General features: G+C 41.1%; 2 protein-coding genes across 3 annotated transcripts; both read right to left on the bottom strand.

Moving 5' to 3' along the window:
- Positions 1–33,712: 33,712 nt before the first annotated feature.
- On the bottom strand, positions 33,713–35,594 carry INAFM2 (InaF motif containing 2). The gene has a single exon (XM_063440451.1). The coding sequence runs from the start codon at positions 35,136–35,138 to the stop codon at positions 34,227–34,229; it is 912 nt and encodes a 303-aa protein (XP_063296521.1). The 5' UTR covers positions 35,139–35,594; the 3' UTR covers positions 33,713–34,226.
- A 7,817-nt stretch (positions 35,595–43,411) lies between these two features.
- On the bottom strand, positions 43,412–128,677 carry CCDC9B (coiled-coil domain containing 9B). Of its 2 annotated transcripts, none has more exons than XM_063440281.1 (15): positions 128,555–128,677; positions 114,534–114,576; positions 113,726–113,836; positions 108,919–109,023; positions 103,285–103,407; positions 90,869–91,012; positions 88,536–88,679; positions 67,253–67,321; positions 66,359–66,540; positions 65,256–65,302; positions 59,928–59,981; positions 59,045–59,147; positions 49,372–49,429; positions 48,142–48,576; positions 43,412–43,549 (listed from the first exon to the last, which is right to left on the bottom strand). In XM_063440281.1, exons 2-15 carry the CDS (start codon positions 114,552–114,554, stop codon positions 43,535–43,537), a joined length of 1,611 nt encoding a protein of 536 aa, XP_063296351.1. In that variant the 5' UTR covers positions 114,555–114,576; positions 128,555–128,677; the 3' UTR covers positions 43,412–43,534. The 2 variants fall into 2 exon arrangements, with proteins under 2 accessions (XP_063296351.1, XP_063296350.1); XM_063440280.1 differs by lacking the exon at positions 128,555–128,677 and adding an exon at positions 128,285–128,379.
- Positions 128,678–144,179: the final 15,502 nt, after the last annotated feature.

The raw sequence follows: 144,179 nt of genomic DNA, 5'->3' as shown, positions 1-144,179 counted from the left end.
ATGCTTTCCTATGGGGTTTTACATGACGCTGGATGTTCCAATGCACAGAGTGAGCACTTTCTACTGCTAATATCTCTCCCATACAACCAATCATTCTGCTAGCATTTCCTGCTGCTCTATCACATTGTCTGCCTACCTTTAAGTCATCAGAAATAATTACCCCTAAATCCTTTTCTTTAGATGTTGAGGTTAGGACTCTATCAAATATTCTGTACTCTGCACTTCGGTTTTTACATCCAAGAAGCATTATCTTGCACTTACTTTGCACTTAAAGCAGTTCGCAATCTGAAAATCACAGAGTAGATTTTGTCTTCTCAATATACACAAGTGATAAATAGGGCTGTGATGGATACATCAAAATGACCTGCACAATGGGAAGGATCTTTGAAACAGATGCTCGTATATCTAAGAGGTATATTCTCTTTCTATACTCCATTATCTGCAACTCCAAACCACCATGTACGGTCTGTGCCTCGATCAGTGTTTGAACATTTTTCTATGTGTGAGTGCTTGCAAATACCTTTGGGGTATCATACATATTCATCATAGTCTGGAAAGCCGGTTGGTCACAGATACTGCAGACCCCGGAATATTGAAAGTACAGGCCAGCAGTCCATCACGAAACAGCTGCAAATTAACCCATGCGGTGTTGGCCTGCGCAACTGTTCCATGTCACTTGTCCCCCAGTGCTAGGTTGATCAGCAACCCTTCCACAGTATTCAGCAGAAAGATTGACAGTGAGGCTGCTTCCAATATTCTTGATACTAATGGTGTCCTTGCCAGCCCTCCCAGGATCAGATTTTATATGTTGCCCATCATCATATAGAAACGATAAATATCCAGGAAAACATGGTTGATCTGGCAAGTTGAATCTGACTGTATAAGACACAGGAAAATGTCAGAAAAGAGCAGAGGATGTTATAGACTACATTATAATAGGCACATATTCAACAAACAGTGAATTCAGGCAAAAAATTGCTAACCCGTGTAATGATCAACAAGTTTGAAAAGTGTTTCCACAATCAGTTAGTTTGGCCTTAATGTTACAATTCAATAAGAACAACGGTTACATTATTAATTCCTTTACTTAGAATGTTTCTACAATTACCTTTTCCTTTTTAATAAAAGGTTAATTCAACAAAAATCATGCTCTATACAGACATCAGGTGGGTTTTATACAATGCTGACTAGTAATATGGAAATCTTGACCTCACCAACCCTATATTTGGCTGATTGAGGGAGGACGTCACACTGGGGCTGTCACAAATAGCATGAAGAACTGCAGAGAACATAGGAAAAAAAATCTACCGGGAAAGCTTTGTGTGTTTTCTTGTCAATTTATGCAGCAATTTCTACCTGGGGAAACGTACAAAGGATATTCAGAAGAAAATTACTCTTTTTGTGGTTCTAGAGAAAAGATGATTAGAATGGAAATAAATAAAAATGTACTTACCGGAAAAAATGCACGTAGTCGACGTAGTGGTAAAGTTGAAATAGTTATTTTTAAAATGGGTAGAACGTTTAATGTCTAAAGGAGAAGAAAAAAAAAGCAGAAACAGGGTAATCGTGTCACAATCCAATAATACCTGTGTTTTGGGGGGGGTTTTCCTGAACATTTTATGGGCAATACATATCAAGCATGGGTGCCCAAAAGGTAGACCCCAGATGTTTTAACCCCTTAAGGACACACGACATGTGTGGCATGTTATGATTCCCTTTTATTCCAGAAGTTTGGTCCTTAAGGGGTTAAAACTACAGCTTCCATTATGCGTTGTTATTCTAAAGGCATGCAAAGCATCATGGGAGGAATTATTCTACAACATCTAGTGATCTACATTTTGGGCACCCCTGATGTAAAGCTACTTTCTGGCAGCATATGTCGTCATCTGGGGCTTTTGCATAATAAAAATGAGCCCTGATGGTGACTGCTCTACTGGCACTGTGGTGGCGGAGGGGAGCAGGATAAAGTGAGTGTTACTTCCCTGAACCTGTTCGTCCTCTTCAGCTCCTGGCCCTGCAGATGTCAAGATGAGGTCTATGGGCACACAAGACCGCAGAATGCGCCACAAGCAGAGCCAATTCCCCTCAGCCATCACTGGTGATATTGGAGAACTTCAAAAAGGCTTGACAAAAGGTAGTTCAGCCTTTCATCAAATTTTGTAAAGCATAGGCAAAAAAAAAAAAAAAAAGGTATGAATGTTTCACCCAACTTACAAAACAGTCACAAAATACTTTAGAAAATTATTCAGATTTGATGGTTTCTTTTCACATCTGAGTCATCCGCTTTCTGCGCTGCATATAAAACTTTGTGACACTTTGTGAATAAGAGTTACATATTTAACTTTGTATTTAGCTATTGTATCACACAGCCATGTTACAGTGCTGCCGCCCATCCCATGTGTTCCTTATTAATGGTTAATAAGTATGTAGGGGTTTAAAAGAAATACCCCTCTATGTCTCATTAGATATTTTCTATTGCCTTAGGCTGAAGCAAGCAATGTGAATTGTTAGTGTAGGACCCAAAGAGATTTGCCTTGATGTGGCAGGAGTTATTACATCTAATGGCCATTGGAGTGTTCCTAAAAACCTATATAGTGATATAGTGCACAAGTAACTTTTTTCCTTTTATTACATTTTTAACTACCCAACCAAAAAAACGACTCAAGATCCATCAAGCTATCAGTATGACCAGGGCGTATTTAACGCGGGGCAAACAAGGTAGCTGGCCCAGGCCCAATTACGTTGGCTGGAGAAAAATCATTTATTTGCAGGTACTGCAGCTGCCCCGGGTGCCCATGAATTTAGGGCTACCTGGTGGGCATTTATCAGAAGGGGCCTGTCGGGCCCTGTGGCCCTTTAACAGCGCAACCGGGCACCTTGCTTTACGGCAGCCGGCTTTGAGGAAGAGACAGTCGTGAGTCACTTCCTCCCAGAGAGAGTGAAGTCGCGTGGGAGGGAGGAGTTTGTCAGGAGGGGGTTGGAGTGCCAGAGCCTCTCACTCCTATCTTCCTCAGCCTGCCACTGGACCCCAGGGAAACCACCCTCCTGTATCCAAAAGTTAGGAAAGTGTTAAGTTTTTTTTTATGTGTTTCAGTATGTCTGTTAGTGTGTCCGTATGTCTGTCTGTGAGTCAGTATGCCAGTGTGTGTGTATGTTTGTCTGTGTGTATCTGTATGTTGTCAGTGTGAATATCTGTGTACCTGTATTTTGTCAGTGTATCTGTGTTTCTCTATGTAGTTGGTGTGTATCTGAATGTGTCCTTGTGTGTATGTTCATGTGTATGTATATCTCTGTATGTATGTGTGTCAGTGTGTGTGTCTGGATGTTATTGTATGTATTTGCATGTTTTTCAGTGTGTGTATCTGTGTGTCCGGTAGAGACCCAGCTGTCAAGGCATTGTTGGAGTTGCACAACAGATGGGAATCTGGCCTCCTTTGTAATTAGGGGCCCCCAAAAAAATGTTACACCAGAGCCCTATCTACTTTAGTTCTGCCACTGCGTTGGGGAGTGGAAGGAGTGTTTGCATGACAGGCCATGCTTCCTTCATGACGTTGCAGGAGGTAGAGTGGAAAGCAGCACTGAGGGTGCCTGGGACAAAGTTTTTCCCAGTCCGGCCCTGCATATAGGCCTCTCAACAAGCCTGGTTTTGGCAGGAAAACTCCTATTTCATGGTTCTTCTTCTGCAGTTCCGACTTTGAAAGTGAACTGTCTTAAAACTTTATTTGCACAAGTACATCATTAGACACACTAGTTCTATGCTCAGGGCACTAAGATCATAGAGAGAGCTGAAGCTGCCCTATCTGCATGGTCCTCCCTTAGTGGGCCAATCTGAGTGACTGACAGGCAGTCTGGAGTGCATTCATAGCGGACCCTAAAGCAGGCACACCTTTAATGCACATGACAGCATGGAGATCAAAAGATCTCCTTGACCGGCCATGCTCCATCTCATTGTAACAAAGATGCAGCTAAGGCTATGACAGAGAGTGTGGCAATCAATTATCAGTGCAGATCTGGACAGTCAGTCCATTTTTGTTCAGTCATGCTATAGAAGAGAATATATGGGGTAATGTGTGATTGGTGCATGGGAATGACGGGGAGAGGACATGGAGAGAGGAACAAAAGGTGGGAGTTGGAGAATATGAGAACAGAAAGTGAGGGTAGAGAATGAGGACAGAGACAAAAAGTGAGGGGGAGAATTTTGAGAAAAACCGAATTGGAGGCAGGTTCCAAGTGCCCTTAGCGTAGCGCGAGCACATCCAATTATGTACTTGTGCATTGCATTTGGAGACAGTTCACTGGTGTTCCCATAAATAGGACACAAGGTAAAAAAGCCAGGACAGAACTCGCACATCGGGATGTTGGGAGGAATGGTAGAGCTCAATGTGGCCACCTACATCACTTAACTAAATCAGCTAGAATACACCCCACCCCCACATATATTATAGTGTGAAATTGTGACCATACAAAGTTACTGTTCTAATCAGATGCCAAGGATTTAAATTGGAGAGGGACCCACTGTTAAAATAAAGAGCAAACATAAATCTGCCTCCTGGCTAGCAGCCTGGATATTTTATTCTGAGATCCTACTAATTAAAGAAAATTCAGCAGAGCCCTAGACAAATCTACGCCTGTCAAGAATCGCTTGTTCAGATTTGTTAGATGTTGTTTTCAAATCCGGAATTTGCTCAGCTGGCATAACGCATTCAAGAGAGAGACACACAAAAAGGAAAGAAAACTACACGCAGGACTGTCAGCCAGGAGGCTCACGTTACTGTATCTCCTGGGAAAACTGCAGCAGGGAGATTTAGAGCTGTAGTCAGAAAAATAATTAAAAACTTAGAATTTGAGCTAAATAAAAAAATTTATAAAACCCACCTAATGGCTGCGGACCATTAATTTTTTTTACCCATAATAACCTATTGGAAATAAAAAAAATAATATACATACTGTTAAGGTTTAGATAATGTACCCTGGTGGCGATTCGGCTGTATTCGAGGGATCTGAGTGCTATTTGGAGACTTTGGGCGCTCAGATCCAGGCTATCCGGGGATATAGGATTTGTGGGGGTCCCTATTAATATTATGTATGTTTTGGGGGGGATTTATGTTTTATATTTTGTACCTCTAGTGCCTGGGAGATAATACGTTAAAGCAAAGTACACTTAATTATCTCTCAGACACAGAGACTCCTGGGCGTGTTGTGGGAGTGTTTTACTAGGTTACTGCTGGAGACCCCATGCTGTGGGTCTATGTATATAAGCTGGCCACTGGGCCATAATAAATCAGTTCCTTGTACCCTTCATCAAGTCTTGGCTGATGTTTGGGTAGCTCAGAGTTATAATTACTACATCACTTAGGATCTGGGATACTTCAACAGATCTACTCAGTCAAAGTATTGGGGATCCGTTACACCGTTAAAAAAAAAACAAAAAAAAAAACATCTAAAGATATATCAATTCCATGCTACAATGCACGGCTTCTTGCCAGAGATTTACAGGGAAGGACAAGGTCATGTGCAGCCTCGAGTTTTCAAACTGTGGAACCATGTAAACTGTGGATTTCGCAAACTTGATGTGAAAACACAGTTCTGTCACTGGATGTCTATGTATCTAGTATATGTGCATTAAAGGGACACTGTAGGAACACAGACCACTTCAGCTAATTGAAGTGGTCTGGGTGCTGTGACGCTTTTGCACTTAGTGCTGCAATGTAAAACATTGCAGTTCCAGAGAACTGTCTGTCTGTCCTCTGTGGGTGCCTAACAGACAGCCACAACAGGGATTCCGGATTCCAAACGGACTTTTGGTACATTATCTGACGCTGGAGGTCCTCACGGACCTCCAGCATCAGGTTTTTCACATAGGAAAGTTTGATTAATGATTTCCTATGGGGAGGTCTAATGCGCGTGCGGCCATGCTGCACATGCGCATTAGGTCTCCCCCGCCGGCTGACGTCGGTGGGGAAGGAGCGTTGGTGAAGCCTGACCCAGCACCAAGGGAAATCGGCGCTGGATTCAGGAAAGTGGTTGAAGGTTTTTTTTGTCAATCTCTTTTTATTGAACATTTTGTTTTTATGATATCAATGTAGGGGAGGTTACAGAAATAAAGGAAGAGAGAAAAAAGGTATCACATAAGATCATAGACATGTTTGTACATTCGTTAAGTGGTCGATATGCATCACATTTAGGTCGTCCGAACATTCATATGTTAACAGGAGGGAATGAATTGCTTTGGGAGAGCGGCCTGGTACGTCAAAAGGGATTAAATGCTATCCACTTGGGGTGAGAAATTATGTCAGTCTTCAATATATGCCCCTAACCAAGGGGGTAACGGGGAAGGGGAGGGCGGTCTTTGGTGCGGTGACCCACACCAGGTTATACGGGGCTAGGCCCCGAATGGATAAATGCCAAAACATGAGAATCTAGGCACATGCTCCGTATGGGAGCGAAACAGGTAGACTAGCTGTGGACCCTACTATATCTAAGCAAAACGTATCAAATCAAAACAAACAAGTTTGTGCTGTAAGCAAATAGTATAATTTTCAGTGCTAAATGGTTTCTGGTCTGGAGATCAGATGATCTGAAGATGTTGATGGGGTCTCCGGCCCGGGTTCCCCGGTACATGTGTTGGGCTGGAGGTCGGTTGACCGCTGGGAGATAGGAAAGCCCAAAGATTTAACCCCTTAAGGACACATGACAGAAATATTCCGTCATGATTCCCTTTTATTCCAGAAGTTGTGTCCTTAAGGGGTTAAGGAAGGCATGTGCTTCGGCAAGAGAGGAGAATTGTGTACAGTTCCAAGGAGTGTAACCCCCAGGAACCTGGGTGATATCCAGTGGTATTCCAGTCCCAATGCTCTCAAGTGGCTGGTGACGGGATTTAGGGATCTTCGCCACTGTAATGTGGATCTGGTGAGGTCTTGGAAAATTGTGAGACTCGATCCTTCAAAGGTGAGAGGAGTCTTGTCTTGAAGCGACGACATCAGGAGTCTTTTGTCCTGGGAGGTCGAACAGCGCACTATCACATCTCGTACCCTTGTGGAGGCAGCTTTGCCTGATGACGGTAAGTGATAGATCCCATCTGGGGAAAACTTATTTGCTTGCATCGGTGGTAGTATTGATGCTACTAATCGCCTCACGTAGTGGGAGAACTCATTGGCTGTGATGTTGGCCGGTAACCCTCTGAGCTTAAAGTTGTTGTGCCGTGACCTATCATCTAGCGCTATTTAATGGAGTGCAAGCGTTTGTTGTTGGGCTTGTATATTCATTACAGAGTCCTGCAGGTATGACAGACCTTGCTTTATGTCTACTAATATCTTCCTCCGTGGCCTTCACCTTGTTTTAATGATTTCCACGTCAGCCGCCAGCAGGTTTTTGATGTCTATGACCAGGTTTCAGAAATCCCTCTGTGTAACCGGTGCTGACCCATCTGGGTCCCCTGTGGTGGTTTGTGCCTGTTCTGGAGGTGAGTCAAGCGGCCTGTGGTCTGTTTGTACCTCTGTGGGAGTGCGTTCAGCCATTCCCGCCATTTTAGTTGGCGGTCGTTTCTGGAGCAGTGTCCTTATATCCCTGGACCCCGAAGGTGGTTCCAGGGGAGGTTTTTGGGACCGCCGGATCATCGACGCAGGGTTAGTTGAGAGAGCGGCATGGTATTCTTCCGTATCCGTATCCCCAGGGGATCAAAGTCGCACAGTAGTTCTGACCAGTCAAGGCTTGGAGTGAGGCCTTCATTCAGCATTTCACACGGAGTGGCACGGAATGGCGACTGCTCCGACTCGCATCAAGCTCCACCCCTGCTAAAGGGGTTTTAACCCCTTCAGCAACACGGGAGGGGGGCACTCCAGAAACCTATAGTGACAGGAAAACAGGTTTGTTTTCCTGGCACTATAGGATCCCTTTAATCATTATCCATGCAATCATACTCAGAAAAATAATTAAGAAACATTTTAAACAAACAATTATTATATTACTTCTCCTACTTTGAGATGTCACAGTACTTTTAAATGTATCCATGTACTAAATCAAATCTGATCTGTGGGAATAGATCTAAAACTAATTGTTGGTAATGATAATTATATATATTTATTTTTTTTCCAGCTAAACCTCCACAGCAAAAATAGGAAAGAGGATGAAGATGACATAGATCTTATTTGGCAGATGTAATTCCCTTAGGGATAGATGGGCTTTTGAATCTATCTAGTGTACAACTCACATAACCACAGAGGAAGCTTCAAAACACATCTCTCTTTTGCAGTATCTAATCATTCTAAAAGTTTTAGTATTTATATACATATGTATACACACATTAACCCCTTACGGACCGCTGATGGTTCAAGACCGTCATCAGAAACATCCCCTCCTGAACCGTCATAACGGTAATATTTACTTACCCGATTGCTCCCGGTCTGGGGGATCTGCTTGACAGCCCAGACAGCCCCCCCCTTGGCGAATTAGGCTCCCACGGCCAAGTGATCGCTCTAACAGAGCGGTCACATGGCCACAATAGGCGGCCGTGAATCTGTCTGCAGTCCCACTGCATATGTAAAATAAAAAATTGTTAATAAATAAAAATATAATTATATATGTGTGTGTGTGTATATATATATATATATATATATATACACACAAAAATATTGATTGTGTTGGCACTCTATAACTGGGTTGTGCAAGTATTAGAGGTATTCCCCATGAAGACCTCAATAATATATACAAAAATCAATTAATTTAATACCGCACTCATATGCATAACAATATGAATAAAAAAGAAGAAATCGCTCTTTAATTATGCAAAAAAGAATGAATTTATTATACATGGATTATATACAAATTCATAAACATCGAGAAAATCACTACTGTATTTTGATGATCTCTCTATCAATTCATCTATAGTACACACGACAGGAATTCATAGTAAATACATCCCAGATTATATACAGCTATATACAGTCCATAGACACCACATTTATGAAGTTTTGAAAGTTCATAAATGTTCAGTTGGATCCACTGTTTAAATATATGTACAGAACTGAAAAAAACTGAAAAAAAATTTAAATTGGAAAAATATAAACAAATAAACAAAAAAATGAAAAGATGAAAAAATAAGAAAAAAAATGAAAAAATTATAATGGAACGTTCACTATATAAGTAGTAGAGAATTGGTTGGATCTCACCACTTGAAGATTTCCACCCTGGGGCTTGAATTATTCACTGACAGCAAGATGTCCAATAGCGGTTAGGTGTGTGAAGTATATCAACAGTGTCCCTTAGTCTGGAAGACAGGATGTAATCCTACTGTAGTCCGGATAGCACTTGTAGTCCCAAATCTCCCTGGGTCACGTATTATTGCTGGGCATGTATCACTGCTAGGCGGATCTCACTTGCGTCGTGCGCTGTATGTGTAACTGCTGGGCTGCGCGCTCGGGACGAACCTGTCCCTTCGATGGCCCCTCAACATAAAATTGAAATAGCAGCGTACATATAGGTATTTTTGGTGGCAAACAGCCGACTTCTGTGTTGATATGATGACGCCATTGTGCGTCATAACTAGACTGGAATGTGTCACTCTATGGTAATGAGGAAAGAATATTTTAAAACACATTAAAGAGCTAGCTACTGTGACTAAATGTGTCACTGAATAATGTTGGGGTCAATATTGTTTTAATGTGCTTGATATTTTTGGGTGTATAGGTTAATTACTTTTTACAAAGAGGGATGATATCTATATCACCATTAATCATATATCCCAAATAGTTCAACAATGATATCCACTGTGGATATAATGATTTGATAAATAAGTGATCTATGGTTGCTCACCTGCAGCTGGAGTTCAGGGGGTGAATGTGTAGTAATGAGCAAAAAAATCTACAGGAAAAAAAAATACTACAAACGATTAGTGGATGTAAATAATAGTTTTTGAAAAAAAATTCTCATACTGTCGAGACTTAATGTAACTTACCAGTCGTGTAGTGTCCCCAAGTATCCCGGGATACCCAATATGAGGGACCCTGTATAATATCTGCCAGGTAGCGGACCTTCGCAGGTCAAAATGTTGCCGAAAAAGAGGATCGGACCAATGCTGGTCTAATGGAAGCACTGTAAGGAGCACAAGGTACAAATCAGCTTACGTTAATCATTCTAAATTGAAAGAATATATCAGTAGGACTCATGATTATAAGAAATGCTTCACATCGTAGTCCTCATTGAGCCCTGAGGGTGACAGTGTCTCTAGGATACTTATCCACTTAGTTTCCTTCTGCAAAAAAAGTCTCTGTCTGTCTCCCCCTCTCCGCAGGGGAAGTACTCTCTCGATGACCTGAAATCTTAATTGATTAACTCCGTGGCGTTGAGTCTTAAAATGTCTAGCCACCGGTGCCTCACATTTTTTTTTTTTTTTTTACCAGATCTGGGGTGAACAAAGTGTTCACCCTTGATCACACTGCTGCAGTGTGAGCAACCTAGACAGGGGAAGGTACTCTTCTTTGGTTCAGAAAAAAATGTAGTCTGTCTCTTTGAACTGCCAATGTCTGATTTAACCAGTAGGTCCTTAAGGTTGGGGGCTCTTTGGTATGAAAAGAGTGGTGGATTTTAAAACTCTAAGGGCAATTGTGCATCTCCTGCGAAGAGTTGCCAGTGTTTCATTATGATTTTACGTATATCTTTATTAAGTGGAGTATATGGGGATATGAAAGCTATTCTATCCATCTTATTGTCTTTTCTAGGGCCATATAGTCTCTTGACGTGTTAAATTTTGGACCCTTTCTCTCTGAGTTTGAATAATTTGTGCAGGGTAACCCCTTTCCATGAATTTCTGTGACATGAATTCCAATTCTGTCATCACTTTCTCTTCCTGAGATATTATTCTTTTGATCCTTAGCAGCTGACTGTATGGCAGACTATTTTTTAAATGTGTAGGATGATCGCTATTATACGTAAGTAGATTATTTCGGTCAGTTGGTTTTGTATAAAGGTCACTGTGTAGTCAGTCATGTAGTCTCTGTACCTGGACATCTAAAAATGGAACCATCACCTTGTCACAGTACATCGTCAATTTGATATTAGGGTCTTGTTCAATCAGTGAGTTAAAGAATTCTTGTAATTGGGCCCTATTGCTACCCCAACACACGAACACATCACCAATATAACGTCTCCACACCAAACACTTGGTGTAGAGAGGATGGTTGTAAATGCATGTCTCTTCCATGCGATTCATGTAGATATTAGCGTATGTCTGGGTGACAGAGCCCATGGCTGTGCCTTTGATTTGTTTATAATATTTATCCCCAAACAGGAAGTAATTTTCTGTTAGAATAAATCTTAGAAGTCCAATAATGTACTTCTCTTTGTTGTGTCAAGCTCGGGTCCCTATCTAGTGTCCAGTCCACAGCGTCCAACCCTCTCTGATGGTCTATTGAGGTGTACAAAGATTGATATATATGATATTTAGACATATATTATATCTATATATCTTGTATATACAATGTCATACTAAGTGTATTTTATATAAATATATACATATTAATATAAAATACACTCGTGTATATATATATATATATATACACACACACACACACACACAGGTATATATATATATATATATATATATATAATAACTATATATATATATATATAGTAGATATATATTAAAAATATAAATAAGTAAATACAAATAAAAAATAATTAAAAAAAATATATATATATATGTGTAATTTTATTCTAACTGTATTTTGATATTAATATATATATTTGTATCAAAATACACTTAGAATGAAAATATATATATCTGTGTGTTGTGGAAATGAAATATTATTCTGATTTCTTTAAACTAGTAAAATGTCTATTTACTTTATATAGCTCTCAATCAGCATTTATCGTTTTATATGATTTACTTAAAATGGCCGCTAGGGCCAGGGATTTTGCCTGAGTCATCGAATAACACCCTCACTAACAAGATGGCGTTGGAATCTGGGGGGAGACCCGCAAGATGCCAGTGACATCACACCCGGTAGGACGAGCAATAAATCAACCACTTAACCCCTAACCAATTATTGATGTGAAAATCAATGTCATCTCTGACAATGTCTATGATGTAATTTTGCTTTATAAGGGGCATGCCACCCCTTTCTAATAAACATTCCTCAAGTTCTTCATTAACCTGAAACTTGTGTCTGGTGTGAATTACTTCAGGGAGCGTGCACGCACTGTTTCTTTAATTTGGCCAGGGGCAGATACACAAAATAATCAATTTATTGATTAATTTCCACTTCACTATGTATATATAAATAAATAAAAAAATAATACGAAAACATAAATATATATATAATATACATAATTGATCTCATAAATATACACATAGACTTCACATACATAAATATGTATAAATATTTAAATTCTATGTTCATATTTATGTAATATTTTTACATAATTAAGTAATTTTATTGATTGCAATTTGAGGGACCTGCCTGACAATCCAGGCCGAAAGTCCAGAGAATTTAATTTGCTAGCACTATATTTAACCCTGTAAAATTCAAGACACCCTAAAACCTGTACATCAGGGGTACTGTTTTACTCGGGAGACTTCGCTGAACATAAATATTATGTAAAAATGCAAAAAAACTTAACTTTCACTGACACACAAACAGCATTCTCACTGATGATATAATTGTTGTAATACGTTTCACTGCTTTGAAACACTAATATTTGTGTTCAGCGAAGTCTCCCGAGTATAACAGTACACCCCAAGTACAGGTTTTGTAGTGTTTTTGAAAATCAAATGGTCAAATATAAGGGTCACATTTTTTTAACATTGAAAATTGCCAGGCTGGTTATGTTGTCTTTGAGAGCGTATGGTAGCCCAGGAATGAGAATTACCCCCATGATAGCATACCATTTGCAAAAGAAGACAACCCAAGGTATTGCAAATGGGGTATGTTCAGTCCTTTTTAGTAGCCACTTAATCACAAACACTGTCCAAAGTTGGCGTTCATAATTGATTTTTGCATTTTTATTACACAAACAAATATGAATGCTAACTTTGGTCAAGTGGCTACTAAAAAAGACTGGACATACCCCATATTGAATACCCTGGGGTTGTCTACTTTAAAAAAAGATGTATGGGGGGGCGGGGTTTGGACGCCATCATGGCAGGTCGCAGGCAGATGGAACTCCTGCCTAATATCGGGGGGAAAAAAGAACTCTAACGGGGGTAAAACACCCCAAAACTGACAATACCCACATGCCTAATCTACGCCCGCACAGCTGGTACAACCTCAGAGCGGATTATCACCACTCCACCCGTGCACAACAACAGATGCGACCTCCACTCTTCTGTGGCCTGGAGCCGACCCGGCGGGAGATGTGGCCAGTCTCTACGTCGGGGGCGACCCGGGCACTCAGACCAACGATCAGTCTGTGCCCCGTACTCCCCCCCTCTGGGCCGGCGGGGGTTATCCCGGCCCCCACCAGGAGACTACTCACCTCGGCAAAGCACCTAGGCGGCAACAGAGACAACGCCACACACGCGGCCTATTCTAAAATGGCCGACGACAAAGCAGCGAAGTCCAACTTGTGCCACAGCAGCTGGGAAGCAAGATTCCGGCAAAAGTTTCACTTCATGTGCCAGCAGTACTGGAAAGGCTGGGAGGAACGGCAAAAACCACCCGTGACGCCTGCACCTCAGGTACTGCCCCCAGACAGGGTCCCAGGGCATCGGCACCCACTGCCTGAAATGAGTACCCGGAGGGCCCAAGCACTAATCCGCAGCCCACAATCTGGGAAGCAGAAGAGGAATAGTGAGGAGGTGCATAGGGCTCCATCGAGCAGACCCACCCGCCAAACACCCCTGCCGCCAGCACCAAGACCACCCAAGCGGGGAGCAGGCAAAGCTTCACACCACAGACGCCCCACACAGAAGCAGAAACACAGACCTCCCAGGAGACGAACAACCGACAAAAACCTCAGCTACTCCTCCGGGATGAAAGACTCATACCTAACCCGGAAACTACAAACCCGGGGCGCAGCGATGCTACCTTCCAGGGAGGCCAAGAACAAGCGAGACGCCAGGCGCAAACCACACCTCGCATTGCCACAAAGACGCAACCAGGCGATCAAGAGAACTCCCAGGGAAGATATGGATCTGCCAAGCCGAGGTATTGGCTGACAGTGCTACATACCCTGGAGCAAGGTACCCATGTCCCCTAAAGGACTTGCAGTTATACTCCAGCCTGCCGGTACCAAAATAGCTGTTAAACAGATCATAGTTACTCACATATAGCTGCCTATTGTTTATTGCTTATTCATCCTACTCCACATAGATTCTGACATGTGTAGCCTGCGTGTAATGTTAATCTGGCACACTAGGTTGTTCTTGCACTCTTGATTTACAATTTATCCTGCAACCCTGAGAACCTCCTGGGGATGTAACTTGACAAACACACTGCTAGAGCCTAATGGTCGCTGATTATTTAGTTTTTAGTTTACCTGAATCTAGCATATTGATACCAAGCGTACTGTCTTAACTCTTGAAGCTCTAGCATGTTTCTAACTTAATCACAATCTCAATCTACGTTTAAGCCCGTTTAAAAAAAAAATTGTGCCGGTCATTCAGTTGCCCCGCATGGGAAAAGCCAGAGGACTGCTTTTGGGGCACCTCTCGCCAGTATGTATTGTATAGATGCACTGCGAAAATAAAGAATTATAAAAAATAAAAAAAATATGTACATGTGAGGTGTGATTTAGAGATTTATGACAGATAACAGTGTTACAATGTCACTATTGATACATTTTATTTGTAAAATATATATTTTGAAACAGCATGTCCTACTTGTACTTATAGCCCTATGACAAAAAAGCATGTAAACACTGGGTGTTTTTAAACTCCGGACAAGATATTTAATCTAGTTAGCAGTTTTTTAAAATCTATTTAGCAGATTATATTGTTCGGGAACCGAACAACCGCACGAACCAGAGACCACGCATGTGCTAGTTAAGCCCAATTGACACCTTGTAACGAGTTCCACCACAGTGTTCGTTTGTTTGTCTTGTTTGCATAAACGCAGGCAGTGGTGTTTGGACAATGAAACTCCTGAACACCGCTAGACTTCCATCATTGCCTGCATTCGGTTCTATACAACTTAGAAGAGCATTGTTGGGTGGAATCGTAACCATGAACAAGGTGAACAAGCTACACATGTTAACTATGGATTGAGTTCAGTATTTTATGCACTTTTATATTCCCGAAAGAGACAGCCTGTTAGCACTGATTTCATGGAACTGTTTTGGGCTTAGGACCATTGACTTCCATTGAAAAACCAAACCACTGAACCAATCTTGGTGATTTGTGGATATGTTGGTCACCCAGATCGGGGCTATCCGAGAATGCAACTTTTGTTGGGTTTCTATGGATTTTAGGGGTACTTTTGGGATGTTTATAAATTGTATGTTTTTTTGTACCTAAGAGATAATTTAATTATATGTTTGTTCTCAGATAATTATCTCTCAGGCACAAAGAATCATGGGAGGGATGTATTCTTGTATTGGAAACCCTTGCAGGGTTTTTTGCATAAAAGGCTGTGTGTGGCCCTCAATAAATCAGTTCACCCCCAGCATTCAGTCTCAACTTATGTACCTTTAAGAAGGCGTCTATTTTGCACGTGCGCCCTAGATCATTCCTGTTGCTCCAACCTGAGGAAACGGAGTTCGGCAGTACTGCTGTTAGTCATCGGTGGATGGTGGGCCGGCTGTGACGTGGCGGAGTCCTGGCACAGTGTCTCCTTGAGGAGAGAGGCAGATGGGGCGTGGGACAATGAGGTAAGGAGGCAGGGGAGAGGAGACCTGACAACATTTGAGATGGAACTCAACATTTCTTTCACCATACTAGCCAAAACGGTTTGGACTTAACTACTAGTGATTTTCTCTTAAATCAGATTTTTTTTTCCCCATCTTCAGTTAAAGGTTTTAGAAAAATAAATCAATAGTGCTATTCATTTAAAATCCCATGTGGTTTAAACATAATATCATAGGGTTCGTGGGGGCCTGACTGTCATATTAGCCAGTCGCATCCCAGTGGAGCTCCTGTACGGACATACAGTTTTACTACTGACAGACAGTTATTGATGAAATGACAATTTATAGCAAATGGATTGAACAGACTGCTTCTATTGACTAGAAGTCATTCCAGAGAAAAATGTAAACTACGTAAGGCCTTCCCCTCTCTAGAAGCACACTGTGCCTGGAGACCAATGATAACATTCTACATTTTCCATCACTTTAAAGTATGTTTTTAAAACATGAATTCTTCCAATCCCATTAATTATACAAAAAGATCAGAAGAGATAACATGCAAATGAAATTCTGTGTTTATTAGAATTTAGAGTACTAAGTCAGTGAAATAAACCTCAGTAAAATTAGAACATACTGAATATAGACCCATGTTTTCCAAGCTTGTTAGGAGATCACACACACGTTGTGTTCTCAGAGGGTAAATCCGATTAATATATCCTGGCATCCAGAAAAGTGAAAATTCCTTCCTTTTCAGATCCGAACTGACTGTCAGATGAATTGCAAGGCATGCTCTGCTGCGATTATATTAGAGGTTTCACTTGCAAATTTATTCAAACAAATGTTACTAAAGTATCAGATAGGTCCAGCTAAATAAAATGTTATATTGAAGCCCATATGGACCGCTGTGCTGTGGGAAAAATGTACACCCTCTTGGAATTTTATGGTTTTATATATCAGGACATAACAATCATCTGTTCCTTAGCAGGCCTTAAAATTAGGTAAATACAACCTTGGATGAACAACAACACATGTTCTGTTACACCGTGCCATGATTTCTGGAGAAAAAATAAAGCCAACATGGAGAAGCCATGTGTGAAAAAACTAAGTAAGAAAGGTGCTGCTATTCAAATGCCCTTGATTAAAGGACCACTATAGGCACCTAGACCACTTCAGCTCAATGAAGTGGTCTGGGTGCCAGGTCCCTCTAGTTTTAACCCTGCAGCTGAAAACATAGCAGTTTCAGAGAAACTGCTGTTTACACTGAGGGTTAATCCAGCCTCTAGTGGCTGTCTCATTGACAGCCGCCAGAGGCAGCTTCCGCGATTTTATCTGTGAAAATCACAGTGAGAAGACGCTGAACGTCCATAGGAAAGCATTGAGTTATGCTTTCCTATGGGCGGTTTGAATCTGATGTTGGCAGGGGGTGGAGAGGTTCCCCAGCACAGAGGGAGCCTGGCGCTGGAGAAAGGTAAGTGGCTGAAGGGGTGTTAACTCCTTCAGCCCAGCGGGAGGAGGGCCCCGAGGGTGGGGGGACCTAATGGTGCCAGGAAAACGAGTTGATCATCAGCAAGTTGAACCACCTCTATAAAAGCGGAAGTTTTAGCAGTTTGCTAGTCTGGAGCATTCAGGCACGTATTAACACAATCTCAATGAAAAACAGCTGGCCTCTGATCAGAAATGCAGCAGCAATTATATTTTAGGAATTACTGCTGCATTTCTGATCAGAGGCCAGCTGTTTCGCTGTCCTTGTATGTACATTGTACTGTACAGTGATTGGAATATTCTATTGTATTTATCTGCATGCAAAACACATATTAAGAAGTTTGGCATGATGAATCTGCAGTATGTTGTTTTGTCATAGCAAAGTAGTGTGACCCAGCACAGAGCCTGTATGCTGATAGTAAATCCACATTTCCTGGGTATGTTCAAGCAAAGTAGGCCATTAAGGTACTTTTATACAGGCAGCTAAGTGTTATCTATCTTGCCTTCCTTCCACCTACACTTCTGCATCCCTGACCTTTGCCAGTGATATCTCAGTAACATATGAGCTGTCAACCCTGAATCACAATACCATGGGCTAAGCTTCAACTCCCTCATTTGACTTGTCCTTCAACTTTGTCTGTGTGCATCCCCTTATTCTTTGTGAGGCCACGGCAAATCACCTTAAAGACTAGTGTCAAAGAACCTCTGAATTGACTAAGCCTGAAAGGTTTACAGATCCTTGATGGATGCTGTAAACACCTTAACAACCTGGGTTCATCGCACACAGTACAGTGCAAAGAGGTACTGTGCCATTGTGCCTTTGCTCACTGAGGCTAATATTGGTTGACTAGCTCTATTCCTTCATACCTAGAAGAGTAAGTTTCACTTTCTCCTGTGTATTCAAAATCCATCGCAGTTAAGCATAGAGCAGGCATGCGATTGCGCAGCCGTGGCTGCTCGCACACTCAGCCAGCAGTTCAGGAGAACGCTGTGCACAGGACAATTCACAAACAGCTGAACACGGCTGTGTAATAGCAGCAGCTATGTGAGATCCGAAGAGTGGAACTACTACTGGTTGCTGAACTACATATCCTAATGACTTCTGCTGGACAAGATCAAACTTTATAGAACTGAATGAATGTAAGAGAAAACTGCCTGCTGCAACTTGCCTATGAAACTATAGCAGGTTTGGGAAAATAATATCTATATAATGCATTACATGTATGGCTTCCCCGCAGCAAGGATCGTACCTTCAAAACTGTATTGACTGGTTCAGAACGTTACCAAGTGATCATATAGTGGAACAAAATGGAACACTGATATAATAAATACTGAATATTTCTCAAGCAGTAACCGGCAAATCTCTCCAGCGTCTGTGAGCCTTCCACTTAGTTAGGGTAGATCAGGTCATGGGTGTATGTATTGAATCAATTAAAATATACAGAAATTGTTTTTCAATTTGGGGTGGAATACATTTTTTCCCAGATTCACTAACATTCTTTCACAATTTTCCCACCGAGATGCAAGTTTTGTTTTTTTAAATTAATTGAAGATGTCGCGTAAGCAAGAATGAAAAAATAAATATATATGGACATACATCATGACATAGTCACAGCCAATCTCGACAAACAGATCTTTGCCTGTTGACCATTGCTCTGTTTTTCCCATAATTAAGAATTTGGAAGCAGTGACTTGAATCTTTATATACTTCCCCATGACCAAGTCTATAAATAAAAAGTAAGTGACCGAAGAAGAACTTCTTTCTGCTATAATAATAAAAAAAATACAAAAAGGAAAATAATCAGTACTACATGTATAGGCCAGCTGATGGAATCTTGGGTTTTAAAGAGATTCTATAGTGTTAGACAAAGACAAAACTGTATTCCTAACACTATACTGCCCACTGGTCATCCCATCCCTCGCACCTCCCCGGCTCATAAATGGTAAAAAAAAAAAAAAAAAAAATCTAATCACTTACCTGAATCCAGCACCGATGTTCCTTGGCGCTAGATAGGCGCTCCGCCTCCTCAGATGTCTTCCGATTTGATGCTTTCCTACCAGGATTTTACTGATGTAGAGTGTGTAGATGTCCAGCGTCACTTAGATGACCAAAAGTCCGTTAAGATCAAGAAAGTGCCTCTAGCAGCTGTTTGACTGACGCAATTTGATTATTAGTTTTTGAAAATGAGACGCATTTGAGAGACTGGGGGAAGAATGAGACACATGGAGGGGCTGATGAAGAAAGAGACACAGAGGGGCTGGGGTGGACATATACACAGAGGGTCTGGGTAAGGGGCAACAGACAGTCAGGGGCTGTGGCAGGAGTAAAATAGACAAACATGGGCTGGGGGAAGACACACAGATAGGCTACGGGGAACAAAGACACACAGAGGGGCAGTGGGGAGAAAAAGACAAGGTGCTGGGGAAGAGAGACACAGAGTGGCCTGGGGGATAAAGAGACACAGGCGATAGGGAGAAAGAGATACACAAAAGGGGCTGTGGGGAGAATGACAGAGGGGTGGGGAAGGGGAGAAAGAAATACACAAAAGGGGCTTGTGCATAAAGCAGGCTTGCGCTTGCTCAGCCGTGGCTGCTCACACACTCAGCCAGCAGTTCAGGACAACGCTGTGCACAGGACAATTCACAAACAGCTGAACATGGCTGTGTAACAGGGAAGGAGGAGAAGAGACACACATAAAGGCTGGGGAAGGGGAGAAACAGAAAGGGACTGGGGTAGAAAGAGACACAGAGAAGTGGCTGAAGTAGAAAGAGACACATAAAGAGACCAAGGTAGAAAGAGACACAAAGGATCTGAGTTAGAAAGAGACACACAAAGGGTCTGGGTTAGAAAGAAACACACAAATGGGCTAAGGTACAAAGAGACAGAGAAAGGGTCTGGAGGGGAGTAAAAGACACACAAAAGAAGTTGGAGAGAAGTAAAACAAACAAAAAGGAGAGGAGTACGAAACACACAAAGGGAAAAATGGGGGGGGTAAGATATACTAAAAGAGGTAAGCCATTCAAAAGAGAGGATAAGATGCACAAAAGGGGGATTAAGGGGCACACAAGTGAAAATGCATTTCGGGGCGGGTAGAGAGCAAAATGCATATTTGCCTTTGTAGCCCAAATTCTTGCACCGGCCCTGAGAACAGTGTGTTTACTTTAGCAAATGATAATGTTGATTGCTGTACTATTGATGTTAATGGTACAAGTTTGGAGATAATGTTACAAGAACTGGGCTAATGCTGTGTTTGCGCGTATATATTTGCAGGTATGAATATATTTTTTAAACATGGGAGTATGGTGCAGTGTGTATATGTGTGCTTTTGCAAATATAGATCTGTGTGTGTGCGCCTGCAAGTACGTATCTGCATTAACCACGGAAGACACCATGCCCAGTGACCCCAGGCCATTTTAGTTTGAAATTTGAGCTAGCATGAGGTGATGAGGAAGTTGAGTAGCTATACTTGGTACTGTGGCACTAGAGGACATGGTGTTTCTGTCACAAACTTTGATATACTTCTGAATTCTACTAAACTCTATTATTGGTTGTGTTTGTTTAATCCACTACAGGTTGGGGTTCTGACAGGTAGATTATATGTTTCAGCCCACTATAGCCTGTGGTTCCTGTATCAGCTTATTTCTTGTAGCTCCCCTATTTTCTACCATCTGTTGGTTCAGTTCACCTGGATTCCTGAGCAGGTCCCTTTGGTTTGGTATACATCTGTACCCCCTCATGTGCACCATACGCTTTTGCCCACTCTTGCTAGTTGGTCCTGTTAAGCCTTGCCCCACAGTGTCCCTGTCCGCACATTTGCTGTGCAGCCATTCCTTTTTGTTTTGTTTTTCTCTACCTGTTTTGCTCATACACTTTGCCTAATGCATTAAGGAAAAGAAAATATCCATGTGTTGGTAAAGAGGTGATCTATAATCAATTACATGGGGCTAGATCTAATTTTTAAAGGTAAATTAAGCCACATATTTGTAACAGAATGTTTTAACCTAATTTTATCATCTACTTACCAGGGTAAATATACTTTTAATCAGCCAGTTTAATAAGGAACATTTTATTGCTTTATCAGATTAATGTACTGGTCATTATATTACAGCTCACACTGTACGTGGTTTTGACCACATATTTTCGTGGGCAGCTGAGCAAGTAAAATATTCTATTTCCAAGCATAATTAAAATTAGCATTCCCGGTAAAAATGACATTTTGGTATCTGAGACGCATCTGCAATCGTCTGAACAGATGAAGTTTGTGCATTCCCTAAAGTACTTTGCCATGTGTTTTAAATACGCGCTGAATGTGATATTGTTCACAATTAGTCGCTGTTAGCTTAATACCGTAATAACCTTCCCCTGGGTGTCCTACTGTCTTGATGAGACACTTAGGGATCTGTTAGTCTGGGTTCTGACTGTTCACAGATTTTAAATTTAATTGTCACGTTATTTTAATTTGGTTAAAAGTAACTAAAACTAAATCCCTGCAAACGACAAGGGACAAGAGCTGTATAACTATTTTGTCGCCAGACATGCCTGAAAAATAATGTGCTCATTGTGATGTGCAGTCCTCCCCACATATCCACCATTTATCTAAGGACCAAGGTAATCATGTGTAATTAATTGATCAGTGCATCAAGATACCATTAAACTGTAAGAGGAAATCAGGGCACATAGAATACTAGAAGTTTTTTAAAGGGAAACTATACTATTCCTAGCACTATAGTACCCTATAGTGCCCCCCTCTGTCGACGTCAGCTGGCAAGCTGCACACTCGTATTAGGACTAAGACATAGGAAAGCATTGAATTAATGCTTTTCTTTGGGGTTTTCGTTGACACTGAATGTTGCTCATGCAAAGTGTGAGGATGTCCACCATCATTTAGCGGACCGAAAGTTGCCTAACCACCAGGAAGTGCCTCTAGTGGCTGTCTGGTAGACAGCCACTAGAGGTGGAGTTAACCCTACAATGTAATTATTGCAGTTTATAAATAACTGCAATAATTACCGTTGCAGAGTTAACAGGACATGGACATTGCACCCAGACCACTTCAATGAGCTGAAGTGGTCTGGGTGCCTATAGTGTCGCTTTAAATGTACAATACAGACTTTAGTCGACCCCTCTTTTTTATGCATTATGGTGATTATACTTACAAAAATAAAATAAAATAAAAAACATTGAGAAAATATTAAAATAAATAAATACTTACAATAGAGTCTGCAGAGATTTCTTAGAGAATTCTGATCACCCCACATTTTCAATGACCGTGTACTACATTTTCTGTAAAATTATGTGGACGCTCTAACTACCATCACCACTACAGTTTATTGTAGGGGTTATGGTGCAAGGAGACTATGGGTGCAGTCCTTCTGAAGTTTGCTCACCAAAACTCTGCTGGTTCCGCTGCTTGGGATACTATAACGAGGTATAGTTCTCTTTCGTCATACATCCAAAATATTTGTACGACATAAGGATTGCAACCAGTAGAGGTTGATTGTAGATTTTGGGGAAACCTTTTGAAAATAGTATGATAACAATCAGAAGGACTGATGTCCACTTCAGGATGCCATAGTAATAAAGGTGCTTTGAGTACCGTCTTAAATGGATTCAACTTCAAAGGGATACTATAGGCACCCAGACCACTTCATCTCATTGAAATGGTCTGGGTGCACTGTACCTGTCCACTTAACCCTGTAATCTAATATTTATATATTATATTATCTATAATTTTTATATTGCAGAGTTAAGACTGCCTCCAGGGGTTGTCTACCAGACAGCCACTAGTGCCGCTTCCTGCTGTTTCATAGAGTTTGTCTCTGGGAACGGCGCTGGTCATCTTCACGCTGTGCATGGTGTGGTCCAACATGTTGAAAAACCCCATGGGAAATAATAGAGTCAATGCTCTCCTTTGGGGAAGGCCTAATGAGCTCACTGGGGAGGGGGGGTGGGGGGGGGGGGACATACTATAGTGTTAGAATACAATTTTGAGTTCCTGAATTCGTAACACTATAGTGTTCCTTTAAGCTGCCATGACTACTTTCCTTCATCAGTGGATAATAAGGATCTAAGAGCACTTGCTGACAATCTCTCATAGAAAGTTTATAGTGTGCACACATGTTACAGAGTTCATTACTCGTAATGTGTGGTAGGAGCATAGGTGTGCATAGTATACGTAGTGTCCCTTTAAGAAGAATATTTAACTAGTCACATCAATATCTAAATGCTGAAGAGATCCTATTATGTATGCTCGTGTTTAATTGCTTTAAGCAGAAATGATATGGTCTATTAATTACTGCATGCCTAAATCCGCATTGCCTACTAGCTAAATAATATTTGGAAGTAGAAACAGTCTAGCTGTCCCTCAACTATTTTTAAAATTTCCTGGCAAATTAACTCATGATGTTGTCATCACCTTCATGCATATGCTAAATAATTATAAAACCATTTATATATAAAATAGCATTTAGTATATAAAAGTATTTAGAAATCTGTTAAAGGGACACTGTAGACAACTAGGACCACTTCATCTCAATAAAGTGGTCTGGGTGATCTGACATAACCCTGCAATCTAAAACATTGCCGGCTGAAGAAATGACAATGTTTTATTCCAGACAGCCACTAGAGGCACTTACACTGCAATAACTAAGTCAGACTCTGTTCTTCAAGCAAATGCTGCTTATAGACAGCATTTGATGGGATGACGCCAGCATTTTGTGGTGCATGTGTATCTCAACTCGAGTGCTTCACTATGAGAAGCATTAGATTGGACAAGAATGATGATGAATGACATGGATGATGTCAGCAAGCTTGGCTGACACAAAGATGAAGGTGGCTTGAAAAAAGCTCCTGTTTGAGCTGAAACATTGCCTGTTCAATTCCATTAAAGTCTGCAATTTGGTCTACTTGTGCTCAGACAATTTTTGCAAGAAAGATGGAGGTGGAGCAGGAGGTTGCAGTGGACGTGTCTCCACCGTGGAAACGAGGTAAGTGAAATAAATGTAATAGAACTTATATTTATAGAACATTATTTTTGGAGCTGAAGGCTGCGTGATTAAGCTAAATGTTGAAATGGACTACATCAGATTCATTATTTTCTTCATGGTGTATACATGTATGTTTTCAACATTACTGCAGGCAAGACAATCTTGTTTTGGTGATTAATTATCTGTGCTGTTCATTCGTGTATAAAATCGGTTTAGAGAGCTCCAGGAGACCATTTCTATTTCCTAATATAGGCACACAATAGTCACTAAAACAACTTTAGGTTAATGAAGCAGTGTTTTTATATAGATGATGCCCCTGCAGTCTCAATGCTTAATTCTCTGACATTTAGGCGTTAAATCACCTTGTTTAAAGAGCCCAAGACACACCTCCATACATTTGACTTGCGCAGCCTTCCTAAACACTTCCTGTGAAGAGTCATCTAATATTTACACTTCCTAAATTGCAAATTCTGTTTAATTGCATACAGGAGCAGGAGATAGGGAATTCTAAATTAAAGTTAAAATTACAGAGAAGAAGATGAAAACCTTTAAGGTTAGTTACATCTGATTGAAAATCAAACCATTTTGTGTCAGTCACAGTCAGGGGAGGTGTGGCTAGGGCTGCATAAACAGAAACAAAGTGATTTAATAAAAAATACAAAGTCATCTGTGTAAAGTCGCTTATATACTTAAATATTAAAGATTAGCAGCTACCACAAAGTGTATCTTCTTCACAACACACGCGATAGAGTAAGTGGATGTAGAAAAACTGAGTGGAAACCAGTTACAACCAGTGATAGTAGTGGAGCGCAAAGAAACATCACTTACGTAATTACAGCAATTTTGGAATAAATATACAGCAGTTTGCTAGATAAATAAGAAAACACAATATAGTGTAGTATTTTAGATAAAGCCAGTGTGAGTGTAAATATAATCGATATGCACTCACATGGGTTAGAGCCAGATAAGGACAGGCTCAGATGTCATGAGCAGATGTGTTCTAAGGGGACACAGGCCTCTTCAGTCTTTGTCCGTAGTGGCTCAATGGGAGATATAGAACAAATAACAGAAGCAGCTGATGGTGAAGTACAGTGAATAATTTTAAGTGAGTAGAAATTGACCTAAATGGTCAGTGAAACTGCAGAGGCATGATCTATACACCAAAACGGTTTTATTAAGTTAAAGTTGTTTTGTTAACTATAGTGTCCCTTTAAGTGTAACCAAAGGACAGACTGCTTTCTCCAGCTACACATAAAAGCCTACAAATTGAAATCCTGCAATGCACTCTCCAATGGCTCTATATCACAGGTAAACTACATCACTTGATGATATATGTCCCAAATAAACCAAAATTATATGTAAATAGCTTTGGATTAGGAACCCATTATTTTTCTTAGCAATAAAAATAACACAATTAATCTTTTAAACTATTATGCTTTCCAATGACAAAGGGGTCTCGAATGCACAGAGAAGAACATTGACAAAAGAGTCTAAAATGCACAGAGAAACCAATCATGGCATGTAAGAAACTGTCTGTGGGATTCGTAATTGCTAAAAAGTGTTTTATGCATATAGAGAACTAGATCACCTCAAAAAATACAACAGTGCGGCAAAAACACAAGACCTATCTACTAAGTATTGTGCAAAACCTCTTACGTTCTTGCGGTGCCTCGGTGAAGCCCATGTTCTATGAGCACATGCGAACATCTCTCTGCTTCAAAAGCAGCAGCCCTCTCACTGGTAAAAATGTACAATAAGCAGAAAATGACAAGTCGTCCTAGACAAACCTGTCCACAGGTACATTTCACTCAGACTTTTATCTGTATGTACTGACGTCTTTCCTTTGTCACGCTCAAGCATGTTCCACTTAAAGATGGGTTACCTGATCTCTCTGCACATTTAGTGGGTAAAGAAGGCAGATTGGTGAAGAATACCAAGGCAAGTAACGTCAGGGTTACTCCAATAGACAGTGAGCTACTACATCAGTAATTAGGATATTCAAGATTAAAGGGACACTATAGTCACCAGGAACATTATTGCTTAATTCTGATGTCTATAGCCTTCCCGGCAGGCTTACTATTGTACAGACATTTTAGGAGAAAAGGCAGTGCTTACTTTTCTGCCTAGTAACACCTCTAGTGGCTGTTACTCGGAGAGACAGAACTTCGTGGGTTTGGTCCTGCAATGATTGCAGGACTGATATTTAGCGTCTCCATGCTCTGCAAGGAGAGAATAAAATCTCTTGATTGGAGAGGCATTAACTCAATGAGTTTCTATTATTATTATTATTATTGCCATTTATATAGCGCCAACAGATTCCTTAGCGCTTTACAATATTTTGAGAGGGGGGATGTAACAATAAATAGGACAATTACAAGAAAAGTTACAGGAACAATAGGTTGAAGAGGACCCTGCTCAAATGAGCTTACAGTCTATTCTATGATGAGATGCTGACTGGTGCAAGGCAGCATTTTGCCGAGCATGTGCACTAGCCTCCCGAAAGGATTGGATTGGCTGAGATAATCAAGATTGCTTATCTCAACCAAGGAATTAGGGCTAGCTGTGGCGATGGAGTACATGTAAGTAAATCTCACTTTCATGTTAAAGTCAGTTAGTGATAAAAGTAGCCTAGCCAGATAACATTTTCATACTAATCCCTAACCAGCAACATAAAAATACATGTAACCATAAGCGCCACAAATCTACAAATTAGCGACAGTTCTCTGGCCTGTCCATTCTACACTAGGCTCCTCTACATTCCTTCCTCTAAAACAAGTCAACAAATGGACACTTATTTAAAGAATGTATCTGAAAAATGAGGAAAGGTCAGAAATATATTTAAATAAAAGAAATAGCCACATGATCACGGCTGATAAAATTCTAAATGTCTACAATGGCTCGGATCTACTTTTTGCCTCATGTGAGTGCAGGGCCGGCCTTAGGCATTTGGGCGCCCTGTGCGAAAAATCTTCACAGCGCCCCCCCTTCCTATTCCCCCCTCCCCCACTCCTTCCCCCTTCCCACACACCCTGTCACACACACACACACACAGGCAGACAGCCATACACACACACACAAACACACGCAGGCAGTCATACACAGACAGCCACACACAAACACAGACATAGAATGTGACGGCAGATAAGAACCATTCGGCCCATCTAGTCTGCCCAGACAGTCACACATAGGCAGTCACACACACACACACACAGGCAGGCAGTCACACACAAACACACAGGCAGGCAGTCACACACAAACACACAGGCAGACAGCCACACACACACACACACACACACACAGGCAGACAGCCACACACACACACACACACACACAGGCAGGCAGACAGCCACACACACACATTCACACACACACACACTAAAACACACACTGGCAGACAGTCACACACACACACACAGGCAGACAGCCACACACAGACACACTGGCAGACAGTCACACACACACACACACACACAGGCAGACAGTCACACACACACAGGCAGCCACACACACAGGCAGACAGCCACACACACACACACACACACAGACAGTCAAATACACATACAGTCACACACACAGGCAGACAGTCAAATACACACACAGCCACACACACAGGCAGACAGCCACACACACAGAGAGTCAAACACACAGTCACAGTCACACACACACACACGCAGACAGCCACACACACACAGACAGACAGTCACACACACACAAGCAGACAATCACATAGTTACCTCTGTTCCTTGTGGAGGCAGTGCAGGTCCTGGATTCTGGTTATTGGGGGAAGCAGGTGTCAGGGTACCTGAGGTCTCTACCTCTGGGAGAGGTAGAGACTTAGACGTCTATCCATCCAAGCGGTCTGTTTCCCATGTTCCTCGCGGTCCACACGGTCACATAAACGCCGGCTGCGAGGGAGTCACTTCCTTTTGTAGCATGACGTCCGGAAGTCGACGTCATGACGCCAACCCGGAACGACCTGTCACTCAATTGTTTGGAGACTAATCAGGACTCGTCGGAGGCGTGTCTACCCTTCTGAGCCAGGGTATTTAACAGTGCTTCTCTCATTTGCTCATTGCCCTGTCGTGGTTCTAGCCTGCCTAGTCACACAGTGCTCTGGTATTTTCAGTTATCCCTTTGGTTCCGACCCGGCTTGTTTGACTTACTCTGTTTACCTCTGTTATCCTTGACCCGGCTTGTTCCTCGCTTACCTGTCCTCTCGTTCCCTCGACCTCGGCTTGTCTCTGACCATTCTCTATATTCTCCGTACGTTAGTCCGGCCATTCTAAGGTCCGGTATACGTATCCTGTACCTGTTTGTACTCTGCGTGTTGGATCCCTGTCCCGATCCTGACAGCAGGGACTCCTTCCTGCTTCCCCTGCAGCAGTTACACTGCATTTTAGCTCCGCCCCCGCCGCACAGTAAGCCCCGCCACCGCCTCACGGTAAGCCCCGTCCCAAATTATGTTTTCTTTTTTTATCCTGGCCGGCCCGTGTGAGCTGTGCAGCAGCAGGGCGCCCCCTGCTCCATGGCGCCCTGTGCGGCCGCACAGCTGGCACACCCCTAAGGACGGCCCTGTGTGAGTGTCCAAAAAGTAGATAAAAAATGAAGTTTTGTGCCAGAAGGTCACTGGGCGCACGTTTACCTCCAGGGGTTAAACCATTCTCAAACAGTTTAACCCCAGAGTTGCCTCCAGTGCCGGTCTTAGCTTTCCCCCAGGTGGCATCCGGCTTCTGAAATGTGGCACAGGGCAGGGGTGTTGCAAATTGGTTGAGAGCGGTCAGCCGACGCTCTCAGCCAATCAGTGACTACCCATTCATAAAACTGGCTTGGAAAATTTACGAGTCTTTACAAGCCACTTATATTGTCGGTACCAGCAGACAGAATTTTAACAGAATCCCTTCATTACACATGTAAGCAAGATGTGAGATTAACCTTGACAATAGTGTTATCGATTATAATATTGCCACTGCTGTAATTAAGATACCACTAGCATGGGGTGCTGGAGATATCAGTTTGTTGCCATGAACCAATTGCATTAGGGGCCTTTGAGTTTCTAGAGATTACAACACTCGCAACAAATTCAAGCAATGGTTTATACATTTCATAGAAATGGCTAGATCTAGGCTTACAGGCAGAGCCCTCTTTACCTTTATAAATTTGTATTTGTATATTGTACATTCTCCCCTAATTGTACAGCTCTGCAGAGTATGTTGGTGCTTTATAAATGCCAGTAATAAATAAACAAATAGAAACCCACTAAATGGGGGCTTAAGCAAGACGCACCATATGTTTGGTGATAAACAGTCACTTTTCTGGAAGTGGCGGTTCCTTGCATCCATATGGCAGTAAACGCGCTTAAAGCATTTACTTAACTCAATAATGCAGAGGAGGAAAGTAAAAAACAGAATTACCTCCATGGCACCTCTGTGTTCGGGATGATTCTCCATTCCATAGAAACATAGAAACATAGAATGTGACGGCAGATAAGAACCATTCGGCCCATCTAGTCTGCCCAGTTTTCTAAATACTTTCATTAGTCCCTGGCCTTATCTTATAGTTAGGATAGCCTTATGCCTATCCCACGCATGCTTAAACTCCTTTACTGTGTTAACCTCTACCACTTCAGCTGGAAGGCTATTCCATGCATCCACTACCCTCTCAGTAAAGTAATACTTCCTGATATTATTTTTAAACCTTTGTCCCTCTAATTTAAGACTATGCCCTCTTGTTGTGGTAGTTTTTCTTCTTTTAAATATAGTCTCCTCCTTTACTGTGTTGATTCCCTTTATGTATTTGAATGTTTCTATCATATCCCCCCTGTCTCGTCTTTCCTCCATGCTATACATGTTAAGATCCTTTAACCTTTCCTGGTAAGTTTTATCCTGCAATCCATGAACCAGTTTAGTAGCCCTTCTTTGAACTCTCTCTAAGGTATCAATATCCTTCTGAAGATAGGGTCTCCAGTACTGTGTACAGTACTCCAAGTGAGGTCTCACCAGTGTTCTGTACAATGGCATGAGCACTTCCCTCTTTCTACTGCTAATACCTCTCCCTATACAACCAAGCATTCTGCTAGCATTTCCTGCTGCTCTATTACATTGTCTGCCTACCTTTAAGTCATCAGAAATAATCACCCCTAAATCCCTTTCCTCAGATGTTGAGGTTAGGACTCTATCAAATATTCTGTACTCTGCCCTTGGGTTTTTACGTCCAAGATGCATTATCTTGCACTTATCCACATTAAATGTCAGTTGCCACAACTCTGACCATTTTTCTAGTCTACCTAAATCATTTTCCATTTGGCTTATCCCTCCTGGAACATCAACCCTGTTACATATCTTAGTATCATCCGCAAAAAGACACACCTTACCATCAAGACCTTCTGCAATATCACTAATAAAAATATTAAAGAGAATGGGTCCAAGTACAGATCCCTGAGGTACCCCACTGGTGACAAGCCCAAGCTTCGAATATACTCCATTGACTACAACCCTCTGTTGCCTGTCACTCAGCCACTGCCTTACCCATTCAACAATATTGGAATCCAAACTCAAAGATTGTAGTTTGTTGATAAGCCTTCTATGTGCAACAGTGTCAAAAGCCTTACTGAAATCGAGGTAAGCAATGTCTACTGCACCACCCTGATCTATAATTTTAGTTACCCAATCAAAAAAATCAATAAGATTAGTTTGGCATGATCTCCCTGAAGTAAACCCATGTTGTCTCTGATCTTGAAATCCATGTGTTTTTAGATGTTCAACAATCCTATCCTTTAACATGGTTTCCATCACTTTCCCCACTACTGAAGTTAGGCTTACTGGCCTATAGTTGCCCGACTCCTCCCTATTACCTTTCTTGTGAATGGGCACAACATTCGCTAACTTCCAATCTTCTGGGACTACTCCTGTTATCAATGATTGGTTAAATAAATCTGTTAATGGTTTTGCTAGTACACCACTAAGCTCTTTTAATAGCTTTGGGTGTATTCCATCAGGTCCCATTGACTTATTTGTCTTTACTTTTGACAGTTGAAATAGAACCTCTTCCTCTGTAAACTCACGTGTAATAAATGACTCATTTATCCTTTTTCTTAACTGAGGTCCCTTTCCTTCATTTTCATCTGTAAATACCGAACAAAAATATTCATTGAGGCAGTCAGCTAGACCTTTATCCTCATCTACATACCTTCCTTCTTTTGTTTTTAATCTAACTAATCCTTGTTTTACTTTTCTTTTCTCATTTATGTATCTAAAAAAGGTTTTGTCCCCCTTTTTTACTGACTGTGCTATTTTCTCTTCTGTGTGTGATTTGGAAGCTCTTATAACTTGCTTAGCCTCTTTCTGCCTAATCTTATAGGTCATTCTGTCTTCCTCACTCTGGGTTTTTTTATAATTACTAAATGCTAACTTTTTGTTTTTTACTATTTTGGCTACATCTGTGGAGTACCACAGTGGTTTCTTGAATTTTTTGCTTTTACTGACAAGCCTAATGCAATTTTCTGTTGCCTTCAGTAGTGCAACTTTTAAATAATCCCATTTCTTTTGGACTCCATTTAAATTGCTCCAGTCTGATAATGACTCCTTTACACATATTCTAATTTTGGAAAAGTCTGTTTTTCTAAAGTCTAAAACTTTTGTTTTTGTGTGGTGTGACTCAGTCACTGTTCTTATATTAAACCACACTGACTGATGATCACTGGATCCTAAACTTTCACCTACAGTAATATCTGATACCAAATCTCCATTTGTTAACACTAAATCTAGTATGGCCTCTTTACGAGTTGGCTCCTCAACGACTTGTTTTAGAGACAATCCCAGTAGGGAGTTTAGAATATGTGTGCTCCTGGCACATGTAGCTATTTTTGTTTTCCAATTTATATCAGGAAGATTAAAGTCACCCATGATGATAACTTCCCCCTTCATTGTCATTTTAGCTATTTCTTCAACTAGTAGATTATCTAACTCTTCAATTTGTCCTGGGGGCCTATAAATCACACCTACACGAGTTACTGTGTGATTACCAAATTCTAACGTAACCCAAACTGACTCTATGTTCGCCTCACTAACCTTTATTAGGCTAGATTTTATGCTATTCTTTACATACAGGGCCACCCCTCCCCCTTTCTTGCCTTCCCTGTCTTTTCTATATAAAGAGTACCCTGGTATTGCTATGTCCCAGTCATTTTTCTCATTATACCATGTCTCAGTAACAGCGACTAAATCTACACTATCAGTTGCCATTATTGCCACAAGTTCATGGATCTTATTCCCTAAACTGCGAGCATTTGTAGACATGACTCTAAGCTTATCATTTTTTAACACACTTGCTACAGGCACCTTCTGTCCTTGTTTTGGGGGACAATTGGATTGATGTTTTATCACCCTTTTGCCCCCCCCTCCTAGTTTAAATACATCCTAGCAAAACCTCTGAACTGCTCACTGAGAACATTTGTTCCCTTTTGAGAAAGATGCAAACCATCTTTTTTGTACAGTTTATTTCCATTCCAAACAGAGCTACCATGAGCAATAAAGCCAAATCCTTGCTCCCGACACCATTCACCAAGCCACAAGTTCCATGATAATTTGAGCTCCAGTGCATATTCAGTCCTATGCTCAGAAATGCAAAACACATGCATGCTTGGACACTCTTTTAATCCTGCCGCCTAAGGGTAAAGCACTGCAGGGGTTAATTGAATGTAATGTATGGCATGCCATATACTAAAAAATGAAAAGAAAAAAAAATGTAAGTTCTGAAAAATTCACGTTTACATTGCTTACAGCGGAGGAGTTAATTTCTGACTTGTCTAAAAAACATCCCTTTTATTTCCTTTAACTAGAAATTGTAAATAAAATAAACACTCTACCATGGGGAAAGCCAAAAAGCTGCCCTTTATCAGCTGTAGACCCACAGATCCCATTATGCTTTGCCATCCTTATGGCTCTCAAACCTTTATAGAAGTCATAGTTCTCAACAGCTGGGAGGTCTGCATTGTGGCCATGTCTGCTGCCCATCCTTTCCTGGTAATTGTTACATGCATCCACTATAATTTAAATAAATACCTGGTTATAAGCAATAAAGCCATGTCATTATATTGCAGGTGTCAGTAATAGACTCATTTTCAAATATAAATTAAAATATCAGAATAAAAAAAAAAGAAAATAAAACAGACTGCTTTTTATTTCCGCTTATGAAACAGACGATGGAAACAAAAATAGTTGACACAAAATACTTTAATTGCCAATCTTAAGTGTGTCATTCATAGCAATAGCCCTTTGAAATCTGTAAAATTGTGTTTTGCTCTATTTATTTATTTTTTTAATTTTTTTTTTTTTTTTTTGAAAACCCTGATTATGTGCTGGGGTTTATTTACTAAACAGTTAGTTGATGACATTTAAATATCAAAATAACAAAGATATGGAAAAAAAAATCACTAGACTATGCTGGATATTCCCCCACCCCCTCCCCCCCTATATTTTTCTTTTGTAGCCAACATTTTGCTTCTCGGTTGTCAAGCCACCTCAATTCACTGTTTAGTAAATAAGCCCCCTGATGAGACTATAAGTATATACAAGTTTCGATACGCATTCTTGTTACTTCATACCTGAGCTTCACTCCTTGAGAGGTTTAGTTCCAATTAAACAGTTTAATTCCATAACTATAACAAGTATCCCTACTGGACTGACATAACAAGACAGTTTATTTTAAATAAAAATATTCCCCTCCGCCCCCAATATTTAAAAAGTTTAGTTTTCCAAATTTCCAGTCTATGAGCCTAAACTCCCGTATTGTATCATCTAAAAATACATGTAAATCTAACAAAAATATTCATCTACCACTAGTCTTGAACAATCAACCATAGACGGAGGCTGTTAAGTCACAAATAGAGGAAGTGGTTATGGTGAATGAGTTGAAATAACATTAAGTATGCGATGTCCAATAAATAAAGGCTTGAATGCCCCCTGAGGATTAATTATCAGAGGTTGCTATAGACTTCCCGCAGCTGATGTGTGTCCTGAATATGTCATTGTACTAGCTGTAGAGTCCTGGGGCTCATGGCTTATTTCAGCTCGATTTTTTAATGATGTTGTACTATCCTTTACGAGCGATTCTTCGTTTAAATTAGGAGTAAATGAGTGATCCGTTACATCTGTTATGTCTTGAGCTGATGTAAACCCTTGAAAATCTTCAGAGGTCTCCTTAACATCTTTGGTTGTCCAGACTGGTGGATCTTCAAGGGATTCAGATGTGTCCATAAGCGGAGTGGCGAAACCTGTTTGTAGGATATGTGCAGGCAAAGTGCTGCTGGTTGCAGGATCGTTTGAATCTGGATTTAAGGCCTCTATCCCTGATGGAGAACTGTAACTTGGAAAGGTTGATGGACTTTCCTCAGTGGCGTGGTCCTCTGTTACAAGTAGCGTGATTACAGTTTTTGCAAACACACTGTTTCTTGTTGCTCTTTCGGACGTTGGTGTTTGAGTCCCAGTGTGAATGTCCATTGGGTTTGCTGAAGGAGTTGCAGGGCTTGTTTTAAGTGTGTCCTGAAAAAGAGGTGATGCTTTCACTGACACTAAATTGGCCCGTACACTCACACTCGAATTGCTGCTAGTAGGTGTCTCATTAGACACAGGTATTGTGCCATTGCTTATAAAAGTCGAGACCTCTACTTCGTGGCTGCCACTAGTCTGGTCACCACTGGTCCTTACAGGCTTCCATATCAAACTGTAATAAATAGCTAAAATTATAGCAGCCAGAGACACAGATAGTACATAGGCAAATACCGTTGCTAGTCTCACCCATTTTTTATTGGTTTTGGCTGTCATTTTTGCTTTCTTGTCCCCAGTGTATGTAGCAGGCTTTCCCCTCTCTACATTGGCAACAAAATCTTTGTCCTTCATAACGCCTCTGTTTTTACCTCTGTGCTCCACTGTGCTGTCGGTCTTGAATTCGCTGTCGCAGAATATCTAAGCTGCAGTGGACTAGGAAAGGTGACGATGTATTTAATCCTGTTTCTGTTTCTTTTTAGGGCATTGCTGGATTCTGAAGTATACAATGTCACAGTGTGTCAGCCTTGCTGTTTTGGGCTTCTCTGCATCACAGCACACCTCGTCACGTAATTCCCTTTAGCGTCTGATTTTGTTAGTGTCCGATGATATGGTCCATGCTAAATCTCTCAGTACACGGATATTTGCCTGTATTCTTACAAAGGAATTGATCCATTCTAACCTTCACAATACTGCTTCCTGAACGTCTGTACTGAATGAAGCAGCTTCCTTCAGCAATGCACACAAGAGGAAAACAGGCAAGGAGGGGAGTACGGAGCTTCTTAAAAGGGCAATATATTGATGCTGAGATGATGTAGCAAATGGTTGTTATGGCAACGGCCATAAGCCAAGCCCCTTCAGGAGCAACAAAATTAGCATCGCTACCAGCAAAAACTAAGTTTTGCAAAAGTTTATTTTTTATTTTTTTTAATATTAAACGGTTTTATCTTTTGTAGGCCCTCTACATAATAAACAAGCTGAATAAAATTACAATTGAAATTGTCAGTGATTTATAATGCAACTATTCTGCCAATATTTAGAGATGTGATTTATCCCTTTAAGATTTGAAGCCCTGATGTTAAAATTGTATCAATTATTTAGTGTACTATTAAAAGGTTTTACAACACACGCAATGCATTTGGCAATGTTTAACAACAATATCATGTCAAGATAAATGAGAGAACCCTAACGGGGATCAAGTCTCATTAGATTACCATATATGTAAAGCACTTCTTTGAGGCAAAAACGAATTTTATTTATTAGATTAAAACAAAAGTAACACAATAAGACAAAACACGAAAACAAACGTGCCCTGTATCAGACCAAATGTATTCAACCGATCCTACAAACATATAATATGTGTAACCTATACCCCCATTTAAACCTTATGTAGTCTGAATGACTTAGAAGAATCACTAATTTTCTAACATATTGCATCTAATCTGAAACAAATTGCCACTTAGAAACTTTGTAAAATCTAGTAAGACCTGATCCCTTAAAGGGTTCTCCTCTCATCTGTTCAAACCCATTTAATTAAGGTTACCCTGGTTTAGACTACCGTTTAACCCACTCTTTGGCTTCAGCAGACTATGTATGTCCGATTGCCTTACATTTGTCAATACCAAAATAAATATTTCCTTTGACACAATTTTATGCAAAGATAAAATGTACTTATTCACATCCCCCAATTGAATTTTTTTTTTTAGAAAAAGTAAACAATAAATAAATAAATGGGACTGCCAGCTAGTATTTGTTCATTGCAAATATTCAGGCATTGTGTGACACTTTCCAGTTTAGTAATTTCCCTTGTGACAATCAATATAAATATAAAAAACTGTATTTGTTGGAAAAATATAATATAAATATAAAAATAACAGTGATGATGCTCCGAGTATTCAGTTACACCAGACATAGCTCCTGAGTCCCAGTTAAAACTAAACTGTATGCTTACAGGTGTATCTATTGTCAGCTGTGTTACCATAGTCCAAAACAATGTATTACTTGTGGCATATTCCTCCACTGAACTGGAGAGGTAGTACCAATCATATAAAGTCTTGAGACATCTCCCCCTTTCTGCTCCTTCCATTGTATATCAACAGTTAACCAATAAGCAAAGTATCCTGATGGAAAATCAGGAAAGTGGAAACAAGGGCACAGCAGAAAACTTCTTGTAGCTTGTGCATGGGTTCAACGTGCAAATGTCGAAGCATCTACAAAACAAGATTCAGACTCCATGGTACCGTAGCAGGACAAACTATCAGGAGAATATGGGCTAGAGTCTGTACAAAGGCACATATGATGGGCCCAGGGTCTCTGAAAAAAGGAATCAAATTGCAAAGATCTGATCCGCTAAAATACTGACAGATAAGCCCTTATCAAGGCCAGCCTGAAAAACATCCATGACTCTGGAAACCCAGAAGAATTTCCACCTTTAGTCATGGGAAAAACACATGTACTCTCGCTATACCCTGTGGTTGATACAGTGTAAGACACACTGTTCAAAACAAGACATACTAGTGTCATGCAAACAGTAACATCAGGTCCTGATATCTGCATGGCAACTTTCCTGTTGTCTTCTCCCACAATTTCAATTTCTCAAGAATGACACTGAATTATATAAACAGGGCAGCGTCTATGTACTAAAACCACTACGTTAACACAGCTGACTTGTTTCAACACAAATAAGGACATCACTAAAGTGTGAATTGTTGGGAATTCATAGTAGAATTTCAACTTTAAAGCCAACACACTCAAACTGGAAGCATTCCTACCAGGTTGGGTGCTTTAGCCTTTAATTTAAAAATCACTTTGAATTCCTAACAATTGTTTAGTGAATAACCATTAAAAAAAAAGCACACTCGGGGGGGCGGAGCTAGCAGCGCAACGAAGCGGTCGCACTTCTGTGAGCTCCGACTCAAACTTACTCTAAAGAACCCTTTTCATGGTGGAACCCGACCCAAAAGTACGCACACATCTACCTGTACCTCACCGCACACCATGGGCCGAAAAAATAAGAAGGCAAAAGCAGAAAAGGGCACCCACGGCAGAGATATCGGAGATATGCTGCGGAACACACAACAGGCCGCATGGTCCAAGATGGCGCTGGCGGACGACCTATCCTCTTGTTCCTCGGAGGAGCTCGCCACAGACCTCTTGGAGGGAGCGTCCTTTAGACCTATGCCGGATCATAAAACGGCGCCTAAAACAATCGGGGAACCGGTCACAGCAGACCAACTCAAGAGAATGCTAGCAGAGCTACGTAAGGACCTGGCGGCAGACATGGCCTACTATAGAGAGGCCATAGAAGGAGCCCAGTCCAAAATCACTCGACTAGAGACACGCTCGAGTACCCAGGACTCTAGATTAGCCAAAGTGGAACAACAAATGGCAGACCTGACTAAACAGCAGAATGCCACCACAGACCGGCTAGACGCTCTAGAGGATCAGCGGAGGAGGTATGACTTAAAAATCTGTGGGATACCGGACTCGGTTGGCCTCTCTGAATTACCTCACTATATCAGGCGGCTCCTGGGGAGCCTGCTCCCACTGAAGCAAGTGAAATCCCTGAGACTTGATGGGATGTTTCGACTACCAAGGCCGGCTCGAGCTCCAACCGCAGCACCTGCAGACCTTATCCTGCGCTTCCAGTCCCTAGCGGACAAAGCTGCTCTTCAAGCTGCACTAAGAGGCAAGACACCTATGCTGTTCGAAGGCGCAACTCTTACAATCTTCCCAGATATTACCTGCCGGAAACACTGCAGCCACTCCTACAACACCTCCGTGCCAAAGAGACGCCCTACCGATGGGGAACGCCGCGACCGGTATTCTTCACCCATAACGGGATACCCCACCAAGTGCAGAGCTTCCAGGAACTGGAGTCGCATCTCATATCTGCGGGCATACTCCAAGCGGCACCAATGAGAAATACAGGACTGTCCCAGCTAAACCCCGCTAATGTACGGAAGTTCACCCCGAGGAAAACTCTGAGGGCATCACCGGCCAAACAGCCCACCTGATGCACTAAGAACAGCCCAACCCATGGGGACACTGTTTATTCCACCACGTACAATGAACATGTTTAGCAGAGTTTGAGACCGCTGATAGAAGGTCTATGATTTTAATTTTAAGTTACATTTCTTCATAGCTTGCCTTAGTTTATATATATTTTTTTTGCCTTTAATTATGTGTAATCCATGCCTTGTGACCAATATGTACTCCGCACCTCCCCTGGCTGTATTCACGAGATGGCTGTCGGAAGTAGCCGCACACATCAGGCCGACCACACAGACGAGCATAGCAAGCTCACATACACGTAGGACACCATAGCTACAGCCTCAGCTAGGTTTTAATAGACCGCGCAAAGTCACTCTGGAGTAACCTCTCCGCAAATCCCCCCCCCCAGTTTTATCTGCCGGCCCATAAGAAAACCCGCTATAGAGCACACACACACAGAGCTACCCGGCAAGGGGGCCCCCCTACGTGCCCAGCACTTACTTAGAACCATACCTGGATAACGCTCCCACGTAGGGCACAAGAGATGTTTACTGTTTATGTTATAATTGTGCAACCTAAACCATAAAAATGTGCAAAGTTTACCAATGCCCAATTCTGTTATGAAATGTTGACTCCTTCGCAGGTTAATGCTGTTGTGGCATGACTTGCTACTTTGTTTCCTATAAGCACGATAAAATAAAGAATAAAAAAAAAAAAAAAAAGCACACTCAACCACAACTAGAGGACTGAAACAATTGTATTGGAGGTACACATTAAACGGAAACATATCCATATTTCTGCATGCTGTGTATTCTGGTGTTTACCAGCAAGAAAGAAGTTACTAGCGTACTCAAAATAATGATGTTGCATTATAGTTACATAGCTGAAAAGAGACCATCAAGTTCAGCCATCCTCACATTTGCTTTTTTGCTGTTGATCCAAAAGAAGGCAACAAGCTAGGAAAAAAAATCCTTTTTGACCCCAGAATAGCAGTCAGATTTATCCTTGGATCAAGCAGTTATTACCCTACATTGAAAGATTATATCCTTGAATATTCTGTTTTTGCAAGTATGCATCTAGTAGCTGTTTGACAGCGGTCATTCATGTACTGTGTCTCTCACATTATCTACTCACAACTTGTTTAACACAGAATCTGGAACAAAAGATCTACAACTAAGCAGAGGAAGCACCTAGCCACCAAATATTTCTTACAGAGAATAGGAGCTATATTATATTCATTTGCAGAGCAGCACCAGGCATAGGATATTCTACCACCTTGGAGTGAGCAGGTGACTGTGAAATTATATATATATATATATGTAGTAGTGTAGATTGGTTTAGCCGTGTTAGTCCAGAAAACCAATATATATATATATATACACACAAATAGGAGTAAGGGGCACTCAAAAGGTCTCCAATTACTTCATAGTTATTTTATTTATGTGTCATGTCCAAATTCATCCAATCAACGTTTCGACCCAACAACAGGGTCTTTTTCAAGATCCAAAAAAAGACCCTGTTGTTGGGTCGAAACGTTGATTGGATGAATTTGGAAATGACACATAAATAAAAGAACTTTAAAGTAATTGGAGACCTTTTGAGTGCCCCTTGCTCCTATTTGTATATTTATACGCCAAGGGAGCACCAAGGCAAGATTTGATTTTGGTATATACTCAAGAGGGTGAGTGCCAAGATTTATTTTTGTTTGTGTGTATATATATATATATATATACACATATACATACATACACACACACACACACACACACACACACAGAAAAATAATTAACTCAAGTCTCTTCAATTTGCCACATGTTAGACTTCTACTGGTATTTCACTAGTTAGCCGTGGAACATTTTCAAGCATGCTTTGGTAAATAATTATCCATCATGCTTTTTATGATTGAATCTAAACAGCACGCAAAGTACTAATAGAAGTGTTTTTTTCCCAGGAATCATTCCATCTGCTGTGGATATAACCTTTTTTTCTATTCAATCATACTCATACTGCTGACATAAACAATATACCCAGGACACACTTGAAAATGAGAGAAATCTCAATGTATCCTGCCTGGTAAAATATTTTGTATATAAATAAATAAATAGATGATGTCCCTTCAACCGTGCTAAAAAAAACATTTCTCAGAAAGGGCACGGCTTACAATTTGCAGTTTTCATGTTTGCTAGTGACTGTCATACAAACAGAGACTCTGGGGACTACAGATTGAAATAGATTCAATAACTGAATGTATTTGATGTATGGTGTCAGCTTACAATGAATGATTATGTAAGATGCTGTTTCCTCAATGCATCTAATTGGACAAAAGTAATCAGTTTACCGGAGGGTGTGAGGGTGCATTGAGGAGTCTGTTTCATGGATGAAATAAAGGCAAGGTAAATAGCAATTAAGTCAATAATAAAAATGGAGGGGGCAGTAATCTACCTACATCTATATATCACTTTTTAATTAAGGGGCATAAATGATCAAGATGTACACTGTACTTCAAAGGCTACTAAAGGGCTAATCAAGCTGAACACGATAAATAACAAATGTCAGTTTACATTGAAGATTGTGTGTAAGGAAGTATACAGCTAAGTTCTGCTTTTCTGAACGTGAACTGTCCAAATAAGTCTGTCCACCTACGCACAATATCCTGAACAGTTTTCATTACGGCACTTCATATATCTCAGCCTCCTAGCTGGTGATATTGACAAAGTACATAATCTTGACTTAACGATTGCACCGTGTTCCCGAAATTTACAAAAGAGCATGTAGGTTTCAAGCACGTCAGAAATTAATGGACGACTTGCGCACATTCACATACATCTTGTAAAATTATTTTTTTCCTGTTGCGCTCAACAATAGCATATTTCTGTCCACCTCTATGATGGCTTAGTAGAGGTCCCTGCCATTATAATTTATCAAGGGATTGATGTTTCTGCAAATTCACTGGACAAGGACAAATGCATTGTACAATTTTTTTCTTTTTTTTTTTTTTTTCAACAGAAGATTGCGTAAGCGCAGCTTGAAAACTACCTCCTCGCCATTCATTTTAGCAGATGAATTAGAAACCGTAAAATGTACAGGAAGAGAAAGGGCAGTAAAAGCCGAGTTAATGCGGTAATCCTTTCAGCATTCAATTGTTAAAGTGCAAATAGATAATTGCTTTAAGCATCATAGGAGGTATTTAAACACTGCAGTAAGCTACATTAACTCATATATAAAAGGGAAATTATAACCTGAAAATAATAGTTTTCTTTTTCCAGGACTATAAGTTCCCTTCGATTACTGTGACCTATCGCCACCCCCTTTGATGTTTAAAAAGTAAAGATAAATATATTTTACTTACCCCATTTCCAGCACCAATTCAACGCCACAACGGTCTTAAAAGTTGTTGTTTTTTTATGCTTTCTGTATAATCAATCGTTATTTTGGTTTTAGAGATAACCGCCAAGCACAATTTTTATTCTGCAAAATTCTACAAAATGTCTGTTAAGTTACCTTAGGGTGATGAGCCATGCTCAAGATTTGGATCTGCTATCTTCCGTGGCTTTTTCACACTCCGTGCTTTCACGTGGTGGTGGTTTATGAGTGCTCTGTCTACAGCTGCCACAATGTGTATGGATACATTATCGAATGACGTAGCATCAACCACTTCATTAAGATGAATACGCTTCTAAGTTGCACTATTGTCAATTAAGTATGCACACACAGGCCATTTCAAGTGCATGCGTTCAGTCATTCAGCACTTTTTACACTAATCTAGAATCCAGGACAAGAATAAAAAGCATATATGAGAATTATAGACGCCAACATGTATAGAAATTAAATTTCATTAAATAAGATGTACAATGACTATAGAGATGCCTTTCATTGGACGTTTTTGTGCATGCACGCTCTGAACCGGCGAGAGGAGGTGGAGTGAAACAGAGGAAAGGAAAGAAGGCAAAGGGAGGGCGATGATCTTAAAAATATAAGGGAGGGGATTGGGAAGAGGGAGGTGATTTCTCAGTGTGAGTGGGTGGAGGGTGGGGAGAGAAGAGCACTGTACAATAAGTCATAAAGTTAAAGGGCTACTCCAAGCCAAATGACCACTTCAGCGATGCTTGGAGTAATCCTTTAACGTTTTGATCCAAAACAAATAAAGCACACCGTTGCTAGTAATGGTTCCATTTTGCTCCCCACCCCACATAAATCTGGTGTCACTAACCATGTATCAATGGAGAAATAAAGTAGTTCTTATAAATACGAATGATGTTATCAGAAAGTGATTCGTTTTGAAGCCACACACTTTCAAAGCTTTAATATTGAGAGAAATGTGTACACTTGCATGATGTGATCAAATTAGTTAAGAAACTAAACACACAGTCATATATTGTGTATATATTGCATATACACACACAACACATACACACACTCCAATATAGACATTCTGTTAGTCAAAAACCTGTAATATAGAACAGCAATTATGTTCACAAACACTCTTAAAACCAACCATGGTTTCTCCATAAGAGCTATCTTAAGCAACTACTTTGCAACAAAACACAAAATTCCTTTGAGAAAAAAAAAAAAAAAATTGAAAAAAATGCAATGTTTGTATCACTCTCCAACACATACATTCAACAGTCCAGATAATATTAAACGTATCTCTTCATTCTTCTGCTTGATGATCTAAGTATTCTAAATGGAACGTCGGATTACGCAGTCGCTATCAATGGGAAGTGCAATCAGATTGTGCTTTATTGGAGGAGTTGTTGTTAAAAGCAACCTACCTGAAATCAAACATGACAACTGGTTAGAATTCTAAAATAAACTCTTTAAGTGCACTTGTTAAGCTCTACATGTCTTTCACTTTGCAGAAAATAAATGTATAGATAAAAAATAATTCATTGAGACATTATTTTGAACTTGACCTTTGCGGCAATGCAGCCCGCAGTAAGTACGTACCGTTTGACGTTGCAGTATACTACAATTTCTAAATCGTGGGAAGCTGCCTGCTTCATTTGTGGGCATAACAACTATGCATGCCTCTGCTTTGTCTCTTTAAATGACGCCTAGCTTGGAGAAAGTGACATACAGGTAAGAACATCTTCCAGTCTATACATTTGATGATGATTTCAGCATCACAATAAATCAACTGAATCAATACCTACCTGAACGGGCATAGCATGTTAACTAGAAGTAACAATATGACTTGTCACCATCACAATCTGTTCCTTGAAGACACGGCGTCTGCACGGATTGCCCAGTTTATTTAGCACGATCAGCTTCATACAGCACTGCTGTCGTTAAATTAGCAGCATGTTTTATTTTAGAAGATTAACTTTAAAAAGACTAGATTGTTATGATGGTGTAGATGACCATTGGTCCTAAAACTGTGAAAGGGACACTGTTGTCAAGAATGAATAATTGGTTCTCTAATAGTTCACAGTCATTAAGTCATTGTTTTATTTTATGCAATTTAATGTTGAAATATGCGACTGATATGACGTCATAGAAGAGGCTTTTTCTGCTTGGGGAAGCGTCTCCATGCAGGGCAAAGCAAAGAGGACAGCAAGCTTTCCGACAGGGGAGGTTCACTTTACATATATTTAGTTTTAGGCAGAATATGATGGGAGTGAGTGCAGGACTTATCTTTTTGCATTTGTATTACACAGCTTTGTTACAATGCTGCCGCCCATCCCATGTGTTCCCTATTAAGGGTTAATACATGTATAGGGGCGTATATAAAACAAAATCCCCCTTCTGTCTCATTAGAGATGTCTTTGCCAAAGGCTCAAGGAAGCAAGGTGAATGGTTAGAGTTAAGACCCACCTAGGGGGGTCTGCCTTGACGTTGGCAGGTGGGCTTAACCTCTCATGGCCAATGGAGGTAACTAAAAACCTCAATTTGTTTAAAAATACATAGGGATTAAGGAAAGAGCGCAGGCAACTAGTTTTTCTTTGGTTTTTACTATATATTGGGGCTGATGTGTACTGTAGTCATTGCTGCCGCCCAGTAGTGATGGGAGTGAGCGCAGGACTTATCTTTTTGCATTAAGCAGAATATAGACTACCCTTGAGACCACAATCAGCCCAGCCATTACGTAACTGTCATGTTTTTGGTTTTGCTTTCCTTATGCCTTTAGTAAATTAATTATTATTATTGGTATTTATATAGCACCAACCTATTCCGCAGCAATGTATAATATTATAAAAAGGAGAAATTTAACAATATATGAAACAAACTATTACAGTAACACAAGGTAGATGAGGACCCTGCTCAAGCAAGCTTACAGTCTAGAGGAGGTGGGGTAGAAAAACACAATAGGAGGGGGATAGCTAACAAGCAAGGTGGAAAAATAGCAGAACTGGAGGTGAGAGTGGAGTGTAGCCCTTTAAGAGAAAACAGGAAACAGGTTTCAAAAATTGAAGTTACTCCATAAGCTTTCCTGAAAAGATGGGTTTTCAGGAACTTTTTAAACAATTGAAAACTACAGGAGAGTCTGGTGGTAGGCAGGCTGTTCCAAAGGAAAGTAGCCACCAGCAAGTCCTGCAAGAACGATTTAGCAGTAAGGGTGTGAGCAGCGGACATGAGAAGGTCAGAGCAAAGAGACAGAGAAGGGTCATACCTACGAATCAGTGAAGAGACATAACAGGGGCAAGAGTTGTTTCGAGATTTATAGGTAAAGGTTAGTATTTTGAATTGACACTCCCTTTTTTTTTTTTTACAATTTCTCCCTTGCATTGAATCTTAGCGCCTGCATTTTGTTCTCCTCTGTCCATGCTGTCTGAAGTTTGACATGCTGTCTGAATTGTTTTGACTAATGGATTGTGGGTAAACCATCTTTGCAACTGAAATTGAACCTTGCTTAAAGTGACAGTATGGGCACTTTATTGAAGTTGTTATAGTGCTTGCAGTCCTGCCAGCTGGTCCTACCACCCAAAACCCAATGTTAAACTAATAAGAAGGCTAGGAATCGAGGCTTCACACCACACATCCAAGGCCTCTGAATATGAGAATCTTACTTTCAGACTCTCATACAGTAACATACCATGCAGTCATGTGCACATGCGCAGTGTTGTCACAGTAAGTCATAGAGAATCATTGGAGCATTGGATTGTCCTGTTACCCAGGATGCTGCAACCCGGAAGAGGTCACGGAAGCACCGAAGGAGACTCGGTGCTAGAGAAAAAGTAAATAATTTGTTTGTTTATTTTTCTGGGGGTCTAGATATGCCTCAACCATGAACAAAATTACAGAGGTCCTGTCAGCTTGCCTAGCCACATGCATCTGTACAATGAGAATTATAATTTTGTTTAGGTTTATTTACTTATTTAATAATCACATTGTCCGGCACTGTGGGCTGAAGAAAGAACATGACAGTATAATGTCTCTACCCTACCATGCAGCTGTACGACGAGGAAAATAGAGGGACATTGCACAATGAAATTCTACTGAGGGCACTGAATCATTAAATTGACCTAATGCTGATTTGATAATTTAGCAGATCCTAGGGAGCTGCAAAGCACAATGTGGAGAGGCTTCACAACTGGCCATGTAATTGGAATCAGAAAAGCAAAAGCAGACAAGGCCATTCCGTTCCAGTTAAATAATAAATCAATTCAGTCTTTCCTCTCCCTCAATAAACATTGTTATGATGAAGCAATTAAACGCTGCTTCTCGCCTTCAAAATACAGCACAAAGCTGACATGTGTCTGCTGCTTATCAGAGAAACACATCCAAAATGCTGGGACTTGGCTGGATCTGCTGTGACACTGTACATCATGCTGGGTGAATTGTACGTCCCCAGGCATCCTCTGAACAATATCGGGATTTTCATGTTCTATGTCACCACTGTGAAATATTTAATATCATCAAAAGTAACAGCAGTTCATTTTTCTCCCCATAAAATACACACACAAAAAAAACAGATTTAAACTGACTTGGGCAGGCCATATTTAAAGCAACACTGTCACTGTCTGGGGACTTCGCATAATTTGCGTGAGAGTACAGCATTGAGGTCTATGGAGGATATCCGCCAAGTGTCTAGAAGGGTCAGACATAGTAAAAATACTGAGACAAAGTAGTCCCAATATCTACTGACTGGGTGGAAATTCCAACAGTCCGTATATTCCAACAGTTCAAGAAATACTCATTTTGAAAGAGGGGCAGGGGAGATGGAAATTAGAATTATAAATAAGGAAGCAGCAACTAGACACATGTAGGGGATGGTGGGGTGACGCACTTGGAGGGGATGGTGGGGCGAGACACATGGAGGGGTTGGTGGGGTGAGACACATGGAGGGTCTGGGGGGGGATGAGACACATAGAAGTGCTGGGGGGGATGAGACACATGGAAGTGCTGGGGGGGTGAGAGACATGGAAGTGTTGGGGGGGATTAGACACATAGAAGTGCTGGGGGGGATGAGACACATGGAAGTGCTGGGAGAATGAGACACATGGAAGTGCTGGGGGGGGGGGAGGGAGCAGGGTAATTTGTGCACTGGTGGATTCTAGTTACACTAGAAACTACATGAATTTACAGATACTATGGAATTGTATTCTCTGTCACTTTTAATAGTATTGTAAAGATGCGTCTGGCTTTTCAGACGTTACATTTAATTGTTGCCTATTTCCAAGGGTAGGAGATGTGGCCCTGTTTAACAAGGTATTTTTGGGTGATGTTTTTATTGAAAAACATTAAAGGAACACTATAGTCACCTAAATTACTTTAGCTAAATAAAGCAGTTTTAGTGTATAGATCATTCCCCTGCAATTTCACTGCTCAATTCACTGTCATTTAGGAGTTAAATCACTTTGTTTCTGTTTATGCAGCCCTAGCCACACCTCCCCTGGCTATGATTGACAGAGCCTGCATGAAAAGAAAACTGGTTTCACTTTCAAACAGATGTAATTTACCTTAAATAATTGTATCTCAATCTCTAAATTGAACTTTAATCACATACAGGAGGCTCTTGCAGGGTCTAGCAAGCTATTAACATAGCAGGGGATAAGAAAATCTTAATTAAACAGAACTTGCAATAAAGAAAGCCTAAATAGGGCTCTCTTTACAGGAAGTGTTTATGGAAGGCTGTGTAAGTCACATGCAGGGAGGTGTGACTAGGGTTCATAAACAAAGGGATTTAACTCCTAAATGGCAGAGGATTGAGCAGTGAGGCTGCAGGGGCATGTTCTATACACCAAAACTGCTTCATTAAGCTAAAGTTGTTCAGGTGACTATAGTGTCCCTTTAAGTGGCTGAGGCACTGGACATGTTCTTGTTACTTTACATTACTAGGAATACACACTGATCATGTGGGATACTCATAGAGGCCAAGCCCTTTTAGACAAATATAGTACATAATAATAAACTTAGGACTTACTTGTGTTTTATTATGGCGATCTCTGCTTTTGTCACCAAGATGTTGATTTGCCTCTTTCACCAGTAATGTCTGCTCATCCTTTAGATTGGCAACGCTCACTGCCTCACTGTCGCTATTAAACACCGACAGATATTCGATTGTGTCTATACCCACTGAGGGTAAACCTGAGCAATATTTCTCCTCTTGCTTTAACTGCAGTGGAAGGTACCATTCATCTTCAAGAGACTCTGTTTTCCCACAATCTGGGTATGTTTTCTTTTTCAGAGGAGAATCAACATAGCAAGAACCGAGCTTCAGGGATCCGCTGGTTATTTTTTCTTTATCTCCCGATGCCCTCTGTTGTCTTATTGGGTCGTGATTTTCAAGACTAGAACATTTACGTTCCATGAAAGGCAGCTGTGAATGCTTTTGTGTTTCTCCAAAATCTGGACCTCCCTGTACCAGATAAACACATACTGAACAATACATATAGTTACAACTTCCCCTCAACCCTTCATTTCAAACTTGTCGTCAACTAAAATATGCCAAGATAAATGTTTAATTGTGGAACTAGACCAGTGTTTCCAAGAGAAACTACAGTTGCATCGCCAATAGCATTTTGTGTTAATAAAAGGTGAAAAAAGAAAATATGCATTATGGTGCCTCATGACGAATACATATTTACGTACCTTAGAACAGGAGTGCCCAAAAGGTAGATCCCCAGATGTTGTAGAACTACAACTCCCACCATGCTTTGCATGCCTGTAGAATGGCAAAGCATCATGGAAGTTGTCGTTTTAAAACATCTGGGGATCTACCTTTTTGGCACCCCTGCCTTTGAACATTGATGACATCCTTCTCTTCTAATAAACGCAAGAATAAGGTGGTCTTGGGTAAAAGAGAGACTGACTGCTCTTAAGAAGACAGATTATTAAAAAAAAAAACATGTACTGATCTAAATAGAACAGTGTTAGCTAATGTGTTCAGGCACTACTCTAGAGCAGATGTAGGGAACATTTTGCAATCTATATGTTTTGGACTACATCTCCCATAAGGCTCGTACAGTTATAATGCTGGCAAAGCATGAGAGAAGGTGAAGTCCAGAACATCTAGCGTGACAAGGTTGCCTACCCCTGCTCTGGAGGACTAGGAGATGACAAGCGAATGCATTGTCCTCGCATAAAAGACAGATTTAATATCTCTAAGTATGTTGTGAAAAATGCCATTCTATTATTTCTACTGGAGACCTACCTGTGTTGAGAGCTCATCCAACAAGTAGGGAGAATCGCTTCCCTCTGCACTGCCCCACCTAATAAAAATAAAAAATAAAATAAATATATATACACATACACACACACACATATGTAAGAAGTACGCTTGTTTAGGACCTCCTAATGAAACAATGGGTAAATCTGTTACCAACTAAATACAGACAATAAGATGTTGAGCATTCATTTTGCTAAATTATGCTTTTTTAGGCAATTCCAACACATTACAGCAAAAATTGTGTGTTCACTTCTAATTATCATCACTCTCTAAAAACAAAGCAAAAAAAACAAAGCAAAAAAAAAAAAAGAAAGAACATACAGGTGATACTCGAAAAATTTGAATATCGTGCAAAAGTTCATTTATTTCAGTTATGTAACGTAAAAGGGGAAACTAATATATGAGATAGACGCATTACATGCAAAGCAAGATAGTTCAAGCCGTGATTTGTCATAAGTGCAAAGATTATGGCTTACAGCTCATAATAACCCCAAATCCATGATCTCAGTAAATTAGAATATTACATGCAATCGATAAAACAAGGAGTGTACATAGAACAATATCGGACCTCTGAAAAGTATAAGCATGCATATGGACTCAGTACTTGGTTTGGTCCCCTTTAGGAGGAATTATTGCCTCAATGCGGCGTGGCATGGAAGCTATCAGCCTGTGGCACTGCTGAGGTGTTTTGGAAGACCAGGATGCTTTAATAGCGGCCTTCAGCACTTTTGCATTGTTCGGTCTCATGTCTCTCATCTTTCTCTTGGCAATGCCCCATAGATTCTCTATGGGGTTAAGGTCAGGCGAGTTTGCTGGCAAATCAAGCACAGTAATCCCATGGTCACTGAACCAGGCTTTGGTGCTTTTGGCAGTGTGGGCAGGTGCCAAGTCCTGCTTGAAAATGAAGTCAGCATCCCCACAAAGCTCGTCTGCGGAAGGAAGCATGAAGTGCTCCAAAATCTCCTGGTAGACGGCTGCGCTGATCCTTGACTTAATGAAGCACAGTGGACCAACACCAGCAGATAACATGGCTCCCCAAATCAACACAGACTGTGAAAACGTCACACTGGACTTCAAGCCTCTTGCAGTGTGTGCCTCTCCATTCTTCCTCCAGACTCTGGGTCCTTGGTTTCCAAATGAGATGCAAAAGTTGCTCTCATCAGAAAAGCGGACGTTGGACCAATGAGCAACAGACCAGGTCTGTTTTTCTTTAGCCCAGGTAAGACGCTTCTGACGTTTGTTGTTCAGGAGCAGCTTGACAAGAGGAATACGACATCTGAAGTCCATGTCCAGGATCCGTCTGTGTGTGGTGGCTCTTGATGCACTGACTCCATCCTCAGTCAACTCCTTGTGAAAGTCCCCAACACTTTTGAATGGCCTTTTCCTGACAATCCTCTCCAGGCTGCGGTCATCCCTGCTGCTTGTGCACCTTTTTCTTCCACACTTTTCCCTTACACATCACTTTCTATTAATGTGCTTTAATATAGCACTTTGGGAACATCCAACTTCCTTCGCAATTACCTTTTGAGGCTTTCCCTCCTTATGGTGGGTGTCAATGATGGTTTTCTGCACAACTGTCAGGTCTGCAGTCTTCTCCATGATTGTGATTCATACTGAACCAGACAGAGACCATTTAACGTCTCAGAAACCCTTTGCAGGTGTTACGGCTTACTTAGCCGATTAGAGTGGGACACTGTGAGCCTAGAATATTGCACCTTTTCACAATATTCTAATTTACTGAGATTGTGGATTTGGGGTTTTCATGAGCTGTAAGCCATAATCATCGCACTTATGACAAATAACGACTTGAACTATCTTGCTTTGCATGTAATGCGTCTATCTCATATATTAGTTTTTCCATTTACGTTGCATTACTGAAATAAATTAACTTTTGCACGATATTCTAATTTTTTGAGTATCACCTGTATATGTACATACTTTTTATTTTCATTATTGGGGAGCTACTGATTGGCTTAGAGCAGGCTTCCCCAAACTCCGGCCCTCCCATGATTATATGAATGAAATAGGCTGAGAATCATGGGAGTTGTAGTTCAGCAACATCTGGAAGGCCGGAGTTTGGGGAGGCCTAGCTTAGAGTGTCATCTTGCCGAGCCTTCCATTCTAAAGAAATTCAGAAAGCAGAGGGACAGGGGGGCAGAGTAATCTGGTGCCGGAGCACAGATCTGGGTTTAAACTGTTCGAGAACGGTTTAAACCCTAATGGTATTGAGGCACCAGGGAGCAAATCTAGCACCATAACAGCTTCATTTAAATGAAGTTGTTATGGTACAAAAAAGTGTTATTAAAACTCTTATTAATTAATCAAATATTCTTCAATTAGTAGCTGCTACCACACTTGAAACCTTCAAAAACACACAAAAAAGTGAAATTTCAATAACAAACAGTGGAGCCCTATATACCTATTAAATGCAACAAGTGTACAGATCGGTGTTTCGTGCAATATTTCAACGAGTTACTTAACTGGCTGGTTTACCACACATTTTCAGCAAAGACAGTTAAGTAACTCGTTGAAATAATGCACTAAACACAGATCTGTACACTTGTACTTTAAAGGTATTTAGCGCTGCACTGTTTGTTTTGAAGTTGTTATGGTGCTCAGAGTTTTTCTTTAAGATCATTTTATTACAGTGACAGACAAGAGATTAAAACAAATCAAATAAAAAAGCAGCAAATTTACACTGTGTATGTAAACATAAAAATGAATACCACAATTTTTGAGAAAAAAAAAAAATGGTGTAAAAATGGCACTTTAATAAAGCTGAAAATATGTTATGTCAGATTCCCCACAAAAACTTGACAAAGGGGCTCACTCTATACTCAATCTAGTGATTTTTATTACAGTAGCACACATCGAGTTTACAAAATAAACCACTAAATTGCAATGTGCGTGTAAAATGAGGCGCAAATCAAAGAATACCATAAGCTTTTAAAGAAATTGGTGCTAAAATGGATGAACATACCCTGTAGTGTCTGCATTCACAAGGGGTGTGCATTTATGAGGTAATTTGAACGGTCAAACTGCTACACTGGGCAAAAATATGGAATAGGCCCTTTAAATCCATCCAGATTTTAACTGGAAATACTGAAGTAGCTCTTAGATGGCCCTTTAACTTCACCAGACAATGGCAAAGGCATACATTGGCACTATTATTGTATTTAGAGGAGTATGCAGCGCACAATTAGGGGGAAATGTGTAATCATAGTGGCACATCCCAGATTTTCAAAATGGAGAAGGGAAGTACAAGCTGCCATATTTATTAGATAAGCGCAAGAAATCCCATGGTTTTATCTATCAGATTTTCAAATGACCAGCAAAAATGTAAGGTGCATGTAAAAAAATGCATCTCTATCGGGAAAGTTAAGTGCCTCTTTGCAGAGCGCGGAGATGCTGAACGTCAGTGCGGCACATGGTGCAGCACTGCCCCAGGAAGCACCTCTAGTGGCCGTCTGAGTGACTGCCACTGGAGGTGACCCTAGGGAGCAATGTAAACCCTGCATTTTCTCTGAAAAGACAGTGGTTACATAAAAATGCCTGCGGGGACATACTATACTAACCAGAACAACCATATTAAAGGATCATCATAAGGTCAGGAACACAAACATGTATTAACACCACCATCTAGCCCCCCTGGGCCCCTCATGACTCCATAAATATAGTAAAAATCGTACTGTATTAAAGCCAGAAGCTGGAAATCTGCATGCTGTTAGACTTAGAAAAACAAGCAGTCTGCTGACACGTGGTAGCCTGATCCAATCACAGTGCTTCCCCATAGGATTGGCTGAGACTGACAAAGAGGCAGATCAGGGGCAGAGCCAGCATGATTCAAACACAGCCCTGGCCAATCAGCATCTCCTTATAAAGATGAATTGAATCAATGAGGAAAGTTCAGTGTCTGCATGCAGAGGGAGGAGATACTGTGGATACAGGATGCTGTGCACAGTGCTGCCCTGTGCTCTGCTGACAGCAGATCTGAGTGGATGGAGGCATATTATGCCTCCATCAACTCTGAAGTCCCTCCGTTTCACTCTGAGTGACAGCAACTAAAGGTGTTCCTAGCTTTCAATGTAAACACTATATTTTATCAGAAAATACAGTATTTACATGAGAAAGGCTGCATTAAGCTGAATTTGTTCAGGTGACTCTAGTGTCCCTTTAAGCTGTAGTTGTTCTGGTGACTATAGTGTCTCTTTAAGGCAAAATATACACAATATGAAATACACTGGCGTGTCTAGTTTCACAAATGGTTCGCCTTTGTGGGATATTTGAACATTTAAACTGCTAAAATGCCCCAAATTAGACATGGGCTCATCACATTCATCTACCAAAATTCTAACTGTAAAAACTAAAATGGTCAAGATAATAGCGTTATAGTTTGACAGGGTAGTAGCAAAGGCATACACCGTGGTTACTGTTGTACTGAGAAGATGTAGCTAAACACACTATGTGATTTTGTACATGAGGAGGACATATCAGGTTTACGAAATACACATTAAGAAAACGTGTTATGTGTGTTAAATAAATAAATAAAAAAATGTGCTACAATATTTAGCAGAGGATGGTTGTTAGATGGCTACTTAAAAGGGTCAAAATACAATTAGCTAAATAGTTTGTGAGGTCTATTTTATATAAACATATACTTTCGTGAGGCAATTTTATTTTCTGTGATGGCTATTACACTTGCAAGACAAACAAACCAAATTCTAAAATTGTTCCACTTTGAAATTGTATTTTACCAAAATTAAACTGAAATCGTAGACAATTGGTGTACTCTGTAAATCAGTCCCTTTTGGACTGGCGGGGGTGATCCCGGCCTATACCTTGGCGGTCCCATAGGAAGCTGAAGGCACCTACTCATACCCAACACCGCTTGGCAAGCGACATGGCAGCTGCCGCAGGCTCCTCCATCCAAGCTGGTATAGAGTGGGTCGTGGTGGAAAGACTCACCATGACCTTTGATGCCATTTGGGAGAAGCTAGCGGCTTGCATGTAAATCGCAGCCCTTGCTGCACCAACTCCACAGCCTCCACAAGGTTCTACACTTACAACGGAGAAAAGGGAGGGAACCTCCCCACGCTCGCCCGCACAAAGTAGAGACGAAGACCGCGTGTCGAGGGTGACAGACAAAAGGCGCAAACATACCACAAGCCTCCACTTATGCAGATCCCACTACACTATACCAGAGGGGCGACAGAGGCCGCCTTCTGGCTCACCCCCAAACCTCTGCAGCCTGCTACGCTATCTGCAGGAAGCGACCTTTCACCTGGCGTCACTTTACCAGCACTCGGCTGTGGCCTACCCCAGAGGAGCATAGTTGATGTGAGACGGAGACTCCTGGTGGCAGACTAACTATAGCCCCGAGACTTTCATGTCATATGTTAATTTTACTTAAGTTTTAAAATACCCATTTCTACCTTTTCAGTTGAATTCTTTCACTCCACCTAATTACTTTGCTTTGGGTCTGGCTCACACTCTCTCAATCTGCTTAACCAGCCTGCTTAGAACTACTAAAGCCTGTCTAAACATCCAATGCATACACCCTGACCTACTTCCTATCCATATGGCAATTTTTATGCATTAAGTACCTTTTGTCATAATTTTAACTTTAAAAGAAAAAAAAGTGCACTTTCTTCATATAGTTTCCTGCATAACATTATAAGTGGTTTATTATCCTTAATATGTACAATATCCATGTTATCTTGCTGCACATAAAAAATTAATTATAGTAAATAATATGTGTTGGCGCAGTAACAGCACTATGTAACTTGTTGGTGCTTTATAAATAATAATAATAAATTATAAAAATGGAAATTGGGTTTAGCACACAAATAGCAAAAATTGCTTGCGTCCTTAAAGGGGTCTGTCACCTAAACCGTACTTTCTCCTATTGTTTCCTCATCCCTTCCTCGATCAGAAAATCTTATTTTCTTAATTTCTAATCTATTTCAAGGCACTACCATGTCGAACATATTTTTCTTACACGTTACAATCTTGAAATCGGGTGGAGATTAAGGAAAGCGCCACTGTCTTTGTCAAGATAGTGGAACGTGCCTTTAGCTCCACACTTTGTCAGGAGTAGAAAAAATACGTGAGACAAAGTCGTCCCTAGATCAGAAATGGGAACAAAATAAGATAAGAATCGGATAGAGGAAGAGGAAAAGGAAAAAATAGGAGAAAGGTAAGTTTGACGTTACAGAGACACTTTAAGTATTTAACAACAAAACTGAAGCTGTGTTCTTAAGGGGTTAAAAGTAGAAAACAGACTGTACCTGGTTTGTTTTGCTCTGTGAATCTTCACCCTAAGGAGCCGCCATAGATTCCCCAGTGACAGGAAGGCAATATGTTTTATAATAGAATGATGCTCTGTCAGGTAAGTGAAAAGGTGGTTTGCTACCCCAACTACCTAGCAGTTTATTCACTTCATAACAGCAATAATGTAACTATAGATACTACAGACAGTGCTAATAAGGATAACCTAAAATATAGTTCTATAAAGTTACAATAAAATTGCCCCAAAGACAATCAAATCAAAAAGCAATGCAAATAAATATCAAAATCAGAGCAGAAATAACTAATCCGGTTTTATTTTTATTATTTTTTGTGCAACAGTAATAGTCACTATGTATAAAAAAAATGCAACAAAACAAAACCAAAGTGTCCCTTGTGTATCACGTATCCCTGCAAAATGTAACCTACTAATAGAAACAGTTTACAGATGTTGCAATTGAGCATCTTCTAAAAACGGTTTCTATAAGATGGTTACAATTTGTAGGGATACTTGATACACAGAGAAACTGTATCCTTTGCTACATTCTTTATACATAGCGACTGTATTACTGCTGTACTTATAAAACTGGGTTTTGGATAAGCATGAATGCTGCTATATCTAGTGGTGCACTTAAAAAGGGGGTATCTTACCCTTTACTCAAAATAGTGCATAAGCAATAAAACAAATATACAAAATATCGTGCAGCTGATACAATATCAATAAACAAGATGTAAACCAAATAACTAGGAATGCTCACATGGATCAGAGCCTAAAAATAATAAGGCTCAATGTTCTCGCAAGTTGCCTTTAGAGGTAGTGACACACACTTCTTTTTCTGGATCAGCACCCTCGAAAGGGAGAAAACACTAATTGCAGTAATGGTGCAGATTGTCTGGACCACTTTAAGAGAATACAGATGCAGGAAGTGCTTATCTGGATAAGAGCCAACAAGTCCCTGGCTCTAGGTTAACGTCTTGATGTCACTCATGGGGTGACACTGCCCACAATGGCAAACCGTAATGCACAGGTAGTGAATATTGCTAATTATGTTAATAAGATGATAAATATTATATAGCAATATTTTATTAGTACTTACATGTAGAAAACAACAAAAGGGCAATAACAGTAACCTTAAAATAGTGCCAAAACATGTTTTGCTGTAAAAAATAGGCTTCCGCAGCAAGCATAAAACAAACTTGAAACACTGTCCAAATTTCAGCGCGGTCACGTGATTATTCCATCTAATCTGAAGAGATCTTGGTTAACTGCCCTTTCACCTTGCTTGTATGGTGTGTTTCCTCTTCCTGTCCCACCTGTCTGATTTTAGTATTACACAAAAATAAGTCCTGCACTCAAACTCCCACTACTCCTGGGCGGCAGCAACGACCATAGCACACACCAGCCACAATACATACAATAAAAACCAAGGGGGAAAAAAGTTACCTGCGCACTAGCCCAAATCCCTGTCGATATTGAAATAAATGGATGTTATTAGGTAACTCCAATGGCAATTAAATGTAGCCAACCTTCCACGTCAAGGCAAACCACTAACAATTCACCTTGCTTCCTTCAGCTTCAGGTAAAAATAATCTCTAATTGGACAGAGAGGGGTATTTAAACCCCTACATAATACTGCTTGCTTGCTTCAGTATTAGGCAAAGAAATCTCTAATGAGACAGAGAGGGGTATTTTTCTAAATCGGTTTAGAAAAATACCCCTCTGTCTCCTTAGAGATTTATTTGCCTAAAGCTAAAGGAATCAAGGTGAATTGTTAGTGTAGGACGTTACCTTAACGTGGCAGGTGGGCTTACATCTAATGATCATTGGAGTTACTAAACCTCCATTTATTTGGGGTAGTGCGCAGGTAACTTTTTTTCTTTGATTTTAATATTAGTCTGCACTGTTTTTTTTATTTGTTTGTCTGTGCATTTTGTTTCAAAATGGTTGAGTGTTTTATTGTAACTTTTGAGAACTATATTTTATTCTATGATTATTAGCACTTTCAGTGGAATTTATATATGTTCTTCATTGTTCCTGCACTTGAGAGAAGTGCTTTACTGACTTTGCTGCTACAAATAGCTACACTTTTTTATTTATTTATTTTTTAAATATACACCTTTTTAATGTTTCCTTTAGGCTATGCTTGCTGATAATTAGTTTGAACCAAAACAAAAAAATACATATGGAATTGTGTCGTCAAACACATTCTGACCCTGCTTGAGTATGTACGTGTGATTTTGGTTTTATACAAAAAAACAAATAGAAGACTTCTAAAAATGTAGTGGACACTGCTCAGATTTTTGTCTTAGATTTGGGGAAGCCACATCACATCTGTGACTTTGACTGCAATGTAAGTCATACATCACGCTTGTTACAAAAATGATACAATCAATGTTATCAAATGGCTGGTACTGTACCTATGACATTTTGTGAGTTGTTACCGCAACATGTGCTTACAGTTATCATTTTATTAAGTTAACTCAAACTAAAGTTGTGAACACAATGCAAGCATGATCTTAATATCCATGTTTCTGTTTAATAGAGAAAGGCAGGTCAACAAATGCAAGAACAAAAAGGGGGCCAGAGAATGAAATTAAAAATAAACTTTAGAAATGCAAGATGGAATTGGGGGAATGAAAAGGATATATGCTAATTAAATAGGTATGGTGAAATGAAGATGGGATGGACAGGAGTGCAATAGTAAATAGCAATTAGTATGTGATGGTCCTGATTGCATGATAAGTGGAGGAGATAAAAGGAAATTGGATGAAAGTCGTTGCTAGGAGGATGAGGGACAGATTAAAAAAGGAAGTTGTTTGATGGCACATGAAGAATAGGGTGACATAAGAGAGGAGATTGAATGAAGTGAGGAGGGAGATGTGGAATAATGAGAGACGGTGGGTACAGTGCAAAGAGTAAAAGGGAATGAAATTAAGAGAAGGGAAAAATCTAATATGAAGAGGGGACGGATAGAATGGTAAAGAGAGAAGACAAATGGTAAGGACGATTGAATTAAGGAGATCATGGAATGAGAAGACTATAAGGGAAAAGACGGGTAGCATAGAGCAAGGGGTAAGATTTAAGTTGGTGAAAATAGGATTAGGTAGGACTGAGTGGTGTAGGGACTGAAGGAACCAGAGAGGAGAAATCATTGAAAAACTGCGTAAAGAAAATGATATATCTTCATCTCTCCCTCTACATATATGCATTACACAGACCTGTTTCTCCAGTCACTTTCCCACATCTGCCACTGACAGGAATGTAAAAGAAGTGAGAATTCACAACATTATAAATTCATTTCCATGTTTTTTAATTATTCCAGTTAAACCAAAGAAATGTAAGTTTATCATTAAGTAATTATACATTATGTACCTTTGGGCTCTGCCAGTGAGGCGGTCTGTTCCTTTAGCGGCACTGCCTATAGCCGGTACAATATTGGTTACATCTTCATTCACCGACACTGGTTTTTCAGCACCTACAAAATTAACATAAAATCTTCATTTTTTACAAAAAAAATGTAAAGGGACCAAAACAACTTTAGCTTAATGAAGCAGTTTTGGTGTATAGGTTATGCCCCTGCAGCCTCACTGCTCAATTCACTGCCATATAGGAGTTAAAGCCCTTTGTTTATGAACCCCAGCCACACCTCCCTGCATGTGACTTGCACATACTTCCTAAACACTTCCTGTAAAGTGTCATCTAATGTTTACACTTCCTTTATTGCAAATTCTGTTAATTTATAATTTTGTATCTCCTGTTTTGTTAATAGCTTGCTAGACCTTATAGAAGCCTCCTGTATGTGATTAAAATTCAATTTACAGAGCAGGAGAAAAAAGCTTTGAAAATGAAGACACTTTGGTTTCATGCAGGCTGTTTCAACCACAACCAGGGGAGGTGTGACTAGAGCTGCATAAAGGCAAAGTGATTTAACTCCTAAATGGCAGAGAATTAAGCTGTGAAACCTCAGAGGCATGATCTATACATTAAAACCGTTTCATTAAACTAAAGTTGTTTTGGTGACTATTGTGTCCCTTTAAATATGAATTAAGAAAAAACAAAAAATACCTGCCACCCCTAAATATGTGGAAGACATGGTTCCATTTATACAATTTTATCAGTATACTGTACTTGAAAATGTATACATAATGCTATATGTTTTAGCATTACTGTTCTTTTCAGATACATTAGTAGTCAAAAGTAGTTCATGACAGACCCATTCACCAACCATCTTAAGGGCCCGAGTAATATCACTCACCTTTATTATCTGTCACAGACCGGCGATTTGGAAACTTTCTGTTTCCCCAATCTCCTGTAATAAAAGCAAATTATGCAAGTTCTGCCTTGATATCTTAATAGGTCACAGCACCATCAACCAGAATGGTTCCTTCAGCATAACTGGTTGCATTCTTGTAAACACTTTGCCAGAGGACAGGGTTAGTCTTTGACAGTCAATGCACACTGAGTATGTATTCTATCAGCAAGATGCAAGCCATCTGATTAGTAGGTCTCTTACAGTCTCCGACATTGTTAAATTCAGACGATTCATCCATTTCTACAAAAGCAGCAAGGTCCGTGCCATCTCTATTTCTAGAGTTTTTAAAGATAGTGCCAGAGAAAAGAGATTTTTTCACACAGACTGCAGCCTTAAATCTGTGTCACAGCTTGCCTGTGTTCACTTTTTAAAAGTTACTGCGCGGGCCTAAAGTCCAAGGTTAATGAGACTGAGGGAAAGAGAAAATCACTGCCAATTGAGGTTAGAAGAGATTTATTTGTAGTTGCTTTAATCTATTACACATAACACACTATGTAAACTGTTGTAGGCTATTCGAGATGTTGACATCTACATCCCTTTATGTTTTAATTTTGATATTGTGCAAGCGATTTCACAGATTGCAAGTGAGATGACCAAATGGCATTTTGGAGTGAGTAAAACAGAATAAATGGTAGTGACGGCATCGGGGGTGTTTCAGGAGGGCCAGGGGGATAGAAGAGGTGAATTGTAAAGAAGAGTTAATTTGTAAGACTCTTTAAACAGAGACGCATTTGAATTTGTCCTTTTTAGTTTTCACATGCAATAAAAGTTTACACCTGGACTTCACCAGAATCCATAAAATAATGTGCAGAAAATGCTGGTGTATTGCATGTGATCAAATATTAGAACTTAATTGCCTGAAAATAAAAGTTTTAGACTTGAAAAATTGAGAATATTTGAACAGTTTGCCATTTTTATCGAAAATCACAGCAAATAGTATTAAGCACTGAATTTCATGCATTAAGACACTAGAATTAAAGCACACAATGAACATGGTATCAAATTTCAGAAAAGTACAAGACAAGAACAGTCAGCCTATAGGTACACCCCAAACCACCCCCCAAAAATATAAATGAATACTTGGGCAGCTAAATTGCTGTACGAGGGCCAGAACTGATGGATAAACTGGTAGCATCATACCACGGTTGCCATCACTTTATTCATAGCCCCGTTCACAGTTTAGCAAACCGGCTGAGCTCCAATCCACTAATGCTCAGTCCTGCAGGAAGGGGTGCTGCCCAAGTCGCTTGCATGTACAATTTTACATCACAGCGCGGAGCAGGTTTACAGCTACAGCAAATTTAGCAAAGCACTGCAGTTACAAGTCACTTTCGGAAGGTTGACATTGAGCGAGGTACTTTCTGCACCATGGAACATGCAATGGCGCGAAGGCATTATGGGGCTTAGACTGACTCTTTAATAGAGAGGACCAAGTTGTAATTGTATTAAGATCTTTTTAATAGGACATTCATCTTCTTAGGAGCAATACGTGTTTTTATTTATACAGCAGCAACATATTTCTCAGTGCTGCACATTAAGTAAATTACAACAATAAATACATGAAGTTATGCAAAACAGAACAAGATGTTATGGGAGCTCTGTCTAAATGAGTCTATAGTATAAAGTAGGGGTAGGCAACCTTTGGGTAGTGCTTTGCCAAAGTAAAACTTTTTTTTAGTCCCTTAGGATGCTGGCCCTATTTTATTAAGGGGACACTGTAGTTAACAAACAACTTTAGCTTAATGAAGCAGTTTTGGTGTACAGATCATGCCCCTCCAGTCTCACTGCTCAATTCTCTACCATTTAGGAGTTAAATCACTTTGCTCATGCACCCTAGTCACACCTCCCTGCATGTGACTTACACAGCCTTCCTAAACACTTCCTGTAAAGAGACATCTAATGTTTACACTTTTTTTTATTGCAAATTATGCTTCATTAAAACATTCTTATGTCCTGCTCTGTACATAGCTTGATAGACCCTTCAGGAGCCCCCTGTATGTAATTAATGTTCAATTTACAGAGTAAGAGATAAAAACATTTAAAAGAAAGTAATAAAAACATTTTGTTTTCGTGCAGGCTGTGTCAGGGAGGTGTGGATTGGGCTGTATAAACAGTATCACAAATAATTTAACTCCTAAATGCCAGTGAACTGAGTGCTGGAACTTCAGGAGCATGATCTATACACCAAAACTGCTTTGTTAAGTTAACGTTGTTTTAGTGACTATAGTGTCTTTAAAGCACCTACATATGCTATTATCAGTGGAATCTCCTCTCAAAATATTAATTCCATCCCTACAGATGACAGGTTCTCTCTATAGCAGCTACCCTGGTATATTCATCTGGAATACAGCAGTGAGCTCATAAAGTGTGACGTGTACACTCCAGACAGTTTCTGCATTGCAATAATTGTGGTTTTCTAAAGATTACCTGCCACCACACGTACATGTAATGGCTATATGTTTTTAAATTCATGCCGTATCTAGAAACGAACCAACCTCCACCATTTACACGAGGACCACCATACTCTTCAGATTTTGTTTTAAAGTTTGGGCCATAGATTAGGTTACATTCCGTTTTGTTCACTGCTGTGTCTGGTACAGAAAACCGTACTGTGATGCAGTGAAGATAACACAAATTGATCACACCCGTGTATATAGCCTGCTGGATGGATCCAAACCCATTCTTCCCTATATGTTCTCACGGTTGATTTACATATTTGTCTCCACCCATCAAGCCACTGTTTCTCTAGAACATATCTATACTTACTTTCATTGACTATGTCTCTTGGCAGTTTAATGTCATCTTAATTTAAATTATGTCCCATTTCATTATTTGAAACCGGTCTCCTTTCAGGTGAAAACAGAGTTTCTTTAATGTCTTATCCAATAGCTTTAAGGCTAATTCCAATCCACATTTCCCACCTCTCCTTCCACCACTTCTCTCCCTTCTCCTACTCCTCGCTGCACTTACAAGACCCAACTCACTCTCCTCTCTTAATTTTAGCTACTGCCAACCTTTGTGTGTGCAGTGGAACTCAGTCAATATTGAGATGCAAAGGTGTCAGAGCACCCTCAGGGATGTAGAATTTATATGACCAGACGCTTGGGACATGCAGTTACTGGCGCATAGTTTATTTTTTAATTTAGCCCAGCTGCAGGAAAGAAGAGTCAGCTCTACATTTACTGTAGGTACTTGCATTGGGCATATAGGGGAGGGTGTATTTGCAGGGAGAAAGATCTCTCCTGTCCTGTGCGCCAGCCAGAGGAGGAAGTGATGACTGACCTCCAAAGCACTTGCAAAGCTGCGCAGGAGTGGACAGCAGCAGCCAGATAACAGGATTTCTCCCATGGCCAAGGCTGGCAATTTAGAGAGCAAAACTGCTCTGCACTATGTCAGAGAAGGCACCTGTCTACCAGTTCAGCAGGTGCATACTCTGTCCAAATGTATAGTGTCCATAGCAAGAGCGACACAGAAGGCGAGGGAGCTCTGATTTTCACACACTGACTGCACTACTTCCTTGCGCTTCGTATTGTGATGCCTGGAGACGCGATGTGCAGTCAACCCAGTGCTGGCAGCACCACAGGGAGCTGTGCAAGCAATGCAATGAAGGTCAGTGCAGCTCTCCACTGAGCCCCAGGAGAGGAACCACAACAACTCAACAGTAAGGTGACCTCAACAAAAGAAACATACACAAAACACTATTATTTTTGTGTGTGTGTGTGTGTGTGTGTGTAAGAGAGAGTAATTGTGGCTGTTTGTGTGTCTAACAGTTTTTGTGTACATCTGTGACTATCGTTGTGCATCTATGCATGTGTGCCTCAGAGTAGGAATCTGTCTATTTGTATATAAAAATGTGCTGTGGTGCTCAGAGTCAGCCCGCAGCCCTCATCAAGCCATAACTCCAATGAACATTAGGGAAGCCACTCTTCTGCTAAGATTACAGAAAAAGAATGTGGCAAAAATACCCTCAAGCATGTGTGTCTAATAGTATGTTTAGCTGTGTAATTGTGTGCATGTAGTGCTTTGTGTGTGTGTAGTGACTGGCATTATATGGGTGTCTGGCAAGGTGCAATCGTATGATTGTGCCAGGTTGTGTTCATTGGGATTTGTGTCTGACAGTGTATATTTGGGGAAGGTGGGGAGGATGGCTGTGTATGTATCCCATGAATGTGTCTATAGTGCATTTTTGTGAGTGTGTATCTCTGTCTCTGAGGAGGTGATCACTGCGGTCTGCACCCGCCGGATATGCAGAACACATTCTCCCCAACTCGATGCCACCGAGAATTTAATCACTGCTGGACTACAAGGATCAAGGACCCCGCTGCAAAACCAGTGATTTAGAACACCATGCAGGACCACCAGGGATTATAGCCCCCTTCCCTGAGGAAAGCTAAGAAAGAAGGTGTCAAAAACAGAGCACATACAAACACATGACATACAGTCAGCACACACACTAATTACATGCTTCCAGAACACAACACAGACATTATGGGAGGCAAATGGAGAGAAATTATTCACTAAACTCCAAACTAAAACCTGTCTATGTTCAGAGCTCTAACCAGGGGCCCTAATCTGAAAATATTTTAAGTGTCAGGACAAGTGGATTGCCATCATGGACAAGTAGAATGGGATACCACTTCAGTCCTTGGACAAGTACATTTTTCTAAAATTTCCACACCCCTGTCCCTTGAGGTGACAACTCCCCGGGGCTTCAAACCATAACTCCCAATGGAAACACTCCTGTACCAGGTGATGGTGCAGCACCTGAAGCATGAGAAAGCAATGTTTCCTTACCAATACTTCCATCTGCTCATTCGTGGCTGGATGCAAGTGACACGAACACAGCACAGTGAGTATGTGACCCTGCTGTGTCATGTAGTATACACTACAGCATTCACAGCAAGATGCCAGGAGAACAGGGAAAGGGAACATGCAGTGGGGGAAAGCACATATTGCTCTTATTCCACCTCCTGCCAATGCCCATAACAGGACTAGTAAAAAAAAAGAAAACCAAAACAACATTGCTAGGAATCAATGTCCACGAAAATGTGAGGTCTGATTTTAACATACAATATAACCAATAAAAATAAAATAAAAAAACAATAAAATATTACCCAATACCATAAGTTTAATTCATTGTTCCACAAAATACACATTTAAAACAAAATATTTAACCTTTGTAGAAACTTTTTTTTTTATTCTTTGACAGTTCTCCTTTAACAACTCCAAGTTCTCAGTACTGCCGTTTGAAGATGGCCTTAACATGCTCACCTTTTCGGATACAAACTCTATCCTCCTGTTTGGAGTCATTTTCAAACCTGTCGAGAGTAAGACAAATAACACAGGTTCATTACTTGCATTGCACACATTCTCTACACAATTTCTTACAATATGGAAACGGAGGAGGCATTGTAACAAAGTATACACTCAAAACAGATGGTTCTCTTTAAAGAATAGCCATCACCTGAAATGTTTTAAGGGAACAATCAACAGGCTAAAAAGTGCATGTATAATATTGAATTGCAATTCCCAACATATACTGAGAGGGTGCTGACTCACGAGGTCATCTTGTTTGAGCAATTATGTGAAACATGTAGTGAAATCCTGCAGGATGTGGGCTCAGTTTTTGCTGAGTCCCAAGAGTTTTAGGTGAAAGGAAGGTATCCGTTTACATCATGTGGGAAGCTAATCCACAGCCAGATCATTGTTTTTGAAATACCTTCCATTTAAAGATACAATTTTCTTTCCATAAGTCAGTCTTAAGCAATATTCCCAAAAGAGAAATGCTATCTTCATCAAAGCAAGCCACTGTTTGGCTCTAATTACCACTTAAGATACCTGACCGTTTTTTTCCGGTTTGGACTTGAGGGCCATTTAGGAACTGCATTCTCATTTCCAAATTATCAGTGACACTTCCGGATTAAAAAAAGCAAAGCTTACAGCGAGCGGGTGAAGTCAGCAACCAATCAGGAAACTTGATTTGCAGAGCAACAACTAACCAATTCACTGTGCAGGAAACAGGAAATTATTGATAATAATGCTTGGTGTCTGATGGCCACAGTTGGCTAGCACTCCATTACTCACAATTTGTAAAAAGCTACGTGGAGTTAGACTTCCACACAAGTCATAGATCGCTTTTAAATGTTGAGTGCATAATCTAAAATGTATGCAGACACAGACTATTTCTGAATATGAACACTTTAAGTGTTTATTTAAAATTATTCCTAAAGAATAACGTTTTTCGGTCCTCATTATTACATACAAACTCCTGTAAGCACAACCTCTCATGTGAGCTAAACACACAGGAGCATTTCAGTTCAATAAATACATTTTGATTTAGAAATAGAGATACGAGTGAAAGAATGTGTTAGTACATATTTTCAGTTTTATGGGCATCCCAGGCGCGTCTCCACTCTCCTCTTGAATTCTTGTGCCGCGCAATTCGCTCAAGGTCAATTTTCTCCCTCTCTTTTTTCCACTGAAGGTACTCTGCACGCTCCCGTTCAGCCATAGTCAAGGTTGAATCGGAGTTAACTGTGTCACACTTTTCTTCCAGCTATTACAAAAATATATATATATTAGTTTCGGCAGCACTATTTCTCGTTTTCATTTTTTTCTCTAAGCAGAAATCATACAGGTAAATCGTAAAAATAAAGCAATGAACAGTGCATTGATACATTTGCAAAAGTGGTCATATAGAATTTTAGTTATAAAACGTTAGCATGTAATTTGTGTGTGAGCGGTCCATTTTAAAGACATGGGATAGAACCCTAAATAATATAATGCATGTATTTTTATTTCTGCATGTTTTCTTTCTTGGGGGTAGATGACAAAACAGCTTGCAAAACTCTGCCTGCAGCCTTTGCAAGCCAGCCCTCTTTCTGCAGCACAGACTTTAAGTCTGCAGCGGGGACTACACCAATCAGAGGCTTCTTCTTGAGAAGCCTCTCTGTTTGAGCCGATAACACACACAATGGCGGCTTTCCCATGCTACTCAATGAGCTGTAGTACAGTTCATTGAAAATGGAGAAAGGCAAGAACACTTCAGCTTAGATCACTTGCCGCTTCCGTTAACTTTGTGGAGCCAATGGAAGCAGAAGAAAACCTTCCTGGCTCTCTGCAAGTTTTATAAACTGTCACAAATATGACAAGACTCCGGACGCATAAAGAGCTTTAGCAAGTGTACCTTTAAGTTCTTATCAATAAAATTCCAAGTGTTCAAGACTGAATTAAACTTTTTTTTCACACCAAGGTTACAAGATTCTCACCACTTTATTTTGATCTCTGCTAACGGACTTCTTTACTCCATCTTTCAATGTCCCATCACTTTTCTGTTCCTAGAATATGAGCAATATGGGTAAGGCTGTTGAATAATAATAAAAAAATCACCCAAAAACCAGCAAGCAAAAAGATGCCCTACATAATTAAAAAAAGACACTACAATCACCATAAGGTAACACATAAATTAAAAGACCACCATAATCACCATAAACTATGCTGCACGAAGTTGACCTACCGTGTGTATAAGATTGGTGTATATACGCCAGAATCAAGAGAGGAGTTGGCCTTAAAGCTTATGAAGCCAAAAGACCTACATAACAGTGGGCAGGATAAAAGTCTCCAAGGCTAAGCCTAGGTGAAATTGACAGATTAACAAGTTCCCATGGTGTTGGGATTTGGTATCACGGAACATTCATTTGTTGAGAAAGACAAGTTTTAAAATGAATTATTTCTTGCCTGAGTGTAACAGACATAACAGAATACAGTAATAGCTTTGTAATCAGTGATGTTTATGGACTTAAATGATAGTACAGGTGTTCCTCACTTTACGACGGCCCACACTTACAACCAGATTCCCTACTTTTGTGAGCTGGTTTATGTTTGGGAAATTTCCCCAAACATAGATTAGAGGAATTCTCTGCTCTGGTGCATATGTCTACGTTCGGGTAAATTTCACCGAACATAGACAAGCGCACCAGAGCAAGGAATCCCTCTAATCTATGTTCAGGGGAATTTCCCTGAAAATAGAAAAATGCACCAGAGCAGGGAATCCAACTAATATATTTTTGGGGAATGTACCCCGAACATAGATTTGAGGAATTCCCTGCTCTGCTGCGCTTGTCTATGTTTGGGAGAATTTCCCCGAACAAAGACCTGCACTTGTGTGCATGCTCTGTAGTGCATCCTCACTTACCGACCAATTTGTTTTACGACTGAGTCTTTAGAATATTCTAAATAATTTCCACAGTTGAGAATTAAAAAAAGCCATGGGGCGGGGCTTGAGCTTTATGGCGGCTGTGTTTCTTGCGAGTTCCAAGCTTGATCTTTATATTTCATTCAATTTACTTGCCTGCCTGCTAACCAGCCCAAATTATGAAGTCTAAAATTTACCTGATCCTGGAGCCAGCAGAGGTGCCTCAGATTAATCTGACTGATTGTAGTTGGCACAAATTCTTGGAGCTTCAATCAGGGCCTAGTGAACCACAGTTGGGGGATATCCCAGTCTCACTGGCTTATTCAAGGCATTATCGTGTATCTCTGCTGCTGTACCTGCTAGAACCCTGGACACAGCCCCTGAGCACAAGATGATGGCAGTGCTTCTTCCTTGTGGTCTTGAAAATATGTAGCCTGCGCTGGAACATCATGACCCACTTGCACACTCATTGAGGCGGCTAAAAGGTATTCTATCGCTTTTGGGCCTCTTTGGAGCCACGCCACATCAGCCACCCGCCGGAGATTTGGAGAGCCGGCTGGTGAATGGGCCTTATTTGCAAAATCTACCTGGGCCGGGGGCAAACAGGGGCACGACCCCATCACATCGTCCAAACGGATGGAAAACTGACTGTTACCTGTGGCACTGTAGCATCCCTGCCTTCTGCATCTCAACTATGGAAATATATTCCGTGGCTTTAAGATGTTGGCCTGTTACCCGAGCCATGGCCAGAGGGACGCCATGCGTTGCACTTATAGCATCGCTACCAATCAAGCCTACCACAGGCATGACTTTTTTTCCAAAGGTTTTCCAAACTTGGGCATTGGCTGAGCGTTAGTTTGCCAGACAGAGCAGTATTTCCACTCACATTATGTTTCTCACCCACGAGCAGTAATATCCAGCAATTTCTGCTGTCTAGCCTTACATGCAGCATTACTATTTAGTGGCAATATTAGTACTTATTTTATAGGACTAACTCATGCCAATCTAGTATGGTGTGCAGTGTTATATTCAGTAGCACTATCAGTATGTGTAATGGTACTAGCTCATGCAAATATGGCCTGTTCTAGAGCTTTATTGTCTGGCAATCGCAGTAAACGTTATAGTGCTGACTTATGCAAATCCAGCTTGTTATGCACTTTTACTTTTAATTACCAGGTCTACCTAGCCTACTATTTTTCCTACACTTGGTTTCATTTGTTAGTCTAGCTTGCATTTGTTTATTCCTTTTCTATAAAAGAGCTTATGTTAAATGTTGTTGATCAGCTAAATAATGTATGTATGCGTAGCTTGTTTTAGTTGATTAGTTTAAAAAAAAATGAGGTAATGCCAGTCAATTGTACTCCGCTATAATACATCTGTACATCGTATGTTTTAATTCTTCTCATGTATGTAATGCCTTCATATTTACCTCAATAATAAAAATAAAAAAAAACACAGACTGACAATAAAAAATTAACTAAAACTCTTAGAAAATGTTGATTTGTCCTTAAATTGACTTGTTATGGGGTGGGGCTTGGCTGCCATGCAGTGAGGAAGCACAGGGTTGCAGCTCTCCTGAACCGACCAGGTTTTATTGACAATACAGCGAATAATACACCTGGATTCAACCACATTTTTCCAGGTACTCCTGTCTAAGGAATATCTGGTAAACACAATGTTACCAGGCAAACAACCGCATCTTATCTACACAGCACTACACTACTAGCGGCCTAACTGTGAATTTGGAACAGGAGTTATGGCCGCTCTACTGTAGCCAGCATAGCCTTGCGACTGCATTTGCCACCCTCATTTCCTCCCCCACCTCCCCTTTGGACCGGCGTGAGTTATTTCAGTGTACACCGCAGAGGCCCTAATGCTTTGTCACCAACCAGTGGAGATGTCAACAGAGTCTTTTCTAAAATGGCAGATGCCATGTGCCCCTCTGTTTCTGAACTAGACAGAATCTTTGCTGAGTATTGGCAGAAGTTGAACCAACGTCCGCAATATCCTGCTCGACAGCGGCAGAATGACTAGTTACCCCAGAGGTCACCTTTGGGTTCAAGCAAGAGACGTGGGCTCAAACCCCAGGTGAGGCTTGAAAAAGGCAGAGGCGATTGCTACTTCGAAAAATGGCAGAAGCTAGGCCTAGTACACAACGGGCTGTGGACCCCATTCCTGACAGGGCCCAAACGAAACAACAGCAATATCCGAGGCCCATCGTGGAAAGAGCGGTATGCAACCCTTTCAATGTTCTGCATTACACTAAGGCCATGCTTTGACACACATTGGGTTCTGAAAGCAGCCAGAGGTGCTATGCCGACCCTGCCAGGATTACACTAATGCCACATGGTGATCCAACGCCTCCATATCAGTAAAATATTGAGCCTGACAAAGTTTTCAATGGAGGGACTTTGCTCGGCCCTTTTAGGAAATCAGATGATTTCAGTACTGGGCCCAAGACTCTCTCTCTCTGGCATCGTGCCTGGCCTTTATATCACATATTGGCACTTGTCAAGTACTTGTTTTATTTTATATTACTTTCATGTTATACCTTTGATTTTGTTATTTTTATGACTGTGTGGGGCATACACGTCTTGCATACTTGGGGGCCTCCTGGGTTTTACACTCTTTGTTAAGTCGTTGTAATCATGTTGCTTACTGTTTACATCACATCACCTATTGTTACTTTGCATGACTTCCTGGGTAAGGTATGGGTACTTACTGAGCAACATTACACTAACAATTACTCAAGCCTATAAATGTGCCTGTATTTTTCTCCTAAACATATGGTGATGCATCCATAGTTTATTATACTGTTATCTGTTTTTTTTTTTTCAATGTATTTTATTTTTGGTCACACGAAAGTGTGTATAAAGGAGTGGGGTACAGAAAAGAAAAGGGGAAACATGGGGGGGGGGGGACATTGGTACATAATACACCATACATCACATATCACATAGGTCCCAACAACCAGATGTACATCAATTGTACATAAATCAATCAATAACAGGCGCTTGTGGTCTCTTGTCTGTCTGGGCTCGAAACGGGGACCATCCGAGTTGTGTACCTTGTTACCATTTGTTGGCGCCATCCCTGTGGCATTGAGACGAAGCTAAGTGTTGGGGTAATAGAGAGTGTAGGGAAGGGGGGCAGCAGTTGGTATATCTTGGGCAGGGTAGCTTGAGGTCTCCTATATTAACTTAGAAGAGTCGAGGCTCCCTTTTTTTTTTTTGTGCTATTATTCCTCCTTTTTATATTCCACCCATCTGTGCCATCTTATCCCATGTTTGTGTTGGTTGCCGTTTAGTCGGCTTGCAATAGTTTCGTAAGTGTGCGCCGACTCTATTCTATCAAAGATTTCATTCATTGTAGGCGCTGGCTCGGCCTTCCATCTATGGGCTATAGCTGTTTTGGTCGCCATAAGGCAAAGGATCAATAGGTAAATCTCGTCTACAGGAAGGGGGCACGGGAAAATGTGTAGTAAAAAACATTCTGGTCTCATTGGGACCTTGATCCCCATCTTGTTATTCAGGAACTGCGCTAAGGTCTGCCACACTACAACAATCTTTGGGCACGTCCAAAATATATGGTAAAGGGTCCCTATTTGTCCGAGACATCTCCAGCATGAGTTGTTCGTCCCTGGATAGATGTGGGCTAGCCTGGACGGGACCAGAAACCAACCCATAGTTAGTTTACAAAATGCTTCCCACTGGGAAAGACTGTGGGATGCCTGTTTTGTTTTCTTTTGAGCCAGATACCAAGAGTTTACTGGGAACTGTATCCCCATGTCCGTTTCCCATTTCAACATATATGAGAGTTTGGACGCTATATCTTGGAGTGAGAGTGTGGTATAGCATAGAGACAGTGCTTTTACTTTTGGTAGTTTCCCCATACATTTATGGAGAAACGGAGGTAGGAGGTTGATATCTTGTAAACTGAGCTTGCGTTCCTGTACAATGTTCCTAATTCTCAAGTAGGGGAACAATTCCCTTGTCGGTAGTTGGTACTCCCTAGCTATAACCGGGAATGGTTTAATACCCGTAATGGTCAGTAATGATCGTACATGGTGAATTCCCTGACGTAGCCAGGGTTCAATCTGCAGGTTGGTCGTTCGGGCAGTTAATGCCTGAAGTGGTGCTGCAAGGAGCATGTCATTACCTTGTAAAAATAGCGGGGTAGTCTGCTTCCATAACTGGAGCAGTGTTTCAGTGGTTGGTAGCACAGAGCCATGCGAGGGGGGAGTCGTTCCCGTCCATAGAGCCAGTGGGAGTGAGCCGGAGGTCATACACGCATTCTCCAGCGCGAGCCATACCGGAGGAGATGGTCGTTCAAGAACCGTGAGTCCTTGAGCCATTAATGAGGCTTTGTAGTATAATTTAATATTGGGTACTCCCAACCCGCCTTTTGTAAAGGGACGCCACAGTGATCTCTGTTCTATCCTTGGGGGTTTACGTTTCCAAATGTGTGCGTTAATTACGGCCTGAAATTTCTTTAAAATAGGGTTCGGGATGGATATGTGCAGGGTGCGAAAAAGATATAGTATGTGTGGCAGCGTCATCATTTTTACGGTGTGGATCCGTCCCAGCCAGGATATTTATTTTCCTTCCCACTCCTTAGTTTGTTTTTCTAGTTTGTGCATAAGCGGGATGTGATTTTCTCTTATTATCGCCGAGTGTGATACTGGCAGCTTAATGCCCAGATATGAGAGGGAGGTTTTTCTCCAATCGAAGGGGTATTGCATTTTTATGCGGGCAAGTATGGGGGAAGCGAGCCCTATCGCTAGTTCTTGTGTTTTTTTGGCATTATTTTTATAATATGACATCCTCCCGTATTTCTCCAGTAGTGCTAGTAGTTTTGGAATGGTAGTTTCTGGTTGTGTTAAAAATAAAAGAACATCGTCCGCAAAGAGGGCTATCTTTTGGGTCCCTATCGGGGTTTTCAGGCCAACGATCTCGTGTTCTAATTTAATGTGTCTTATCAGGGGTTCCATGCATAGGATAAATATTAAAGGAGACAGCGGGCACCCCTGCCTGGTACCATTCGTTATCTGAAAGGGTCGTGACAGAAACCCTGAGTTGAATATTTTGGCTGCAGGTTTGGAGTATAGGACCATAATGCTCTTTAAAAATGGTAGCGGGATACCCATATTTGCCAACACAGCCTTCATGTATGTCCAGTTTATGCAATCAAATGGCGGGTATTATCCCCTGGCTGCCTAGTTGGAACGAATCCTGCCTGTTCCTTTGAAACTAAATCTGACAAAACAGGTTGTAATCGCATAGCTAAGAGTTTGGCATATAGTTTTGTATCTGCATTTAACAGCGAGACGGGCCTCAGATTAGCGCATTCAGTAGGTGGCTTGCCCGGTTTGGGGAGCGTAACAATGTGGGCTAGCAACATCTCCTTCGGCATGGACCCTGTTGCTGCAAAGAAGTTAAAGAGTTCTGTCAAGTGCGGTGTTAGTTGTGCCTCAAATGTGGTGTAAAAATAGTTGGAGAACCCATCTGGGCCCGGTGCTTTATGTTTGGGGAGTTTGCGTATTGCGTTTCGCACTTCCTCCTCTGTAAACCTAGCCGCCAACAGGGAGCATTGGTGGGCATTGAGACGTGGCAAGTCCGCTTCCTGTAGGAAGGTTTCTACGTCTGACTCAGTTGGGTGGTGTAAACTGGTGTCCTGTTGGAGATTGTATAGCCTATCATAAAAGGATGCCAATTCATTTACTATTTCCTGCGGGTTAAATAATTTTGTCCCTGCGGCCGATGTCATATATGGGAGTTTGGATTGTGTGTATTGGGTTTTAAGGCGTCGCGCGAGTAGTTTGCCTGCCTTGTTCCCTTGCATGTAGTAGGTGAGTTTCAGCTTACGGAGCTGCCGTTCCATAGTGAGTAACGAGACTGCATGTAGCTCTTTTCTTATGTTCGCGATTTTTTGGGATACGGTTTTGGTTGGCCTTATTTTATTGTCACTATCTAAAGTTTTAAGTTGTGCCGCTAGGTCCTCTGCCTTGTTGCGCACCTTTCGTTTGTTTATCGACCCTATCTGGATTAGGAGACCACGCAGTACGGCCTTAAGGGCCACCCATTTAGTGGCGATATGTGAGGGGTCGTGCCGATGGTCATCATAGAATGCCTCAATGGTTGCGCCCAATTTGGTAGCCGTGTCTTCATTGTCTAAAAGGGATTCGTTCAATCGCCACGCACTCCGGCCTCGTGCCGGGTACATGGCCCTGAACGTGGTAATTACCGGTGCATGGTCGGACCAGGTCCTTTCTCCTATTTCCACTTCCACAACATTTACTATGGAGCTTTTGTCCACCAGACACATGTCGATACGGGAGTAGGTGTGGTGTACCTGCGAGAATTAGGTGTAGTTTATGTCCGTTGGGTATAGGGTGCGCCACGTATCGTAAAGATCGTTCGTATGGAGAAGTGAGCTAAAGGTGTGGCTCATTGTGGTGGCTTGCTGTAGTGGGTGTTTCCCTTCGGTTCGTTTTATGTCTAAGTCGGGGTTCATCGTGCAGTTAAAGTCACCACCAATGATGATATGCCCCTCACGTAGTTTGGTTATTTTAGTCAGTGCTCGCTTAATAAAAGAGGTTTGAGAGTTATTGGGCGCATATATGGATGCGATCGTAAGTTGCATACCATTCAGCGAACCAACTACAATTAGTAATCTCCCTAACTCGTCTTTAAACATCTGAGTAAGTTGGAAAGCCCAATCCGCATGGAACAGGATGGCTACTCCTCTCGTTTTAGTAGGTGAGAGGGCATGGAAGGCTTGGGGGTATTTTGAGGATATTAGGATAGGGGTTTTTTTCTTGCACATATGAGTCTCCTGTAGACATACTATGGCTGCGTTGGATTTATGAATTTCTCTAATTGCTGAACTACGTTTAAAAGGGCTATTCAGGCCATTCACATTCATAGAGAAGCATTTAAAGTGGTACGACATTGAGTAATAGAGTTATGCTTGCTATAGAGCTCGCTGGAGATGGTCTAGGAGTGTTAATGTTCAGGGCCCTTGAGAAAAATAGCGTTAATACAGGTACCCTAATGTGGCTTTGTATCTTGCGGTGTTTTAGATAGATATAGGGGTTTGCTGCCGGCAAGGGATGGGGTAGGAAAATAACAGGGTTAAACCAAAATACAGGTAAAGTAAGTATGTACAGTGCCTCTCGAACTTGAGAGTAGAACATGGGGTACAATGGGGAGCCTATACGCTCCAGGTCCATTGAAACTCCCGTGGGGGTTCGTGCGGAGCGGGTCCGCGTCCGGGCCAAAAACGTATTTCTTTTTTTTAAAGAATCGCATCCCAGTTTTAATTCCATCTATTGGGAGGGATTTTGGGTGTGGACACTAGCCTCCCAACGTTTACAGGCTGCCGATATGTCATCCAAAGTCGCTCAAATTGCACCGAGATACAGAGCCGTCGTTTAGGCGCCCCGCCAGTTTTTGGGCTCCACAGCTTTCCACCCTATCTGTATTCCCCTATGGCAGGGGGGGTGGGGGGGCGACGCTACTCCTTCCTGGTCAGCGCTGGCGACCCCTCCCAAAACCTAAGGGAGTCAGTGTCGGTCATGTTCAACGTTTCACATTATTTGCCATATTGTAAACATATACATCAGTCATCCCCCCCACAACTTATAACAGTATACATCAATATATGCAGGAGAGATACAACTCCTAACGAAATTAATGCTTATTGCTTGGTAAGGTCATTCCGTTACCAAGTAGCGTTAAATTCTAATAACAGAATTTGGGGTCCCCTATCAATGCGGGAAGAGACACACATATAGTAAGCATTGGCCACCATATGAAACATTTGCCAAATCGCTAGCAATCGAAATTGGGTATAATACTATGCGTTTTTTTTTTTGTTTGTATATTATTATTTTTTATTTTTTTGTTCCCACATTAACGGTTTACATTGGTGTATTTATCATACTAATACCACTTTCTTCGTCCGTCGGCATCAATCACCAGCGTTTTGGAAGTGAGGAGTCTTGAGGAAAGTAGGGGTTCTTTAGACGTCAGTCCTTGTGGAGCAGGTAATGTCCCAATTGCAGCAGAGCGTTCAGTTGAAAATGTATCTTGTAGCCTATTGTATTACGTTGATAGACAAATTCAGAAGGCCAATGTCCCTCTCTGCCTTTTAGCGAGGTGGAGGGCCTACCATCTGCCACTCCGGCCGTATATTTCTCGTGGCGGACGCCTTTTCTGTAGGAGTAGAGACGTCTCCTTGCGCGTTCCAAAGGCCCCAGGTCTTCAGCGTTGCCAAGCCACCCGCCGGGTCTTCCATAATGTGGAGTTTGTTGTTTCGCCATATGAGGAGCTTCGTGGGGAAACCCCACCTGTATGCTTGCCCGTGGTTGCGCAGGGTTTTGGTCACAGAAGAGAACTCCTGGCCATAGTTAGGGCCGATAGGTCGGCAAATATCGATATCTTATCGTATGGTTCAGGTAGCGTCGGGGCGGACCTGGCTGCCTTTAGGAGCGCTTCTTTGGCCCTGAAATAGTGAAAGCGGACAAGAATGTCTCGCGGCACCTCTGCGGCGAATCGGGGTGGCTTGGGCGTGCGATGGGCCCTGTACAGTTCCCACATATCAGCGGTTAGGTCGGGCACTAGCTTAGAGCACAGGGCTGTTATACATGAGGGGATTTGGTCTCCACTCACCGACTCCGCTACTCCCCGAAACCTCACATTGTTCTGGTCCTCCATGTCCGCCATTTTGTGCCAGAGTTTAGTGTTTTCGTCCTCCAGTTTTCGTATTTTGTCCGCCATTGTGTTGTGGGCAGAGCTTAAATCATCCGTCCGGCGTTCAATCTGGTCCGTGCGGTCTCCCAATTCCGCCAGTTCTTGGTGAATACCAGATATAATAGACGTGAAGTCTTCCTTTAATGTAGTTCTCAGGTCCATGAGCATTGCTTTTAGGTGCTCTTTGGTCACTTGGCCATCATCCGATGGAAGTGGTGCGGGCGGCTCGTTGGCATCATGCACAGGGGACTGCGCCCTGCTATCGGCGCCATCTTGGGCCTGTTTCTGACGATCTTTTTTGTTTTGGCGGACCGTGTCCGTTAATTTCGTTTGTTTCGAAGGTGACATGGCAGTCTGGTAGTCCTCGTAGCCTCCCCCTCCGTTAGCAGGGTGTGGATTCGGGAAATTTGCGTTTTAAATTGGTATTCTGGCCCGGGTGTGTGCGGAGCTCCTACTCCATGCGTCCGTCCGTGCCGGAAGTTGGACACGCCCCCCTTGTTTGTTTTTTTAAAGTAGCAATTAAGCCAGTATGCAAAGCTTCTTCCTTGTTTTCCAAAAATAGATACTGCACATACTTATTTCAGCTTGGATTGTTATTTTAAAACTCAATAAAAATGTGACTAACAATAAATATTACACCTGAATAAAGTGGTCTGGATGCCATGACCCTGTCTCTTTAAGCATGCAACTGAAAACACTCCAGTTTTGCAGTAACATAAAATGTTTTCAGTGGAAGGTTAATGCCTCTAGTGGTCGCAGCTCTAACCGAGTAAAAATACGTTATAGCTCAAATTATTCTCATTTGCCTCACATACACAGCCTTCAAATGCTCCCCTACAGGAAAACATTGGATTGGTTGAGATCATCAACACTGATGATCTCAGCCAAACAGGCAGCATATGTGGAATCAGCTACTTTGCTATATATTGCTCATTTACATCCCAATAAATGTTGAATCCGTTTTCGTATAATTAAATTGGACTAATACTAGTACACTGCTGCTCCTTGCAAATTATTTTTAGGACTTGGAGGATACTTTAAAAATGTAAAGAAGGGGGCGGGGCCTTAACCACATGGCGGACTGACGTGTGGTGTGGGAGAGCTCGCTCCTGCTTCAGCCTGCATATTAAGCTCTCACAACCTACTCACATCACGCCAAAATGCCCTTTCCTGAACCCCACAGACACGGGCAGCAGAGCGGAGTCCTCCGGGGTGCTCCAAGAAGGGGACAACCTTGGGATGCCAGTGAGGCCTTGCACACTCAGAAGTCAAGGGAGGCAGCCGATCTCCCGAACCACGAGACGAGGCTTCAAATCTGAAAGCTGCCCCGTTACCAACACCCCCCTCCCTCTTTGGACCGGCAGGGGTCATCCCAGCGCCCACCAGCCTGTACACAACCAGGAAACATCCTGAGGCTGCATTCAGCCCGCTCCTCAAACACAGCGACCCTGACCAAAATGGCGGACGTGCCATGTTCCTGGAAGCCTCCCACGCAGCATGTACAGATACAGCATGGCACTGTAGAGCGGTCCCTGCAGAAACTGTTGAAAATCTTCCAAAGATTCTGAGACACCCTGGCTGCGAGACAAGTGACAAACCTGACAACGGAAGTGTTATGTGGAGGTGGCGGACAAGGGGAGTCCAAGACCACTCTGGGCACAGCTATTCCTCAAGTTCCGGTTGCACCTAAGAGGCGCCCACCTGGGCCAAGGGCCATCAAGGGTCCAACCGCAAAGCATCTCCCATGCAAGCAGAAGACCACCCGCCACCAGCGGCGATTACCCACCAAGGTCGTCTGCATTCCCCACAATGGGGTGGACTTGACTTAGTGAGCCTCCGAATCCGTGTCTTTGTGATGCAGGCCTCAATACCGGCCTGGTTCGCCGCATACAAGACGCCATCCTGAACATATGGAGTGTTAACCAGCGGAAAACAACATACGGCATCAAATGAGCGCCTAATTCTCATCAGTGACATCAATGTCTATATAGCAGGGAAACATAGCACGGCCTATGTGCACAACGCTTTAGGGGGAGTCTGGGACCTGGTGGCATTACAGCTAATCTAATCTAACCAGTCATATATATAGTTTAGCATGTTATACATTTCGTAAATTTCCTGTTGTTTTACAGGTCTAGCTAGCTTACCACTTTACTTACACGCATACTTGCCTACAGCTAGGATATGAAAGCCTGACATGTTAATAATGATAAAATTGTGCACGTTTTCTCATGTGTCCAAATGTTATATATATGTTGATTAGTTTGTGGACTGCCGTTGGGGCACCTTAAGCATGTTGTACACTTTTGCACTGCAAAATCAAAACAATAACAAAATAAATAAAATACAAAAAAATTAAAGAATTGTAATTATTAATACAAAATTACAAGTTACATCTGGAATACTGATCTATCATTTTTGCTAAAAATGGCAGACACGGCAAATGCTGCTCAAAAACAGCAGAAATGTGAGCGTGCACATGGCACAAACATTGCGGAGATCGCCCCAGCTTATTCCCAATGGCCACTGGATTCTGCAATGGACCAGTACATCAGCATGTGTCTGAAAGATGAGCTATTAATATGGAAGGTAAAACAAGTGTGATTACAAGTTTAGCCAGCTACCACACTCTATGTGTCACGGCTAACTATGTGGTCCAGCACGCAGAAACTATGTAAACATATACATAAGTAAGAAAAGGAAAATAACAGGATAGAGCGTAAACCGGACCTTAGAATGGCCGGACTAATACGCTAGAGACAGAGAATGGTCAAAGGGAAAGCCGAGGTCAAGGAAGCCAGAAAATACTCAATACCGATTAAACAAGCCAAGTCAGGGAAACCAGAGATCAGAATAATCAGGGAAACGCCAAGGATCAGGATACCAGGAAATCAGAAACACGGAAATAGCACTCTCAGGAAACCAGGAAACTGAAACCACGACAGGGCAAAGTTCTGGGAAAAGCTAGGGGTTTAAATACCCCTCTCTAGGCTATGATTGGTCAGAGGGCGACCTCTGACCCCAAAACGTGCGTGTGCGTTGACGTCGTGACGTCACGCACACGTTGGTATAACTCTCGGGGGCGGGGCTATCCATAGACGCGACCACGTGATCGGCGCCATATTGGATTCGGGCGTGATGCCCGGAAGAAGTGAGTGCGCGGTTCCCGGCTCGCCGACGAGCAGGTAAGCTCGTGTAGTCGGTACGGTCGTGCCGGTCGGGCACGGCCGTGAGGCTCGGCGGGCCGGTGACCGCAACACTATGAGTCTCCAACCTAAAATCACATTTCCTCCTTTCATGCTCCATCAGTCACATTTCCTTTCTTTCCCCCACTATGGCTACTCCTATTTCTTGCAGAGCCACATTTCCTTTCAATGCACCAGCTAGGGTTCCTCCCATTCCTTATGCAGCCATATTTCCTTTCATTCTTCCAGCTAGGATTCCTACCATTCCTTACGCAGCCATGTTTACTTTCTTTCCCCCAGGTAGAGTTCCTCCCATTCCTTGCACAGCTGTGTTTCCTTTCATACATCCAGCTAGGATTCCTTCCATTCCTTGCACAGCCATGTTTCCTTTCTTTCCCCCAGGAATGGTTCCTCCCATTCCTTGCACATCAAGGTTTCCTTTCATTGTTCCAACTAGGTTTCCTCCCATTCCTTGCATAGTTGTGTTTCCTTTCATTCCTCCAGGTATGGTTCTTCCTATTCCTTGCTGAGCCACGTTTCCCTTCATTCTTCTAGGCACAGTCATATTTTTCATTCATCTACCTATGGTTCCTCGCATTCCTTGCACAGTCAGGTTTCCTTTCATTCCTCCAGCGAGGGTTCTTCCCATTCCTTGCACAGCCATGTTTGGTTTCTTTCCGCTGGGTAGGTTCTTCCCATTCCTTGCACAGCCATGTTTCCTTTCTTTCCCCTGGGTAGGTTCTTCCCATTCCTTGCACAGCCATGTTTCCTTTCTTTCCCCTGGGTAGGTTCTTCCCATTCCTTGCACAGCCATGTTTCCTTTCATTCCTCCAGCGAGGGTTCTTCCCATTCCTTGCACAGCCATGTTTCCTTTCTTTCCCCTGGGTAGGTTCTTCCCATTCCTTGCACAGCCATGTTTCCTTTCTTTCCCCTGGGTAGGTTCTTCCCATTCCTTGCACAGCCATGTTTCCTTTCTTAACCTGGGTAGGTTCTTCCCATTCCTTGCACAGCCATGTTTCCTTTCTATCCCCTGGGTAGGTTCTTCCCATTCCTTGCACAACCATGTTTCCTTTCTTTCCCCTGGGTAGGTTCTTCCCATTCCTTGCACAGCCATGTTTCCTTTCATTCCTCCAGCGAGGGTTCTTCCCATTCCTTGCACAGCCATGTTTCCTTTCTTTCCCCTGGGTAGGTTCTTCCCATTCCTTGCACAACCATGTTTCCTTTCTTTCCCCTGGGTAGGTTCTTCCCATTCCTTGCACAGCCATGTTTCCTTTCTTTACCCTGGGTAGGTTCTTCCCATTCCTTGCACAGCCATGTTTCTTTTCTTTCCCCTGGGTAGGTTCTTCCCATTCCTTGCACAGCCATGTTTCCTTTCTTTACCCTGGGTAGGTTCTTCCCATTCCTTGCACAGCCATGTTTCCTTTCTTTCCCCTGGGTAGGTTCTTCCCATTCCTTGCACAGCCATGTTTCCTTTCTTTCCCCTGGGTAGGTTCTTCCCATTCCTTGCACAGCCATGTTTCCTTTCTTTCCCCTGGGGAGGTTCTTCCCATTCCTTGCACAGCCATGTTTCCTTTCTTTTCCCTGGGTAGGTTCTTCCCATTCCTTGCACAGCCATGTTTCCTTTCTTTTCCCTGGGTAGGTTCTTCCCATTCCTTGCACAGTTATGTTAGCTTTCACTGCTCCAGCTAGGGTTCCTCCCATTCCTTGCACAGTTGTGCTTCCTTTAATTCAGCCAGCTACAGTTTCTCCCATTTCTTGCACAGCTTCATTTCCTTTCATTCCTCTAGCTAGGGTTCCTCCCGTTTCCAACTGCATTACTCTACAGCCACATTTCCCCCTTTATATTATTATTATCGCCATTTATATAGCGCCAACAGATTCCATAGCATTTTACAACATTATCTCTCTTTTGGTTCCTTACAAATCTATGAAAGCACAGAGAAAAGTATTGGGCAATTTCTTTTTTACAGTAACTCTAGCCCTTCTCTATTTGTTCACCTGTATAAGAGCACTATACAAGAATTGTTCAATAAATAAAAAAGTAAATCTGTATCTATAGATTCACAAGTTACTTTAGTTTTGATCTCTATTTACTGATGTTCCTGTAGCTCCATCTGGTGGTGATGTATTTTACGACTGGAGATACAGCACATTAGAGCATTTTTAAAAGAAATGTTTTAAATGATGACACTTTTTCACATTTAATATGCATAAAGTAATATAAGGTACATAAAGTACTAACTACTTTTTCTGTATAACCAGAAGCTGACAAAGGGTGGAGCTTTAGTCAAGTACCTCATCCTTTGTCAACTTTATCATTGGCCATCAACTTTATACTCACCTCCCTCCAGTGTAGCGTCAACAATGGTCTGTGTTGATTCTAGGAAGGGCAAAGGGAGAGATTTTTGTTAGCCACCATCTTGGAAATGCTAAGATGGCAGCACGATGAAGGAAGACCTGGCAGGGCCAGCACAACTTTATCACAAAAATGGTATGCAGCACTGGTCCAGGGACAACTAAATATTATAGGGTTGGAGATGGGCTACATGAAGGCATACATTGTCTGGGTGATACGTTTTGTGACAGAGCAACTTTAATTATATCTTAATTTGCCTATGGGTTCATGGCACTGGTGGAACTAACTATAGCTGCTTAAAGGAGCACTATAGGGTCAGGAACACAAATATGCATTCCTGACGCTATAGGGTTAAAACCACCATCTAGCCCCCCTTGCCTCCCTTGCGATAGTAAAATCTTACTTGTATTCAAGTTTGGAGCTGCATGCTTTGTCCGGGTTTCCTTTAGACCTGCCCACTGCCTGCTGACATCAGCAAACGTGGTAGCCTGATCCAATCACAATGCTTCCCCATAGGATTGGCTGAGACTGACAAGGAGGCAGATCAGGGGCAGAGCCAGCACAATTCAAACACAGCCCTGGCCAATCAGCATCTCCTCATAGAGATGAATTGAATCAATGAATCTCTATGAGGAAAGTTTGGTGTCTGCATGCAGAGGGATGAGACACTGAATGTTTGGATGCATTTTAGACAGCCATGACCCAAGAAGGATCTCTAACAGCCATCTGAGGAGTGGCCAGTGAAGTTATCACTAGGCTGTAATGTAAACATTGCTTTTTGTCTGAAAAGACCGTGTTTACAGCAAAAAGCCTGAAGGTAATGATCCATCTCACCAGAACAAATTCAATAAGCTGTAGTTGTTCTGGTGATTATAGTGTCCCTTTAATCAAATTGAACAGATTATTATGTCTGGAGTCCCTGGTGCTGTCCTTTCATTCAGCGTTAAAAAGGTTTTCAAGATTTCTAAAACTAAAAACGAGAGCCCATCACTTCTGTGCTGCTGCGGATAAAGAGGAAGTATTAGCCAGAGCAGCAATGGGAAGCTGTGATTGGCCGAGAGTGTTAGCTGGCTACTTTTAGCCTACCAGAGCACCCACTGTCGATATGAATGGGTATGACTACAAGTAATCATTGCTTCAACCATACCTCCAGTAGAGGCCGGGTTGTTGTTGGCCAGGGACCCTTATTTAAGGTTAAGCTTTTCCCAAATTGGTTTAAAGGACCACTATAGGCACCCAGACCACTTCAGCTTAATGAAGTGGTCTGGGTGCCAGGTCCATCTAGGAATAACCCTGCCTGCTGTAAACATAGCAGTTTCAGAGAAACTGCTATGTTTACTTTAGGGTTAATCCGGCCTCTAGTGGCTGTCTCACTGACAGCCGCTAGAGGCGCTTCTCACTGTGAATTTCACAGTGAAAAGACGCCAGCGTCCATAGGAAAGCATCGAGAATACGTGCTCTTGCCGCGCATGCGCATTCAGCCGATGACACCAGAAAAGGGAGGAGAGTCCCCAGAGCAGAGGGAGCCCGGCGCTGGAGAAAGGTGAGTTTTTAACCCCCTTCCTCCCCCTTCAGCCCAGTGGTAGTGGGACCCTGTCCTCAGGACACTATAGTGTCAGGAAAACGAGTTTGTTTTCCTGGCACTATAGTGGTCCTTTAATACTGAATGGTGGGACAGCACAAGGAGACTCCAGACACTATAACCAATTCACAGATATTAAAGGATTATATTGCCTACAGTGTCCATTATATATTTTACATTTAGACTGTATTAGTTACATGCAAAATACTTTGTGATCCACTATTTGTCACTAATGGACCTTAATCTATGAATTTCTATCTCTTTAATGAAAAAGTAAAACTATTTTTGTCTCTTGTCTCTTTATTTGATCAAGTTACTAATAGCAGGGAAGCATTGAGGACATATGGCACATGTGCAGGAGCCATTGGTTTTTGCAAGTCAATGATTCTGATGGGCATCCCTCAGTATGGAGTTTGTGTGAACATGCCAGGGAATAGTGATTTAACACCCCACTTGCCAACAATGGGTTGCGGCATAGGGTGGACAACTGGCAGGGGTAATAGCAGCCATGTCTATCCCAATCACCAGGTATATCACCCACCCCCCCACCCCCCCCCCCCCCCCCCCCATTAATGCTTGAGTAGCTGCTGTCTCTTTAGAAACATAGAATGTGACGGCAGATAAGAACCATTCGGCCCATCTAGTCTGCCCAGTTTTCTAAATACTTTCATTAGTCCCTGGCCTTATCTTATAGTTAGGATAGCCTTATGCCTATCCCACGCATGCTTAAACTCCTTTACTGTGTTAACCTCTACCACTTCAGCTGGAAGGCTATTCCATGCATCCACTACCCTCTCAGTAAAGTAATACTTCCTGATATTATTTTTAAACCTTTGTCCCTCTAATTTAAGACTATGTCCTCTTGTTGTGGTAGTTTTTCTTCTTTTAAATATAGTCTCCTCCTTTACTGTGTTGATTCCCTTTATGTATTTAAATGTTTCTATCATATCCCCCCTGTCTCGTCTTTCCTCCAAGCTATACATGTTAAGATCCTTTAACCTTTCCTGGTAAGTTTTATCCTGCAATCCATGAACCAGTTTAGTAGCCCTTCTTTGAACTCTCTCTAAGGTATCAATATCCTTCTGAAGATAGGGTCTCCAGTACTGTGTACAGTACTCCAAGTGAGGTCTCACCAGTGTTCTGTACAATGGCATGAGCACTTCCCTCTTTCTACTGCTAATACCTCTCCCTATACAACATAACCATTTAAAGTTTATGTACCCACCAGAAGGTGGCTAAGGGAAAACAAGGTCCCCCTGGTAGTTATAAAGTTGTAATATCAAAATTAAGGCCTGCTTACACGTTTTTCACAACTTGCCTTTTTTAATTTTTATTTTTTTTTAAATCTACAGGCAGCTTACATTGCGAGCAGTTACGTATTACATTCTGAAAGTCTGCAGTTTTGCCTTCAAACATCCGCAATTTTTTTTGATATCCTGAACAAGGGACAGTTGGGCTTAAAATGTACATATCTGTAAAAAATATATATATAAAAAAAAATATATATTTCCTCCACCTATGGTTTTTGCATACATTGTATTATTAAGTGTTCTTGCATAGCAAGACCACTTAATGTTATCTCACATATATATTATTATTCTTATTATAGCCAAATTTACCACCCTAACCCCTTTTCACAGTTTTTAAACTACATAGACAAAAATATACCAAAACGTGCGGATTGTTCCCGATTGGTGTGCTATTACTTTGTGGAACGTTTCGCCGAATGGTTCACGGAATATCGTCGTTCTTGTGGCGAAATTTGTCCCATAGGAATGAATGGCAAAGCTAGAGTGGGAGCTGGCAAAAGCTGAAAAATCAGGACATGATTTCTAAACTGCCACCAAGCCCTCAATTTCAAGCCCACCTACACAAATCTTATATCAAAACGTTCAGCTATCCCTGCTGCCACTAAAAATGTCCACGGCTAAGCCATAGTCCGAATAGTTTTCACAATATGACCATTTGTTTGCAACTCACGCCGTCCATTGACATTCATTGAAACTCCACTCTGCAAAGGTCACATTTGAAGGGCAATTTCTAAACTGTGACTGTGCCTTCATTATTAATACTTCAGAGACATACAAATACATCAGGTCTGGGTCTTGTGATTCTCACAATATAAAGCTCTTCGATGTAGGATGTATAGTTTTTAAAATACGACCGTTTGAAGATGGCAACCGCCAAAATACTCTGACCTGTGCCAGGCTGCAGCAGCAAGTGATGTCATAGACAGGGCCTTTTGTACACCTGCTAATGTTTTTATAAATGTATGTTTTAATGTAACTGTGAAGCACTTTGGGCAACAACTTTGCAATTAAATGTGCTATATAAATAACTAATAACAGTTACCCCGCCCACTCCAGTTGTAGACTACTGGTGGAGGCAAGAACACTTCACACAATTTCCCCAGAAATTGTAGCTTTATTATTATTTATGTTATTCTTCCTGGTAAATTACTTTCAGAGTAATTCACTAAAGGAAAAAAATCTAAGTGAATTTCAATTTAAGGTCAAAATGCTGCCATTTCAGTTACTTTGGCCTTACATTTGAAAACCACTTTGAATTCTCCCTTTAGTGAATAATACGGTTTCTATCCATACATGTACACACAAATAGCAGGGCTCAAACCCAGGATTTTACCTTTCAGTTATCTGCTAAACAGTCATTTCACAGTCATGGCATGACAAGTGTTTAATAATGGGATGTTTATCCACCCAGGCATGGTCTCATTTTCAGGATTTCCAGACAGGTTAGTAAGCATTATTTATGCCGACCTTGCAATTCAGAGTTCTATGTACTGGTTAAATCCTCTTGTTCTGAGTTATTGTGAGCAGTTACTGCCAACTGACATCGCATTCTATTTGTCTAAACTTTCTAACCATAAAAGGAAGTGGCAGCAGAGCCCTGACAAACGTTGCTCTTCAATGTGCATAATGAGAAATAGTTTAACTCATTCTACAACCACTACTGATTAAAATCCCATGCCTCTCAATACTACATACATACACTCACACATATAGACATGTATACTTCTACAAATTTTAACCATCACAATTATATTCCTTATTTATTTATAAAGTATTTTACCAGGAAGGATACACAGAGATTTTTCTTTTCAATTATGCCCCAGGCCCACAAACATTGCATTGTTAAAATAGGGTACAGTAGAATATTAAAAATACAAAGTTATATTAAAGGAACACTATAGTCACCTAAAAGACTTTAGCAGTTAGAATAAAGCAGTTTTAGTGTATAGATCATTCCCCTGCAATTTCACTGCTCAATTCACTGTCATTTAGGAGTTAAATCACTTTGTTTCTGTTTATGCAGCCCTAGCCACACCTCCCCTGGCTATGATTGACAGAGCCTGCATGAAAAAAAACTGGTTTCACTTTCAAACAGATGTAGTTTACCTTAAATAATTGTATCTCAATCTCTAAATTGAACTTTAACCCCTTAAGGACCAAACTTCTGGAATAAAAGGGAATCATGACGTGTCACACACGTCATGTGTCCTTAAGGGGTTAATCACATACAGGAGGCTCTTGAAGGGTTTAGCAAGCTATTAACATAGCAGGGGAAAAGAAAATCTTAATTAAACAGAACTTGCAATAAAGAAAGCCTAAATAGGGCTCTCTTTACAGGAAGTGTTTATGGAAGGATGTGCAAGTCACATGCAGGGAGGTGTGACTAGGGTTCATAAACAAAGGGATTTAACTCCTAAATGGCAGAGGATTGAGCAGTGAGGCTGCAGGGGCATGTTCTATACACCAAAACTGCTCCATTAAGCTCAAGTTGTTCAGGTGACTATAGTGTCCCTTTAAAATACACATATATACATTTAACACAGTAAGAAATAGAATCAATAATGATTACAGATGGGTCCTCTACTGAGATCTGTTGATAGGGATCTCTTAAAGGATTTTACAGTGGAGGAAGATTTCCAACATTTAAAGGCACACTTTATACACGATAATTGCTTCATCTCAATGAAGTGGTTATAGTGTCTGGAGTGCCCTGGCACTGTTCTTCCATTCAGCATTGAAACATTTTAATGCTAAACAAGGGTCCCAAGCAGCCAATCTCCTTTATGCTGCTTGAGCTATTTAGCATGCATTGGCCTCAGCAGCAATGGGCAGCTGTGATTGGCTGAGAGTGTCAGTTGACTGCATTCAGTCCATCACATTGCTATTGCAGGTTTGAATAGGTACGACTACAAGGAAGTGTGTAGTCTTTACCTTAGCCACTCTTCTAGTGGGGGCGGAGCTATAGGAAGCCAGGTACACTCAATCAGTGTTAAACTGCTCGAAAATGGTTTACTGCTGAATAAACATAGCGTACCGTCGGACTCTGGGCATTATAACTAATTCAATTAGATGAAATTGTTATAGTGCCTAAAGTATCTCTTAAAGGATTTAGTATTTATAGCCAAGTAAAAAAATAATATCACTTCCAACATGGACACAAAAAAGCCTCACTTTCTCTGCTGCAACAGCAAGCTGCATTCTCCGTCCTCTTCCATAAGCAAACACCTGGTCAACCTGTTCCACACTTAAACCAGAGGTATCTTTTTTTTCGTGAAGATAATCCTGGTCCAACTTCTTATTAACTACGTGTCCAGCCTGTATGTAATAAAATAAGTGATTTAAAGGAACACTAGCGTTAGAAATATAATTATGTATTAATATTATTTAGAGAGTAACACTTATTAGATTATTGGACCCCACCCTGTATCCATTAAATAAAGCATTTTCCTTATCTTATTTCCCTTGGCTCACTACCTCACTACCATCACCACACCTCCTTTGGCTGAGGTCATCATCATTACGGTCTCAGCCAATCCAATGCTTCTCCATTTGGAAGCATGGGGGGGGGGGAGCGTGAGTGTGCATGTGCGGAAGTCGGCATCTCTTCACAATGATGCATTGACTTACTGCATCTCTATGGAGAATGTTTGATGTTTTCAAGCAAAATGTGGGAACGCCAAATGTCGGTCCTGCAGCGTTTGCTGGACTCCAACCAGGAAGCCCTTTTAATGGTTATCTGAGTGACAGCCACTAGAGGTGGCATCAGAAAAGGCTATGTTTACACTGCTGAGCCTGCAGGTACCCAAGAACCACATTAGGCTTTATTGGCTCTGGACACGCTTTTAAAAAAGACATACACTGAACATATCCTATACACATAGTTTAAACATTTTGTTTAACACGATGTATAAAGAAAAAGATGCACAATGCATAAACCGTATATACTAGAGTATAAGCCGACCCGAATATAAGCCGAGGCCTCTAATTTTACCCCAAAAAACTGAGAAAACGTATTGACTCGAGTATAAGACTAGGGTGGGAAATGCAGCAGCTACTGGTAAATTTCTGCTTATATTCGGGTCGGCTTATACTCTAGTATATACGGTATATGCATTTTGCATCTTTTTCTTTATACATCGTGTTAAAGTATACATGAGCATGTTAACAATGATGTCTACAGTCTTAGTGTTCATTCATGTTCTGCATGAGCCCAGATATGATAGTAAGTCATGGTATAGCTGTCTCTGATACTAGAACCGATATTGCTGCTGGTGGCGTGTCTCTGGGTATTGTGAAAGCTGTCACACTACACTTTCAGAACATAGTATGGCTCATTGTGCTCCTTGTGGACAGAAATGAAAATTGAGTAGAATACGGCTTATCAAGCTACCGTAATGTAAACATAAAGTCAACATAAAACGGGTTATATGATAGTGCTGGTGGCAGTTGGCGCTGTGCGGGCCGCAGGTATGTGTGAGGAGGAGTGGCTCTGAGTGAAACTGTAAATTGCCATAATACAGACATTGACTCGAGTATAAGACGAGTTGGGGTTTTTCAGCACCAAAAATGTGCTGAAAAACTCGTCTTATACTCGAGTATATACGGTATATACTAAATAAAAAGAAAATTGAAAAAATATATATTGTATATATACACACACTTACATATATTCGGGCCAATGCAAAACCATTGCCTGAAAATCTATTCAGAAATAGAACTATACATAGGACACAAGGTCAAGCATTTAGACTGGAAGAAAGGAGATTTAGTCTAAGGTAAAGGAAAGGGTGTTTTACAGTAAGAACGATAAGGGTGTGGAATTCTCTGCCTGAAGAGGTGGTTTTGTCAGAGTCCATACAGATGTTTAAAACAGCAATTGGATAAATACTTGCAAAAAAATAATATACAGGGATATCATTTTCAATATGTGAGGTAATAGCTTCTTGATCACGAGATATCTGACTGCTATTTTATCACAATCTATACAGATATTAAAACAGCAATTGGATAAATACTTGCAAAAACATACGTAATATACAGGGATATAATTTTGACTATATGGAGTAATAGCTTCTTGATCCAAGGAGATATTCTGGGGTTGAGAATTAATTTTGTCCTAGTTTGTTGCACAATTGGAAGCCCTTCAGAGTGTTTTTTGCCTTCTTTTGGATCAACAGCAAAATCAAATGTGAAAAAGGCTGAACTTGATGGACGCATGTCTCTTTTCAGCTCTGTTACTATATGTAACTATTTCATCCGTGTAATAAGGAAAAAATGCATCCATACTTTGTTTCCTGTAGCAGCATTACAATTTCCATCCATTCACATTACTGAAAAGAGTTGTCCTCATACCTAGAAGAATTAATTTCCTATCATACCCAGTGAAGGGAAGATCTAGAATATCTATAATGGGCAGGAAAAAGATATAATGTCTATAACGTTCCCTAATCAGCGATAAAGCATATTTAAATATATTTTTATATGTTTCCAGTAAAAAGAATCACCTTCTCTAATGTGACTGCAATCTGCATTCGCCGTCCTCTTCCGTATGTAAATAAATGGTCAACCTCCTCCATACTTAAACCAGAGGAATCTTTGGTGGATTGAAGGCAATCTTGGTCCACCTTCTTCTTGGCCACTTGCCTGCCCTGTATGTAATACAATGGGTAATTAAACATGAAAAAAAGCTTAAAACAGCATTAAGCAGATTATATGCAAAATACCAGTTTTGCATTTTTCCACCAATAAAGAAAAGCACAGTTGGAGACAATGCAGAGTTTCATAGGTTGTAGGTAGGGATACATCAAGATGACATTGCAATCAACATAAAAAGTACACACAAGGCAGAGTAGTACAACTGTCAGTACAGGCAGACACAGAAAGGAAAATGCATGGGTTAATCATTGCCACAAATCAAAATCTTAAACTATCTAAATTCCCTACAATTATTTCATCCGTGTTATCTACTCAAGAATTTGGGTTCGACTGTATTAAGCAGGACCCTTGTTGAATTCCTTCCTGCTGACAAGCAACATCTATAGATGGTCAGTTGATGCCTGTGTAGTCAAATGTTCGAGAGAGGAGTCATCTAAGCGGAGTACGTGTCGTAGCCGATAATAACCCTTTCCTACTAAAACATCAAAGAACCTACCTGTATGTCTACACGTATCAGTCATTATAGAGCAGTCTTATAGTGTCACCGTGAACAGTAAATATGCACGAAATGTCCACTCTTTGGTTCCCATCATCAATTGTAAAAACAACTTTAGCTTTATGAAGCAGTTTTGGTGTATAGATCATGCACCTGCAGTTTCACTGCTCAATTCACTGTCGTTTGGGAGTTAAATCACTTTTGTTTATTTTTATGAAGCCGTAGCCACACCTCTCCTGGCTGTGACTGACACAGCCTGCATGAAAACTAAATGGTTTTATTTTCACTAAGATGTAACTTACTTTAAAAGTTTGTATGTTCTATTCTGTTCATTGAACTTTTATTACACACAGGTAGCTTCTTCATGGTCTAGCAAGCTATTAACAGAACAGGGGATAAGAACTTCGAAATTAAACAGAATTTGCAATAAAGGAAGTATAAACATTAGATGACTCTTTACAGTAAGTATTTAGGAAGGCTGTGCAAGTCATATGCAGTGAGGTGTGCCTAGGGCTACATTAACCCTTTAAGACCGGAAGGCGTACAATTACATCCTTTTTTAAGCGGCTCTAAATGAATTGTACGCTCTCCGTTTTTTTTTTTTACTTATCCGATCACCAGCGATCCCACGCCGGCGATCGCGGTTGGGGGGACTCCCAGGGAGCCCCCCGCGGCAAGTCCGCCCTCTTCAGCCCCCCCCTTCCCCCCCCGGGCCATGTGAGAGTGAGGTCCTCACAATCACATGGCCGGGATAGCTGGCTCAGACATTGCCAGCAGGGGGACTAACTGTAATTACAGTTAGTCCCCCTGCTGGCTGAAATCAAATAAAAAAAAAGTTAATCAGTGTAAAAAAAAAAAATTATATACGTATACATACACACACACACACATACACTGTCTAGGTGCATTTTACTATTAATATATATATAATTATATATATATATATATATATATATTAATATCAAATTACACGTAGACTGATACTTATTAAATATATATATATATATATATATAATTATTGTTATATATATATATATATATCTATATATAATGTAAAAAAAAATAATTACAAAATATATAGATGTGTGTTATTTCGTTCTAACTGTATTGTGATATTAATATATATATATATATCAAAATACACGTAGAACGAAATATATATATCTATATACATAAATATATACGTATATATCACTATATATATATATATATAACAATAATTATATATATATATATATTTAATATATTTAAATGTAGCGGATGTGTTACCTGCAGCCATATGCTTACAGGATCAACATTCGCCCATCCCCACAGTGGCAAAAGAATGGCAATCAAACATTACATTACGTGCATGACCACACATGTCATATATATGATCACGTGCCCCTGTGGACTCTCGTACGTCGGTAAAACCGATATGACTCTGAGGGACCGGATCAGGGGACACCGGTCAGGAATAATGACGGCATTCAGAGACAAACGGACCGAAAAACCCGTTGCGAAACACTTCTTGGCCAATAACCATCATTTACCCTTACTACGATTCATCGCCATCGACCATGTCCCGGTACAACCGAGAGGAGGTGACAGATCCAAGCTACTTCTACAACGCGAGGCCTATTGGATTCATCATCTCAACACAGTGACTCCGAATGGACTGAATGAACATCTTGCATTGTCCATGTTTCTTTGAAACAGAATCTCTATTGTTATAAACTGAACCAGGTTTATACAATACATCATTCAGTACGCTAAAGATTATCGCTGCAGCCTTATAGTATAGTGCCTACTTGATAAACAAGCGGTATTTCCCACTCTCCATTAGATGGAACTACCTATTAGTCTATAAAGAAAATATCCCACCCAAGTTTTTCTGCCATAAACACCTTAGTTATTATAATTTGATTTTCATTAGTTATATATATGAATGGAGTTAAATGTGAATTGGCAAAACAGCCCCTAACGTAGAGGGCCAGTTTAGATCGTTGAAGAATAGATCTATAGGGGGAGAGGATTAGATATAAATTTGTTATTTATTAATTTTTTTATGTATCAATTTTTTCTGTGTATATGTATCTCTATTTGTCTATGTATACGATAAGACTAATATCTAGTCAGCCATCATTCTTCCAGCTCAATGCCTGCAGTTTGGCACAGTAACTAAGACCAATTCGTATACCCCTTGAGGGGCAGATAGTACAAAGCCCACATACCTTATATTGGTAGATGATATAACATGACTCATTATTTTATTGTTTGCTATATGGTCCAGCCCTGCTCCTAACTTCTTGTGTGAGTATATGTACACGGTTGACGCACTGTAAGCTTTGCAATGTAACTTTTTTCACTTATCCACGGCACTTAACTTTACTACATACATAGATGCACACAAGGGGATTTCCAGGAAAGGGGCTTAAGGGCTTCATGCATACAAGCTGGCAGGCTGATGTAGCCTCTGTATTTTCAGTTTGCCCTGTTCGGGCATTTGTTTTTAACTCTCGGACGTAGTTACTCGGTGACCACGCCAGCTACGTAACATGCAACACAATTTCCACTCTTTTGACGTAAGTACCTAGCAACTACGCTATCCACGCAATACGCAACACGTCATACGCACGCTATCACGTGGTGGTTTCTCACTTCCGGGTTTCAGTCCACAGGCTGTCCGATCATCCTAATTGGTAAGCTCCACATATGTTTATGTATAAATTGTCAGTAATTTATAATTTGCACTGTGATCTTGATAAAGACCCAGCAGGGTCGAAACGTTGATTTGTTGTACCACAGCGTTGTATTCTTTTTGAATGCAATAAATACTTTTGCACGATTTTTCAAGACCTAGTGTGCTCCCTTTACTACCTATTTATATATATAACGCGGGATTGCACCTAGGCTCAGAATACTTTGGAAATTACAAGTACGGAGGAGTGCCTGGCTTTGGTATTTTGTTTATATATATACCTATATATAAATAAAAATATTAAAAATGATATATATATATATATATATATATATATATACACACACACACATATGTATATATATACATACATTAATTCTACACATATATTTTGTAATATTTTTACATAATTAGGTATCTAATGAATTACAATTAGCGGGACCTGTCTGACAACCCATGCCGAAAGTATAGTGAATTCAATTTGCTAGCACTATATTTAACCCTATAACTTTCCAAGACACCATAAAACCTGTACATGAGTAATGCTTTACTCGGGAGACTTCGCTGAACACAAATATTAGTGTTTCAAAACAGTAAAATTTATTACAACGATGATATCGCCAGTAAAAGTGACTTTTTTTTGCATTTTTCACGCACAAACAGCACTTACACGGACGATATTATTGCTGCAATACTTTTTACTGTTTTGAAACACAAATATTTGTGTTCAGCGAAGTCTCCCGAGTACAACAGTGCCCCTCATGTACAGGTTTTATGGTGTTTTCAAAAGTTACAGCGTCAAATATAAGGCTTGTGTTTCATTTTTTTCACATTAAAATTCGCCAGATTGCTTACGTTGCCTTTGTGACCCTATGGTAGCCCAAGAATGAAAATTACCCCTATGGTGGCATACCATTTGCAATAGTAGACAACCCAAGGTATTGCAAATGGGGTATGTCCAGTCTTTTTTAGTAGCCACTTAGTCACAAACTCTGGCCAAAATTTGCGTTTTTTGCATTTTTCACACACAAACAAATACTAACACTAACTTTGGCCAGTGTTTGTGACCAAATGGCTACTAAAAAAGACTGGACATACCCCATTTGCAATACCTTGGGTTGTCTACTATTGCAAATGGTATGCCATTATGGATGTAAATTTAATTCCTGGGCTACTATACAGTCTCAAAGGCAACGTAACCAATCTGGCGAATTTCAATTTCAAATGTAACGTGCTATATTTGACCCTGTAACTTCCCAAAACACCATAAAACCTGTACATAGGGGGTACTGTTTTACACGTGAGACTTTGCTGAATATAAATATGTGTATTTTATTGCAGTAAAAGCAAACAGTATTATGACATTGACAGTTAAAATGTCATGTAGAACTAAAATAAATAACACAATTTCTTATTTTCTCCCATTCTTTTAATATTAAATTATGTTTCATAGCTAAATATTTGATATTAAATGAAAGCCCTGTTTCCCCTGAATAAAATGATATATAATAAGGAGGGGGTGCATTTAATATGAAAGAGGTGAATTACGGTTGGACAGACATATAGCGCAAATGCCAAGCTTTGTTTCACAACGTGTACATTTGGCTCAGTCCTTAACCCCTTAATGACACAACTTCTGGAATAAAAGGGAATCATGACGGAATATATCCGTCGTCTGTCCTTAAGGGGTTAAGGGGTTAACAAAGTGATTTAACTCCAAACTAGCAGAGAACTTAGAAGTGAGACTGCAGGGGCATGATCTATAAAACTGCTTAGTTAGGCTAAAGTCGTTTTGGTAACTATAGTGCCCCTTTAAGAAACCTTCTCTGCTTGGCATGTCCTGCACAGTAAGGTAGAGTATTAAAATAACGGTCTAGATTGTCATAAACAATGTAACTACATACAAAGTGGGTAACAAGATAAGGAATAAATTCCGGTTTTACGAACGTCACAATTGGGATAAAATCAAATAGTAAGGTCTGTGTGACTCAAAAAGGCAAAGTGTGTGTGTTTCGTGTGTGTACACGTCAGTCTGTGTCAGATTTGTTAAATGTGGTTTTTGGAGGACATGGAAGTAGGATACCAGTTTGCCATAGGATGTGGACCTTATAAGGGTTCTAGAGAATTTGCTCTGTTTGGGGTAGTTTGGATACGGTTGATATGATCATCCAACATAGCCTTGGCTGAGATCTGGGAACCACATTGAGAGAGCTGTTTGTGTGCTGTGACTTCATAATCTAAATTAAGCAAGTCTTGGTGGATGAGTGTGCTCCTTCATGACGCATCTGCAGTTTTCCATGCTCTAGCGATCATTGTATTGGCTGCAATAAGCATGTAAAATAGTACTTTCATTTCAGGTTTGGTCATCTCATGAATCTCACAAATAGGAGACGCTGTTCAGGGGTAAGTACATAATCTTTATACAGAACAGCAGTTATCTCTTTTTCTATCATCGTCCAATAAAGTCTAATTTTGGTACATTACCACTATATATGATACAATGTGCCGATATCTGCTTGGCATCTCCAATATCTATTTAAAAACTCTGGATAAATATGCGCTAATCTTTCTGGTGCCATACACCATCTGTACTTTAGCTTTCTCATTCAAATGTGTGTATGACTGGAGACAGGCTTTCTCAAACTTGTATAAGACTGCTGGCGAGTCTCTGTTAGCATTGATGATTTAGAGGGATTTAAATTGTGGATATGAAAACATCGCTCTGTGAGGGAGGTAAAATTGAAGCTGTAACTCTGAAAATGATAACATTTTATCTCCCTCATAAAGTGGTAGTACATGCGTAGACCTCCTAGCAATCTACATCCGGAAATCAAAAGGAGTGTTGGCTACATATGTACTGTAAAGTGGAGTGGCCATTGAATAAGAATTTGCAGTTCATAGTAATGGTCTAGCAGTATCAGTGGTGCGAAGCAACACTGGCTGTCTGGGACGCTTATCTTTGGGGATCCAAAATCGGTATTTTTAGTCCTTTCTGACAGGCTCAATGGGATTTATTATCCACCCATTGAGGTGTTCTCATGGTGGCTAGTCTGTCACAACTGTAGGGCTGCTGTATAGTATACTTGAATGTTTGGGAGCACCCATCTCAAGTGACCTAGACAGTATATACGTAACAACCCATACTCAATGTCTGCCCACAAAAATCTCATCAGTATTTTTTTGTAGGGTATTTAGGAAGAGTTTTAGAAATTGGATTTGTAATGTTGTCATAAGGTACTGCAGCATAGGTAGTCATCTTGACAACAGCCAGTGTGCCTAGCAACCATAGAAACTTCCCTTCCCTGGACTTCATAATTTCCAATAGTTCCTCTAGTAGTTCTTTGTAACTGAATGTAAAAAGGATACACAAGGTTTTAGTGACTCTGGTGCCCAGAAAAGTTGCAAGATATCCAATATGTCCCATTTGAAGCCCACTCAACATGCTCGTGTTTTGGCCACATTTAGATTGTAATAAGAATGCTTTCCATATTGGATGAATCTCTTTAAAAAGGTTTAGAAGGGATATTTGAGGTTGTGTAGTCAGTAGTATGTCGTCAGCGAATAAATTGGACTTGTATACTTTGGCCCCGATCTCCACTCCATCCACCAACAGATTATCTCCAGATTTAACTGCAAGTAATGGGAAGAGGGCAACCCCATCTTGTCCCATTTGTAATAGTAAATTGGTCAGGTGTAAAGCCAGCATTTAACACCCGAGCCAAGGGAGTTGTAGAGTGCACTGCATTTCCAGTAAATTAAATATGGTCTGTGTGTTTCGTAAGATTGTCTTACTCCATTATGTCCCCACAAGAGAGGGTGAGAAGGGTTACCCACCAGGTCTCAAATGTTAGAAGAAAAGATATAAAACAGTTGCAAATTGTGTGCAGTAACAGGAAAAATGCAGAAAACAAAAACATAAAGCGCATTAAAATGTTGATATTACGGCTAGGCACCTTATTTCAGCACCTCGGGGTTCCATCCTAAGTAAACGCTCGACTGTGTCGGCCCTATAAATTATCGATGCTATAACTTATGACCCTTCTATCTGACAACTTATCAGCTCAGCAAAATAGGTGTTTTTGTAATGTTAACACACACACACGCGCGCGTACAAAAAATCTCTATGCACTCAGCTCACTGAAGTTATATCCAAGTTGCCGGGTGTCAGTCCTGGGCAGTAGTATACACAAAAATATAGAGAATAGGCTGCACTCACAGTCTATAAACAAACCTTTTCAGTTCCTTTATTGATGTTAGTTCAATAACATCCCACTGAACTTGGTGGAAATACAATCATGTAGTGTTGGTCAACATTTCAGACCCTCATGGGGACTTTCCACAGGACCACTAAAACTGTGTATTTCTCAAACAGACATTTATGTACAAAAAATAAATTCTAAGAATATCTATGCAGTATCTCACAAAAGTGAGTACACCCCTCACATTTTTGTATATATTTTATTATATCTTTCCATGTGTCAACACTGAAGAAATGACACTCTGCTTCAAGTAAAGTAGTAAGTGTACAGCCTGTTTAACAGTGTAAATTTGCTGTCCCCTAATATTGTAAAGCGCTACGGAATCTGTTGGCGCTATATATATGGCAATAATAATAATTTCACTGTGACAAGGAGTCAGTGGTGCATGTTTTTCCATTCAAAAGGTTTCTTTGTGTTTAATTTGTTAGAAAATTAGTATTCTTTTACTTGTAATATAATCATATTCAGTGGAAGGCTGTGCATATTCCTGGTTAGAGAACAGGATAGCGGATGCCATTTCTCGTTTCAACTTAGCACACTCAGAACTTTTCTACAGACTGCAGTAAATTCAACTGTTTCTTATCAAAGCACATGAACAGGGCATATGAGGGCTTATGTGTCAATATAAGAGGAGTAGTATAAATTCCATAAATTGATCCATGCTATCAGAGTTGCTTCTATATTTGAATAATCATTTTTCAGCATGTTCTCTACATGCGCTTAGCATGTGAAGTGTATTTACATTTATTTTGTAACAGGTACCGGTGAAAGAGCTTGTAATTAAACATCTGAGGGGTTGTCCTATTACCTATAATGTGTTAGGATATTACTTGAAGGGACACTATAGTCACCAGAACAACTACAGCTTAATGTAGTTGTTCTGGTGAGTATAATAGCTCTCTTCAGGCATTTCATTGCCCCTAGGGACACCTCCAAGTGGCCACTGGAGGGTCTTCCTGGCTCAGGGCTGCACAGTAAGCCGCCCTGCCGTTTAGCGTCCCCACTCTCTGCATGGAGACGCTGAATTTTCCTCATAGAGATGCATTGATTCAATGCATTTCTATGAGGAGGTCCTAATTGGCCAAAACGGCATGTGGCCCCGTCCCTGTGCCGATTTAGGCATATGGGAAAACATTGGATTGGCTAAAAGTCGGCCATTTTGATGATGTCACAAAGGGTGGCAGAGCCGAAATAAGGTGAGTTTTAAACTTTTATAGGAGGTAAGTAGGGGGGGGGGGGGGGGGGGGGCAAGTCACCTAAATGGTTTAACACTAACATGTATTCCTGACCCTATAGTGATCCTTTGATGTTTTAGGAATGTTATAATTTTATTTTAAAGTATTTAGTTTTTGCAGTTTTTCCTTGGCTTTCTTTGCTACATTGAGAATTGGCAATTTAGTTTTGTAGGTTAAGAGTGTCAGAATTGCATTTAAGGCTGTTTTGCTATAATTTTTATTATTTTTGCAGTGCAGGTGGTTACAAACAATCCTGTGGTGCCATGACAGCATCAACAGACATATAGCAATATACATATTGATACAGAAGCATGGCATGTGAATATTATGCACTATTTTTTTTAGGAATAACATGATGAAGTAGGTTTGGTGTATGAGTATGTACATTTAGTGGCTGGTAGGTTAAAATAGGTTAGGTGAGAAAAACAAATATGCTAAGCAAAATGGCATGGCAAGTCTATGCAGAACAAAACTGAGAACATGCCACAATAATTAAAGAACCCTGGGCCTCCGAACTGAGACACTCATCCTAGTGGAAAGGTAAACATGACCCTGATAACTACTCAGGAGCCAGAGGAGAGGCAAACCCAGTCCCCATGCAGAGAGCAGCTAACTGGCAGGACACAGTCCTTCGCTTCTCATCTCCATATACGAGTATATGTTTTTAGAAACTTCGTAGTGGTCCGCAGCTATCTGTTGTGTAACTCGGCATCATATGTCTTTACCAGCCTGATTACCTCGGGAACCGCTTTGCCAGTCAGGTATTCTCCGCACAGGTTTCTTAGTGTCGATTGGTAGCACCCCAGGTCGGGTCTCGGGAGAGGTATGTTGCTCAGATGATATCACCCAGAGTTGCCTGCTGTGACCGTCAAGAGCCCTGAAGGAGGGGTCACCTTCTCCAATGAGTGCTGGTCAGGCTCAGTCGCCATCATGAAGGTTAGGTGAGGACTCCGATCAGAGGAAGGCCCCAGGGTAGGCCAGGATGACCCCCAACGGCCCAAAGGGAGGGGGGAAACAGGGCCATCACCCAATTGTATTAGGGGACCACCATGATGCAGACAGGCAGGATAGCAGTGCGGCAGCCGTCCACCCTACTCACCACCTTGGTAGGCTTGACTATGCCTCGGTCAGGGAGCTTAGTTTTCTCCCCTAAAGGGGTCAAGAGTCGGGTCACTGGCTGATCGCCAGAGCGAGCACCTTATAGTGCAGTTGCACCAGAAATTGTGTTTTGGGACCAAATGGTCTGTTAATCGCAGGAGCTAGAGTACCATGTGTCTACTCTGCTTGGCGGTCCGGCCCCGCCCCCTTGCTAGAATTTAAAATAGGCATTTGTTTGCGGTATAATAGAAAAAACGAATTTAGATGGAAATAGTAGATGGATTTGTTTTCATGGCATCACTAAAGGCAGAGTTTTTCAGTTGAAACTTTGCAAGTTCATTTGGCGGTCCACACTGCTGTTTCTGGTCTTTTGCTTCTTTCTTCAGGTACCATGACAAATGTTTGGATTCTATGTCACTCTGGGGTCTAGCGTGTCACGCAAAGAGCAGGAGCCAGAATATACGGACAGAACCTGAACAATCATGGCAATATAGTAATTTAGTTGATCTGAGAATTTTAGAATTATGGCCATTAGGTTGGATTGTTCTACATAGCATATTCCAGCAGTTGTATTAATTCACATAGGTGTAACGATGTAGGTTTCATTAAGTCTGTTCATTTGTGGCTTGATTTTCGGATCATTAAAAAATTATTTCCTGTAACGGTTTTAGTTTGGCCAGCTCCAGCTGATTTTTATAGTTCACATAGTTCAGGGGGTAACATAGGGTTTGTTAAATCTCTTCCTTTACAGCATTTTTTAAATCTTTTAGTTTCATTCGTGAGTTATTTCCTTCAACTTTTTAATTTTGTTCAGGAGATGGCTCTGAGCTTGCTATGGTTAAATTAGCAAAAGTAAAGGGGCTAGAGAGGGTGCATAATAAAATAAATATAGCAAAGCACATAAAAAATATATAATAAAATAAACAAGCATTGCCGTTTCTGGGTGTTTTTGTATACACCTACATAGTAATGTTCAGGTTAATTTGTCAAATATTGTAGTAAATATGTTTAATATGGAGTTACGAAGCATGATAGAAAGGGTCTTAGCTGTGGGGGCTAAGCTGGGCTAGTGTCTACCCCATTTGAGGCTGTGGGGGAAAATACATCTTCTGGGTCAAGTTCTGAGGAAGGATACGGTGGTAAAAGGTTTTAAATAAAAAGCACCAAGGTCATCTCAGACTGACTGGCAATTTGGTGATTGATAAAGTTTAAAGTTTTTAAAAGGTAAAAGTTTATGCTATATGTTTATGGAATTATGGTTGTGAGCCCCTTAAGCTTTGAATAAACATCACGGCAAAGTCCATCAAAAAGTAAATAAAAGTTGTCTGTGCTTATTGAGTGGTTTCAATTTATTTATATAAATACTGCCAACCATGCATATTGATTGACAGCTGATAGGAAGGTGATATATATTTAATAATTCTACTAGTGCAGTATAGATATGAAATGTAATGCTCTGTGAATTAAGTCTAATAAGTTGTGCCAATAACACTTCAATAAACGAGGTAAGTTGAAAACATAACATTTTGACAGGTTTTGTTGCTTTCATTGTATAAACGTAAGAGTGTATTGAGGTACAGAAGGAAATCCAGTGTTCCACTCTTTCAGCTCTAAAAGTTTTTTGTAGCACTAAACTAAATGCTTTGACAACGAGAAGTAGTGCAAGAAATGATCTCGGGGGGCAGGTTGCTCCTATGAAACCATCTTTGCAGAAAGGAAACAGAATAGACCACAGTATGCAAATGATCATAAAACTTGGATCAACAGCTTATGGCGGAAATTTCTGGGAGTCTAAAATATATCGTTTTCGGGTGACTGGATGTTGTGCATATGTAAAAATCAACAACAAAAGGTTTGAGGAGTTTGAAATCCATTAACTGTGAGTGATCTGGTAAATAAGTAACAGTCTCCGTGGGGGCATAATGGCAAGGCAATTCAAACAAGCATATCTACATAGAGTAAGGCTGTTCGATAATTACAACTGTTTGCAAATCATGGCTTTTATTTGGCTCCTGACATCGAAGCTCTTTAAAAGAACACTCCAAGCACCATAACAAGCTTAGATTGTTGTAGTGGTTATGGTCAGGAGTGCCCCGATCTAACACACTGTAAGTAGTTAACTGTTTAGAACGGTTTGGCTACTTACCTGGGGTCTGCTTACTCCCTACTTTACTAACTACAGTAGATGCAAGAAAGATGACATTTGAAAATTGCAGTCTCAATCCTAAAATGTTCACACCTATGCATTGTAACTACATCATCATTTACTACACATTAATTAAATAAAACAACCTCTTAGGCATATGGTTTTCCAATACTTTAGGCAAAGAGAATGAGTTTACAGGGCCACTTAAATCATTTTAGAAACAGGCTAAGGTGTAAATGAATGCCCTAGTTAGCACATTTCTGTTTAGACATGCAGAACTATATATACACAAAATGTTATTGTAAATGCTCAACTGGTATGGGTTAGTTTACTGAGAAATGCACTACTAACCTTAACTTTGCGGTCCATAGTTATCTCCAGCTGCATTTCGTTTACCATGGAAAATGTAAATTTATGCCCCTCCTCTTCATTGTCGCTGGAGCTTTTCCGTGTCTCGCTAACAGATCTTTTCTCCTGCATAGAAATTAGAATAACTCAAAATCATTTAAAGCGGCACTGTCATGCCCAACTTACCTTTCTTTAACCCCTTCAGGACGGAGTCAATAGTGCACGTTCTGATCAAAACAAAACGTAAACAAAAACTGGAATTTGCGCTATATGTCTGTTCACCCGTAGTTCCCCTCTTTCAAATTATATGCACCCACACTTATTATATATCATTTTGTTCAGGAGAAACAGGGCTTTAATCTATCATTAACTATTCATATATGGAACATAATTTATTATGAATAAAATTAAAAAAAATGTGAGAAAATTAGATTTTTTTTAAAATTTGCATTTCCGTCTGACATTTTAACTGTGAATGTCATAACACTGTTAGGTTTTACTGCAAAAAAATGCACAGATTTGTAATCAGCAATGTCTCACGAGTACAACAGTACCCCCCATTAACAGGTTTTATGGTGTTTTGGAAAGTTACAGGGTCAAATATAGAACATTCCATTTTCAAATTGAAATTTTCCAGATTAGTAATGTTACCTTTGAGACGGTGTGGTAGCCCAGGAATGAGCATTAGCCCCATAATGGCATAGCATTTAAAAAAGTAGACAAGCCAAGGTATTGAAAGTGGGGTATGTTTAGTCTTTTTTAGTAGCCACTTAGTCACAAACACTGGCCAAAGTTAGCGTTCATATTTGTTTTTGTGTGAAAAAAGCAAAAAACAAATATTTGGCCAGTGTTTGTGACTAAGTGGCTACTAAGAAAGACTGGACATACCCCACTTGCAATACCTCGGGTTGTCTACTTTTGCAAATGGTATGCCATCATGGGGGTAATTCTCATTCCTGGGCTACCATACGCTCTCAAAGGCAACATAACCAATCTGGCAAATTTCAATGTGAAAAAAATGAAATGCAAGCCTTATATGTGACTCTCTAACTTTCCAAAACACCATAAAACCTGTACATGGGGGTACTGTTATTCTCGGGAGACTTCACTAAACACAAATATTAGTGTTTTGAAACAGTAAAACATATTACAACATTCTACGCTTGACCAGCAGAGGAACAAAGTGTGCTCTGTTTCCTGTGGTCAAAGCAAGTTTCCCACAATTCTCACCTTTCCTCCGTAATCTTGTGATGCTTCCGTTTACTGAGAAAGAACGCCGGCGAAACTACCGAATTTCGTCCTAACAGAATGAGAACAATTTCTCCATTCGTGTTAGGATGCAATTCTGGACTTTCATTCGAATTAATAAAACTCCAATCCTATTCATGCCGCAACTGCATCTTGCTTAGTAGATAGCTCCCTAATACCGTGGGAATTAGGGAGTTATCTACCAAAAGGCTGAAAGACCTAAATTGGGCTTTCAGCCAACTGTACTAATTACTTCGCATTAGTAAATTCTGCCCCTACTCACTATATCGCGAGTAGGGGCATGTCTAGTAAACAGTGAGCGGCCAGTGGCTGCTCTCTGTTGTAAAAAAAAAAAAACTAGTATCCCCCCTCCCGAGTCGAGCCCCCACCCGTGCTGCGCAAGTCGGGGCTATTAAACTAAAAGGGGGACCTATTGCCCCCACCCCTGAGCGGCGGGTGGGGGCCCTAAATTATAATAAGGGGGGGGCGACACCTACTGCCCCCCGCTCCGGCCCCCACCCATGAGCAGCGGGTGGGGGCCCTAAACGAAAAGGGGGGGCCTATTGGGTGGGAGCCCTAAATTATAATAAGGGGGGGGGACCTATTGTCCTCCCCAGCCCCCACCCCTGAGCGGCAGTTGGGGACGCTAAATGAAAATGGGGGGGGGGGGGGGGGGGAAGAGACCACCTATTTTCCTCCCACCCATGACCAGTAAGGGGGGAGGGAAGAACACCTATTGGGGCCTTAAATGAAGATGTGGAGGGATCTATTGTCCTCCCTCCCACCCCCACCCCCAATGAAATTCCGATCCGAACAAATTGCGTCCTAACACAAATAGAGAAACTGTTCTCATTCGGTTAGGATAAAATTCGGTAGTTTGCCAGCGTTCTGTCTCAGTGACAGGACGTTCGGGAATACTGGCAGGAAGCATCGCGAGATCACAGAGGAAAGGTGAGAATTGTGGGGAAATTGCTTTGACCACAGAAAACGGAACACACTTTGTTCCTCCGCTGGTCAAGCGTAGGAAACCTCCATAAAACAAAGTAGTCCCTACTTTGTCTTAGGTTTTAAAGAAAACTAGAGCAGACAGGAAGACATGAAGAACAGATCCCGACAGAGGGAGAGCAGAGGAAACGATTGGGGAAAGGTAAGTTCGGCATGACAGTGCCGCTTTAATGTAAAAAGATGTAGTTATTTTCTATTGCCTTTTAAACATATATGAACATTTTATTACTGTGTGAGAATTTTTCAAATTTACAAACCACAAACTAAGGTTCAGAAGAATCAATTTAAAGGGACACTTTAGGCATCAAAACAACTTTAGATATATGAAGCAGTTATGGTGTATAATATCTTGCCTCTGCAGTCTCACTAATCAATTCTCTGCCATTTAAGAGTTAAATCATTTTTGTTTCCGTTTATGCAACCATAGTCACATCTCCCCTGGTTGTCACTCATACTGCCTGCATGAATAAAGTGGTTTAATTTTTAACAAGATGTTAACTAACTTTTTTCATCTCCTGCTCTGTAAAATTGAACTTTAAAGTGGCACAGGAGTTCTCCTCTGCCTGACTTTCCTAGATTCTGGGCGGAGTCTAAGAATCAAATCCGACAGCTGTGACCAGTCGTGGCTGCAGGGAATTGGCTGTGTCTATGGAGGAGTTTTGCATGCGCGAGAGTACAATAGTTCCGCCAGATCAAGATGGCCGTGCCGCAAGGGACAAGTTCAGGTAAATAGATCCTACCTTTACCCGCCCCCTCCCCTTGCATATTAGATGCTTTATTCACACACTTATGGCTTCTGCAGGGCCTAAAAGGCTATTTACAGACTAGAAGATGAGACATTTTAAATTGCGCAATAAATTAGGTTTAAATGTTAGATGTCACCTTACATGAAGTGGCTAGAAAGGCTCTGCAAGTCACATGCAGAGGGGAGTGACTGTATAAACAAAGCTATGTAACTGCTAAATGACAGAGACTCAGTTTCAACCAGTAGCTCTCATTAGATACAATACAAACAAAAACAGAGGTCCTTCAAAACAAAAAAAATGCATTATAGATCCCACACAAAACACAAAACCTAAATATATGCATTGCAAATAGTGTCATTGTGTTATTTCTTTAAAAAGGGAATTCATGCCAAGACATAACTAGCCATTTTCTTACCTAAATTTAAAATAGAATACCGGTGACTGGTAACACAAGCTATAGCAGTGTGTCTGTATCTCATTGGTTTAAGCATTCTGTACAGAATTAATAAATGAATTATATGTATTTTAACCTGCATCCCTTATTCAAAGGCTGCCCTATAGTACAAAGCTTTTTGATGGTTTCAGTTAAGGCCTACGTACTGAACATATGATCAATCAGCATAATAGCAGGACATATTAAAGGGACACGTTAGTCACCAGAACAACTACAGCTTATTGAATTTGTTCTGGTGAGTACAATAATTACCTTCAGGCTTTTTGCTGTAAACACTGTCTTTTCAGAGAAAATGCAGTATAACATCTCTGGCCACTCCTCAGATGGCTGTTAGAGATCCTTCCTGTGCCATTGCTGCCTAAAATGCATCCAAACATTCAGTATCTCCTCCCTCTGTATGCAGACACTGAACTTTCCTCATAGAGATGCATTGATTCAATTCATCTCTATGAGAAGATGCTGATTGGCCAGGTCTGTGTTTGAATCATGGCTCTGCCCCTGATCTGCCTCCTTGTCAGTCTCAGCCAATCCTATGGGGAAGCATTGTGATTCTGATTCCACTTCTGATGACGTCAGCAGACTGCTTGTTTTTCTGAGGCAAACAGCATGCAGATCTACAGCTTCAGGCTTGTGGACAGTAAGATTTTGCTATATTTATGGAGTCATGAGGGGCCCAGGGGGGGGATAGATGGTGGTGTTAACACTATACGGTCAGGAATACATGTTTGTGTTCCTGACCCTATAGTGATCCTTTAAAGACAGGCACTTGTGAGCTTATTACGTCTGCTCTAGAGTTGCCAGTCACATTGTGAATAACCTTAACTAACTTACTTTAACATAGAAACATAGAATGTGACAGCAGATAAGAACCATTCGGCCCATCTAGTCTTCCCAATTTTCTAAATACTTTCATTAGTCTCTGGCCTTATCTTATAGTTAGGTAGCCTTATGCCTATCCCACGCATGCTTAAACTCCTTTACTGTGTTAACCTCTACTACTTCAGCTGGAAGGCTATTCCATGCATTCACTAACCTCTCAGTAAAGTAATACTTCCTGATATTACTTTTGAACCTTTGTCCCTCTAATTTAAGAAAGTGATTATGTAAAGGCAGTAGCAATCGTTATGAGCAGAGTTGCATAGGAATAGGGGACAATACCTGCCAGGAAGGGAAAATCTAAGGGGATTTGAACTGTGGTCCTTCTGTGTCCTAATCCTGAGCCACAACTTTCTCACTTACAAGTAAGACAAACTCACTGTAAACATGGTCAGCTCTTCCACTCCAACACCCTTATTCCTTAGTGAATAACTCAGAGTTGGAAGTGCCTCTTACGGGTGTGGGAGGATTCTGCCTACAGCTGTGCGGTGACCGACTAAAATCAGTGCTACAAGGGACAGTTAAAAATATCACCTTTGTTACAGATAGTTACAGTGGTTATGGTGCTTGCAGTGTTCCTTTAGAGAAAACTGTCACCTCAATAATATTTTTTTATTTAATAATACTTTCATCAAGTATTGAAAGGAAATAGATGATTTTTTTTTTTTTAAATAAAGTATATGTAAAAAAAAATTAGAAATCCTCATCCCTATCTTTAGTATGTGGCAGGATCCCTCAGCCACATACATGCACTTTTGGTTGGACAAGGTTTGAAAGCCATCAGATATACGACTAGATATGCTACTAGGAATTGGTTCATCTTTAAAAGAATAAAATTATATTTAGTTCCCCAATTAGAAAAACAGAAGTAACCCCCCCACCACCAATTTGACTTTAAACCCATTTTTCACGGAACACACATGGATTAATGGTGTAAAGGCTTAGCAAAAGAGATATTTCTCTCTAAATTACCACCTTTGTGTTTTGCAATATGATCTGCTATATCAGATATCTCACAACCAAATCTTGGCCTCTCACAAATTTATATAGAGAATTTAATACGCAAGTACATGTTTATGACACTACATGCAGGCTCACTAATGTCTCTGAGTAATGGCGTTCACCCCTGAGAAATCTAGCAGTCAGTGTAATCTTGTTTATAAAAATTAAATCACTTTACAAAAGAATAGACACCACTTCCACTTGTCCAATAAGTTCCCATTATTTCCTTTTCAATGAATATGACATCCTTAGCAGCATTACTAAGGGCAATAAGCTGAGTGATAATTGACATGTTAATAAAGTTACATTGGGTTCTTTTGTAATGGTAATGGTGAGACTTTCTTGTTTGGGTTTTCGGGATGTGATCGCCATGCCTTCTTTCTCTGCATTTTTTCTGTCTTCTTCAATTTCCTAAAAAAATAAAATAAATAGTTTTATAACATTCTAGCAGATAAAAAAAAAAACAATAAAAAAACAATAAAAAAAAAAAACAATATTAAAACAGAGTAATGGTCATGCTTGCTGAAGTGCTTCATGAGGCAGGAATGTCCCTTTAATTGGTGGCATTTTCACACTTCATTTCATTCAACCATTTTATCACCAACCTTTTTTCATTATGACGCGTGGTGGGTACTGTTATTCTCGGGAGATTTCACTAAACACAAATATTAGTGTTTTAAAACAGTAAAACATATTACAACAATAATATAGTCCATAAAAGTGCTGTTTGTTTGTAAAAAATGCAAAAAAAACTTCACTTTTACTTAAAATATAATCGTTGTAATACAATTTACCAGTTTTAAACACTAATATTTGAGTTCAGCGAAGTCTCCTGAGTAAAACAGTACCTACCCCCCATGTACAGGTTTTATGGTGTCTTGGAGAGTTACAGGGTCAAATATAGTGCTAGCAAATTAAATTCTCTGCACTTTCTCCCTGTGTTGTCAGGCATGTCAATCAAATTTTAATGAATCAAATCACATAATTATGTTAAAAGATTACTTAAATATACACGTAGAATTTTAATATATATGCATTTATAGGTATTTAAATTCTACGTGTATACTAATGTAATCTTTTATGGAATTATATGTATTTATCTCTCTCTCTATCTCTATATCTATATCTATATATATATATATATATATATATATATATATATGTGCGGTTATTTGTATTTTTTATATAGATAGATATATATAGAATGGCATTCTAAGTGTATTTATATATATATTAATAACAAAATACAGTTAGAATGAAATGACATGAATATATAATTTATTTTAAATTTTGTTTCAATATTTTATTTATTATACGTGTATATATATATATATATATATATATAATATGTGTATATATCTATTATATATATATATATACGTATTATATATATGTAACGTCATTCTAAGTGTATTTTAATATTATATATACTAATATTAATATTAAAATACATTACGTATGACGTTACATATATATAATATGTATATATATTATATATATATAAAAAATACTTTTAATTTATTTTTTAACATGTTTAATAATTTTTTTTTACACTCCCCACCAGCAGGGGGACTGTCTGACATTTCAGACAGCCCCCCTGCTGGCAGATCCACAGCCATCTATAGGGGGCCATGTGATCGCTCTTTGAGAGCGATCACATGGGCCCCGGGGGCCTCATTTGCCGGGGAGGGCTGCCTGGACTGTCAGGCAGCCCTCCAGAAGAGGATCGCGGCGGAGGTAAGTACCGCCGAGGTCCTGGGGGCTTAAGCCGTTACGGCGTTCTATGCCGCCGCAACGGCTTTAAAGCCGCGACGGCATAGAACGCCGTAACGGCGTTAAGGGGTTAAATCTTACAGAAACAAAATTTAAGCTAGCCAATAGATGGTATATGACACCTAAACGTCTAAACAGAATTTTCCCCGGAGACACCCGACAGATGTTGGAAATGTAATGCTAACGAAAGCAATTTAATCCACATCTGGTGGAATTGTCCTCCGATAAATCAATACTGGAAGAAAGTTCTGAAGCTTATTGACCAAACAACCGGAAGGAAAATAAATTTCAAACCGAAAGTATTCCTACTAAACTTAGGATGGCCCAGAATGCCAAAGAATGAACAAATGGTGACTATACATATCATCACGGCCACTAAACTCTTGTTAGCACGCAATTTGAAAACGCAGACAATTCCACATATCCAAGAATTATTATTTCAGATGACTTGGCAAGCGAAAATGGAAAGGGGCATACTAACGAACCTGGGAAATAGTTACACCCAGATAGAAGACTGGGATATATGGATTAATCAATTAGAATCCAAGAAGTGGTATAGTGTAGGACTTAAAGGGCCCTCAAAGATCCTAAGAAACGGGCAAACAATATAAGATAAAATAACAACACTAGAGCAGATAGAATAGGGTGTTTTCTCTCTCCAAAATAGGAGGATAAATAGAATATCAAGGCAACAGCTACCATAGGAAGTCACAAGAGAGGGGTGGGTGGGAGGTAATAACTAGAGGTTTTGGCACTTATCTCCTCGGGTGTTTCTTTTCTATCTCCTTACTTTACAATAATACAATATTAATTAGGAAAGGAATATATAGATGTATATATATATATATATATAAAATGGATGGGGAGGAATATTAACGATGACAACAAGATACCGAGGCTAAAAGCAAGAAGCACCACGCGTACCACAATTACAAGTCAATTTCAGTTCTAAATTTCCAATTTTCACAGATTGATTTACTAGGCCCATATCAGCTTTGGGGACAAAACAAAAGCCTCCAATGGCACTTTACTCATCATGGCATACTAATTGCGAAAGAAGACCGTGTGGGATTTTTTATATGGGGCATTTTGAGTATTTCCACTTTGTCATTTTATCAACAATTTCTGCAAAATTTAGCTTTTTGCTTTTCTTCCTAAAACATAGTGTCCCTTTAACCCCTTAAGGACACATGACTTGTGTGACACGTCATGATTCCTTTTTATTCCAGAAGTTTGGTCCTTAAGGGGTTAAAGATTAAAGTCACAGGCCTTATGGTCATACTACTTCATACACCACATTTCTATTTTGCAGCATCTCCCAAGTACAGCAATATATGTATACATTTGTTATTTTATTAAAGAAATGCATCAGGTCAAATTAAAAACCTTCCTTTTAGCTTGCTTACCATGGAACCTATACATTGAAGTAACACTGTCACTATCTGCGCCACTATAGTGACCAGTATCATTTGTAACCCAAGCCAATGCAATGTTTAGTGTATTTGTTCCCAGGCTATCTTCTCACCCTGGGAGCCAATCACAGCCAGACCTGACTTAGCGGACAATTACGTTGAAATATGTACAGGCACAGGTTAAATTCAACAACAGTCTTTAATAGGAACAGGGTCAACATTTTGGCTGTGTCACAATCAGAGCCTTTCTCAAGTCACAACATTCTCACACTAAAATTACCGTAAGACTGTAAATTAGATCATTATTACTTACAAATATTGGAATCGAGCATCATGCCTGATGTAACAGAACGTCCGATATAACTTAAAATAAATTTCAAGACAGGGACACAGGACTAAAAGATAACATACTGCTAAGGTACGTCACAGTGTTGAGATACTAGGAAAGCTAGTGAAAAGCTATTGCTGGATGTCTCAAGTTGGAAACATCCAGCAAAGGCGTAGTAATCCTTGGGCAAGCTGTACTGAGCTATTTCTGGATGTCTCACGAACTGTATTCGTGATAGTGACATAAAGAGCATGGTGCCTGTGGTCTCTTCAGCTCTCCCCGTCACTCAATTCTTCAGCACAGTCTATGCTCAAAAAGTTGATTGACAGGCGGGAGAAAGACCTGTTTTTAAATGGAGTTTTCTACCAATCTATACATTTGCTAGCAAAAAGAACATAAGTAACATGACATGACTAGGCACCTCAGATGTCCCTGAACTGCATTTTCCACAAGACAGTTGTTGCTGCAATTAACAGAAAGCTGTAGAAAGGCAAGGAACCCTTGCTAAGTGTTGTTCTAACACTTCTCATTGGATGTTCTATTCTTCAAATTAATCAAACTAAGTGTCACTCTAAACAACATGGCATATTTGTGACAGCAATTGTAACAGAATCATATTGTAAAAATGGATCCAGCTACAAGACCGTATCGGAGGTGTAAATCAAGCAACCAGAATTCAATGTTCAGGGCTGCTTATATCAATTATGGCCAAATTGTGCATTGGACAACCAGACATTAGATGCTCAAATAGCAAGGTTCTCTCTCCTCAGAGAAATCTAAAATGTTGCCATGAGCAGTTGGTGGCTCTGATGATCGGTACACCGTGTTTGGCTTGCAAAACTGTGAACCAGGCTACGTATAAAGTGATGGCCATATAACAGTGGTTTACAAAGCCGTTTCATTCAACCTATGTAATTATAGAAACAGCATCTGGTGGGCAAATACAATACATAAAAAAGGGGGAGGGGTGAAGATGGGGTGGGGTTGCAAATGTTTGACATCAGTTTCAATAAGTGTAGAATATTACTCCAAGCATCATAACAACTACAACCAGCTGTAGTGATTATGATGTCTGGAGTACCCTGGTGCCGTTCCCCAGTAAGGGGGCAAACCATCTTTAAACGTCCTGACTAACATCTCTTAAGCAAAAAATAATAGTTGCATCCTGTGCATTACTGTAAAATTTGTTAAATTCCACGAGGAAGACATCTGATTAGAAACAGATGCTGAACGGATTTGCTGAAACAGGTGAGACAGTAATAAGCTTATTTTTCTAGCCATGAGCATACAAAAAGACACATATTGATTTGAATGTAGAGTATACTTCTCATACAGAATTGTTCGTACTCGAGCAAACATTTTATGAATTTTAATATCATCATACGTCCTTGTGTTAGTGCACAATAGCAGGTTATTTATATTTTCTCATTGAAAGCAGAGAATGTATTTACTGTGAAGGCTGACAAACATTTGCCATTTTTATTGAGTTAAGAAACCATGATCAGGAACTTTCTGCATACAATATCTAGGTGAAGCAGAACAGTTTCACCAGTTGCAAAAACATAAACATTGCTTCAGTATGAAGGACGTGCTTATTCACCTGGTATCTGCGGATTAATGCTTCATTCTTTTTCCTCAAAGCTTGGATCCTTTTATCCAGTTCAACATCTTTCTGTTCTTTCTTTTTAATTTCCCCATCTGATATTAAATCCTTGTTTAAAGAAAGAAATAAAACTAAATAACGTGAAAAATAAAGAAATTGTTACATTTAATATATATATTATGTTTGTGTGTGTTTGTTTGTTTTTGATCCTGATGAAAGTCCCTAGAGAGGACTGAAACTTTGATCTTTAGATTTTCATAAAATAAAGTACGGTATTGGGTTTTTATTAAGACCGGAGTGCAGCCCGGTGTTTACAGGAATTTGAAGCTAGTGTGCAGGGATTTGCTAGTTTACATATACATATACATACATATATATATATGGAATATCTGATGGGGGGGATCTAATGCGTATCTGGTAGACAGCCACTAGAGGCGGTATATCTACTAAATTTATTTAGTATTTGGGTATTGGAGTGTCTGCTTCGTGTACCACTATCACCATATGTTGCAATGTCATATGGTACATTCACAAATAAATTCTACCTTTTTGGATACAAAAAAACAAAAAAACAAGCAAACGATAAGGAACCGCTGTATGAGGTCCCAGACAGGATGTCTAAACATACAGTGGTATTTCCAAACCGCACTTAAATGTATGTGCACTTCCTTAGAAACCATATATTCTCTCGCTAGCATGTAACAGTAACAATAAAAAGGCCAATGGTTATGGATGTTTGATCCAAATTTTAGCAAAGAGATTTTAGCAAAGTTGAACCAAAACTGGCCACATAAAATTGACTTACCTTTTCATGCCCATTGTCCATTTCAAAATATTCAGGATCCAACCTATGGATGAGAAAAAAAACACACCATCAAATAGAATATTATAAAGCATATTGTCTAGGAGCCTAGACATACAAAGTCAATATACATTTGAAATGCAGACAAGAAGGTATTTTAAATTCTGCACTTTACATTCCACAATATCCCCTGGAATATATAAAAGACAAATAAGTGATTGGCTTTTTGAAGGTTCTGTTTTTTTTGTCATACAGTTAATATAAAGAATACATTCTAAGTGGAAAAAGCGATGAGTAGTTTAAATCGCTCTATCGCTCCCCCTGCCTCTGCAAATAAAGGATTAAAAAAACCTTTACTTACCATATCCCAGCACCGATGTCCCTCGGCGATGGGTTGACGCACCACCCCCTCCTCCATCCCGCCACGAGCAGGCTCTAATGCGCATGCGCGGCAAAAGCATTAGACCTCCCCATAGGAAAGCATTAAACCAATGCTTTCTTACAGGAAAAAAATGGACGCTGGAGGTCCTCATGCAGAGCGTGAGCATGTCCAGCGTCAGATACCGAACCAAAGGTCCGTTTCAGTTCAGGAAGCCCCCTAGTAGCTGTTTTGTAGACAGCCACTAGAGGCTGACTTATTACTGCAATGTAAAGATTGCAGTTTCTCTGGAAACTGCAGCACTAAGTGCAATAAGGACGCTGTACCCAGACCACTTCAATGAGCTTAAGTGGTCTGGGTGCCTACAGTGTCCCTTTAAGTAACATTCTATGTTATTAAATATATTATATTTGCAAAGACCCCCGAAGGAAACATCTCAAGTTAGGGTCCAGTTAAGCTAAGTTTTACTTACCTGAAGCTGTCCCTTGCGATCGCCACCACCTTTATCCAAGGTGCCCTCTGCGAGATTACAGCATGGATGATGTGATCTACGGAGGCTCCTGCAGGATCCATCTTGTGATGAGCGAAACGATTCCTGAATGTCACAGCCGTTTAGTTGTCAATTGACTCGGAGCGGTCTTGTAAACCTCATGCATCTCCATAAAAACAACATAGTCCCTTCTTTGTCTTATGGAATCAATGAAATTCCATTGCAGTCAGGGTCAGCATTTTATAAAGATCGCATCTTTTTGAAACATTGAAAAGTGACAGAGCAGCTTTAATCCAGCACTATCTCCTTCTCACTGCAACAGCCACTCCATTTCAGGTCAATCCGGTACTTCTTATAGAGAAGCAATATCAGGGTTCAGCATCATGATATTGGGAATGACAGTGACGAATGTAAACACCTTCAAATTTGATATCTGTTAAGAAGGCTGGACCATATGCCTGGTGACTGTAGTGGTTTGGTGTTTAATGGGACATTATAGTCACCAAAACAATTTGTTTAATTAAGCAGTTTTTGTTTATAGATTGTGCCTCTGCAGTTTCACTACTCAATTCTCTGCCATTTAGGAGTTAAATAATTTCTGTTTCTGTTTATGCAGCAAATAACCACACTTGCCCTGCAAAGCCTGCATGGAAAAAAAATTGTTTTATTTGCTATCAGATATAACTTACTTTTTTAGCTTCTGCTCTGTAAATTGAAATTTACTTACATACAGGAGGCTCTTACAGAGTCTAGCAAACTATTAACAGAGCAGGAGATAAGAAATTCGAGATTAAGCATAATTTGTATTAAAGGAAGTGTAAACATTACATGACTCTTTACAGGAAGTGTTTAGGAAAGCTGTGTAAGGCACACGTAGGGAGCTGTGGCTAGGGCTGCATAAACAAATTGATTGAACTCCTAAATTGCAACGAATTGCACAGCGAGACTGCAGGGGCATGATTTATATACCAAAACTACTTCATTAAGCTAGAGTTGTTTTGGTGACTCAAGTGTCCCTTTAACTCCTTAAGGACCAAACTTCTGGAATAAAAGGTAATCATGACATGTCACACATGTCATGTGTCTTTAAGAAGTTAAGTTGCCCATTTAACCCCTTAAAGGACCACTATAGTGCCAGGAAAACATACACGTTTTCCTTGCACTATAGTGCCCTGAGGGTGCCCCCACCCTCAGGGCCCACTCCCGCGGGGCTGGATGGAGAGGAAGGGGTTAACCACTTACCTTTCTCCAGCACCGGGCTCCCTCCTCCTCCTTTCCCCATCATCGGCTGAATGCGCATGCACGGCAATAGCCGCGCACGCATTCAGCCAGTCTCATAGGAAAGCATTCTCAATGCTTTCCTATGGACGCTGGCGTCTTCTCACTGTGAAAATCACAGTGAGAAGCGCGGAAGTGCCTCTAGCGGCTGGATTAAACCTAAAGTAAACATAGCAGTTTCTCTGAAACTGCTATGTTTACAGCAGAAAGGGTTAATCCTAGGTGGACCTGGCACCCAGACCACTTTATTAAGCTGAAGTGGTCCGGGTGCCTATAGTGGTCCTTTAAGGACACAACTTCAGAAACAAAAGGGAATCATGATGGAATATTTCCGTCATGTGTCCTTAAGGGGTTTATATAATCATTGGAGTTATTTCAAGTGTTTTTGTATCCTTGCTATTTTGGCCTAAGATTTGTAGTTCTCTTTTTATCTATACAGCAACTGAATTTCAAAACTAAACCAAAGCACCTATTTAATTCCCAACCAATTATGCCCCTCACCCACCTTTCCCAGTCCTTACATTGACTTTGTGTTTCCTCTAGAGTCTAGGATCAAATTCAACTCCATTCTGAAACGTGAAGAGCAACACAGTGTTGTCTCCTGCAACTTGGCATTTTTAAAGTGTAATGAGGAGGGATCAAATGATCCCACATCATTATACAAATTAGGTAGTCCCTCCGCTGTTGTGTGAAGTGACTACTCTGCACTGAAAAAGACAAATTTTGCTACTTAATATGGGAAATGTTTTAGTAATAATCAATTTAGAATCAATTTGTATATTTTTAATAATAAAAGTATGCCATGAATATGAATTCCATGTGTGTCCTACTACTTCAAAGACCACAGACTTGCATTCACTTTTGTTGGCCAACATACATTGTACATTCACTGTCACAGTGCATACGGGGCAGTGATGTAACTTACACATCACCGATCAAGAAGGGGTTAAAGCGGCACTTGTGGAATATCAAAGACATCCACTGGAACATGAGTGAGAAGGAGCAGGACATTTAAAATTTCACTTGCTCACCAACAACCTTAATCAGGCATAAAACAAGAAGTACTTATTTGACACATGACAGAATTATTGTGAGAGACCATAATCCTACATGCAAATGGAAAGTATTAAAGCGGCTTATTTACTGTCAGTATTTCATAAAGATCTGATCTTTAAGAAATACTGATCCTGACTGCATTGCAATTCCAGTGCAATCTAACAACACTTTGTCTTATGGAAGATCTAAAATTGACAAAAGACGGAGCTACACCATCAACTTTGTTTAATGCCAGCAGCCCTCAGCATTGACGGTTGTGGGCTTTACACACTGATCCATGGAGGTTCCAGCGTGGATCTCAGTGATGTACTGTCACACAATACAACACTGACGTGGTTAAGGCAGATGAAGCCAGGAACTGAAATGGATGTGCAAAGCAGACGCGCGGGACCGCTTCAGGCAAGTACAATTACCTTCACTTTCGGGGGTCTTTGCAAAAGATACAAAGACCTCCGAAAGTAACAGATCTGCTTTAGCCTCTGACAATCTAATAATATATTGGTCCCGTAACTTCATTGTAATTAACTTTTATATTAGGCACTGCGTGATGGTTACTTTTATCAATACATTGTGCGAGCCACATTTCTTAAAAAAAGTATAGCTGAAAAGCTAATACTCCCCACCCCCCTGGATATCCTTGACTGTTGCCATCATGTCATTACCATAACAGTAAAAAGTGTGACTATGGAGCTACACAAGATATGATGCAGCGCCTTGGTGTCAAAATCCTATGAATTATCAGATGCTGGAAAATCATACTTCTCCAGTATGTATTAAAGGGACACTACAGTCACCAGAACAACTACAACTTATTGTATTTGTGTGATAAGTAGAATCATTCCCTTTGGGCATTTTGCTGTGAACACTGTCTTTTCAGAGAAAATGCAGTGTTACATCACAGCCTAGTGATACTGTGTGCAGCACTCACATTCAGTGTCTCCACCCTCTGCATGGAGACACTAAACCTTCTTAATAGAGATGCATTGATTCAATTCAGCTCTATGAAGGGATGCTGATTGGCCATGGCTGTGTTTGGCTTGTGCTAGCTCTGTCCCCAATCTGCCTCCTAGGCAGTCTCAAGAAATCTAATGCTTTCCTATGTGAATGCATTGTAATTCCTCAGTTCATAACTTCTGATAATATCAGCCAAGCAGGCAGATCAGGGGCAGAGCCAGCAGCAGCAGACTGGAGTAAAAGTAAGATTTTGCTATATGTATGGGTGCAGCGGGGGGGTGATTTTAACACTATAGGGTCATGAATACATGTTTGTGTTCCTGACCGTATAGTGTTCATTTTAGAGGAGATTTGTAGTGAACTTCTAGACATGGCTAGTAGGACCTGAAAATTTAGCTGTTCTGGTAACAGCTATAATAAATGTAGTTAACATTTTCAGTGCTATATATGACATTTATTTAAAAAAAATTAAACTAGACATCTTGTAAACTAGTCAGAAATTTAGTCAATCTATTGGATAATTGTGTACTAATAACCAAATAAAAAAAAAAAAAAAAAATATATATATGTATATATATATATATATATATATATATATATATATATATATATATATATATATATATATAACATGACAACATCTTCTAACACTCTATCACTCTACATATAGCCACATAAAGGAATAATGGACAGTCCAGTAGTCTTAATCCTGGCTCAGACTGAAAAACGTGACTCCATGTAATTTTAGTGGTTTAACAGTGACATATTCATCATGTCCCTAGGCTACAGCCCAATACGTTGCTTACACAAGCAATATTGCCATCTTAGAGACCCATCTGATACTTGTAATCAAACGTGTTTACAAAGTTATTTTAGTGCAATTATATAACCCTTGACAAATGGGTCTCTGAGCCAATTGTACAAATAAAAAGAAATGGATCGCCGAGTTAATGCAAAGCACAAAATGTGTGTTCCTGACAAGAGAGGTTAAAGAGGGATACTATAGGTATCAATACAACTTTAGCTTAAACACTATAGTCACCTAAACTGCTTTAATGATAGCTAATTAAAGCAGTTTTAGTGTATACCGTATATACTCGAGTATAAGCCGAGTTTTTCAGCACATTTTTTGTGCTGAAAAACCCCAACTCGACTTATACTCGAGTCAGAGTCTGTATTATGGCAATTTGCATTGCCATAATACAGACCGGGGGAGAGGGGGGCTGGCAGAGCTGTTACTTACCTGTCCTGCAGCTCCTGTCAGCTCTCTCCTCCTCCGCGCCGTCCGTTCAGCACCTCGGTCAGCTCCCAGTGTAAGTCTCGCGAGAGCCGCGGGCCCAGACTTACACTGGGAGCTGACAGAGGGAGCTGCACAGACCTCGCGGAGGAGAAGGGAGCTGACAGGAGCTGCAGGACAGGTAAGTAACAGCTCTGCCAGCCCCCCTCTCCCCCCCACTGAACTACCAATGACACTGGACCACCAGGGAAGGAGCCCCCCTCCCTGCTGTGTATCAAGCAGGGAGGGGGGACGAAAAAAATATATAATAATAAAAAAAAAAAAAATAATTAAATAATAATACAAAGAAAAAAAATAATATAAAAAAAATAATAATTAATAATATATTAAATGCCCACCCCCACCAACACATACACAAACACACACTGCATCACACACACTCACACTTCATTCATATACACACACACACACTGCACTCATACACACACTGCACTCATACACACACTGCACTCATACACACACTGCACTCATACACACACTGCACTCATACACACACTGCATTCATACACACTGCATTCATCCACACACTGCACTCATACACACTGCATTCATCCACACACTGCACTCACACACACTGCACTCATCCACACACTGCACTCACACACACTGCACTCACACACACTGCACTCATACACACACACTGCACTCATACACACACACACTGCATTCATTATATACACACACTGGAAATAAATATTCAATTAATATATAAGCACACGCACTGCACTCACACTGCACTCATACACACACGCACTGCACTCATACACGCACTGCACTCATACGCACACACTCCATTCATACGCACACACTCCATTCATTATATACACACACTGTAAATAAATATTCAATTAATATAATTTTTTTAGGATCTAATTTTATTTAGAAATTTACCAGTAGCTGCTGCATTTCCCACCCTAGTCTTATACTCGAGTCAATAAGTTTTCCCAGTTTTTTGGGGTAAAATTAGGGGCCTCGGCTTATATTCGGGTCGGCTTATACTCGAGTATATACGGTAGATCATTCCCCTGCAATTTCACTGCTCAATTCACTGTCATTTAGGAGTTAAATCACTGTTTCTGTTTATGCAGCCCTAGCCACACCTCCCCTGGCTATGATTGACAGAGCCTGCATGAAAAAAAAACTGGATTCACTTTCAAACAGATGTAATTTACCTTAAATAATTGTATTTTTTTATTTTTTTTATTTAAGATAGGCTTTTATTCACATCATTTTGCATACATAAACAGTGGGCTTATTTCAATATAAGCTGTTGTACAATAATATTGCAGCATTACGGTGCAGTAAAGTCAGTCGTGATAGCAATAATATAATTACAAGTCTGGAAACCAACGCGTCCATGAAGTGTACTACAGGTGCCATATCTGTATACAGGAGTTTATGATAAAGGGTGCGAATGTAATATGACCTACTGTGACATTGCCGACAGATATTACAAAATAAGTGGGCATTTTTATGAAGATGTGCTTAATGAACTTAAAGCGGCACTGTCATGCCGAACTTACCTTTCCTCAATCTCTTCCTCTTCTCCCCCTCTCTCAGGATCTGTTCTTCTTTTCTTCCTGTCTTCTTTAGTTTTCTTTAAAATCATAAGACAAAGTAGGGACTCTTTGTCTTATGGAGGATTTCTCCGCTTGACCAGCTCAGAACAGCGGAGGAGCAAAGTGTGCTTCATTTCCGCTGGTCAGAGCAATTTTCCCATGATCCCTAGCTTTCCTCCCTGTTCCCACAATGCTTCCTGTCAGTATTGCCGAACGTCCTGTCACTTAGACAGAACGCCGGCAAAACTGCCGAATTGCATCCTAACAGACTGAGAAGAGTTTCTCCATTGGTGTTAGGATGCAATTCGGCACTTTGTTCGTATCAGAATTTCATTCTAATGAATGAAACTCCGATCCTATTCATTGCCGCGGCTACATCTTGCAGCCGCTTAGTAGATAACTCCCTAATTCCCACGGTATCAGGGAGCTATCTACTAAAAGGCTGAAAGACCTAAATTGGTCTTTCAGCCACATGTACCAATACTAAGTAAAGATTGCTTAGTATTAGTAAATAATATGCCCCTACTCGCTATACCGAGTAGGGGCATATTATTAAGTAGGGGGGGACCTACTGTCCTCCCCCCTGGCCCCCACCCCTGCGCGGTGGGGGCCCTAATAAAACAATAAGGAGGGGGGGGGACCTACTGTCCTCCCCCCTGGCGCCCACCCCTGAGCGGTGGGTGGGGGCCCTGATAAAACAACAAGGAGGGGGGACCTATTGTCCTCCCCCCCCCCTTGGACCCCACCCCTGCGCGGTGGGTGGGGGCCCTAATAAAACAATAAGGGGTGGGTGGACCTACTGTCCTCCCCCCCTGAGCGGTGGGTGGGGGCCCTGATAAAACAATAAGGGGGGGGGACCTATTGTCCTCCCCCCGGCCCCCACCCCTGAGCGGTGGGTGGGGGCCCTAATAAAACAATAAGGGGGGGGACCTATTGTCCTCCCCCCCGGCCCCCACCCCTGCGCGGTGGGTGTGGGCCCTAATAAAACAATAAGGGGGGGGACCTACTGTCCTCCCCCCCTGGCCCCCACCCCTGAGCGGTGGGTGGGGGCCCTAATAAAACAATATGGGGGGGGATCTACTGTCCTCCCCCGACTGGCCCCCACCCCTGCGCGGTGGGTGGGGGCCCAAAATGACCCCCCCCCCCCATCAAGGTGACTAGGGGTCCCAAGCCCCTAGTCACCTTCCCCCCCAAAACATTCTAATCCCCTACCTACCCCCCTCACCCTAAAAATAGTGAGGGGGGAATAAAATAACTAACCTGTAAAAAAAAAAAAATTAAACTTACCATTTGACGTCTTCTTTTTTCTAAATTCTTCTTTCTTCAGCCCCCCAAAAGGCCAAATAAAAATCCATCATACCCGTCGCACTTTCAAAAAAAAAACAAAAAACGAGCGCAAACAAAAATTAATCCATGTTCACCCATGGAGGGCACGCCGCGTACTGAGCTCCGCAGGGCGGGTAAAGGCTTATAAAGCCTTGCCCCGCCCTGCAATTAGGCTTAGAACACACTGATTGGTTGGTTTAAGCGTGGGAAAATCCAAAGAACTTTCCCACGCTTGTAAAATGACACAGAGCACTGTGATTGGATGGCTTGAAAACCATCCAATCACAGTGATCTGTCATTTTACACAGCGTGGGAAAGTTCTTTTGAATTTTCCCACGCTGTGTAAAATGACACAGAGCACTCTGATTGGCTTAAACCAACCAATCAGTGTGTTCTAAGCCTAATTGCAGGGCGGGGCAAGGCTTTATAAGCCTTTACCCGCCCTGCGGAGCTAAGTACGCGGCGTGCCCTCCATGAGTGAACATGGATTAATTTTTGTTTGCGCTCGTTTTTTTTTTTTTTTAAAGTGCGATGGGTATGATGGATTTTTATTTGGCCTTTTGGGGGGCTGAAGAAAGAAGAATTTAGAAAAAAGACGGTAAGTTTAATTTTTTTTTTTTTTTTTTTTTTTTACAGGTTAGTTATTTTATTCCCCCCTCACTATTTTTAGGGTGAGGGGGGTAGCTAGGGGATAGAATGTTTTGGGTGGGGGGGGGGGTGACTAGGGGCTTGGGACCCCTAGTCACCTTGATGGGGGGGGTTCATTTAGGGCCCCCACCCACCGCTCAGGGGTGGGGGCTAGGGGGGGAGGACAGTAGGTCCCCCCTCTTATTGTTTTATTAGGGCCCCCACCCACCGCGCAGGGGTGGGGGCCGGGGGGGAGGACAATAGGTCCCCCCCCCTTATTGTTTTATTAGGGCCCCCACCCACCGCGCAGGGGTGGGGGCCGGGGGGGCGGGAGGACAATAGGCCCCCCCCTTTATTGTTTTATTATGGCCCCCACCCACGACAGGGGTTCTCCCCCCTGGCCCCCACCCCTGAGCTAGGTCCCCCCCCTTATTACCATTTTTTTTTACAGTGAGCAGGCTGCTCACTGTTTAGTGGACATGCCCCTACTCGCGGTATAGCGAGTAGGGGCATTGGGGAGATTTTAATCTCCCTTGTGCTATTATGGGGGTCATATTGACCCCCATAGAGTGGGGGGGGGCTGGGGGGCTTATGAAGTGGTGGGGAGCTCTGCTCCCTGACGCTTCTATAGTTACATATTACAAGGAGGGAGCTGCACGCCGGTAGCTCCCTCCTTGTAATAAACTGAACGAACAAACATACACTGATACTCAGTGTTCGTTTGTTCGTCTGATTTTTTCTATTCATTCATTAGTCTGTCTGATGAATGAATGAATAGATGAAATTCCCGTTCGCATGTCCAGGTGTTTCACTGGGCATGTGCGGGCATCTTACAGTCTGTGTAGTGTGGGTAGATGACGTGTCCCACAGGGACTTCACCTACCCACACAAAGATGGCGGCGCCCTGAATAAAGATCGGGCAGAAGATAGAGAATAAAAAATAGGTAATGTGGGGGGCTTAGGGGCATTTGGGGGTGACTAGGGGGTCGATTGAATGTAGTGGAGGCGGGAGGGGGGGTTAAAAAAAAACGGGATTCGGCATGACAGTGCCGCTTTAAGAATAACGAGTATATTATATATGTAAGTCTATCAGTGCTAACGTTAAGTATTTAAATTAATACTAATATAAGTAAAGCAGGCTTAGTAGCACATGTCTTATAAAGATAACTAATAGTCGGTATGGGGAAGTATGTAGAAAAATTGCATGGTTGCAACTGTGCATCAGGCCCACCTGCTATCCAAGTTGTATGAGCTATGTGAGTTTTCAGGTTAACCCTCAACCCCTTAAGGACCAAACTTCTGGAATAAAAGGGAATCATGACATGTCACACGTCATGTGTCCTTAAGGGGTTAAAGGCGAGTGTCAGCCCACAGTGTTTCGCCTATGTATGTCTGATTGTTCATTTTCCTTTGCTCTATCCTATTTCCTGTGTGTTTTCCTGCAATTATAAAGGGTATATTCCAAAAAAACAATCAATTTACAGGGTCACAGTTATGAACGTTGTGCCTTAACGTGCGGGAAGAAGAATGCAGTGAAGAAGAAGCAGCTCTTCTGTTTATCGCCACCTGGGAGCCCCTGGGTTCTTATGATTTATCTTGTGGCAAAAACTGTGTCAGTAACTATGGCGTATGGCCTACTCCATTCTACTGTTAGGCTTATGTAGTCATAGCCCAGACTCCATATTAAGTTTGTACCAAGTATAACTCCCTCTAGCGCTCCAGGTAATCAGGATGTGATAGTATAAGAGAAGGGGAAATAAAAAAGATGGGAAGGGTGCCCTCGGGGTTGTGGAGGGGCCTGTGGGATAGGGTCCTACGTGAAGATCCCCAGGTTAGGTCCTCTTGTGAACCCCAGGGATCTTGGTCCAAGCACGTGCGGCCAGGTTATATTAATAAAAAAAAAAAAAACACAAGTAAGTAATTAAGGAAATAAAATAAGTAAGTAAAAATAACTTCCTGCTTTAGGTGGGAGCTATCCCTGCCTCAGTGTGTCACATGTAAGCTGTAGTATGAAGCCTCTGCGGGGCCCTGCCCAGTGCATCAACATCTGGCACCCAAGGGTGCCAACATATACATTAACACCTGGCTCCGGGTAAAGCCCCCCCCCCCCCCCATGAGCTTCTCGGTATAGCGGGCACTCGAGGTACCCCCAGTCCATGAGACCCCCCTCTCCTAGAGTCCACTAACTGGGCGGCCTCTGCACCTCCACTGTCCCGGTGGAGTCTCAATAAGTAAGACAGGGTGCCTCTGTGGGCCCCCTCCATCGCCGGCCACTGCTCCTAAGCTTAGTCCATGCGGCCCCGCGGCCACCGGTCCACCGCAGTCCCCCACAGACCAGCCCGGCTCGCAGCAACGGGAAGCAACATTCTCCAGGTCTCCGGATCTCCTCGAGATGGAGGTCACTCCTGTCCGACCCGAGACAGTCCGGTAGCCATGATGCCACTGCATGTCGGCAGTCCTCTCGGCGCTCCTGAGTGATTTCTGGGCGGACTCCTGGGTGAGTGTGTTAGGAGTCGTTTAATCCGTTCCGTGACAAGGCAAGTAGGAGGCTCCAAAATGTAGGTCTTGTCTCCCCTGTAGTGGCTGAGTACATACTGGCAGAGCTGCATCCAACGTCCCGCAATTGCAGGCTGGTAACCGCAAGCCTGCATATGAAAACTTCAAAAACAAGAAACAATTTAACAGGTGGGGGGTGGGGGTGCGGGGCCGCAGCGTGTTCTCTCCGATCGCCTCTTGCACGTTAGGAGAGACAGGCTCTTTCATATCATGCTCGTTCACTGAGCATGTGCAGAGTGCTTCCAGGCACAGCAATAGGCATCAGATTCATGCCATCATGTAGGCCCGAGTTTTCAGCTTCCTCACTTTTTTAAGATCTGCAGCCGCCGGTTGGTCTCTTTGTGATGCTGGCAGGTTACTCTATTCAGATATCTTATTTTGCAGGGTTAATAGTCAGCTTGTGGGCAGAAAATCAGTGTTTATTCACGCTTAGGACCAGAGCTGCATGAGATGGCTTCCTTTCAGCTCCACAGTCCGGCCCCGCCCCCAAATAATTGTATCTTAATCTCTAAATTGAACTTTAATCACATACAGGAGGCTTTTGCAGGGTCTAGCAAGCTATTAACATAGCAGGGGATAAGAAAATCTCAATTAAACAGAACTTGCAATAAAGAAAGCCTAAATAGGGCTCCATTTACAGGACGTGTTTATGGAAGGCTGTGCAAGTCACATGCAGGGAGGTGTGACTAGGGTTCATAAACAAAGGGATTTAACTCCTAAATGGCAGAGAATGGCATAATATGCCTCCAGCGTTGCAGATGCGCCTCTAGTGGCTGTCCGGAAGACAGCCACTAGAGGCTGGCTTAACCCCAAATGTAAACATAGCAGTTTCTCTGTAACTGCTATGTTTGCATCTGAAGGGTTAAAACCTGAGGGACATTGCACCCAGACCACGTTATTGAGCTGAAGTGGTCTGGGTAAATATAGTGTCCCTTTAATGATCTCAGCCATAGAAGCAGGGCCATTAGAGGGGAGACCAGCATGGCGTGGGGGAAAAAAAGGCGAGTAAAAACACCATTCCCTTGCGAACGGAAGGTGTCTGGTAACCTAAACAGACACATCATGACACACACCATAACAGACACACACATACCATGAAAGACACACACATACACTATGACAGACAGACCCATACACTCACACACCATGACAGACAGGCACACATATATACCATGACAGACAAACACACACACCATGACAGAGAGACCACACACACACTATGACAGACCCATATACTCACATTATGACAGACCCATATACTCACATTATGACAGACAATAACTGTGGGGTCCAGTGGGCGACGGGCTGGGGGATCGTGGAGGCGGGCGGCTAGCTGTGAGTATTGCTGCCGGGAAGCGAGGAAGCTGTGATGTTCCTTGCTCTGCTCCCCCGCACGCTGCTCAATATTTTCCGGCCTCACTAAACGGTGCGCAAGGGCAGGAGAGTGGAGCAGAGCAGGGACATCACAGCTCCCTCGCCATCCTCCTACTATTCGTGCAGCTAGCCACCCGCCTGCTGGGCTCACATATACCAGGCGCCAAGATGTGCAAGTTACATGCAGGGAGGCGTGACTGGGGCTGTATAATAAAAGTTATTTAACTCTTAAATGCCAGAAAGACACTGCAGGGGCATGATCCAGACACCAACAATGCTTCATTAACCTAAAGTTGTGTTGGTGCCTGTAGTGTCCCTTAATTTTTTTTATTTTTTTTTTATAATTCCCATTTGTGTTGCTTGAGTATAAATAATAGGAAGTATAAAGTCATACAATAAAAAAAAAAAAACAACACAGGTAAACATATTACTTCTTGACAGTTTAAAATAAAAGATTCAACCAAACATAGCAAGACAGATTGGATCAAACAACTAAAACACCCATGGCAAAAGAGCACAATGGATCTGTTCAGTAAAATGAAATGAACTTCCTAACTAAATACATTAATATGAAAGAAAGATAAGTAAAGGAATTATGCCGTTATAATATCACGCTTTCTATCTATACTGTAACACTCCCTTCAGAAATAGTAACTTCGTAAACTGTACTGCTCAGCATAGCTTTAAACTCTGGGGCTTATATTACTAAAGGGCACATGTGCAATGTTCCTAAATTAAACACCACATCAAATACAGAAAATTGCCAAAACAGAACTTGACATACATGCAAAGAAACATTACAGATGAGTTAACTAATGGTCATCACACTACCAACAAAGAGTACTTGGACTAACTCACATTTGCTGATTCAAAACAGCTGCAATTGAATCACGTAATTTTGAAGGCATGACAGGTGCCATATTGCCGCCTGTACTTTCTATTTGAATACCCAAACAGCCCTATACAATCCGAAACAAAGTACTTGAGCAGACCACGTTCAACACTACATCGGAAGGAATAAATGAAAAACAAAATCCCTGACACTAACAAAAAAAACAAAAAAAAACTAACTTTCCGAGGAGCAAAAAAAAAAAAAAAAAACACAAATACACAAAAAGTAACACTCACTGTTCTTTGCATACTGGACATCAGTGTTGGAGCTGGGCAGACCCCAAAGCAGAGCTGAAGCAGCAGACATCAGACAGCCTGTGCACAGGCTGCACAGCATACAAGATCATGTTCTGATTACAAAAGCTTTTTCTGGGCTGATGGCCAAGAACACAGTCAGCCCAATATACTGATCATACATAGGCCAGTGTGCTGACAGCCTTTATTTTTCCATATACCAAGGATGTGTGCCAGTCAAAACTTGCTAACAGAGAGTCTAACAACACTCACACTTCCACCACTAGAAAAATGTGCGGTATGAAAAATACAATTACAGAGTTATTCACTTAAAGGGACACTATAGTCACCTGAACAACTTTAGCTTAATGAAGCAGTTTTGGTGTATAGAACATGCCCCTGCAGCCTCACTGCTCAATCCTCTGCCATTTAGGAGTTAAATCCCTTTGTTTATGAACCATAGTCACACCTCCCTGCATGTGACTTGCACAGCCTTCCATAAACACTTCCTGTAAAGAGAGCCCTATTTAGGCTTTCTTTATTGCAAGTTCTGTTTAATTAAAGGACCACTCTAGGCACCCAGACCACTTCAGCTTAATGAAGTGGTATGGGTGCCAGGTCCAGCTAGGGTTAACTAATTTTTTTATAAACATAGCAGTTTTTATCAATTAGTTAAGCCTTCCCCTTTTTCCTCTAGTGGCTGTCTCACTGACAGCCGCTAGAGGCGCTTGCGTGATTCTCACTGTGAAAATCACAGTGAGAGCACGCAAGCGTCCATAGGAAAGCATTATGAATGCTTTCCTATGCGACCGGCTGAATGCGCGCGCAGCTCTTGCTGCGCGTGCGCATTCAGCCGACGGGGAGGATCGGAGGCGGAGAGGAGGAGGAGAGCTCCCCGCCCACCGCTGGAAAAAGGTAAGTTTTAACCCTTTTCCCCTTTCCAGAGCCGGGCGGGAGGGGGTCCCTGAGGGTGGGGGCACCCTCAGGGCACTCTAGTGCCAGGAAAACGAGTATGCTTTCCTGGCACTAGAGTGGTCCTTTAAGATTTTCTTATCCCCTGCTATGTTAATAGCTTGCTAGACCCTGCAAGAGCCTCTTGTATATGATTTAAAGTTCAATTTAGAGATTGAGATACAATTATTTAAGGTAAATGACATCTGTTTGAAAGTGAAACTAGTTTTTTTTTTCATGCAGGCTCTGTCAATCATAGCCAGGGGAGGCGTGGCTAGGGCTGCATAAACAGAAACAAAGTGATTTAACTCCTAAATGACAGTGAATTGAACAGTGAAATTGCAGGGGAATAATCTATACACTAAAGCTGTTTATTTAGCTAAAGTAATTTAGGTGAAAAGTTGCTGGGGCTTCAAAGAGAATTTCAAAATTTAGCCCAAAATAGCCGAATTAGAAAATTTCTCCAACTCAATCCTGTTTTCGGTTATTTTGGAATTCAATTTGAATTCCAAGCAATTCTCACTTTAAGTGAATAACAATGTAAATATTAAAAAATCAGTCTTAGATATGTCTCCTTAAAGTGTACCTGCATATGCTCAAATTTAAGAGCACAACATTTTGTTTTCTTCCTTTGCATTTAACCCCTTAAGGACGCAAGACGGTTCAGGACCGTCATCGGCATTTTTGCGTTGCCGACCGACGACGGTCCTGAACCGTCCTAAATTTAAAATGTACTTACCCGATCGCCGTCGTTCCCCCGGCGGCGATCGGCGGTGCTCCCGGTGTGGGGAGACTGCCTGCAGCCCAGACAGTCTCCCCATGGCGGATTAGGACCCCTGGGGCCATGTGATCGCCCATCAGGGCGACCACATGGTCACAATAGGTGTCCTAGTCTCTGCCTGCAGGGGGACTGTCTGTGCTGACAGGCAGTCTCCCTGCAACTGTAAAATCATAAAAAATTTTAAAGTGAAAGGTAATAAAAAAAAAATATTATTATATATGTGTATATATATATATGATATATAGACATATATTATACCTATATAATATATGTCTATATATCATATATATAATGTCATGCTAAGTGTATTTTTATATTAATATGTACATATATTAATATAAAAATACACTTATAATTAATTTACACACGTATATATATAATAACTATATATATATTGTATATATATATTATTATAAAATACGAATAATAAATAATTTAAATTAAATTAAAAAAATTAAAAATAATAAAAATTAAAAAAAAATTATATATCTATACGAAATGTTATTCTAACTGTATTTTGATATTAATATATATATATTTATATCAAAATACACTTAGAATGAAATTGTATATATATCTATGTATATATAAATAAATAAAAAGAATACGAACTATTCATATGTCCATATACAAAATGACATAAATAATTATATAAATATACACGTAGACTTCAAATATATAAATATGCATATATATTTAAATTCTACGTGCGTATTTATGTAATATTTTTACATAATTAAGTTATTTTATTGATTGCAATTTAAGGGACCTGCCTGCCAACCCAGGCCAAAAGTCTAGAGAATTTAATTTGCTAGCACTGTATTTTACCCTGTAACGTTCTACGACACCCTAAAACCTGTACATGGGGGGTACTGTTTTACTCGGGAGACTTTGCTGAACACAAATATTAGTGATTCAAAACAGTAAAACATATCACAGCGATGATATTGTCAGTGAAAGTGACTTTTTTTGCATTTTTCACACATAAACAGCACGTTTACTGATGATATAATTGTTGTGATACATTTTCCAGTTTTGAAACACTAATATTTGTGTTCAGCAAAGTCTCCTGAGTATAACAGTAACCCCATGTACAGGTTTTATAGCGTTTTTGAAAGTTACAGGGTCAAATATATGGGTCAAATATTTTTACATTGAAAATGGCCAGGTTGGTTACGTTGCCTTTGAGAGCGTATGGTAGCCCAGGAATGAGAATTACCCCCATGATGGCATACCATTTGCGAAAGAAGACAACCCAAGGTATTGCAAATGGGGTATGACCAGTCTTTTTTAGTAACCACTTGGTCACAAACACTGGCCAAAATTAGCGTTCAATTTAGTTTTTTACTTTTTTCACACACAAACAAATATGAACGCTAACTTTGGCCAGTGTTTGCGACTAAGTGGCTACTAAAAAAGTCTGGACATACCCCATATTGAATACCCTGGGTTGTCTACTTTAAAAAAAATATGTACATGTGGGGTGTTATTCAGCGATTTATGACAGATAATAGTGTTACAATGTCACTATTGATACATTTTAAAAATATATGTTTTGAAACCGCAATATCCTACTTGTACTTATAGCCCTATAACATGCAAAAAAATAGCAAAAAGCATGTAAACACTGGGTATTTTTAAACTCAGGACAAAATTTTGAATCTATTTAGCAGTTTTTTTCATTCACTTTTGTAGATGAATAAAAGATTTTTCACATAAAAGTAAAAAAACATGTATTTTTTTCAATTTTTCATCATATTTTTTCATTTTTTAAAAATTAAATTACATGAGATTATATAAATAATGGTATGTAAAGAAAACCCCTTTTGTCCTGAAAAAAACAATATATAATTTGTATATGAACAGTAAATGAGAGAGCGGAAAATTACAGCTAAACACAAACACCACAAAAGTGTAAAAAGATGCCTGGTCGCAAATGTACAACATCGCAAAAAAAGTCCAGTCCTTAAGGGGTTAAAGGAACACTCCAAGCAACCTGCTGCAGTGGATATGGTGGCAAAGGTGCTTTGGAGCCATCCTCCATATCCATATTTATTCTTTACATTTCCTATTGAGCAGTTACTTCCACTCCCCCCTTTTCACAGATTTATCTGTATAGGGAACTTTTCAAGCTAAAATTCTGAGCATTCAGTTTGTTTGCACAGTGACCACTTCTAAAACCAGAAGTGGTCATGGACGTTAGAGTAACCCCTTAACTTTCTTCCCACAGCACACCAGTCTTGCTACAGCCACCTCTCCTGCTCCGGCTGAGATCATCATTACAGTTGATTTTAGCCAATTCAATGCTTCCATATAGAGGAGCATTGGGGTCTAGTGTGCATGTGCAGCAAGCGTTGAGCTGCACCAATTAGAATATCCTCATAGAGATGCATTGACTCAAAGTATCTCTATTTGAAGTATTTAGCATCTTCATACTGAGCACGAAGATGCTGAAAGTCGGTCCTGCACTCTTTGCAGAATCGCACCAGGAAGCCCGAGTGAATGTTTTGATTGACTGCCACTAAGGCTGGTATTAAGTAGCAATGCAAACATCCCCTTTTTTCAGGTAAAACTAAGGGACAGACAATCTTCGTTAAAGGGACACTGTAGGCACCCAGACCACTTCAGCTAATTGAAGTGGTCTGGGTACTGTGACCCTTTTGCACTTAGTGCCGTAATGTAAAACATTTACATTGCAACTCTAAGTCTGCCCTCTGTGGCTGTCTAACAGACAGCCACTAGAGGGCTTCCTGACTTCAAATGGACTTTTGGTTCGTTATCTGACGCGGGAGGTCCTCATGGACCTCCAGAGTCAGATTTATCCCATAGAAAAGCATTGAATAATGCTTTCCAATGGGGAAGTCTATTGCGCGCGTGGCCATTGCGGCGCATGCGAATTAGGTCTCCCCCACTGGCTGGCATCGGTGAAGGAAGATCGTGGGTGGAGGCTGACCCAGCGCCGAGGGACATCGGCGCTGGATTCAGGTAAGTGGCCAGGAGCCTATGGGTTTGTTTTCCTGGCATTATATGATCCATTTAAGCTAAAGTGGTTATGGGTAGAGGGTCCCTTTAACCCCTTAACACCGCAGCCAAATGTACAAGTTGTGAACAGAACAAAACGTAAACAAAACCTGGCATTTACGCTATATGTCTGTCCAACCGTAATTCACCTCTTTCATATTAAATGCACCCCCCCTTATTATATATCATTTTATTCAGGGGAAACAGGGCTTTCATTTAACATCAAATATTTAGGTATTGAACATAATTTAATATAAAAAAATTATAAAAAAAATGGGAGAAAAAAATGGGAGAAAAAAAGAATTTTTTAATTTTTTTTTGTTCTATGTGACATTTTAACTGTGGATGTCAAAATACTGTTTGCTTTTACTGCAATACAATACACATATTTGTATTCAGCGATGTCTCACGTGTAAAACAGTACCCCCTATGTACAGGTTTTATGGTGTTTTGGGAAGTTACAGGGTCAAATATAGCACGTTACATTTGAAATTGAAATTCGCCAGATTGGTTACGTTGCCTTTGAGACTGTATAGTAGCCCAGGAATTAAATTTACACCCATAATGGCATACCATTTGCAATAGTAGACAACCCAAGGTATTGCAAATGGGGTATGTCCAGTCTTTTTTAGTAGCCATTTGGTCACAAACACTGGCCAAAGTTAGCGTTAGTATTTGTTTGTGTGTGAAAAATGCAAAAAACGCCAATTTTGGCCAGTGTTTGTGACTAAGTGGCTACTAAAAAAGTCTGGACAAACCCCATTTGCAATACCTTGGGTTGTCTACTATTGCAAATGGTATGCCATCATAGGGGTAATTTTCATTCTTGGGCTACCATAGGGTCACAAAGGCAACGTAAGCAATCTGGCGAATTTTAATGTGAAAAAAATGAAACACAAGCCTTATATTTGACGCTGTAACTTTTGAAAACACCATAAAACCTGTACATGTGGGGTACTGTTGTACTCGGGAGACTTCGCTCAACACAAATATTTGTATTTCAAAACAGTAAAAAGTATTGCAGCAATAATATCGTCCGTGTAAGTGCTGTTTGTGCGTGAAAAATGCAGAAAACGTCACTTTTACTGGCGATATCATCGTTGTAATACATTTTACTGTTTTGAAACACTAATATCTGTGTTCAGCAAAGTCTCCCGAGTAAAACAGTACCCCCCATGTACAGGTTTTATGGTGTCTTGGAAAGTTATAGGGTTAAATATAGTGCTAGCAAATTAAATTCCCTATACTTTCGGCATGGGTTGTCAGGCAGGTCCCGCTAATTGTAATTAATTAGGATACCTAATTATGTAAAATTATTACATAAATATATGTGTAGAATTAATATATGTATATATATACATATGTGTATATATACGTATATATATATAATTTTTTTTTAATATTTTTATTTATATATAGGTATATATATAGTGATATATACGTATATATTTATGTATAGATATATATATATTATGATATATATATTATTTTGTTCTACGTGTATTTTGATATAAATATATATATTAATATCACAATACAGTTAGAACGAAATAACACATCTATATATTTTTTAATTATTTATTTTTAAATATTTTTGTAATTTTATTTTTTTACGTATTTACATATATATTTTTTTATATTATATATAAATATATATATAACAATAATTATATATATATTTAATCAGTATCAGTCTACGTGTAATTTGATATTAATATATATATATATATATATATATATTATTAATATTTAAATACACGTCGTGTATGTGTAAATGTGTGTGTGTGTGTGTGTGTGTGTGTGTGTATGTGTATATATATATATACTTAGATCATATATATATAATATATATGATCTAAGTATATTTTATTTGTAACTGTAATTTTTTTAATTTATTTTTTGAACTAATATTTTATTTTTTTTACAGGACAGGGGTCAGAGACAGTGTCAGCCAGTGATTTCACATCACTGGCTGACACACAGGATCAGTGATCACAGTGACTGCCTGTCACTGTGATCACCTCCTGCAGATTGGGTAATTGACCACAGGGGGGAGTGCCTGGGTGGTACAAGCACTCCCCCCTTCCAATCTGCAGGGGGATCACTGTGCCAGTTACATGTGTCAGCCAATAGGCTGACACATGTAACACTGATCGCAGTGACAGGCTGTCACTGCGATCAGAGTGCTTTGAGATCGCAGTGACAGCCTGTCACTGCGATCAGACTTCGCAGATCGCGGTCACTGACCCCAGGGGGACTGCCTGGGGGGCCAGGTAAGTCCCCCGACCGCGATCTGCAGAAGGGGAAAGCCGCCGGCCGCATGTGTCAGCCGATTTGAAATCGGCTGACACATGCTTAATACTGGTCGCAGTGACAGCCTGTCACTGCGATCAGAGACTGCAGATCGCGGTCACCGGCCACAGGGGGGTTGCCTGGGGGGCCAGGCATCCCCCCCGACCGCGATCTGCAGCGGGCGATTAGCGCCGGCCACGTGGGCGGCCATTATGGCGAGGACGTAATATTACGCCCGCCGGCGTTTAGAGCCGGTTCCTGCAGGACGTAATATTACGTCCTCCGGACTTAAGGGGTTAATAATAAAAAAAAAAAAAAGCACAGCAATAACTCCTGTGTAGTGTGTGGGAAAAGAACAGAAACATGCAATTTTTTAGGAGAGGTTGGTAGCAAAATGGAAGTAGCAAAGTACCTCTGGATAAATAACAGTCAGCACTCCAGATGTTTTGGACTACATATCCCCTGATGCTTTGCCAGCATTATGCTAGATGCAGTCCACAACACCTATGTGCTGAAGGTTGCTTACCCCTGACCTATGGTATCTAAAAATAAAAAATACTATTGTGTGGCGACTTTGGTTTCTGTAAGCACTATTAACGTTACAGGCCAAGCCAAACTCTAAATATTTTATGCTTTGAAAATGTCAGGGTATTTACGAATGAGAAAATGCCAAGTGAATTTCAAATGTAAGGCCAGAGTAGCCAATCTGAAGAACTGTCTTGGAGAATATCCTCAGCTTGGCTATTTTGACCTTAAATTTGATATTCACCATGAATTCGCACTGAATTCTAATTTTCGCGAATAACCATGTGTATGCTGCTCTTTGTAATTTGTAACCTCTAAGGACCAAAAAAAGATTTCCAAATCTGAGATGCAGACCTGACCATCAATATTCGTGTCCATGGCAGCACATGAAAAGTTTTGCCCTATCACATGCTCCAGTATTCCAGATTACTAAGCACTTTATTTTCTCATTGCGGTATCTTATTTCTACATACTCAAGGTAGGGATCGACCGATTATAGGTTTTACCGATATAATCGGCCGATATTCGGTATTTTCGGCAATATCGGTATCGGCCAATAGGGATACCGATATTGCCGATAATACCTCCCAGGACCGCCAGGCTCATTACAAGCCCGGCGGTCCTGGGGGGGGGGGGGGGGGGGGGCGGGCAGCAAGCGTTTACTCACCTCCCAGCAGCTCCTCCAGCTCCCCAGTGTAAATCTCGCGAGACCCGCGGTCAGCTCTGACGCCCACGGGTCTCGCGAGATTTACACTGGGGAGCTGGAGGAGCTGCTGGGAGGTGAGTAAACGCATGCTGCCCACTCCCCTCCCCTCCCCCAGCTAAGCCAATGCCACTGGACCACCAGGGATTAACATATCCCCCCAACAAGCAGGGAGGGGGGACAACAAAAATTAAAAAATAATAATAATTAAATATATATATATATATATATATATATATATATAAAAAATTGAATATAAAAATTAAAAAAAAATTTTTTTTAATAAAAATGCCCCCTCACACACACTGTATATAATTCAGTGTGTTTGTATAGTGTGTGTATATATATATAATGCAGTGTGTTTGTATAGTGTGTGTATATATAATACACACTGTATTATATACACACACACTATACAAACACACACTGCATTATATACACACACTATACAAACACACACTGCATTATATACACACACTATACAAACACACACACTATACAAACACACTGCAGTATATACACACACTATACAAACACACACTGCATTATGTACACACACACTGCATTATATACACACACACACTGCATTATACACACACACACACACTACATTATATACACACACACACACACACTGCATTATATACACACACACACACACACTGCATTATATACACACACACACTGCATTATATACACACACACACTGCATTATATACACACACACACACACTGCATTATATACACACACACACACACACACTGCATTATATACACACACACACACACTGCATTATATACACACACACACTGCATTATATACACACACACTGCATTATATACACACACACACTGCATTATATACACACACACACACTGCATTATACACACACACACACACTGCATTATACACACACACACACACTGCATTATATATACACACACACACTGCATTATATACACACACACTATACAAACACACTGCATTATATACACACACACACTATACAAACACACTGCATTATATACACACACACACTATACAAACACACACTGCATTATATACACACACACTATACAAACGCACACTGCATCCACTACACACACATACACAGCTCCCCTGTCTAAACACACTGCATCCACTACATGTGGCATGTATATTTTGTGCATTTACCTTTAGAAATAGTTTTTTATTTTCCAAAATGGTAAATGTACAGAATATCGGCAAATTATATCGGCTATCGGCCTGAAAGTTCACAGAATATCGGTATCGGTATCGGCTCTAAAAAATCAATATCGGTCGATCCCTAACTCAAGGTCTGTTTTTCCCGTACGAAGCCCATCATTTTGTATAAATGAAATGTATATACTAAGACGTAGCAGCTCCAGCACCCCAATTTAGGATCCCATCATGGATCACATCACACATAGTGAATCAGATATAACCATTATAAACTCACAACTGGCTCTGTAAATACTAAACCCTTTTTAATTAAGGCCATATCCCCGATCAAATAATTAAAAAAATAAAAAGGCAAATGTAATGAAAACCACCACCACAGATAGCCTCAATGTACCTGAGGGTGGCTAACCTTGAGATCCCAGATCTGTTTGAACTAATTTCCCAAAGTTCTCAGGCTAAAGGCTGTCTGAGCATGATTGGAAATGTAGTTCAGGGCAATCAGAGCTACAAAATATTACCCATCACTGTGCAACAGGGGCCCCAGACGCCATACTGTCTCCTGCTACTCTGTGATGTACTAATATCTCGCTCCAGGCGTTATAGGTGTCAGACTGACGCCATGCTGTCTCCTGCTACTCTGTGATGTACTAATATCTCGCTCCAGGCGTTACAGGTGTCAGACTGACGCCATGCTGTCTCCTGCTACTCTGTGATGTACTAATATCTCGCTACAGGCGTTACAGGTGTCAGACTGACGCCATAATGTCTCCTGCTACTCTGTAATGTACTAATATCTCGCTCCAGGCGTTACAGGTGTCAGGCTGACGTCATGCTGTCTCCTGTTACTCTGAGATGTACGAATATCTCGCTCCAGGCGTTACAGGTGTCAAGCTCACGTCATGCTGTCTCCTGCTATTCTGTGATGTACTAATATCTCGCTCCAGGCGTTACAGGTGTCAGGCTGACAACCATACTATCTCCAGTTACTCTGTGATGTACTAATATCTCGCTCCAGGCGTTACAGGTGTCAGGCTGACACCATACTGTCTCCAGTTACTCTGTGATGTACTAATATCTCGCTCCAGGCGTTATAGGTGTCAGACTGACGCCATGCTGTCTCCAGCTACTCTGTGATGTACTAATATCTCGCTCCAGGCGTTACAGGTGTCAGACTGACGCCATGCTGTCTCCTGCTACTCTGTGATGTACTAATATCTCGCTCCAGGCGTTACAGGTGTCAGGCTGACACCATACTGTCTCCTGTTACTCTGTGATGTACTAATATCTCGCTCCAGGCGTTATAGGTGTCAGACTGACGCCATGCTGTCTCCAGCTACTCTGTGATGTACTAATATCTCGCTCCAGGCGTTATAGGTGTCAGGCTGACGTCATGCTGTCTCCTGCTACTCTGTGATGTACTAATATCTCGCTCCAGGCGTTACAGGTGTCAGGCTGACACCATACTGTCTCCTGTTACTCTGTGATGTACTAATATCTCGCTCCAGGCGTTACAGGTGTCAGGCTGACGTCAGACTGTCTCCTGCTACTCTGTGATGTACTAATATCTCGCTCCAGATGTCAGACTGACGCCATACTGTCTCCTGCTACTCTGTGATGTACTAATATCTCGCTCCAGGCGTTACAGGTGTCAGACTGACGCCATACTGTCTCCTGCTACTCTGTGATGTACTAATATCTCGCTCCAGGCGTTACAGGTGTCAGGCTGACACCATACTGTCTCCTGTTACTCTGAGATGTACGAATATCTCGCTCCAGGCGTTACAGGTGTCAGGCTGACGTCAGACTGTCTCCTGCTACTCTGTGATGTACTAATATCTCGCTCCAGGTGTCAGACTGACGCCATACTGTCTCCTGCTACTCTGTGATGTACTAATATCTCGCTCCAGGCGTTACAGGTGTCAGACTGACGCCATACTGTCTCCTGCTACTCTGTGATGTACTAATATCTCGCTCCAGGCGTTACAGGTGTCAGGCTGACGTCATGTTGTCTCTGCTATTCTGTGATGTACTAATATCTCGCTCCAGGCGTTACAGGTGTCAGGCTGACAAGCATACTGTCTCCATTTACTCTGTGATGTACTAATATCTCGCTCCAGGCGTTACAGGTGTCAGGCTGACACCATACTGTCTCCTGTTACTCTGTGATGTACTAATATCTCGCTCCAGGCGTTATAGGTGTCAGACTGACGCCATGCTGTCTCCTGTTACTCTGTGATGTACTAATATCTCGCTCCAGGCGTTACAGGTGTCAGACTGACGCCATGCTGTCTCCTGCTACTCTGTGATGTACTAATATCTCGCTCTAGGCGTTACAGGTGTCAGGCTGACGTCATGCTGTCTCCAGCTACTCTGTGATGTACTAATATCTCGCTCCAGGCGTTACAGGTGTCAGACTGACGCCATGCTGTCTCCTGCTACTCTGTGATGTACTAATATCTCGCTCCAGGCGTTACAGGTGTCAGACTGACGCCATTCTGTCTCCTGCTACTCTGTAATGTACTAATATCTCGCTCCAGGCGTTACAGGTGTCAGGCTGTTGTCATGCTGTCTCCTGTTACTCTGAGATGTACTAATATCTCGCTCCAGGCGTTACAGGTGTCAGGCTGACGTCATGCTGTCTCCTGCTACTCTGTAATGTACTAATATCTCGCTCCATGCGTTACAGGTGTCAGGCTGACACCATACTGTCTCCTGTTACTCTGTGATGTACTAATATCTCGCTCCAGGCGTTACAGGTGTCAGGCTGACGTCAGACTGTCTCCTGCTACTCTGTGATGTACTAATATCTCGCTCCAGGTGTCAGACTGACGCCATACTGTCTCCTGCTACTCTGTGATGTACTAATATCTCGCTCCAGGCGTTACAGGTGTCAGACTGACGCCATACTGTCTCCTGCTACTCTGTGATGTACTAATATCTCGCTCCAGGCGTTACAGGTGTCAGGCTGACACCATACTGTCTCATGTTACTCTGTGATGTACTAATATCTCGCTCCAGGCGTTACAGGTGTCAGACTGACGCCATACTGTCTCCAGCTACTCTGTGATGTACTAATATCTCGCTCCAGGCGTTATAGGTGTCAGGCTGCTCTCTCATAGCATACTCTTTCCTGATCCTTTACCATAAATTACCGTCTGAAATCAAAATAAACAAATCATGTTATGAGATTATATCTATTATTATACAGGCACATTTCACCTGGAAGTCATCAGTCTCGGTGTCTGTCAGGACTCTCCTCCACGCGCACTCCGCGTCACCGCCAGACAACCAGCGCGTGGGGCAAAGGGGGGGTGGGGGCGGAGCAGGCGACCAAACAGATATAAATTAGCATGGGGTGCAGTTATAAATAAATTATAACTTACCGCATGCCAAATAGTCATCGGTAGAAATAGTAAATTCTTGGATCAGCGAACGGTTGTTAGAGCCCCACCCCTGAACAAAGATGGCGGATTGGTTATAGTGAGGGCAAGCCCGGGCGGGTTGGTCAGTGTACAGCGGAGCGGGACTAATAAAGCTGAGTGAAAAGCCGTTGGTCGTCGTGTGAGGGACAGCTGGGAGAGTGCCAGAACAGACTGGAGGCTGGGCGTTGGTGACTGTGAGAGCTGCCAGTCCTGTTTTTATGATTGTGAGGGCTGCCAGTCCTGTTTTTATGATTGTGAGGGCTGCCAGTCCTGTTTTTATGATTGTGAGAGCTGCCAGTCCTGTTTTTATGGCTGTGAGAGCTGCCAGTCCTGTTTTTATGGCTGTGAGAGCTGCCAGTCCTGTTTTTATGATTGTGAGAGCTCCCAGTCCTGTTTTATGGTTGGCAGGCCCATCTTGTTGTGGACACAGAGCAGCTCACCATGCTGTTGGGCAATGCCTGAAAAGTGCTGTTTTGAACTGTCTGGAAAGACATGACATGATATAGGAGGAAAATTACCAGATTTTACTAATTAAATGACGTAAAGTCATGATTTTATAAAGGACACGGAGGCGAGTATTAGGCTTTATCTCTTTCTTTATTCCTCAGCAGCAAAGAAAGGATATTGATATTTTAATATAGCAATAACAAGAAAAAAACACAGGATACCCTTAAGGGTTAACATATATAACATTCCAAACATATTAACCAATGGGATCAATCCTTGTTCTATGTCTCCTCATGTGACCTAATCCACTTCCTCTTTCTAGCTGATGGCGAAGCTGAGCATATCAACGGGTAAAACGATGAACTTGAACTGTCTCAGGTAGAGGGTTCCAGTGAGCCTGAACATGGCGGACACCTACCTGCAGATGACCGAGAGCGGCAAGCCCACCCTGCTCAAGCTACACCCCGGAGGACCGCAGTGAACAAGCCGAACAACACTCCGACAAACCCGAGTCCTGCTCTGAAGGACGCTTGCATACCACTACACAGACATCACAGAGCAGGTATCGGGGTAAAATTGGACTGCCCCTCTTTGTAAAGTCTTGGACTCACTGGGATGCCAACTCTCTCCCACGGAGGCGGCTAGGGGAACCCCGACCCACCAGGGTGACAATCACACTTTCTCCAGCTACTACTATAATGCATAACATGTCTGTAAGCGACAGCCTCACTAGCATGGTTTATCTAACCTAACATTGTTTCATAGCGACTACCTAATCCTAATAATATGAGTAATGTTGTTGTCCGAGCTTAACAATTCAATGACAATCCACTACATATATTACTAAACCTAGGAATGTCATATGCCTGCCTAGAATGTAACAAAAGTTGCTGTTTCATGTAAAAAAAAAATATGTGCTGTATCAAAATGCCACTCAATTGAAATGCCATGAATATGCCTGCAGTTGCTGTCGTGGCCCTGCACGCCTGTCTGTAACTTATATGCACATGCAAAAATAAAGAATTAAAAAAATAATAATAATTGTTCTAAAAACCAAATCATTATAGTATATAGTACATCACTTGAACATCTAACTCACTCCTACCTGTTTATCGGTAATTGGGTGGTGAAATAACATGTACGACTTACCTGTCATTGGGCAGGCTAATACTCGCCTCCGTGTCCTTTATAAAATCATGACTTTACGTCATGTAATTAGTAAAATCTGGTAATTTTATTAAAGGACACGGAGGCGAGTATTAGGCTAGTTTAAAGTTGTGATATAACCATAGATGAGATGTTCTGTTGGTCTGAAGTAGTATTCTTTGAACGTTGATTCCCGGGACCAATCAGCTGTGCGGAGAAGGTCTTCCAATGTATAGCCCATGGAGAATGCCTTCGAGGCCATAGCACCTCTCGCGGAGTTCGCTCCATAAACTGATGTGTCGATGTTAGCAGCTGACATTATCCATTTTACCCAGCGTGCCAGAGTTACTATGGATATTGGGTGATACAGTTTTCTCACCGCCAAGAACAGGTCGTGTGTTGTTGGGTTCCGAAATGCCTGTGTCCGCCGTTCGTATTCCTGGAGGCATGCCACCGGGCAGAGGTTAGCATTGTGAGGAAAGGCAGGATAGAAGACTGACATGATTTTCGATTTCGGACGTCTGGTAATAGTAAACAGGACACCTTGGAGGGTGAAGGACTGTGCATCGATATCCAGGGCTCGAACGTCTGACACCCTTTTGCAGGAGATTAGGCACAGGAGCATAGCTAATTTTGCGGACACTTGTTTGAGTGTGAGATCTGCGTTTGGAGGCCAGTCTTCCAGTAAACGAAGGACCATATTAACATCCCATAAGGCCGTGTAGCGGGGTTGAGGTGGGCGTGCAAATTTTATGCCTCGTAGAAGCCGGCATACCAATAAGTGTTTCCCAGCCGGGAAACCGTCCCATCCGTCATGGGCAGCTGAAATCGCTGCTCTATACACATTTATGGTGCGATAGGCCAAGCCTTGATCTTACAGGGTAGTAAGGAAACTGAGTACCTGGTTTATAGGAGCACATATGGGATCCACGTGTCGTTCCAGGCACCAACTATACCATGCGTTCCAGGCATGAGTATAGGACCGTCTTGTTCCTGGGGCCCAAGCTCCTGCCAATAAGTCCAGAGTTGTTTGTGAAATGTTTGAGATCATCCTGGGTCCCCAGAGAGGAGCCACGCCTGGAGTCTGAGGTGGCCTTGCACCAGCAGCAGGTGAGGGTTCCCATCGGGGTCTGATAATGGTTCGGTGAAACTTGGAA

The sequence above is a fragment of the Pelobates fuscus genome, chromosome 13 (assembly GCF_036172605.1).
Source record: "Pelobates fuscus isolate aPelFus1 chromosome 13, aPelFus1.pri, whole genome shotgun sequence".
Lineage (NCBI taxonomy): Eukaryota > Metazoa > Chordata > Amphibia > Anura > Pelobatidae > Pelobates > Pelobates fuscus.
Note: the sequence above shows the minus strand (reverse complement) of the source record. Positions and strands in the feature narration are given on the sequence as shown.

Coding starts and splice junctions, on each gene's coding strand:
- CCDC9B (XM_063440280.1), bottom strand. CDS start 128,346: ATGGCACCTGTCATGCCTTCAAAATTACGTGATTCAATTGCAGCTGTT. Junction 49,430..59,044: donor CTCACTGGCAGAGCCCAAAG/GTACATAATGTA, acceptor TATTTTTATTAG/GTGGGGCAGTGCAGAGGGAA. Junction 48,577..49,371: donor TGGATGAGCTCTCAACACAG/GTAGGTCTCCAG, acceptor TATCTGGTACAG/GGAGGTCCAGATTTTGGAGA.
- INAFM2 (XM_063440451.1), bottom strand. CDS start 35,138: ATGAAGGACAAAGATTTTGTTGCCAATGTAGAGAGGGGAAAGCCTGCT.